The following is a 144,179-nucleotide window of genomic DNA, read 5'->3' on the forward strand; positions in this document are numbered from 1 at the left end:
TCAAAGCATTATTTTAGTTTAAGAAAGTCTATCAAATTAGTAAAACACACAAATGAAAATGTATTTTCTTCAAGATTCTGGTTATTTATCAGAAAAATCTGAAATAATCTGTTATACTAAATTTTCTAGGGCTTTTATAATTATCTTAATTAATATGAACAACACCGTTCACTCAATAGATTTTAATGTGTGCCTACTGTGTGAAAAATTCTCTGTAGGAGAATATGGGGCAATTCAAATTACAACAACGTCTCTGTCTTTGAGGATGTTACAGTTCAAAGGACAGATGAAACAATTTCATAAATGGCTGATTTGTAACACAACATGTGGTTGGTAGCAAAAGAAAAGGAGAAAACATCTTGTGGAGGCTTTGAAACGAAATTAATGGAGACTTCATAATGGAAGAGAAATTTATTTCTCTTTACACTTAAAGTCTTTTCATACATTATCTATACCACCTTGAGGAGTCACTGAAGATTCTTTGGTATGACCAAAACACTAACAGAAACAAACCAACTAATGAGAAAAGAAAGAAACCGTTGCTGTTGGCGCACTGTGCCTATGCAACACTGTCTCACCCACAAAACCTGTCCTCTAAATTTATTCAGAAGACCCAAAATCAGAGACACTATTTAGATTATATACGTACTTCCTTCCGAATTTATTCTCCCCTATTTTTTTTTTTTTTTTTTTTTTTTTTTTTTTTTTTTACATTGTAGAGAAATATTTCTACAAAGATGATATCAGGAGGAGTGCCTGGGCGGGTCCTTCAGTGAAGCGTCCAACTCTTGATTTTGGCTCAGATCAAGATCTCACAGTTTGAGAGTTTGAGCCCTGAGTCAGCCCTGTGCTGATAGCATGAAGTCTGCTTGAGATTCTCCATCTCCCTCTCTTTTGCCCCTACTCCACTCCTCTCAAAAATAAATAAATAAACTTAAAAAAAAAAAAAAAAAAGAAAAGTGATATCAGGAGATATCAATATTCAAAAATGATATTGTACTGCGTTACTTAGTCCCAAGTATTTTCTATGTTTTTAATGGTTTGCCATGTGGACCAGAAGTGTGACAGGCCCATGAAGACCTTAGAAAAGTACTTGTAATTTGCTTTCTGTCCCAATGCCTATTAAAGGTCTGTGTATAGTTGCAAAACACTAGATACGTTATAATTCCACAGATTTCTTTCCAACTCAAAAATGGCTTATTTTTTTAAAAAAAATTTTTTTTTCCAACGTTTATTTATTTTTGGGACAGAGAGAGACAGAGCATGAACGGGGGAGGGGCAGAGAGAGAGGGAGACACAGAATCGGAAACAGGCTCCAGGCTCTGAGCCATCAGCCCAGAGCCCGACGTGGGGCTCGAACTCCTAGACCGCGAGATCGTGACCTGGCTGAAGCCGGACGCTTAACCGACTGCGCCACCCAGGCGCCCCAAAAATGGCTTATTAAAACGCAGGTAAAAGTGATGTGATTATAGGAGTAACCTCCGGCCAAATTTAATCTGTAAAACTAAATCATTTAAGAAAACTTCACTTCTTTACTATTGATAACAAATTACTTATGATTTGTTTCACAGATGTTAGAACACACCATTTCAGAGTCACTGCTGAGAGACAGAGGAAGGGTGCCAAGATCAGCTGGGAGACTGTGCCCAGAGTGAACTCACAGTACTCCAGTGTCTGGTACTCTGCCTTGCATGTCTACAAGCGTATTTCTTAATTTTTGTTAATGTTTATTTATTTATTTACTTTGAGAGATGAGAGAGTACGAGCAGCGGAGGGGTAGAAAGAAAGGGAGAGAGAGCATCCCAAGCAGGTTCTGCGCTGTCAGCACAGAGCCCCATGCGGGCTCAATCCCACAAACTGTGAGATCATGACTGGAGCCAACATCAAGAGTCAGATGCTTAACAGACTGAGCCACCCAGGGGCCCCTACAAATGTATTTCTAATTAATGTCCGGAGGATATTGGGCCTAGGGAGAAAGAAGTCATGTTAGCCCCTCTTATAAGAGATTGACATGTAAAGCCAAGAGTCAAATGCCCTTATTTACAGAGAATAAGCTCGTAAAGGATGATCTTACTAACTTCTTCATGGACGCTTATTTTCCCCCATTTTATTTTACTTCTTTAAGTTTTTATTTATTTTTTTTTGTTTTGTGTTTCAAGTTTTTATTTAAGTTCCCGTTAGAGTACAATATCATATTAGTTTCAGGTGTAAAATTTAGTGATCCAACACTTGGTGTTCATCACAAGTGTACTACTTAACCCCATCACCTATGGAACCATCTCGCCACCAACCTCCCTTCTGGTAACCAGCAGTTTGTTCTCTAGACTTACAAGTTTGTTTCTTGGTTTTCTTGTCATTTTTTTCCTCCTCTGTTCATTTGTTTCTTAAATTCCACATCGGAGTGGAATCATATGGTATTTGTCTTTCTCTAACTGATTTCCTTTGCTTAGTATAATACTGTCTAGCTCTACCCATGTCATTGCAAATGGCAAGATTTCATTATTTTTTATAGTGAGTAATATTCCATTTTATATAAACCACACTTTACCCATTCATTAGTTGGTGGACATTTGGGCCCTCTCCACCATTGGTCTATTGTTGATAATGCTGCTATAAACATTGGGGTACGTGTGTCCCTTTGATTTAGTATTTTTGTACCCTTTGGGTAAATGCCTAGTAGTGCAATTGCTAGATCATGGGGTAGCTCTATTTTTAGTTTTTTTTTTTAATGTTTATTTATTTTTGAGAGAGAGAGAGAGAGAGAGACAGAATGCTAGCAGGGGAAGGGCAAAGAGACGGAGCCACATAGTCTGAAGCAGGCTCCAGGCTCTGAGCTGTTAGCACAGAGCCTGATGCGGGGCTCAAGCCCACGAACCATAAGATCATGGCCTGAGCCAAAGTGGGACGCTTAACCAACTGAGCCACCCAAGCACCCCTATTTTTAACATTTTGAGGAACTTCCATACTGTTTTCCAGAGTGCGTGCACCAGTTTGCATTCCTACCCACAGTGCATAAGGGTTCCCCTTTCTCCACACACTTACCAACACCTGTTATTTGTTGTGTTGTTAATTTTAACAATTCCAACAGGTGTGTTGTGATATTTCTTTGTAGTTTTGATTTGTATTTCCCTGAAGATGAGTGCTGTTGAACATCTTTTCATGTGCTTTCATTTTAAAGTAACTGATAAACTGATAATAATCCAAAAGCTGCTTGCTGAATGTAAATCAGAGGAAGAGTAAATTACCAGATCAAGGAAACATATGATTAGACTTTCTGGTCTTCTCAGTGCAAACGTTCTTATTATCTACCAATATTTTTATCCTTTTGATTCAATGTCTCCTGTTGGATAAAAACAAAAATATTTATTTTACTGAATTGGATCTTCTACATTTTCAAGTTGACTTAAATCAATATAATGTAATATCAAAGCCCTCTCAAATATGTGTTCCTCAAAGTTCCTTTCTGGGAATGTTTGTTGCTTCCATAAAAAATTTTACAATTGGAAAATTATCTAATTACATACGATTATGGTCATTTTTGTTAATGTGTCTTGCAGATATCTTACGATGAATTTTTTAACCACTCTCTGTCCTCTTCATTCTTCAACATATTGCCAGCCTGCTTGCACTCACCTGTGAATGCTAATGGATCTTGAGCTATTTTTATTAATGGTCCAAACAGAAAAACTAAATCTACATCCAAAGGTAAACAAGTATAGTTTTGTATTCCAAAGCCAAATGTTTTAACTTCTCTAATTTTTTAAAAATTTATATAAAAGAATACTACCATCTCTTACCATACGTAACAGAATATTAAATATATTTCCTTTTTATGGGCTTAATGATGACCAAAAGAGTCTTAGAAAAGTTCAGAAAAAGACTAACATAGCCCTACTCTAGGAGCTCTGGATCAGGTGCAGCCTTCCAGGGTGGGTTCAAATGAAGGTTAATAGATCACTGAATGGCCATGTATCTTGGGTGGATTTAGAAAGTTACCAAATCTCTCCTAGCTGAAGTTTCTTTACCTATTAAAAGGAGATAATAATAACATTACCATCATTAACATTACAAAGATTAAAATAATACTATATATTGAAGATTTAGCATTTAGCATAGCATTCAACAAATGCTAGTTACAATCATTAAAAGAAAATTACACAAAACAGTTTCACAAATTCACCTGAATTTCAAATGTTAAACCATGTCTTTAAAGCCTTAAAACAACATATTCATGGTTATCCGTTAGTAAGCCCTTTACTGTTAATGAGGAAAGAAAAAATATGCTTCCCTCACAATATAAATCCTTTGGCCATAAATAAAGCAGAATCCAGGAATAAATTTCTTTTTATGCCTAACTTACTTTGATCAAATAGTCACTAACTTAGATAAAGATTAATGGTAAGCGATGGAAAGAAAATATGAGTGAGTAATATATCCCAAAAGCCTACTAATAAGTTCAGGAAAATATAACTTCTCTTTAAATTTAATAACATGTTTGTAAAAATGACTAAGGCACGAAGCATTCAAATATCTAATCTATGTTCCATATTGACAGGATACATAATCACTATGCACAAAAGAAACAAAACATTTTGTAAAAGGCTAAATACTTAATTTCTATTGTTCTTTCTAAAGGAAAAGAATTGCCAGCATTAAATATTTGTATATATTGCTTAGTTACAGAAAAATCTTCATGTGAGCCAAAATGTAAGTGCTTAGAAAGTGATTAAATGCAAAGCAACATGAAGACAAAGTAAGAAAGAGTCCTAAAGAAAGAGAAACAAAAGAATTCCATTTAATCCTTCCTTTCAAAGACTGTCGAGTCAATATTCCTGAAATTCTCTGATCAACAGGGTAGATGATTTAAAGTGAAAAATATGATAATGTTCACAGTGACTCGTAAGAAGTGTCTACTTCTATTCTTTAACATAATTTGGCAAAACAAATCTAAAGCCCCCATGCCTGTCAAAAACAAAACCAAACCTAATTTGATGTAACATAATAGAAACACAGCTTTAAATGATTTTTCTAGATGTATGTGTCCTAAAACATGAAAAGGTTTCATTCTCTTGAAGCCTTTCTCACAGTCTTAGCTCAACCTTCCTGAACCTTTTCATTCCTATAAGCAGCTCTAATTTCCCCTCCAAAGGCAGATGACACAGTCTCTACATTCCAATTTGCTCTTTCTCTCACTGATGGACACGTTGAAATAAAGATTTGGGATCATGCTTTCCCTAGAGTTATGTTTGGGCACAGCCATAAGTTTGCCTCATAAGAGCCCACTAGGCAGGCAGTTTTTCAACATTTCCACATGAAATCCACGGTATACTTCTCCTTTCTCCTCCATATGTGATAAAGACAACCCTTGAAACTGAAAAAGCCTTGGAAGAAGACTTATCAATATCCCCGCCCACGGTGCCCATCATGAAAATACCAAATTCCATCCAACCAAGACTGCTATCTCTGGATACTCTAGAAACTAGCAGCAGTCAGATGTCAGACCAGTCTGAGTATGGAGCAAGTTTGTCTCCATACAGACTCTGCTCTGGAATTTAGAAAAGTTCATGAAACCTTAGATTTATAGTCCAAAAAAACACATAATTCATACCTTTGGTTTTATAATAGCCCTCTGAGGCTATACACAGGTGGAAGGAAAGGAGGAATTATGTGTATTTCAACTAATAAGTCAGGGTGGGGAATCCAAACCCATGTTTTCCTTTTTTTTTTTATTTTTAATGTTTATTTTTGAGAGAGAGAGAGAGAGACAGAGCACAACCGGGGAAGGGGGCGAGAGAGAGGGAGACACAGAATCCAAAGGAGGTTCCAGGCTCTGAGCTGTCAGCACAGAACCCGAAATGTAGCTCAAACTCACATGATCATGACCTGAGCCGAAGTCTAACGCTTAACTGACTGAGCCACCCAGGCACGGCCCCCCCCCACGTTTTCCATTTTTAATGTTTGTTTTCTTTTCATCTTTGAGTAAACTAAAATGTATTAGTAGCTTGAATAACTTTTTTTAAGTTTCATTTTAGCAAAATTGTGTTCAGAAAAAATTCATAGACATTTATCATTTAAAATAACAAATTTGCCACATTAATATTATTAAAATTTTTCAGAAAAAAATATCTTGATGCCAATAATTAATAAACTTTTGTCAATGTAGTATTTCTTCTGACTTTCCAATATGTCAAAATTTTTAAAAATAATTTTCTGGGGCGCCTGGGTGGCTCAGTCGGTTGAGCGGCCGACTTCGGCTCAGGTCATGATCTTGCGGTCCATGAGTTCGAGCCCCGCATCGGGCTCTGTGCTGACAGCTCAGAGCCTGGAGCCTGTTTCAGATTCTGTGTCTCCTTCTCTCTGACCCTCCCCCGCTCATGCTCTGTCTCTCTCTGTCTCAAAAATAAATAAACGTTAAAAAATAAAAAATAAAAAAAATAATTTTCTAAATCACTCTAATGTTTTTGTTATAATTTTTCTGTGAATAATTTTAAATGTGTGTAAGTCATTTAAATACTTTGTTGAATTAAATAACTTTAACAAACTTCATCATTGTAAATTATTTAGTGTTAATGAAAATTATACCTTTCCTTTATAAAATACGAGGAAAACTCAGGAAAAAAATTTAGAACTCTAACTGATTTAGATACCGAGTTCGAAAACATGGCTTAACCATTTTATTAAGTCCTTTTACACTGGAATAGAGAATATAGAAGCATTCATGCTAATAAGATTAAACGGATATGAAACCTTAGGAGACTATTGTTAAAACAAACAGAAATATTTTTTTTAATTTTTTTTTTCAATGTTTATTTATTTTTGGGACAGAGAGAGACAGAACATGAACGGGGGAGGGGCCGAGAGAGAGGGAGACACAGAATCGGAAACAGGCTCCAGGCTCCGAGCCATCAGCCCAGAGCCTGATGCGGGGCTCGAACCCACGGACCGCGAGATCGTGACCTGGCTGAAGTCGGACGCTTAACCGACTGCGCCACCCAGGCGCCCCCAAACAGAAATATTTTAAAGTACAGACAGAAAACTTGCTTAATCTCATTTTATTATATTGTAACTTAGAGAAGGAGTAGAATTTTAGATTTATCACCAAATTATAGCTATCACAGATAATGACTGTCTATTGAACTATTTATGGCACATTAATAGTGGCTGTCTAAAATCATAAGAAATTGAAAAAAAAAATTTCCCCTGAGGGTGAAATAAAGGTACTAGTGAAAACAGAGAAAAGAAAACAAAAAAAGAAAGTGAGCACATTTATTATAAATAACTGAGTAGGCAGTTGTGTCTGTAACAATGAACAGTGCACCCTTGTCTCAAATAAGTACCCTAGTGACTTGTTTTATGATCTGTAATCCTACTATTAGAAATCTGTGGTCCGAAGATCTTAAATATATTTTCCTATTGAATTAGAAAACATCCTTGAATGTAACAATTTAGTCTTTATTAATATTTTTACCAGGGGCTCAGATTATTTAGTGAGGACCCAGCCGTGCGACAATGGATGTAATGTATCAAATAGGAAGGATGTCTTCCTAAGAAGCAAATAAATGACAACAGCATGTGATGCAGTTTGCTTCTTCAAGTCTGTCCTCTGAGTTCAATTATCGTATTAATACTATAGAATGTGTACGATGTGAAAGTCCACATGCTAATCCTCAGCTAGATGAAGGAAAACACAGGAAAAAAGCATGTCTTCCTAAGGAATTTACTTCCGTGTTGGAATGATAAGATACATACATCTGAAAAAAGATCTTGGCAATAGTAGACATTAACTGGTAAGTTATGGCAGTGTTCATGGACAATAATATCTTTTAAGAATTGAAAGGCATGTCTTATTTGCATGCATCTGGAATACCTCATTGCAAAAAGGGACACAAAAGTGATCCAGTGCTAAATGAATTTAATTTAATTTAATTAATTTATTTTTTTTAATTTTAGAGACAGAGAGGAGGACAGAGGGGGAGAGGGAGAGAGAATCTCAAGCAGGGTTCGATCCCACAACCCTGGGATCATGACCTGAGCTGAAAACAAGAGTCGGATGCTCAACTGAGCCACCCAGACGGCCAAGCATTTCTTACTTAATTTAAATTGTGATAAATGAAATTATTTAGTATGATTTAGAAGATCGTGTACCTATATAGATATCAAGATACACACATGGATTTAGTATAGGTATTACGATACAGATATAGAAACCAAAACAAATGCATCTATGGTAATTCCTACATAATCACATTAGCCCAAGGTCAGAGGATCCTGTTAAAACTCTGATGGCTTAAACTTGCATTTCTGGTTTGATGTCAAAATGAAATGACCTCCTATGCCCTCTTGCCCAGGGAAATGTGATTCTTGAGGGAACAGGTGAATCTTGTGTTTCTCAGTTTTTCAACATGTCTATCTTTGTTTTCCTAGTGTGGATGCTGCTTTAATTCTTTTATTTTTTATTTATTTTTTTATTTTTTTAATGTTTATTTATTTTTGAGAGAGGGAGACAGGGCACAAGTGGGAGAGGTGCAGAGAGAGAGGGAGACACAGAATCTAAAGCACCTGCCAGGCACCAAGCTGTCAGCACAGAGCCCAACGTGGGGCTCAAACTCAGGAGATGTGAGATCATGACCTGAGTCAAAGTCAGATGCCCAACTGACTGAGCCATCCCGGCACCCCAAATTCTAACATACTTTCCAAATGAAACCTGCTTATAGGTACCAATTGATAAATGTTATTACTACCGTTATCTATAAATGCCAAGGTCTGATGGGCTTTTGAAACTGAGAAAATAACTGATTATAGATCGATGCAGTTAAAAAGTGAATTGGCACCCGAGATAGCTTCACATTGTACTGGCACCTTCCTTCCTATTTTGCAATCTCGCAATAGGTGTGAATCACTACTGTCTAGTTTAATCAAATCCCACTCAAACATACCTTGCACAGTTTTGGAGAGTTGATATATCTTACAAAATTGAAACAGTTCAGGTCTAATTTGATCACTTTAAGTGGAAAATCAGCCATCACAAAAGCAAAGCACAATTGAATTCATCAATAGGATGTTTTTTCGATATGGACAAAATAATCACTCGTCATCCTAACTGAAGCCGTATTAAGTAAAAAAGCTAACAAAGTGTTCTTGTTTTCTGTTAGTCCTTCAGCTGTCTTCCCCCTACACTCTGTAACTCGATCTTTCCAGTTGAACATATTCAGAGTTTGCTGCAAACAAAACTCCAATTTGATTTTCATGGCACTTCGTTTCCAATACTAGAATGTTGGATCTGCTATTGCTAATATTGACTCCAAGGCTAAAGGTCATAGTGGGGTCTGATTCTTGGTAGAAATGCATCATCTAGGGATGAACAAGTATCTGGCATTTTCTTCTATGAAATATGGCCAAAACATGATAGATCCTCAGTGAGTTCACATGAAACACTGACACGCAGGGAATTCATCACCACACTTCATTTAACATGGAGGAAAAAAAATGTTTTTGGGCCCTAAATTCATAATTTTGAAAATGCTAGGATTTATTAAAAAGTTATTGTATGAGACTTTCATATATTTTCAACATGACAGCATAACTCAATGAATCATTATTTTAAATCTATCTAAGTTTTATTGTTTTCATTGACAAGTTTGTATCAATAAATAACTAGAGCTTGCTAAAAAAAAACATGCTGTGATAAAGGAAAAATAGGAGAGAAGAGAGAAATGCATTTAAAACATTTTTAATCCACATATAGTATTAACCTACCATCAAGATAGTAAAACCAGACTGGGGGCTTACGTGGAAAAAAAGAACATAGATATGGGTGAAGAAAGAGAAAAGAAAGTTAAAGGCTTTATTTTGTTCTGTCATGTTTTTCTTGCTGTTATCATTGTTCCTTTTTCTTTTCTTTTTTTAATGTTTATTTATTTTTGAGAGAGAAGGAGAGACAGAACGTGAGCGGGGGAGGGGCAGAGAGAGGGAGACACAGAATCCCAAGTAGGCTCCAGGCTCTGAGCTGTCAGCACAGAGCCCAATGCAGGACTCGAACTCACAGACTGCGAGATCATGACCTGAGCTGAAGTCAGAGGCTCAATCGACTGAGCCACCCAGGCGCCCCATTGTTGTTCCTCACTTTTAAGAGCAGAGATGCTAGAACTTGATTTTAGCCCAAAATAAAGGAGAGAGAAGGTGAAAATACAATACAAGGAAGGAATCATTAATGGAGCAAGGCTCTTGGGAAAATGAGCCTAAAGAAATCCATTCGGAAGGATCGGCCAGGTGCAGGACAATGACCATCTCTCCTGTGACTGGGACAGAAGGGATGGACAGCAGCACTGTGGACAGAACACTAGGATTTGGGAAAGACCATGCATTTGAACAGGTTCAGTTTGACAGCCTCGTGTTTTAAGAAATCAAAGCCAAGTTCAAGTGCTAAAAGAAGAAAAGTAGAAGTCATGTTTTGAAGTCTTTAGACACATAGTAAAAACATAAAATAGGTCTTGAAAAGAACAGGAGTTGGGTATAAATAAAAGATTAAAAATCATACAAAATAAGCCACGCTGCTATTTCAAAGGAAAATATGATAAAGTCAAAGAATTGTATCCTTGTATAAGTAATAGAATCAATGTTAACGACTAAGTAAATATTTAGGTACTAGAACTTCCTGCATAATTGGAACGAATAGAAAAACAAGTGATAAAGCTATTTAAAGGCAAATATTTTCAAGTTTTAAACAAGGTATATTTATGTTTTCTCTTTTTTAAATTAATATATAACAAGGAGAATAAGAGAATGTCAGTGAGAAAAGCATGGGATTTTAACAGAAAGCACCAAGATTTTTCACATAGTTTATAATTTTCATAGTTTTATATTCTTGGGTCATTTATTTATACTCCCATGGTGCCCAGGTTCTTAAGCTATAAAATTAAGAAAACATCCACTCTTCAGCCACTACATAAGGTTATGGTAAATGCTACAGTATAGCCTAGAGCTTCACAAAAATTGAGAGGAAAATTTCTTGTAGGCTCATTTTAGGCTTACAACTAATTTGGTATTGCCCTCTGTACTCTGCTCTTTACTGTTTGAAAAGCCTACTTAAAAGATGTTGTGCAAATAAATTTCATTACATATGTGATTTTTGTGGTAAACCATTAGTATAAATACAGATACAGTAAAATTCTAACCTTATAGTATGAAATTGTATTCTTAGCATAAATGCTCTCCATGAATTATTTTTTGGAAACTGAATTAAAATTTAAGTGCATCAGACTGGTTATTAGAAACATTATCTCCATGACCAGAAAACAAAAAGTTTTGAAAAATGGCTCTTTCTCCTCCCCCTTTCTCTTTTGGAGCCCAGAGAGAAGGTCAAGTATTTATTTCAGCCATGTGATAGGGGTACAGATGATTGGTTTTTATTGAGGTGTAATTTGCATACATGGAAAGTCACCCTTTTTTAGTGTATAGTTCCTCACGTTTTGACACATCAAGATATGAAATAGTTCCATTACTCCCAAATATCTTTATAGCCAACCCTCATCCCTTATTTCCCAGCATCTGCAACCGCTGATTTGCTTCCATTCCTATAATTTTGCCTTTGCAAGAATATCATAAAAATAAAAATCAGTCACATATAGCCTTTGAGTCTGACTTCTGTAACTTAGCATAACACATTTGAAATTCATCCAGGGGCGCCTGAGCAGCTGGGTCAGTTACAAGTCTGACTCTTGATTTGGCCGCACGTCATGATCTCAGGGTTGTGAGATGGAGCCTCCATCGGGCTCCACACCGGGCAAAGAGTCTTCTTAAAATTCTCTCTCCCTCTCCTTCTGTCCCTTCTCCACTCGCACACTCTCTCTCTCTAAAAAAAAAAAAAAAAAAAAAAAAAAAAAAGAAGGTGAAATTCATTCGTATCATCAGGTGTATTAGTAGTTCATTCCTTTTTATTGCTGAGTAATATTCCATTGTCTGGATATACTACATACAGTTTGTTGATCACCATTTGAGGGATATTTGGATTGCTTCCAGTTTTTTGCAATTACAAATAAAATCAATGTGAATATTTGCATAAAGATTTTTATGGAAACATAGATGTCCTATTTACTGATTTATCCCTTCATTTTTGTGCGTTTTTGTTCCACTTGGATAAATACTTCGGAATAGGATTGCTGGCTCCTACAATAAATGTACGTGTAATTTTACAAGAAACCATCAAACTGCTTCCCAAAGTATCTATACCATCTTACAATCCCACCAATAACATATTAGAGCTCCGGTTGCTTTGTACCTTGTCAGCACTTGCTATTGTCGGTTTTACTTTTTGGAAACATTCTTATAGATACGGTCAATATAGGAGGTTTAATTTTTAAAGCTAGTTCCATAGGGATGCCCGGGTGGCTCAGTTGGTTGGGTGTCTGACTTCTGCTCAGGTCATGATTTTGCAGTTCGTGGGTTCCGGCCTTGCATCAGGCTCTGTGCAGACAGCTCAGAGCCGGAAGGAACCTGCTTTGGATTCTGTGTCTTCCTTTCTTTCTGCCCCCCCTTCTCTCTGTCTCTCAAAAATAACAAACATTAAAAAAATGTAAAAAAAAAAAAAAAAGCTAGTTCCATAAACTCAAGCTCCTCCAGTTAATGCAGAAAAATTATTGGGACTATTCAATGAGGGTACTATTTCCAGGTGCAGTGAAATGTTAATGATCCCTCTTGAAACATGACTGGAATGCCAGACAAACTCTGTTTTTCTGTAGTTTGTCGTGCAGTGATTGAGGCACCACATATCTCGAAGGACTATATCTGAAGTGTGGGTTTAGCTCCTTCTTAGTTCAGTTGAGAGAAGCAGTGGTTTCTTGTAAGTACTATGTAATGACACAATGTACCGAATACATAGAAATGGAGAAACTTTTATGGCCAAACTAAATACTACAAATTAATTTCTGATTATAAAATTCAATAAGCATAACCTATCACTGAACATAAACATTAACTCTGAGCCTTCTATCTCCTTTTCCTAGTGAGATAATCACATAATATTCTTTAGAATATTCTCTTACATAGTAAATATTCTTATATTTGCCTTACATCTCAACATGAGATCTGCATAACTTTTAAGCAAAAGTCTGCTACACATCTCCTTTGCACATGCTGATACAAAGAGAACATTTTCTGTGGGATATCAGTACCAGAAGGCAAGTTGCAAAGATTTGGGAGCCTCAAATAATGGAAGGATGAAGGAGAAAATAACAAAGTAATCAGTCCTGTGTTAGTTTTCAACTATGACTTAAGAATTTGTTATGGCCTCAATGACACTTTTACGGCAACTATTTATTCATCCGGGATCTACATTAATCAATTTCTAAGTGCCTAATTTAAACACTCAGGTCCATGGATTTCAGGGGGTTCATAAATTCCCTGAAATCATACATAATATTTATTTTTGTGTATATGTAAATTTTTTCAGTTGGGGGGTGGTATTTAGTTGTTCCTGGAGGGAAGATTCTTAACTATGTTGAAAGAAGTTGAAAATCATTACTTTAGAAAATATCAAGGCATATTCACATCATAATTTCCCAAAGATCTAGCATTGCATTAACATCCAAAATGTGGTGAGATCAGTATCATGGGAGGACTGGCACACCTATAGCAAACCATCCAGAGGGTAAACAGTCTTTCATGCCTGAGCAGCAGAGAAAAGAAATATAATGATGGTAGGCACTGTCCATCTCTCTCTCTCTCTCTCTCTCTCTCTCTCTCTCTCACACACACACACACATTGTGGAAGTTTTCCTTCTTTTCCTGTTTCTTTCTTTGTTTCTTTTTTTTATTTTTTATAACTCTAGGAACCATTAAATAATAAAACAAGGAAGTATAGCTAATAAGATGTTTCTTACCCCTTTCTTTTTGCTTTCTTAGGTCTGTCTACCTGGAATAAATTTTTCTACGGCTTTTTCTTTTCCCTACCACCTCTATACCTCTAACCCTACTTTGGAATTTCAGCCATTATACATCTATAAAAAATTTCATATTGTCTGTCCCCAATATTGAGTTATGTGGCCAACCATACTTTGTGTTCACACCTGTCTTAGGGACTACAGCATTATTATAGCATTTTCTTTGATGATCTAGACACTGCAGTAGGTACTGGTGTGTGGCCGTGAACGAGTTAGAAAGAATTTCTATTCTCACACAGCTATATATTCCATGAGTAAGAACAAATATTAACTGTGTGACAATTATAGCTAAAAAGAATTGCAGTGAAACTCGTACTTATTTATATTTGTTTTCCTACTGCCTAGTCAATTTTGAATCATAGGAAATGCTCAGTAAATAATTATTGGCTGATTAAGGAATGGAGGGATGATTTAAACGCTGTTCCCTGGGAAGGTCTTCTTTGACTTCTCCAGGAAATATGCACTTCCACAGCCCTTTGTTCATGTTACTTCTTAATAGCCTTTATCATCATATTGATGGTAATTTATTTGCTTAAATAACCATGAGCTACTTGAGGGCAAGTTCTGTACATTTTCTATGAATAATCTGGATATCTCCAAATTAATAAACATTGTGAGCTCACTCTTTCTTTATTATTATTCTGAATTGCTCTGACTGATTTTTCGAATAGACAACCACCCTTGTGTTACTGAAATAAAGTCTAATTGTTCATTATGTTTCATGCTTTCTATATATTGTCAGAATCCATAATAAGTAAGGAATTTTCTACTCTGTTTTGTATTCCGGAGAAGAGTTTGTGTAAGATTGGTGTTATTTCTTCTTTAAACATTTGGAACAATTCACTGAAGACAGCACATGGACTTGGAATTTCCTTTGCAGGAATATTTTAATCAGGCTTTCAATTTTTTTAGTAAATATGAGACTAAATTTCTGATTTCTTATTGTATCAGTTTTCAGTTTGGGAACATTTTAGCGTCTGAAAAATTTTTCCATTTCATTTAAATTGTAAAATGTATGGATATGTAATGGTTTATATTATTTCTTAAGTAATATTTTAATGATTGTAGAAACTTTATTGATCTTACTTTTTTATTTCTTTTTTTATTGAGGCATAATTGATATATTGTTATTATATTATATTATATTATATTATATTATATTATATCTTTATTCCTAATTGTTAGATTAAGTTCTAATGTGTGTATATTATATTATATTATATTATATTATATTATATTATATATTTATTCCTAGTTGTTAGATTAAGTTCTAATTTGTGTAGGATATAAATTGCCATACCCAGTGACCACTTCAAATACTTCTGGACATTAATAGCCTTGGAAATTACTTTATAAAGAAATCAAATTAAACTAAGATAAAAGGATCCTTCATAACTTTAATGATTGAAGATATAGTTTGGTAACATCTACCTGGGATGATACTGTGTGCTTGTGAAGCAAGGAATAATTTGTTCAATTTCCCACACATTTTACTTCGATGCTAAAGGAATACAGGGCCCAATAAAGAACACACTCTGCTTTCCCAATCTGAGTTCTAAACCATTAGCTAAATGTGAAAAAGAATTAAAGTAGATAAAGAGCAAAACAGGATTTATTATCAATGAGGACTAGGTTACAGAACATGGCAAATGTGTATGTTGCAACAATAGCTTCCTAATGACAAATGGTATAATTTGACAGACATTATATCTCACATAGTCAATGCCATAAAATTCCTCCCTAACTCCTTTTGTTTATAAAACTTACTAAAGGTACAGTGTAGTGGAGCAGTAGCTATTATGTGTATGTAGCCAAAGACCTTGAGCTGAAGCAAGGGAGAAAAAGGCTGATCTACTCGTGCACTGTTTATCTCTTAAACTCCCTAATAAGGTAGGTCACTTTCTTTTCCTGGGAGAAACCAAAAGTTGTAGATCCCTCTACACCAACAGAAACATCATGTGTGACAAATAATTACTGTCCTCTTACAGGAAAGTGTCTTTTAAGCTCTGTTAACCCCAAACCATGAAGGAATGGCGTTCCCAATATAGCTGTAGATCCTTGCTATGCTTTCTCCCAGTACAATATTTTAAAAAGTGTTTGCAGACGTAGGAAGAAGAGGAAACTACTCTAACCCTAGAGCAGCTGAGTTAGCTACAGTCACCAAGTATAACCACTTCTCCTGGGATTTGAATGATTTGAGAGAGCAGCTGCTATGTTATTCTAACATTGGTCTAAGAACATGGGTTCAAGGGAAAGTCAAGAAAATTTTCTCTTTTGAATTCTCCAAGGAAAACTCATAGCTAGCATCTTCCTAAGCTTGAAGGGAGGGGATAAGGATTGTGTTCCTTAGACTGAATTAAAAAGTGTTCAATCTAGATATTCCTATAAATGTCTTTCTAATATTTGAAAACATCTACCACTTTTTTCTCCTACTGTTTAATCTGAGTATTGTTTCTTACATTCAAACCTATTACTTTGCTGCTTTGCCTTGGTAGCTATAGTAAATGCATGTTTTCCATATTACCTCAAAAACAAAAACAACAATAACAAAAAAGACTTTTTACAGGCTTGTGGGTTGCTATTATGCATCTGTGTGGACATCTTTCCATTGCTCATATCATCACTATGCTGTACTTTCTGTTATCCTAAGAGTTCATAGAAACATTATTAAGAGAGTTTGGTGAAATACTATATTTAGGAACATAACATTTATTTGTCCATTCTCCACATGGCCGTTTGGTTGTTGTTGTAGTTCAGAGTCACATGTGAGTAGATTTATATCATACAGTAGAAATGCTGTGAAGAGTAAAAGGACTGATAGAAACAACCTAGACACAGGAATGAAGGTGGGGGTCTCAGAAATCAACAGGAACGTCTCCAAATTATTTTTGGCTTCTGTTTTTAAAAAACCTATCAGTTACTATTAAAAGGACATTTCAACACCATTGCCCTAAGAAATACAAAAATTGAAACAGAAGATAAATGTCAGCTAGAAGGTGACAGATTGACGTAATGTTCTTAGTCAAGATTAGTATAAAGACAGTTGTGCTGGTATAAGCAATCAGCTCCCTAACCAAACCAGCCAACAATTGTTTTAGTCTATTCCTTGAAGATCCCATCCGTGAACTCAGTGTCCAGCTACTATCCCTCTCATCCCCTGTCAACCATTAGCTTTGTTCTGCTTCATGGAGCCTGAAAAAATTAGGCATGGATCTCTAAGACCTGTAGTCTGACAAATGTTTCTAATCCTAGAGGGCCTACCAAAAGGATAAAATTCTGAAAATGTGCAAAGCTAAAATATTCACTATTGGTTGTATTTCAAAGGAAGAAGAGTAACGTGGGCATAATCATATTTAATCTTAAGGGGTAAAGTAAAAAATAATATACGTAAAAATTCAAACATTTTTGTCTGTTACCAAAATGTCTTTAGTCCCGTAAGTATCCCATAGTCCTATAGTGTCCTATAAATTTAAATCTTGTAATAATATTTATAACAATATAATACAGTATTGAAAACATAATTTGTTCTGGAAACATGCTTGTAATCTAAAGTACTTGTATATCAAGGCAAATTTCAAGAACCATTGGCTCAGTTGTGATCATGTGACATTTGGGATCACAAACTACTTGTATTGCAAGACCTCGCTCGTTACCTGTTGGGATGAGCACTGGATGTTGTATGGAAATCAATCTGACAATAAATTATATTTGATATAAAAAATAAAAAATAAAATAAATAAATTAAAACTTATTAGAAATATTTGCTTGTCTGGCAGAATACTCACAGATCAAGTTACTCGCAATGCAAGGTTTTACCGTAACTCCCATGCAATTGTTTCATGGACCAAAATACATATTAATATATGAAGATTCTGCTTCAACTCATGCTTTTGGGAAACAAAGAGACTCCTTATATAAGAGAAAGCTGTAATTAACCTATCTGACTGATTTTGTGAGAATGCATAAATAACAGAGAAATCAGGAAAGAGCTTGGTTAGTTTGAGTAGCATAAAATCAGACAATCAGAAAGATCCTTGCCCAGTTGGGAAATGGCTCCTTCAAAAAGAAGATACGCTGAAATAAGGGATAGTCTAACACTTCCCAATATTCACATTACATTCGAAGCATAGGTACCCCAAGGTGTGCTGAAACTGGCCTGGGAGTGACAATTGTTAAATGTTCAGAAGTGTGAAGACCAGTTGGTGTCACTTTGTTATCTCAGAGTAGGCCAGAATGGGAATATCTACATATTGGGGGGAAAAAAAACCAATACTATAAATCAAGGCCATTTTCTTTTTATGAGAGCTGGTTGTTAGTGGCACCTGGGTAGCTCAGTCAGTAAGTATCCAACTTCAGCTCAGGTCATGATTTCACTGTTCATGAGTTCAAGCCCCACATAGTGCTCTGCATTGACAGTGTGGAACATGCTTGGGATTCTCTCTCCCTCTCTCTCTGCCCCTCTCCTGCCCTTGCTTTCTCTCTCTCTCAAAATAAATAAACTTAAAAAAAAAAAAGAAAGCTGGTTGTTAAATACTTACCAGGATACCAATGGTAATACCCTAACCTAAAACAATTAATTATTGTATTCATTAGGAGAATACATAATATCACAATATCTACAACATAACAGCTACGCTAAATAGCTAACATATGTGTTTTTGGTTAGCCAAAAAAAAGGAATATTTGGTCCTTCCTCAATATCAGTGTTAAAATTGGCCCTATTCAGTCAAAGAGAGGTACTAAATCATGTAAGAATATAATTATAAAACTATCTAAATGTGTTAGAAAATAGTTGACTAAGGTAAAATAGGAAGAATGGTACCCAGTGGGAGTATAAATAACACACTGTGGAAATGTTACAAGGCTTTACTTGTGCCCCTCCCTCAGGGGTAATGAAAATATGAAAAACAAATACACCTGCACACGAAACTATTTGATCTAACTGTTATTAGGAATTAAATAATGCTGAAACCCAAAGATTGCTTTATCTGGATTTTATCCTACATGTAATAGAAACAGAAGATGCTTTGTCAAGTAAAAATAGCACAAAGCAATTAATTTATAAGAATAATGGCATAGAACAAATATGGCAGTGTTGACTCTCTCAGAACAAGTCACTTTCTTACAAGTCATAAAAATTATGCAGAAATATTTTACCTCCTGAAACCCAGAAAATGCCAGAAAAGCTTGTAACCTGAAAATACACTATTGAATAATGACTAAAAAGTAAATTATTTTATTAATCTCAACTGAACTGCTACATAAAAGTGAAATGATGACTATTCACAAGGATAATAAATATACTAAGCTGAGAAAATATTTAAAAATGTCTTTTGATTCCCTTTTAAAGTCATGATCTTAGGAGCAAGCCCATTTATTCATAGAATGAAATTTATCTTCAAAGAAGAAGAAAATATTGCAGGGGCAACATACATTTTGAACAGTTTCACTGTTAGGTGCCTATTAACACACTGTATAAACTATTAACAGATTCAGACTCTATGCCCAGTATATTTTACTGAATATCATTAAATTAGCATTTATTTTGGTAGTTTAATAAAGTTAGCCAACTTTGTGCCAATAAAAATGAAATAATAACAGGAGAAAGAACTAAACAATATGGAAGAGTATAAAAAATAGGCTGAACTCCCTTTATTTTAAGATTACCATAACTATATGTACATGAATCTTTTTTAATGTGTGCACATATACATACACACATGCTTTTATGCAAATTATTATACGTGTTTGTCCATGTAGAACTTTGATTATATGTAATTTTTATTAAGTTTATTTATCTTGAGAGAGAGAAAGTGAGAGAGAGAGAGAGAGAGACAGACAGACAGAGCATGAGTGGGGCCAAGGCAGAGAGATAAAGAGGGAGAAAGAATCTCAAGCAGGCTCCGCGTTGTCAGCCCTCATGGGGCTTGAACTCAAAACCCAGGAGATAATGACCTGAGCCAAAACCAAGAGTTGGGCACTTAACCAATTGAGCCACCCGGGCACCCCTACTTATATGTAATGTTTAAGATTAATTAAAGTCCACAGTTCACATGAGAGTATGCTTTTTGTGTCAGTGCCATTGTATTAGTTTTGATGAGCTTATGTTTTATATCCATCGTCCCAGCATCGTAGAGAATTTTCACCAGGTTAAAAAATCCCATGTTCCACGTTTCAATCTTCACTTCCTTTCCCAAGAGTCAAGCATGTACTTTTAAATGTTTCTATATTTTTTCCTTTTCCAGAATAACGTATAATTGGAATCATATGGTAGGTGACATTTCAGACTTGCTTCTTTCAGTTAGCAATGTACATTTAAGCTTCCTCCAATTTTTTTCATGTTTGGTAGTTTCTTTTTTTCTTTGTTTTTTCTTGTCACCGAACTACATTGTGTTGTGCAGAAAGATCAATTTGTTTTATCCATTCAACTACTGAGGAACAATGTTGTTGTTGCTTCCAGATTTTTGGCAATTACAAGCAAAACCACCATAAACATTTGGGTGCGGTTTCTGTGTGGACTTACGTTTTCAGCTCCTTTGGGTAAATATCTGAGTGCAATTGCTCATCATATGATCAGACTATGTGTAACTTTGCAAGAAACTGTGACACTGTCTTCAAAAGTGGCTGTGCCATTTTCCATTCCCAGCAGGAATGAATGAGAGTTTCTGTTGCTATGCAATCTTACCAGCATTTGGTATTGTCATTTTTTTTTTTTTTTTGATAATAGCTATTCTAATAGATGTGTAGTGATAGCTAAACATTGTTGTTTGAATTTGTATTTCCCTGATGACATGATGTGGAGCATCACCTCCTATGCTTTGTACATTGCCATCTGTACATCCTCTTTGGAGAAGTGTCAGTTCAGAACTCTTACTCAGTTTTTAACTAAATGTTTAAGAGTTAAGTTTTAAGAGTTACTTGTATATATTAATAACAGTCATTTATCAGTGGGGCTTTTGCAAATATGTTCTCCCAGTCTGTTTTGTCTTTCATTTTCTTAAGTGTGTTCTTCACAGTACAGTTTTTATTTTTATTGAAGACTAACTTTTAAATTGTTTCTTTCAGGGGCGACTGGGTGGCTCAGTCGGTTGAGTGTACGACTTCAGCTCTGGTCATGATCTCACAGCTCGTGAGTTCGAGCCCCGCGTCGGGCTCTGTGCCGACAGCTCAGAGCCTGGAGCCTGCTTCCGATTCTGTGTCTCCTCTCTCTCTGCCCCTAACCCACTTGCATTCTGCTCTGTCTCCCTCAAAAATAAATAAACATTAAAAAAATTAAAAAAAATAATAAAAATAAATTGTTTCTTTCATAGATAGCTATTTTGCTGTTTGTACCTAAAAAAGCACATTAAACCAGAAATAACTTAAATATTCTCCTTTATTATCCTCCAAAGTTCTATACTTTTGCATCTTATATGTAGCTGAATGTTCCATTTTGAGTTATTTTTTTTTAAAAGTGTGAGATGGGCATCTATCTATCTATCTATCATCTATCTATCTATTTTTTCATGTGGGTGTCAAGTTTTCCCAGCACCATTTCTTGGAAAGATTATCTGCTCTCTAAGAATTGCCTTTGCTCATTTGTCAAAGACCAATTGGCCCTATTTGGGTGGGTCTATTTTTAGTCTCTATACTGTTACATTTGTTTCTTTATTTTTCACCAACACCACCGTTGTCTTTATTAATATATTTACAATAGGTGTTGAAGTAGGGTAGTGTCAGCCCTCTGTCTTTGTTCTTTCTTCGTATTAGGTTGACTATTTGGATCTTTGCCTTTCCATATAAACTATAAAGTAAGTTCGTTGAAAACCACAAAATAACTTGCGAGGATTTTGATTGTGTTGAATCTAAAACGGTAGTTAAGAAGAACTGACATCTTAGCAATATTGAGTCTCCTTATTCATAAACATGAAATATCTCTCAATTTACCTACATATTCTTTGATTTATCTCATTACAGTCTCTAACAAATTATACTTACAGTTTTCTGGTGTTAATATAAATGACACTGTGTTTTTAATTTCAAATTCCTATCATTCATTGCTATCATATAAAAAGCAGCAGACTTTTCTATATTTGTCTTGAATGTTGCAACCTTGCTATAAACAATTCCTAGCTCCAAGAGTAATTTTTGTTGAGTTTTGGGGATTTTCTACAATGAGAAATATGTCAGCTGCAAATAAAAATAATTTTATTTCTTTCTTTCCAATCTGAATATTTCTTTATCTTATCTCATTAGCTAGTACTCACAGTATGATGTTCAATATGAATGGAAATAAGAGATATCCTTGCTATGTTCTGGACATTATAAGGAAATTAGCATCATTGAGTATATTAGCTGTAGGCTTTTTGTATATCTTCCTTATCAAGTTGAGGAATTCCTTTTCTTTTCCTAGTTTACTGAGTATTTTTTTTAATAAATGGTTTGAGGTAGTCTCAAATGATTTTTCAGCACCTATTAATATTATAATTTGATTTTTCTTCTTTAGCTTGTTGGTGTGTTGGATTTCATCATCTGATGTTTGGAAGTTGAATCAGACTCACATACCTGGAATAAATGCCACTTGTCTGTGGTGTATAAATTTTATACTTTGTTAGCTTTGATTTGTTAATGTTTTGCTGGGGATTTTTACATTAATGTTAATAAGGGATAGGTCTGTACTTTCATTTTTTATAATGGCTTTATTTGGTTTTATTATTAGAGTAATGTTGGCTTCATTGAATGAGTTACAAACTCTTCCCCCTTCTATTTTCTTGAAGAGATTGTAGAAAATAAGTATTATTTTTCCTTAAAAATTTTGATAGAATTTACCGGTCAAACTGCATGAGCCTGGTCATTTCTTCTGTGGAAGGTTATTAACAATTATTTGATTCCTTTGATAGATGTGGGCTTTTAGGGTTATGTATTTCTCCTTGTTTGAATTTGGTAGATTGTGTCTTTCAAGGGACTTGTCCATTTCATATAGGTTATCACATTCGTGGGAATAGACTTTCATTCTAAGGACTATCTGGTTGTATCCCACAAATTTTGACTTTTCATTGAGGCAAATGTATTTTAAATTTTTTTTTTCAACGTTTATTTATTTTTGGGACAGAGAGAGACAGAGCATGAACGGGGGAGGGGCAGAGAGAGAGGGAGACACAGAATCGGAAACAGGCTCCAGGCTCTGAGCCATCAGCCCAGAGCCTGATGCGGGGCTCGAACTCACGGACCGCGAGATCGTGACCTGGCTGAAGTCGGACGCTTAACCGACTGTGCCACCCAGGCGCCCCGAGGCAAACGTATTTTAAAATTCCTACTGAGATGTAGTCTTTTATCCATGTGTTATTATTATAAGCTTTTTTTTTTTTTTTTTTTTTTTTTTTTTTTTTTTGAGAAAGGGAGAGTTTGCAAGCAGGGGAGAGGGGCAGAGGAAGAGAGAAAAAGAGAGAGAGAATCTTAAGCAGGCTATCTGAATTGCTTAACCAACTGAGCCACCCAAGGGACTCAGTTATATACTTTATAGTTGGGGAACAAATCATAGAAAATCTAAATCATTTATCAAAGTCAAATAGTAACTGGAAATAAAGAATTCTAACTCAATTAGTAAAATTCAACAATGAAGTACTTAGTTGCTAAGCTAATCATGGAGCAAAATCCTGGCATATGTTAGACTGTAGGCTTTTTGTGTATCAATAGATGTTTGTTTATTTGTTCTATCTTTATGTAATGATTGAATTGATTCATGGAACAATGTCAACCTAGAAGAGGAAATACATCAGCAAACCACAGTACTGTCCAGTTTAACACTTGTATTAACTAGTTGGATAAGAACACAGAGGGGAAGAAGTTAATTTTACTGGAAGGTATTAGGACATGAAATGAATGGAGTTTATTCAAATGACAAAAAATAAAGTATTGCTGAGATATCCAGGGTTTGATGTCATAAATGAAAGTAGATATAGAACATTGTTAAGGAATCATAGGTTAAATTTGAATGCATGTATCTATACTCAAGATTACTAAGAACAAATAAACAAATTTCAACTTTATTTACACACCTTTGGCAAAAAGATTAAGTGAAAACCAGACAGGGAACTTAAATAATCTCATTAATCACTCTAGACATCTTTGATAATGATATGACTCATGCAAGAAACATATTTTTCAATTTTTAAAGACCTTATGTGATTCACAATATACTATATAATTAAAGTAGATTAGTTTCTGTAAACAGACCTATGTGACATATTTCAACTGAATTCACAGTATCAAAAGATTCAGAATCAAACTTTATAGGAAACTCAGCAAATTTTATGTGAGAGAGTTGAAATCATTTTGTAAGACACAATGGGAAATACTGTGACCATATGTTCTAATGCATGTTCTAATATTTTGCTGGTGGGCCAAATAACTCAATGGGGTCAGATAGCAGCATGGACTAAGGGCTAACTTAAGTTCTCTTGGTCAAGTCTCTTGTTTAGAAACTTATATTTCAAATAAACTAAAATGTTATGAGAAATTTATTTTAAATAGATTTCATTTTTCAAGAGTACCTAGCTTTTGGTTTTCCCTTTTATACGTAACAGAACTTAAAATTAATGATTTTACCATCCTTCTATGAAAGACCTTTGAAAATAGTAAAAAATTACAGGTTAATGATCTTGTACAGGGAAGGTCAGATGCCAGAAACTTTTTATAGCACTTTCTAAAAACAACTATATATTACATCAAAGCACAGTCAATGAAGCCAGCCCATAAATTTGCAAGGTGCCTAGGTTCAACAGACTGAAAATCAATAAAGCCATTGAAATCAATACACTGTTCTCATGAATACAGTCTGTTAACTAATCAGGGTTTAAGTGATCCTGCCCACTGGAATATAAATGTCTCACTACTTTAGATGTAATATTTAGATCAAACCTTTATTCATTAAACATGCCAGATTCATTAGAAATATCTATTGATTCCACAATCAATAAAATATATTCCCAAATTCCTGAAAGAATTATTTATGAAAATCCTTTCTTCTAGACAAATTCAGTGATCCCTGACCATTTGGGTAATGAGTAAACTAAAGGTTTCTATACTTAAAGTCTTGATATAGTGAAGAAATAATTTGTTACCAGTCTTCATATATCTTCATAACCACTATTCTGATCCTAAATTTAATAAATTTTGATGGCAGAATTTCTCTTAAATATATGGAAAACCATAAAAGAATACAAAGCTTATGAACGGGCTCATCACATTTCAAGAAAATGCGCATACATACATACTTATGTATAAACACATAGATGTTTATGTGTATGTAAATGTTTGTATGCAGATATATACTTTAAACCAATTTGACAATATATTTCATATATTTAAAAAATAATAAAATTAAATAAAATTAAGTCAATATAAGATTTTATTCATTTTTCTTAAAATTAATACATAATTCGCAAACTCACCTCTAACTGTCCTAAACAGAAATTAAGACTTAATTGAATATAATCAAATTCCTCATAAGTATTTTATTAATAATATGTTAAATGAATTTTTTGTAATGAAATATTTCCATATATGATTTCCAGTGGTTGCACAGTATTTACACTTAGGATTACACTATAATTTATTTAGCTTTCCCTATTGTTGAGCATTTCATTTGTTTATTTTTCACTACTTTAAATTCAGTTTTGATCTATATTCTTGTCATTAGACCTTTGCACATACTCATTATGATTTCCCTAGAATAAATTTCTAGAAGCAAAAATTCTGGTCAAAGGGCACACTAACTCTAAGGGGGTTTTTTTGATATATATTTGACATCAGGGTATATTTAAAATGAAAAGGTTAATATTAATGGATTAAATGTTGAATTATTCATTAAAGGAAAAATTCTGACAGATAACTTTTAGATTGAATATCTTAGCTTTTTAAATACGGCATGGCTTGTGGCTTGAAGGAATGTTTGCATTTCCTTTATGATGTGTGCATTTCTTGGGGAAAAAAATTAGACTATTTAAATTGTCTTTGCAAGTATTAACTAATTAGTTTTCCCAACAAACCTATTAGCTAGGCAATATTATTACTAGTCTCCCATCTTGAAACCATGTTAATGAAATAGTAGAATTGACTGTCCCGGGGCCATATCCTATTGATCTTTTAATGCAGATGATCAGAGCACAGAGACAGACCACATAGGAATAAAAACTTCATAACTGGTTTTTAGATAGGCTTCCACAAAGGAGAAAAACAAAAAGAACAGCCAGAGCAAGGAATTGGATTTGCTTATCAGATCATAACAATTCATTCCATAACTGATAAATAATCAAAGTGAGAGGAGACTTTTAAGCTACAGACCATAGGGATAGAGGAGAAACGTCCTCAACAGCTTGAAAAAATAAGAAAATACATAAAATGTAAATAAAGCATCACTAATTTTGGCAAAATTAGTTTTAGCTATTGTTCCGAACAACTTATTTACCAAAGTAATTTTTAATAAAAATGTTCTAAAAACTTTAACCTCTACTATGTACATGTAAGCATAAAATGTAATCAGTAAATTATTTTCTCCTAGAAATTGGCACGATTTTCAAGAAACCATTTTCTTTCCCTTAAAACATTAGGTTTGCTTCAGTATTTATCAGTCAGTTTTGGGTGACATGTTTCAGAATAAGAGAGTGAATAGTTTGTGCTACTTTCTGTTCTTGCTAAACTTTCCTACAGAGTTCTTCCAATACTGCAAATACATCTCCCTAAAAAGCAATTAAAAAAAATAAATAAATAAAACACCAGAGAGACTAAATGTTCCTTATAAAATTTGTGTAGGAGTCACAGGGAGCAGGTGGCTGATTCAAAGAGCCTTACACTTGTGTATTAAACTATGAAGTAGTTCAGGGATACACAAGGGGGTCAGGGATGAGGGGCTTCTAGAAAGCCAAAGGAAATAATTTACGAGAGGTGGTCAACGCCCTCTTGGGCAGGCGACTTTGTAAGTACCTATTACTGCCTTCTCCTGGTCACACAAGTAGAATAGAAAACAGCCATTTATAAACAGAGATTAGCATAACCCTTTAACCTGAGGAAGTGTGGGAAACTAAAAACCAGATACTCATTCATTCTCCACAGCCTGTATGAGAACAATATGACAAGAGGGAAAAATAGAGTCAGTCTGAGAGGAAGGGGCAGGGTTTGGCCCTAGCTGTGATTCCTTGAGAAAGACTGGAAATTAACACATTTCCTCACATAAATATGATGTAGGCTAATACCCCAGTACACATACATTTTGGAAGAGAGACCGAGTGCAAGCAGGGGAGGGGCAGAGAGAGAGGGAGACACGGAATCTGAGGCAGGCTCCATGCTCTGAGCTGCCAGCACAGAGCCTGATGCGGGGCTCAAACTCACAAACCGTGAGATAATGACCTGAGCCAATATCGGACGTTTAACTGACTGAGCCACCCAGGCACCCCTGAAAACATTTTTTGAAAGGCTGAAACTACATCATTATAATGAAGATATTCTAATTACTTGAATCAACCTGATTAGCATTCCGTGTGGGTCACCCTAAAAAGACTTGCTGAGAATTTAGATTCCATTCAACCAAGTGAATGCAGATGACTACAACCCCACTCAAAATTACCAGTTTAAGCTTTGGATATACCATTGTCAGGACCTTAATTTTATTTGATTTGTATGAGATTAATCTAAGTGAACAAAAAAAAAGGCAATAAATTTTGAAACCTTGAACAACAAAATAAAATAAGGTAACATTAATTGAGTATAGTGAGTTTTCCGCATTGTAACTGGACTCTAGGCATCCCACAAATATTTATTTTGAAACCATTAATAAGGACGCAGTTCAATATCTATCATATCCCTAGCACAAGTTGGAACTTCTATTACATTTTATGGACTATTTCAATAGCTGTTCACTTTACTTTGATTCCGTTGTTCATACAATAGTCAGAATGATCTATTAAAAAATGTAAATCACGTCAGTTAAGTCCCTTATTTAATGCCAGCTATTTTGCAGGGTTGTTGTTAAGATTAATTAGGACAATATGTAAAAATTGCCTATCAGGGTGTCTGGTACACGATCATGGTGACAGTCATAGCTGCTGGGATGGTAAGGTTCTACCGTTGCTATCTTCACATCATCATCATTATTGATGGCACTTACTAGTAGCAGATTGTTCTAGGGGCATCTTAAATTAAAGCAGTATGTAGGGTCCAAGGTTTTCTCTGACTTGCAAGCTAGCAAGTTAAGCTGTTATTATTTCAAGGGTATTGAAAAGACATGAGATTCCTGGATAAGAGACAAAAGATTTTATTAATCATAGCAAAAACAAAAGAACTTCATTTTTTTTCCCCTTTGACAGTTCCTTATGCTCTCATGCTCGAATTCCACAGGACCAACACAAAGGGCCTATATTAGTCTGCTCAGACTGCTATAATAATATACCACAGGTTGTGTGGTTTAAACACCAGAAACTTATTTTCTCATACTTTGGGTGGTTGAGAAATCCAAGATCAAGATATTAGCATGGTCAGTGTCTAGGTAGAGCTCTCTTCCTGGCTTTCCTTCTCCCTGTGTCCTCACACGGCGCAAAGAAAGAGCAATCTCTCTCACAATTCTATCAAATTAGGCCCCCATCCTTATGACTTCATTTAACTTTAATTACCTTCTAAAGACCCAATCTCCAGATATAGTCATATTGGGGGTTAGAGCTTCAGCTGTTGAATTTTGGAAGGACACAATTCTATCCATAGCAAAGTCCATAAAAGATATCTTCACCTACAGTGGGTTGCATGGTAAGAGAGAACCACTGACAATGGAGGCTCTATTCCTTTTAAATAAATGGAAGGAAGGCTGTTCTCTGCCTGGAGATAGATGTCACCTCATCCCAAAGAATGCTCACTGCAAACACAACTCTGAGAAATGACTCAGGAAAAGAGCATGGTCAGGTCTTGGCATTCCTGGCTTACTTACCAAGAATGAGAAGGAAAGCCCAGGGCTCATGAAAGACCCTTTTCCAATACCAAGCTGGAGTTGAAAGCCGATGCTTGTGTTTCTGCCTCCTTAGGATGATCAGTATAGTCCTGGCTCTACCTGAAACCATTCTGTCAGCAATGCATGTCTTTATTGTTTTATGAAGGAAAGAGGAAGATAAGCATTCCCAAAAAGTTAACTCTTCCTAGTGCCAAATAGTTAGTAGTGATTCAGTGAACAAAGGATGACTCAGAAAGAACAAGGGACGATAGGAGAAACAAGTGTACTCTCTAGTCTGTCATTTTGTTCATTAAACAGAAGACTTCTCTTCAAAGAGAAACTGCTAGAAAGGGAGAGGTGTGTAGCCTGCAATGGCAATTTCTTTGTGTGTTATATGATTTCTTTTCCTAGAGTGTTTTATGCGAGTCATAAAGTTTCTGGTCTCAGAAACGTTAAGTGATCATTCCAATTAGCATCTGACAAGATCTTGAAAGTAAAATCACACATAGAACTGAAATAAACAGATTGGTAGGAGAGCCAATTATCTTTGGTTATTATGGTTTCGTTCTTAGCAATGATTTAAAAGCAGTGAGCCCTACTTGTGATGAGCACTGAGCGTTGTATGTAAGTGGTGAATCACTAAATTCTACACCGGAAACTATTATTACACTGTATGTTAGCTAACTGGAATTCAAATACAAACTTGAAAGACTTAAATAAATAAATAAATAAATAGATAGATAAATAAATAAATAAATAAATAAATAAATAAATACTGTAAGCATTACCACACGGAGTATTGTATGGAATTGTTGAGCCACTATATGGTACACCAGAAACTAATATTACACTTTATGTCAACCAACTGGAATTTTTTTAATGTTTTATTTATTTTTGAGACAGAGAGGGACAAAGCATGAGCAGTGGAGGGGCAGAGAGAGAGGGAGACACAGAATCGGAAGCAGGCTCCAGGCTCCGAGCTCCAAGCTGTCAGCACAGAGGCAGATGCAGGGCTCGAACCCACAAGCCTTGAGATCATGACCTGAGCCGAAGTCAGACGCTTAACCGACTGAGCCACCCAGGCGCCCCAAGGGAATTTAAGTATAAACCTTTAAGTATTTGAAAACATGTTAAGCCTAAAAATCATTTTTCTAAATTTAAAAATGGTTGTTATAAAAAAAACCCTTATTAGTGTATCTTTAATGAACATAAGCCATTATTTATTATCTAGTGCTCATTTACACACGAATCCTTACACAGACAGGGTCAGATTATTGGAATAGAAGGGTGTTAAAATGAGTGGAATTTCTTGTTCAATATCATCTTTTTGAAATCTGATCTTTTTACTTGTTTTTTTATATTTTATTTAAATTAAATGCTTAAATTTTAATTATACTTTATTGTGCTTCTCTAGAAGTTAATAGGAAATATAAAATATAAAATTCCATTTTAGTGGTGTTATGCCATCATCATCATCATCTTAACATAGTAGTGATGTGTCTATAACATTAATAGAAAAATTATTCTTGGGTGTTTACACTTTCCTGCTTTAACTTACTTTTTATGTTGATCTGGCATTCGTGGACTATTTTTGCTATTGTGATATCTCTGGGCTCAACATTCACTATTTGATTTGGATGCTTATTTTTCTATCCATTGATCGCTAGCAATGTTGCTACTCTCCAAATGAGAAATTCTAGTTCTAGTGGTTACTCTATGTGCAAGCTGAGAAAAAAATCTCTCTGAGGATGGGTGAACTGTAACATGGACTTGATTTTTCGACAAAAGTACTGTGTCTAAAGTTATTTCTTTTCTCTTTATTTTTTGAAGTGTTTTTCTGTTTCTACAAGTTTTATAAGAATTAAGGCCATATTCCTCAAATAATTGAATCTAAGTCTTTAATGACACAAGCTAAATATAGTAGTGATCACATAAAGATCACCATTAAGGGTATGGTATAAGCATGCAATGAACAATTGTTTAGTTGTATAATTTAATAGAATTTTAAATTTAAGTTAAAAATTAAATGTGAGAAATTATTCCCATAAAGATTCAAGACCACTGAATTTATAATTTACTTAGAATATATACACCAAAGTACTTGTAAAAGTATTTTTTTATAAAATTCATAATAATAAAACTTTAAACAAAGTTTTTAATTATAAGTGGAAATACATATTGGCGTAGTGTTTTATTTCTACTACATGACATGTTTAGCTACTCTGAGAAAAGAAAAGATTATCAAGTAATATTTTAGATATATCAGAAATATTTTTATATATACATTTACTTTTTATATATGTTATAATATCCCTAAATTATGCTTTTTAATATCTAGAGAAACCATACATAGACACACACACACACATACAGCCTAAAAAAGTCAGTGAATTGAGTTTAAATTATTCAAATGATTCTAAAGAAGAGAGATTAACAGGACACCTGGATAGCTCAGTAGGCTGAGTATTCGACTCTTGATTTTGGCTCAAGTCATGATCTTACAAACCATGAGATTGAGCTCCATGTTGGGAGAGTCCCTGCTTGAGATTCTCTCTCTTCTTCTCTCTCTGCCCCTCATCCTATCACTCTCTCTCAAAATACATAAATAAACATTTAGAAAACAAAAAAGGCAGAAAAAGAAACAAAACTAATATAGTAGAGGGACAAAGAGAAGACTAATTAATACTAATATGGCACACATAAATCTAATCATATATAATTACATTAAATGTAAATGATTCTAACACACTGATTATAAGACATGTTTCAGATCAGATAAGAAAGAAAACTAAATCCAACAATATGCTGCCTGTAAGAAACCACTCAAAACATAATGATGAGCAAAAGTTAAAAACAGAAAGATGGAAAAAGAAATAGCTTGCAAATGCAATTTGTAAAAGAAAAATCTGAAGACAAAGCAGGCCTCAGAACAACAACATCAAAAAACTATCATTAAGAATAAAGAAAGATACTACAGAAGGATAAAGGGTAAGGGTCAATTGTCAAGTTTTCAAGAAGACATGACAATCTTGTAAGTATGCACATAATAACAGAGCTTCTAAATACATAAAAAATACATAAAACACAAAAAGTAAGAGGGAATGAATAAATAGACAAAGACAAAGCTTAAATTATAGACTCTAGCACCCCTGTCTCGGTAACTATAAAAGAATTAGAAAGAAATCAGTAAAAATATAGGATATTTGAACAATACCATATAGATCACTCACCTAAGAAGACTGAAATTCTTTCTACATGCACATGAAACATTCACCAAGTTAACATATTCTGAATAACAAAACAAGCCTTATGAAATTTAACATGCTTGGAATTATTCAAAGTATGTTTTCAACCATAACAGAATTAAACCAAAATTAATTCAAGTATTGGAACTTAAACATCATACTACTAAATAATTTATAAATAAAGAAGACTCAAGGGAAATTAGAAAATATTTTTCAGTGAACTAAAATTAAAATGTATCATCCAAATTTGAGCGACATAAAAATGTTTTAAAGGCTAAAGAAAAGCCTACAAGGAAATATATACTCATTAATACTTATACTGGAAAAGAAAGTTTCAAATGAATAAAAGAAGTTCCACCTTTAGAAACTTAATAAAGAAGAACAAACTAACACCAAACACCAGAAGGGAAGGGATTATAAAAATAAAAGGAGAAATAAATACATTTGAAAACAGGATGATAATAGAGAAAATAATGAAATGAAAAGGTAGTTCTTTGAAAATATCAGTAAAATTGATAAGTCTTCAGCCAGATGGACCAAGAAAGCAAAGAATAATTTATTGTTAAAAAATAGAAAGAGGAGATAATGCTACTAAATCAATAGACATTCAAACGATAATAAAGAAATAATATAGACAACTCTATGCACATAAATTCAACAACTTAGATGCAATAGGCCAATTTGTTAAAAACTACAAGCTATGGAAACTCATGCTAAAAGAAGGAGATAACCTAAATAGTAACATAGCTACATAAAGATATAGATAAGACAAATTGAATTCATAGTTGAAAGTCTTCATAAAAATAAAGAAAACTCCAGTCCTAGATTATATCAGTCATAAATTCTGACAAACGTTTTGTTAAGAGTTTTTTTTAATGTTTATTTCTGAGAGAGTGGGAGAGACAGAGCTCGAGACGGGAAGGGCCAAAGAGAGAGGGAAACACAGAATCCAAAGCAGGCTCCAGGCTCGGAGCTGTCAGCACAGAGCCCGATGGGCGGCTCGAACCGAGAACCTTGAGATCATGACCGGAGCCAAAGAAGTCGACTGAGCCACCCAGGTGCCCTGTAAATTCTGCCAAACATTTAAAGTGAAAACGACCACTAGTTCCACAAAATCTCTTCTAGAAAATAATACTTAAAACATCCCAATTCATTTGTAAGGCCAATTAACTCGATAGCAAAACCGGACAAAAAAAATTACAGGAAAAGAAAACTGCATAGAGGAAGAAATGTTGAACAAAAAATATTAGTAAATTAAACCCAGAGGTATGTGAAAGAAATATGTATCACAAGCTAGTAAGGTTTATCTCAGTAATGTAAAGCTGCTTCATCGTTTGAAAACCAACCAACATAATTTACCATATTAATAGCCTACACAAGAAAAACCCCATGATTAATAAATCCATACATGCATGTACACAATTGACACAATTTAATACCTATATTTTATTTACTTACTTTTTTAGAAAACTAGGAATAGAAAAAAGAAAACTTCCTCAATCTGAAAAAGAACATCTACAAAATTCTACAATCATGTCCTATTTTACAGTGAAAACTGAGTAGGCATAACATTTGGAACTCTATACAGATGTTCATTCTTATCATATCTATTCAATAATGTACTGAAAGTTACAGCCAGTGCAATAAGACAAGGAAAAGAAATGAAAAATATTCCCATAGGGAGAAAAAAAGGCAAGCAAAGAAACTGTTCTGATTCTCAAGTGAAATATTGGTCTTTGTACAAAATCCCCAAACATCTGCAAAACAGCTCCTAGAACTCAATCAGCTTAGCAATGTTACAGGATAGAAGATCAATATATTTTTCTCTATAGTGGCATTGAACAATTGGAAGCCAACATTTTTTAAATACCACATAATTTATAGTAACTTTAAAACACTGAAATTCTTGGGGCGCCTGGGTGGCGCAGTCGGTTGGGCGTCCGACTTCAGCCAGGTCACAATCTCACGGTCCGGGAGTTCGAGCCCCGCGTCGGGCTCTGGGCTGATGGCTCAGGGCCTGGAGCTTGTTTCCGATTCTGTGTCTCCCTCTCTCTCTGCCCCTCCCCCGTTCATGCTGTGTCTCTCTCTGTCCCAAAAATAAATAAACATTGAAAAAAAAATTAAAAAAAAAGCACTGAAATTCTTATGTGTAATTCTTAAAAAAAAAAAAAAAATATACACACCCAGGCTCTATATACTGTCTACCAAGCTACTTCTGGATTGGTACTGTGGGAATACAAATAAGTAGTTTAAAAATAGAAAACTCAGGATTTTTGAATGGTTAGATGAACTCAAAAAGGATAGGGAAAGAAATCAAATGACTAAATAAAGGGATAAAGGAGAGAAAGAAAAATCAAAAGAATGTGATTTTTTTTTTTTAATTTAAGAGTTTGAGAAGGTTTTTCTTTAAAAAACAGGGACATGGGGCACCTGGGAGGCTCAGTTGGTTAAGTGTCTGACTTCGGCTCAGGTCATGATCTCAAGGCTGGTGGGTTCGAGCCCCGCATTGGCCTCTGTGCTGACAGATCGGAGCCTGGAGCCTGCTTTGGATTCTGCGTCTCCCTCTCTCTCTCTCTCTCTCTCTCTCTCTCTCTACTCCTACCCTGCTCATGCTCTGTCTCTCCCTGTCTCTCAAAAATAAAATAGAAAAACATTAAAAAATATAGTAATAAAAATAAAACATGGACATGAAGAGGAGGGGGTCCTTTCTGTTGGCAGATCTAAAGAAAATAAGTGGTTTAATTTTGGATATTTGAATTTGGATTAACATAAGACATCAGGATGAAAATGTCTGATACATAGTAATACATAGTTAAAAAATGGGCATTACATGGCTTGAATTACATAAGTATCTCCATAGCAAAAAATAGAAGTTACTCATTTTCTTTACCTTTGTATCTCTAAGATCTAGCTCCGTATCCAAATAGTGGGCTCCTAGTAGATTCTCAGTGAACATTTGTTGAAAAGAATTACTAATTTTCTAAAAATTTTATAAAATATTTGATGTTTATAAATATTGAAGGATATTTGCTTTGTGAATAACTATGTAATTCAACCAGACATTTAACTGAAAATACTTCACACCTTCAAGGCTAAGATTATGAAGGGTGCTTATAGATTTTTTTGAGAGGGAGAACCTCTCTAAATTAAAGTACAAGAAAGGATTTGTACACGAGAGCTACCACATTTTTATCCTGCTGTGACTATTAAAAGCTTTGAAGATGAAAGATCTTTTCTAAACAAAACACATTTATTTCATAACATGATTATTATGCATAATACTTTCTTTGTTTATTCTTAAAACCTCTGAGTAACTCTTTACAACAGCTGCTTATGAAAGAAGTATTAATATAGGATTTTGCTTTTAACTTTTTATTGACACCACAGAATTTTTAATGCACCATATTAGCACTGAAGGGTTTCCTTAAATTATACTACGTAACAAGTGTAAAATATGTTGCATAATTTTTTCTTAGTATTTTACTTTTAAAGACATTATACCTTATAAAAGGTGCTTTATTTATTCAGCTTTCTTCTCTGTGGACGGTAATTGGTTTAAGCATTGTGCCAAATTATATAGAGAAGAAAATATCTGTTCCTTCCATGGCTAAATTTATTTCCTGGCATCACTTGGACACTAGAAGAACCTGGATCATTTTACTAAGTGCAATAATACCCAAAGGAAAAAGTTGGTAAATTCCCATCATGCCGTATTTCTAAATAGTTTTCAGGAACATCAGGAAACCGATCTTCCTTCCTTTACTTCTCCTGCCACATCCCCAAAGGAGGACCAATTAACTAACCAGTCACCTGGAAATTTTCCAGTATTTCTCTAAGTAAGTCCCGCCTTGCTTGCAGTTATGAGTGGTAAGATTATGCTAAATAAAGGTCCCATGCTCCGGGAACACGTATGATGACACTTAAAATATGTTTATGTCCCTTTAATTGGGCTTTCCTCCTTGCAGGAGGCTGGCATTATGCAGACCAAATTAAGTCCCCTCCACTCCCCCAACAAAAACATGCTAGAGTTGCCATATCCCAGAAATTACCTAATGAAAGCAATTATCAAACATTCCTGCATTGGAACATAGCTTCAGTCCTGTATTTCTTTGGAGGCTTGGATGTGGTTTTCATCTAGGCTACAAGTTTTTCTTTCTTATTTAAATTGACCTTCTCAAGATGACATCCCGTGATGATATATTACATTACACAGAAATATTTCTACTGACCTTAGCTTGATGAAAAATAAACATGTTGATTTTTTCATCTGGTTTAAATACTATGTATCTATCAAAGAAGTTACTTTATTGGCACATTGCTCTTTTGGATGGCATTGGGCCACATCAAATCAAATCCCCCCTTTTTATGCTAATAGATTAAAGGAATAAATCATATTTTAAATTAATCCAAAAGAAAAACTAGCCAAGACATTTGTTTTGGTGTTTTGTCAATGACTTTAAAACATATAAATGGTCAAGCATTTTGTTTATCAAGTCAATGTTCTTAGAATCATTTCTATTTTTGTTTTATTGTGTTTGTTTTGTTCTTTGAATATTATGACTTATTATATTTGAATATATCTAAAACCATGAATACATATCTTTGTTATATATATGATTCTTTTTGTTATATATGATGTTTAATGAGGTAACTGGAAGTAAGTTACATTAAAGCTTAATTTTAGCAAGGCACAAACATTAAGTATTAGTTATTGCTCAATATGATTATTTTAATTTTTTTAACGTTTATTCATTTTTGAGAGACAGAGACAGAGCATGAGAGGGGAAGGGACAGAGAGAGAAGGAGACACAGAATCCGAAGCAGGCTCCAGGCTCCGAGCTGTCAACACGGAGCCCAACGCAGGGCTCGAACTCACCAGCCGTGAGATCATGACCTGAGCACAAGTCAGATGCTCAATCGACTGAGCCACCCAGGCGCCCCTCGCAATATGATTATTTTTAATAACAATTTATCTACAGGCATAAGAGAATTCTCTTGTTTAAGAATGCAAAGCAGGACCCAGTTCTTAGTCCCCCAGGACAATTTAACAATGCTCCAAAGTTGTGGGGAAAAAAAAAGGATAATAATCTGGCATTCACTAGAAATGTTAGAACAACACAGAGAACAACTTCAATTATTAACCACTTCAAATTCTATTGATTGATTGATTGATTGATTGATTTAATTTATTTATTTTAGAGAGAGAGAAAGTGCACCTGTGTTGGGATATGGGGGCAGGGGGAGAAAGTGAGAGGGAAATCCCAAGCAGGCTTCGAGCTCAGTGTGGAGCCTGACACGGGGCTCAATCCCATAACCCCAGGATCCCAACCTGAGCTAAAATCAAGAGTCGGACGCTCAATTGACTGAGTCACCCAGGTGCCCCAACCACTTTACACTCTTATTGGGAAATCAAGTGGAAAATAAAATGCACACAGAAAGACTGAAAGATATGCAAAAGACTTTGGGGAAGAAGACAGAGAAGAGGGAAGAAAATACAGAAGAAAAAAAGGAAAGAAGACCTCATAATTTTCCATCTTAATATTGATGTTCATATCCAATGTACCCACCCATGAAAGATTTCTCACCATAAACCCAGTCCATATTAGAAACCTCATTGTCATTCTCAGTATACCTCCTTCCACACCACCAATCCTTTCTAAGTATGCAAATTCTCCCATTTCTATCACTGAAAAGCTTGTATAACTGCTCTTCTTCCACTTTTTCAACTTATTTCGCTTTAAATCTCGTGATCTATCTCTGCAGACTCTTAAGTGATCTCCTCTCTTACTACAAATTCAATCCTGTCCCCACTGCTATCTCCCTAAATATGCACTTGATCGTGTTATTTGCAGACCAAAGACTTTGAGAAGGTACCACCACCCTGCTCACCTTTTCCATCGTATTTCCTCTGATTTCCTTTGTCCCTGGTGTGTTAGCCAAATCACAAAATCGCAGCTCTACTGCAGTTGTTGTCCCATCTAATTGGTATGCTTGCCCATATTTCTCGTCACGGGAGTCCCCTGGTCATCCTTCAAAACTTAGCCTCGGACTCAGCCAGCAAAACCAAATTCTTCTTATTCTCTACCTCAAATCACTTTGATTTTTCCACTGATATATTTTTTTCATCTTTTAGTAAATGGAAATGGATCGTGAAACTGTGACTTTGGAGCGTGTGTAAATATAAAATACTCTTTCTCTAATTACTGACTTCCACCTGTGCTATGTCACGTCTTTCTTTCCTGTCTCTTATATATCAAAACATATTCCATATTTTCCTGGTCATTTTGGTTGTTAAAAGTGTATATCCAGTCTAGTCCAGTTCTTCAAACTTGTATGTGACTTAATAGCCATCTGCACCCTATCTCCATGCCAGATCTTGGCCCAAGGGAACTCAAGTAGGTTATAGAGCTTGATCTGCTTTTTCATTCTTTCCTCCTCTTTAGGTCCTAGCTCCTTGGTGATTTGGGCCTGTCTAAAAGGATGGGATGAAAAGGTCAAACAGTATTTACTTAATGGGAATAAAATTGGAATTGTTGCCTCTCAACTATCGTTGGCTTGCCGAGAATACTCTTCTTTAAGGGCAATCTGTGGTGCCTTCTCCATTGCTTAGCTCACTTGCAGGTAGGATTTTTTCTTCTTCTGACTTAATCTCTTGCACCCTCCCATTGGAACTGGTACTGAATTTCATGGGTGGGGTAAGGGCAGCTTAGCCAACGACTTTCCACAGAGAAACTTATGAATCTTTGTCATGCCAAATGGCAGTGCAGAGGTAGAGAGGAGCTTGCTGCTCCTTTTCTGACTTTTTCTTTCTTACTTCCCCTCTGTCTCCAGTTTTCCATTTTCTCTTTCCAGTGTTTATGTAGGCTCAGAACATTCCACCAGGTCTGCTACATGCACAACTAGGGCTTAAGTTACTAATCTTCCTTCATGCATAAACACATAAACTTTACAAATGATTAACGTGCATAGTCTTTCCTGAGTTTTGGTATAAGAGGCAAGTATCTCCCTCCTCTCTCCAAACAACTAGCACCAACTCCAATTCAGTACTTCTAAACCCTGATAGAGTCCTCTGATCTGTATAAATCCCCATACATAGTCTTCTAGTTCAGATAGACAGGGAAAGAGAGGATTTAAGGAGTGGGGGTGGTGATTTGGGGAGCAGAATTCTGGAGATCTCTTTTCTTCCTTACAAAATGAAATTACTCTGCACTTTCTATTCTCCGAAATTCCAATATCATTTTCTACTTCTGAAAAAAGAAAAGGAGATTTTCTACTCAGCAACCTCATCATAGGCAGTAATTATTTTTTCTATGAATCAATGAGTGGGTGAATCTGTCAATAATCAGCCTTCTAAATTTCAATCCTTAGAACGCATACTTGCAGAATGGAAGTTAGTACAGGGAATTGGGGAACTCATGGAGTTTCTGAAGTGCCCCGGCAAATGAGTTTGGAGGCTATACAAAACCAGGAACAACACAGACATTAAGTAACCGCTACTGCTTTCTTGAAATTGTCATAATAGAAACCCACTGCCAATCTGCAATATCTACCACAAAACAAATCTTTGGTTACTCACTCCCAAACATACCCATCTTCCCATATTCATAAGCCAATTAACAACTCTAGCAAAAACCATGTGAACCTGCCTAATAGATTGTAACTGTTCATCATAGAAATGAAATATCTGTGGAAATTCTCATCTCTCAAAAAAAGTGTAGATCCATACATAGTCTCACTACATACCACATCCATTGTTAGTTTTTGTTTGTTCAGTCACAATCTCGACTTGCTGCCCTCTAGTCACTGTACTAAATTATATTTAACTTTTGTCCACATAAGGAAATACGTTTGGAAAATTATGCATACACCTAAGTGTATACATAACAGAGTAAAGAAGAAATTATGGATACCTACTATGACTTTAATTTTTGGAATTTCTCACAAGGGTATGGTTTGTATTTATAACTTTTTCCCAGTACACTGCATTTTTCATTTGCTCTCAGGAAACATCACTTGCTAACTAAATCAAGACTTTTTGCCTGTTGGTTCAGCCAACTGATGGTGTGAAAGGCCAACAATTGGCTCGTTGATTTTCTCGACTATCCATTCAATTGCAACGATGCATCCATTGTTGGAAGTATCGATTCCTTGTCTTCAGCAACTTCATAATTAGCACTGTATTAGGTCACAGGAATAGGAAGCAAACATTTGAGCAGTGGGTCATTTTAGTGCTATGGGGAAAGTATCATGAAAGTGCCACTCTTTCTTCCATTCGTTAGTTTCAAGACTCATGCATTCTAATTGTGGGGAAAATATTAGCATATATTGTTTGCTGGCTAGGAATCTGTTCTGCACTTTATAGGACAGCATAAAACACTTTAATGCATTGTTTCCCATCTGGCTCCTTATTTCTCTTAAATAAACATTTTATTTTCTATAAAGCAATTGGTAACTTTGTGATCGAATATATTTTTTTTATTTTTTTTAAATTTTTTTCAACGTTTTTATTTATTTTTGGGACAGAGAGAGACAGAGCATGAATGGGGGAGGGGCAGAGAGAGAAGGAGACACAGAATCGGAAACAGGCTCCAGGCTCCGAGCCATCAGCCCAGAGCTGACGCAGGGCTCAAACTCACAGACCGCGAGATCGTGACCTGGCTGAAGTCGGACGCTTAACCGACTGCGCAACCCAGGCGCCCCTCGAATACATTTTTTTAAAGTTAAAATTAATCCCATGGGCACTTAAGAGTTTCCTTCTTTTGTGGTAAAATGAATTCCTTGGTCGGAAGTTATGTTTTGTTTTATTTTGTTTTGTTTTTGGTGACCAAAAAAATAAGAAAAGAAGTAAATCCATGAATAATATTGCTGGCAGAAACAAGTGAGGAGGAAAGAAAAAAGCAATACCAAGAATAAGTCAATTTCAATGAGGACAAATCATTGTACTTTCAAAATAGAAACGTCCAACGTAACTGAACTTCTCCCAAATTTTTAGTTGGCCTTTCCAAAATGTTACGCTATATTAACTGTTCTGTGTATGTCCCTGCTCTTGACAGGTTGGACACTCAAGAACAGTAACATAAATAACACCCATGAAGAGGAGAGCCTCAAGTTTATAAGCCTACCTCGACACTTTGCCCTGGCTATCATGGCGGTTTGTTCATGATTACATAGAATAAAAACTGGGAGAGTACAGAAAGAGATGATCTGACCAAAAAAAGTGAATCTTTCAACAAATGACTAAGAGATTCCTCTACAGACAGGGCCATCTGCTGATCATTCACATGGGGCACAGATATTTCAAATTTGGGACCCATTTACCTAATTTTCCTTCAAACCTTGTCATTAATCTTCCAAGTATATTCCTCCATATCCCTCATCATCTGGCCAAAAACTAGCTACAGCACATGAATTTAAATGGTGCCACACCCTGTTCATCACTCCTAATCAAAGTGGAAAAAACATCTATACTCAAAAGTGTTGCCTACTGGAAGGACTTTTTTATACACTGTCTTTCAGAGACAATCAGAGTAAGAATAAGACAATTGTATGTCTATGTTCTCCTCTTACTCTGAATTGGTTGCAGAATACCATGCAAGGCTGTCTACAACCAGGTTTTGAATCCATTAGCTTCAGTTACTAGACATGAGGAACTCCCTGACGCTCTCGGTGGAGGTGGAGAAGGAGATGACAATGGAGTGGGCATTGGCGCATGGAGGAGATGAGCACCTGCTCATAACCCTTCCTAGCACCTTCATCCCATACATACCACTTCTAGGTTTGCCCAAAAGGATACTTCTGTACACTAAATCACACAGACCACAATGAGAAGCTCAGGTCACAAGATTACTTGGTGTTTTATGAACAACTTCAGAACATCTAACAGGAGCAAGAGCTATTTCTCACAATACTATGGTACACGCCCCAGCTTTGCTTCAAAACCTAGGAGCTGAGCTATGATTCTCTTACTGGAGCCTATTACTACTTCCTTTCAGCATCCCAATCTGTCACAGACATCTCAAGCATCACTGAATCTGTTGAGTCATAAGGGCTAAGTGTCAAAACTGCTTATATGACTGCCTGAATAAACTAGAAAGTCTTTTTCTGTGTTTAGGCCCAATTAAAAGCTGATAGCCTAATTATCCAATAAATAGGTTGAAATTACACAAATGCCAAATATCACATATGTTGCCTCTGAAATCCACACTAGCTTACTTTTCAAATACTAGACAGAGCAAAATATAGTGGTTTTACTTTGAAAACAAATTTTCAATATGCTCCAGAGTACGATATCTTGGAAAATTTGCTGGGCTTTTGAGACTTTGAATTTCTTTAGTGTATATCTCCTTTTTCCTGCATGCATACGTCTAAGCAAAGCATCTATGTACCTGCTATTCCTTGCTCCCTAGATTCTATTCACATGTGTCATCAATGAAAAGGACTGATTTGATGGTGTGGGAGAAGTTGGAATGATGAGGCTCTCCACAGATGAAATTATGGCTCAGAGTTAGAAAAATGACATCTATCTAAAGTTAGACACTGAAGGCTTAGCATTTTGCCAGCCAAGTGAAATAAATTATTTCCAGTGTTCTTGACTTATTGGAATAGAAAGGTGGCCAGATAAATAACTGTATATCAAGTGCCAAGGTGCATGATGATACTTATTTGTTTCATTAAAGGGTCATGTAGTACATAATTTTTAAATGTGTTATTTTACTATATTCTCCTCCCATTCTCTAAGACCAAGCTGTCTCCAAAAAACCAAGCAGGTGACTTGAATTGGGAAAGATAGCTCAAGAGTCATGCATCATGTGAGCCAAGGCTAAAATTTACTTGTATCATTAGCTCTTCCTGAACAAGAGAAAAGTTACTTTCTTGGTATGCAGAAATTAGCAATAACTGTGTCGAGTTTCCAACAGTTAAAAACATTCTAGTTATATCTCTTTCCCACTGCACAATTATTTTGATAAATGGTTGTAAGTTCTTTTGAAAGAGGTTAGGAAAAGATCTAACATTATTTATTTTTATTTGCTAATGTTTGTTTATTTCTGATACAGAGAGAGACAGAGCATGAGTGAGGGAGGGGCAGAGAGAGGGGGAGACAGAGAATCAGAAGCAGGCTCCAGGCTCTGAGCTGTCAGCACAGAGCCCAACACAGGGTTTGAACTCACAAACCATGAGATCATGACCTAGCTGAAGTCAGTCTCTCAACCAACTGAGCCACCCAGGCACCCCAAAAAGATCTCATTTTAAACACCTGTAATGTTTTGAACATCTTCATCAAACTATTGTGGATTTGAAATTTGCTAAGCAGCCCTGTATCTCTAAACTTACTCAGTCCTGGCAATTGAGTACATGGCAAAATAGACTATTCTGTGGTTCAATTCAGGGTCTGTTTCTTGCTAGACCTAAAGTAGCTTCCTTTCCTTTCCCTTTTTTTCTTTTTCTTTTTCTTTTCTTTTCTTTTCTTTTCTTTTCTTTTCTTTTCTTTTCTTCTTTCCTTTTCTCTTCTCTTCTCTTTTCCTTTCTTTTCTTTTCTCTTTTCTTTTCCTTCTCTATTTTAAGTGAGGGAGACACTTATAGAAACCAGGTAGGATGTTAGGGGCCTGCCCATTTATTTTGGTACCAAAGACTCCATGATAAATTAAAGGTCAACAAAGACCTAAATGGGCCAAAGTATTTTGATTACCATTCTTTCCCTGCTGCCCATCATTATAACCATGCCATCTTGTCTGGCACTGCAATACTGATATTTAGCCTCTTCCACTATGAAATAAAAAAATCCACTTCAGTGGCAGCATTTCCTCCCCTCATCCCAGGTTACAAAGGACAACTGCTATAGTACTTTTGAAAGATACTGGTGCTCTACCAAATGCCTTGGAGAGCAGCATATGCTTTGGGATATCATGAGGACAGTATTTGAAGGTAGATGGATAGGATGTACATAATAAATTCCCATTTCTCTAAGTTGTTGCATTCTTTCCTCTGCATTCTTCCATAAGGAGTTTTTGTTATTTATATTTAATTTAGTACAAGCCTCTTCTGAGACCTAATACAGGTCAAGTAATTAAGCAAATAGAATCCCTCTCAGCTTCTCTTTCTAGAACAAGGGGAGCAGAATCTTTGGGAAGTACCTTATAAAAATAAATTCATTAGTAGTATACTTCTCTGTCTTTTACCTCAGAATCCATTTGAACTTCTACTCAACATATTTTTGCAGATCTTTCCCAACTGATGCATTAAGTTTTCCAAGGATTTGAATTCAATCAACCAATCATTGCAATTTAGCAATCTCAAAATTAAATTCTACATTTTATTTTTGGTGATATCAGTGTTGCAATTTTGGAAAATAGATTTATTTCTATTTCTTCCTCTTCCTTCTTTCCTCACTTCCTCCCTTCCTTCCTTCCTTCCTTCCTTCCATTTTTCCTTTTTTTTTTTTGTTCAATCATGAGAAACTATTTGATAATTATGTTTTTTTCCATAAGGTCCTTACGGCACTTAGAAACAGCCAACTTGCGGCACCTGTATGGCTCAGTCGGTTAAACATACTGCTCTTGATCTTGGCTCAAGTCATGATGTCACAGTTTGTGGGTTGGAGCCCCATGTTGGGCTCAGTGCTGACAGGGCAGAACCTGCTTGGGATTCTCTCCCCTTCTCTCTTTCTGCCCCTACCCACTTATGTGCTCTCTCTTTTTCTCAAAATAAATAAAAACACTTTTAAAAAAGCCAAATCATGTCACAATATTTGTCTCTTCCTCCCTCTAAAAATGATCTGTCAGGGGTGCCTGGGTGGCGCAGTCGGTTAAGCGTCCGACTTCAGCCAGGTCACGATCTCACGGTCCGTGAGTTCGAGCCCCGCGTCGGCTCTGGGCTGATGGCTCGGAGCCTGGAGCCTGTTTCCGATTCTGTGTCTCCCTCTCTCTCTGCCTCTCCCCCGTTCATGCTCTGTCTCTCTGTGTCCCAAAAATAAATAAACGTTGAAAAAAAAACAACTTAAAAAAAAATAAAAATGATCTGTCAGAGTTTCCATTCAGTCTGCTAAAGGCCTTAGCTTTATAAGGAAATTCATTCAAAATGTTGAGGGGGATAATTTAAATAACTATGTGACCTTGCCTCTCATGGAATACCAGTAAATCATCCAATAACACTAACTGAATTCTCAAACACAATCTAGGTTAGAAAACCAATTCTAATGTTCATATCTTGAATTATATCATTTGTAAAAACTTCTATTTTGGTTAGGGTTCTTAACTGCAGATTATTAAACAAAAAAAAAAATCTCAACTGAGTAAAATTTAGGATCTAATTGATTTTATTAAAGAATTCATGAGGAGCGCCTGGGTGGCTCAGTCGGCTGAGCGTCCGACTTCGGCTCAGGTCATAATCTCGCAGTCCGTGGGTTTGAGCCCCGCATCAGGCACTGTGCTGGCAGAGCCTGGAACGTGCTTCAGATTCTGAGTCTCCCTCTCTCTCTGCCCCTCCCCTGCTCCCGTTCTGTTTGTCACTCTCTCTCAAAAATAAATAAACATTAAAAAATTAAAAAAAAAAAGATTTATTGAATCAGGCAGTATCTAGGAAATAGAAAGAAGCTTCACTGATCTGTAGAAAAGGAAAGGTTTCTAAAGGTAGAGAGAGAGTTGGGTGGGGAAAGTAATTATTTGCAAAGAATGCATTTTTAGGAAAGTTACCCTTCTCAGAGAAACAGAAAGGTTCTAGCAATAAATTTCTTGGTACTGGCCAGGAAATTCCATGTTGACTGATTAAAGTTTACATTCCTCGGGTGATTAAAACTGCAGTTTGTTTAGGTATTAAGTTTTGGTTTGTTGACATGGGGCCTTAACATAAGTGACTCCATTTGAGGCCTGTGTTTATTTGTTTGTTTTGTTCTGTTTTGTTGTTAACAAGACAATAGTATGCACCTTTTTATCTTAATTTAAAAAAAAGAAAAGTTTTTTAAAGCAATCTCTATGTCCAGTGTGGGGCTTGAACTCATGATCCTGAGATCAAGAGTCATATACTCCACTGACTAAGCCAGCCAGGTGCCCTACAATGGTATGCACTCTTGACTTAGCTTAAACTTTCTAGGGGTTATTAAGAAGTTAAAAATATCTTAGATGCCCAGGAAAATCAACTGGGTTTCTACACATTCAGAAAGGTGAATGCCCCCACTAGTTCCGTAAACAACTGTTTAGCATCTATACTACTGGGCCCTAAGTTTGGACAGTAGAAATGCTAACAAAGCTACTCCAAATATTTCCTTCTGAGGTGTGTTTATTTATGTATCAGGTTGGCTAGGGTAAGGTGCCTATTTGTTTGATTACACATTATTCTAGATGGTATTTTTTAGATGTGATTAACATTTACAATCAGTTGACTCTGAATAAAGCAGACTACCCTCCATAATGTAGATGAACCTCATTTCATCAGTTTAAGGTTGTATAAGCAAACACAGGCTTCCCAAAGAAAAGGAAATTCTGTTTCAAGACTACAATGTAGAGGGACACCTGGGTGAGCATGTAACTCCTGAATTCAGTTTAGGTCACTATATCACAGTTTGTGGGGTCGAGCCCTATGTTGGGCTTTGCATTGACAGTGCGGAGCCTTCTTGGGATTCTGTCTCTCTCTTTGCCCATTTCCTGCTCTCTCTCTTTCACCATAAATAAATAAACGTTTAAAAAAAAAAAAGACTAAGGGCGCCTGGGTGGCGCAGTCGGTTAAGCGTCCGACTTCAGCCAGGTCACGATCTCACGGTCCGTGAGTTCGAGCCCCGCGTCAGGCTCTGGGCTGATGGCTCGGAGCCTGGAGCCTGTTCCGATTCTGTGTCTCCCTCTCTCTCTGCCCCTCCCCCGTTCATGCTCTGTCTCTGTCTGTCCCATAAATAAATAAAAACATTGAAAAAAAATTAAAAAAAAAAAAAAGACTACAATATAGACATTCTGCTTGAGCTTCCTGCCTGCTGCCCCCTTCTGCAGATTTTGGACTTTATATTGCAACATCAACTCTTACATGATTTCCAGTCTACTGACTTACCCTACAGATTTCAGACTTGCCAGCCTCTACAATTATGTAAGCCAAATATATATATATATATATATATATATATATATATATATGCAATAACCTAGCTGCAAAGCAATTCAGAAAATGCACCTGTTAAGGGAAACCTTCTTGTACTGTTGGTGGGAATGTAAACTGGTGCAGCCACTCTGGAAATAGTATGGAAGTTCCTCAAAAAGTTAAAAATAGAACTACCCTATGATCCAGCAACCACACTACTCAGTATTTACCCAAAGAATACAAAAACACTAATTCAAAGGGAATACATGCACTCCAATGTTTATAGCAACATTATCAACAATGACCAAATTATGGAAACAGCCCAAGTGTCCACTGATTGATAAATGGATAAAGAAGATGATCTATATGACATGGAATATTACTCAGCCATACAAAAGAATGAAATCTTGCCGTATGCAACAACATGGTTGGAGCTAGAGAGTATTATGCTAAGTGAAATAAGTCAGTCAGAGAAAGACAAATATCGTATGATTTACACATATGTGGAATTTAAGAAACAAAACAAATGAGCAAAGGGGGAGCAAAAACCAGGGAGAAAGACAAAGCAAGAAACAGACTCTTAACTGTAGGGAACAAACTGATGGCTCCCAGAGAGGAGGAGGGTGAAGGGATAGGTTAAATAGGTTATAGAGATTAAGGCATGCACTTGTCATGATGAGAGCTGGGTGATGTATGGAAGTGTTGAATCACTATATTGTACACCTCAAACTAATATAAACTGTATGCTAAGTAATTGTGATTTAAATAAAAACTTCTTAAAAGTGTACCCCTATTAGCTTCCCAGCCTCTTAGAAGAAAAGACCACATGGAAGGGGAGTGGGAATGGTAGCTAGTGCTTCAATCTTTAGTACTGCTACATAGATATATGATTATTTATTTATATATCAGCTTCCCCTGGTAATCAGTTGGCCTTGAATCAGTATTGTAACCTCGCACCACCCATCAAATCTGGCCATATACTTCATAACATACAAATAAATAAGATATCCTAGCCCCCGATTTGTCATTTACAAATGATTTAAACATTTAATTAGTTTCTGTGTGTTTACTTACTTGATGATATTATGCCTATATATCTTTAAGAAAAAGAAAATAAATAAAATAATTTATTATCTCTATTTTGAGAAAACTGAAGGAAAAAGGATGACTCATTTAACCTAAGTCATTTGACAATTCAACTTAAGGAAGTAACAGAGCCTGGCCTAGAATACAGGTTTTGTGAGTTCTTGATTAGTGTCCTTTCCACTCTACCGTGCACAAATAAACATTATAACCCACAAGGAAATATTCACCTAACTACAGCCTGACTTGCCCATGTGTAAATAAACCAAGGCAACAGGAAGAAATGTGGAGTTGAGGCAGGGGAGATTGCAAACAGACAAAAGCTCTCTGGACAAACCTCAAACTTCAGTGCTTTATGTAAGGATGAAACCCATAGAACATATTCTTTTCCTCAAATGTTTAATTTGTTATTCTTTTATATGTAGAAATTAGACAACATTCCGAAAATCTAACAGCAGTCTGTGCTCTTTCTCTGAATTCAAATAGTCCACTTTTATTGAACATTTTACTAAGCTTAGATAAATCAGAGAGATTATCCAAACGCATTCAGCTCATTGTAAAAAACACCAGAGAGACCTTTAAAAGGATTGTAAACACTCTCAATCAAACTAGTTCTCACAGAAAATGTGTTAAAGGACATAGGACACAGTTAAGAAGCTGGAAGCGGGATCCATTTCCACAGCTACCATTTAAATTCACTCTTTTGTTACCTCCATCTAGAATTCTTTAACAGCACTCCCAATGGCCTCCCCTTTCTAATCTTCCTCCTCCAGTTTGACCTTGAAACACTGTTTTTAGATTAGTCTTGAAAAAATATCATGCCATTCTACTGTTAGGCAAAGTGATGAAGGACTGATAGCCAAAAAATCTTGGCTTGGGCTCCTAAACTCTGGTCTTGGGCAAAATATACTTTTCCTGAAAATACTATTCTGAGCCAGTGTCTCTCTGTTTTTCCGTCTCTCTTTCTCATCAATTAAACTGTTTCATAATCCCTTCCAAAAACATGGTTCATATTATAATTAAATCAAGTGATTAATTTGAAAAAATGTTAAGCACTTTTAAATATTCCAAAATAGAAAATAATAAAATATTTTGAGGTTATCAAGCCAATAATCTAAACTCAAAAGTCAACAGATAGGCTATATAAATTTTAATTGTGACCATATTTGTATTCTGATACATCATTTTCTTTTATTGGTGAACATCTGTGAAAATAAAATTAATTTTGTCCACTTTTAAATAAAACATGATTTATTAGTTCAAGGTCAAATTCCTCAAATTATCCATTATACTCATTAACCATTAGAAGTCTTATTTTTAAAACATTCAGTCTTTATTTTAGTGTTCTTTTTTTTTTTTTGCTTTTCTATTCTCTCCACAAGTACACACGTGCATGTATACAGACACACACACACACACACACACACACACACACACACAAAATCCTCATGTTAGTCATAATGCATTTATTAAATAAATGATGATATAATCTAAGTATTTGAAACATAATAGTAAGAAATGTTTTTAAATATTATTTTAAAAAGACAACTTGTTGACTGTTATGTACCTATGTTATGTACCTAGGATTTAAACAGTCCTAAGAAGTTCAAAGGGTGAAAATGATTGCACTGTGTTAGAATTCTACAAATCAGAGCAATATTCTCCAATAAAATAAAGGTGCTTCTTTTTTTTTTAAGTGTATTTATTTTGAAATAGAGAGAGAGGGAGAGACAGCATGTGGAAGGGGCAGGGAGAGAGGGAATCTCAAGCAGGCTATGCATTGTGAATGTGGAGCATGTGGAGTTTGAACTTACAGTAAGATCATGACCTGAACTGAAATCTAGAGTCAGACACTTAACCAGCTGAGCTACCCAGTTTACCCAAAAATAAGTAAATATTATTGTAATGCCATGTTATCAGTAGCTTTATTATTATCCATCTCTTATTCTTCCATAAAGAACTCAGACCACATTGACAAATTCTACAGCTAGGAATACATCTTTAAAAACACATTTAAGGGGCACCTGGGTGGCTCAGTCAGTTAAGCCTCCGACTTCAGCTCAGGTCACAATCTCACGGTCCGTGAGTTCAAGCCCCACGTCAGGCTCTGGGCTGATGGCTCAGAGCCTGGAGCCTGCTTCCAATTCTGTGTCTCCCTCTCTCTCGGCCCCTCCCCCGTTCATGCTCTGTCTCTCTCTGTCTCAAAAATAAATAAAAAACGTTAAAAAAATTAAAAAAAAAACAACAACAACACATTTAAGGTGGTCAGCTATTATTATGTAAATAAAGACATCCATATTCTTACTTATTCTACACTTCACCTCCATATAGTATAAACTCAACTTAAAGAAAATATATAGCTAAGATTAGCATCCCTAGATTCTTTTATGAAATTGATTCAAGCTACTGACCAAAATAAATGGTCTGCTTCAATAACATGCCATTACTTTTCAATTGTACTGGTCCCAACTTGTTCTTTTTATTAAACAAAATAAAAACTTGTTTATCAGATAAATTAATGTAGTTGTATATAGCTCTAATACATTTTTCATGGCTGACTAGTATTTCCTTGCATGAATATACCACAATTTACTGGCCTATTCATTTATTGATAGACATTTAAGGCATCTCACTCTTGACCTTTATGAATTTGCTGACATGAATACTTTTGTAAGGGTCTCCTGGTGCAAATGTGCCAAGATTCTCTAGGGTAAATATGTAGGCATAGAATTGCTGAGTCATTGAGTGTATGCATGTTCAGATTTACCAGGCACTGCCGAATATGTATGTCCTACTTTGTGTGACTCTCTCAGAACTGTCTATTCATCTCAGGTCAAATCACAGGGGGCATGGCAGAGGCCCTCGGGGCCAACCCACAACCTTGCTTGCTTTGTCTTATTTGGGTTGATGATTTCCTTACATTCTGGCCATGGAATTTTTTCAAAAATATGTTTATTTGTCCTGCATGTTATATACTACTGTGGGAGAGTTTTAAGTTTGGTTGTTTGTTTGTTTGCTTAGTGTACCCTAACCACTCTGCTGAAAATGTAAATTTAGGTACAGTCTAGTCAAGTCCTTTTGATTTATCTTTATCTTGCATCACTTTTTGCCCTCACAGATTATCCGTCTGTCATTTCTACTTTTAGTTTTAAGATTTTTTGAAAAAAAAAATTACTTCTTTTCTTTCAGATTCCATCTCTAATTCTCACTTTCTTTTTTTATTTGTTCGGTGGCTTGCATTACTCTTCGATGCGTATCATGCAAATTCTAGAGTTGCTCTAACTCTTTCTTCATTACAAGGAACAAGTATCATAGATTATGTGGTGATAATTGGCAGTGGGCAGAAGAACAGTCATTAAAAACAAATACAAAATGTAACAGCCACAGTCCAAACAGGAGATAGAATCCACATCATAATTTGAACAGTGAATGTTTAAAATTAAGAATTATTAACTCTAACAGGGCCCTGGCACCTGAGGAGTATGGATAACTTTAGACAATAAAGCAATAGCAGATAGAAGAATCAGCCCGCACTCCTGGGACTATGATAATGTGTGCAAAGAAGAGGCTTCACATCCACAAGTGAGCTCCAGAACTTGGTGAAGAGGGTCTGGCCAAGGTACCTGAATGACAGAGAAATCACTTTGAAACTATACTAGAGGGACTTGCTTGAAATCTGCCCTCTGGACCTTGCCCAAAGTCTCCTGTGTTGCAAGAAACGTTGTTTGGGGTAGGGTGTCTTGCTGGAGACATTCTGTTACAAAACTGTCCAGAGAAGGTGCAGGGGGAAGCTGTTTGCCATTGGCTGTTGCTGATCCTGGGGCACTGAGTTCTCCCAACAATCAGTAAAAGGACCTTGAGTTCAAGAACAGAACACAGCCCTGCCACCAGCAAGACGATAACCTTGTCGAACCCTGAACAGTGGACCAAGTTAAGCTGATGGACCCAAACTCCTCACTCATAGAAACTATGAGACAAGAAATGTATGTTGGTTTTAGCTGATCCGTTTGGGGTAATTTATTATGCAGCAATAGTTATTCTTTGGAAACAGTATTTTGACCCTCTGTAACATTATTCCTGGAGCCTTGGCTAATCTTGAATGTAGCTAGTGGAGAAGAATCCAGGTTTTGCCACAGGAGAAGGATGCATCTAGAGTGAAAGATTGTAAATATAAAGGCATCAAACACAGGGTGAATTTTCCCCATGAGACATTTACTGAATTATGAAGTTGAGTAAGACGGGAAACTCAACACTTAAACCACAATTCTCTAAAATACTGAGCTTCATTGATGGCAGTCTTTCATATTAAGAAGCAAAAAACCACTGAGGAGATGCTTCACAGTCATAACATGCTGTAACTTGAAGTTCCGGAAGAGATATAACCTAGAAAAGGGGACAAAGAAATATAGATTGACTATTACAGCTTACTCTCTGATTAGATTGAGATGGTTAGTCACCTACTCTGTCTGCTAGGAAAATAAAAATGTGAAATTCCTTATGGTAATGCAGTATCACGTGAGGTCTCTACAAATGTTTTATGCAGTCTCTGGAGTTCAATTATAGTAATTTAATTTTTAAAATTCATTTCAAAAGAAAGTACAGAATTATTAAACAAACAAACCCAAAATAAAACAGATTTACAGATGATCCAGATCTAACCAACAAGGATATAATTATGGTTAATTTGTTTAAGAACATACAGATAAAAAAGGATAAAACAGGGTACAATATTGAGAATTTCATAAGAGAATTAGAATCTAAAAAATATAATAAAATAGAACTTACAGAAACTGTAATAGAATATGTGAAATGGAAAGTAGATTATTTTAATAGCATAATAATCTAAGAGAAAGAGAATTAGTCAACTGGTCAAAATAAAATATTTACGCTGACACAGAGAAGAGTAAAAGGAAAATACAGAGAAGAGTGTAAGAGACCAATGGAATATACAAGAGTTGCACTAGCTGTAATTGGAGTTCTAGTCAAAGAGAAAGAATTGGGCAGCAGGAAAAATTAAAAAGAGAATGAGTCTTAAAATTACTAACTAATGATACTAAATCACAGGACAGAAATCTGTGCATATACCCAGAAAAATGTATAACAATCAAAGCAAATCAAGTAATACACTTCAGTACATCATAGTCAAAATAATGAAAAGGAAAAGGAAAGAAAGAAACAGAGAGAGAGAAGGATAGAGAGAACATGTTAAAAGCAACCAAAGATAATATAGACATAACATTCAGGCACCTAGGTGGCTCAGTTGGTTGAGCATCTGACTTTAGCTCAGGTCATGATCTCAAGGCTCATGAGTCTGAGCCCCACAACGGGCTTTCTGCTGCCAGCCTGTCAGCATAGATCCCACTTAGGGTCTTCTGTCCCCCACTCTGCTGTCCTCCCCCCACTGTGCTATCCAGAAAATAAATAAATATTTTTTTAAAAAGAAATAGATGAAACATTCAAGAGTAACAGTCTGATAGGTAGCTGAAATATTATAAAAATGTAGCAACCAGTAGACAACATGTGGCATCTTTAAAGTGCTGAACACAAGTAAATGTCCCTTCAAAATCTTCTGCACTGTAATTATTTCTATAAGTATGAAGACAAATTAGAGATATTTTTGAATAAATGAAAACTGAAATAAACTGTCACCAAGAGACCTGTATTTAAAAAACGCCAAGGGACAGAGAACAAACTGAGGATTGCTGGCAGGGAAGTGGGTGGGGGTATGGCCTAAATAGGTGATGGACATTAAGGAGGGTGCTTGTTGGGATGAGCACTGGGTGTTATATGTAAGTGATGAGTCACTAAATTCTATCCTGAAAACATTATTACACTGTATGTCAACTAACTTGAATTAAAATAAAATTTAAAACAAAAGAAAGAAAAAAACATTTTAATAAAATATTGATAAATAAATAAACAATACTTTCATACATACATACATACATACCTCAATAAAGCTAACGGGCATTATTTACTCAGAAGGAAATGATACCAGAAGAAAAGACAGAGAAGCAGAAAAGAATGAATAAAAACAGCATAAAATAGAAGTTAAGATTGTATAAAAATGAGTATGCTGTATAGAGTTTTAAATATATACATAATACAATTCTTGAAAAGAAAAACACTAAATAGGGGATGAGGATAAATGGAATTTGTAAAACTTATCATTTATATTAGGTTATGAGAAGTCAAGTGTGCATGTTGTAATACCTTGAAGTAAAAATATTTAGTGTAAAAAATTTCAGTAAACTGAAAAAATAGTGAAGAAATGTATACTAACACCTTAGTAGAGAAAAAGTTAAACAATAACAATAAACATTACATTAATACAAAAGAAAGCAACAAAGGAAAGAAAAAAGGAATATAAAGCCCCTAGTAAAAATAGGAAACATGTAGTAAAATTTTAGATACAAACCCAAGTATATCAATAAATTAAATGTAAATGATCTAAATATACATACAACAAGGGTTTATATTAAGAATCTATAAAGTACTACCACAAATCATAAGGACTAGATAGAAAACCAAAAAGATATGTACAAAATATTTATATAAGACAATCTGTGCTATACGACTTTGTTAAGTTTACTTAAATATGCCATTGATAGAGTTCTAGAAAGATAGTCATCAAAATCTTAGAGGTGGTTTCTACTGTGTCAACATTTAAATGATGTTAATGTATTTATTATACAGTTCTTTACTATATTATTTATATATTAGCAATATATAATTTTTTATAATTTGGAAAACACTTATTTTTATTATATATTCACCTTGTAGGTCTTGTCTTCATTTCCCAACAGCTAAACTTGTGTCAGAGCTACATAGGAAAATTATTTAAGCCTCTTCCCTCATTAATAACCCGTTTAAGTTTCTAAAAAATTCAATTCTCCTTCCCAAGGAATTAAATCAGATTCAATAAAACTTATTAGCACCTTACTGAACATATTGTACTTCCATTTTAAAGATGCAAAATACCTGAGGCACAGAATACCTTCATTAGAGCTGCGTTAGTGACAGAATTTGGTTAAAAGCATTGCATGTATTTCTCTTGCTTAGTGTGAACCCAAGTGCTGTGAAACATGGGATAAAAATGGTTCTCTTATAAATGGAAATAAGCTAAGGTAGAGTAAAACCTATGGTCAAAAACTTACAAGTACTCCAGAGTGAAGTTGAATTTCCTCTCTATAATCCTTTACTGATAGGTTTATATATAAGTTTATTAGGTTTATCAATCTTCCTTAACACAGTTACATGCTATAAAACATCTGGTAAGGAAAAACAGAACACAGTATTTGACTTAATGCTAGTACAGTCAGGATATATATTTCTTATTATATTAGTAACAGACACAATTCCACAATACAATAAGTAAAAATGTTTCCCCTTAAAAGCAAAGTACTCCCTTCTTGGAAATAAATTACCCTGGTGAGGACCATCATGGGGCTCCCGAGAATAGGTAATTCACTTCAAATGAATGAACCCTCAACCAAAGGGAGAGTGCTTCTCCTGGTGAATTTTAAACTGTCGTTTCACTTTCTGCCTCAGTTTCCTTATTTAAAACATATGGTAATACACAGCCCTTTTACAAGTGGGGATAATACGAGTGTATTAACAGGCAAGTTATGAATATATTGACACAGATTTAAATCTCCCCACATGACAAATCCCATACACATGCTGAATAACAGACTCCAGCATTAAACTCATCTGTTTTTTTATTCACACTAACTTCTCAGCATTGTCTGAAACACACATGTGTACTAAACAAAAATCTCCCTGTATTTTACCACCTTAGGAACATCACTAGATAAGTATCTCTTGAGCTGAATACAAAGTATTCTGGGGTTGTTGGGCTTTTTCCCCTACTATAAAAAGACAATAACTGCTGGGGTCCTTTCGGTTAGAATGAGCAATTGACGTCTTTTTCAATTGTGCCGTACTTATAAAATTGAGCAGTTTATATTCATCTGGGTGCTTTGTTTATTCACTTCTGTGTGAGCTATTGTGAACTGGAACTTTAACATGTAGTTGCTTTTGCCATTCTTTAGTGAAAAGATTTGTAATGTGCACCTCCCCCACAGTACTTGAAAAATATACACTTTATTGACCCATTATTGGATGTTTTGTGGTTCCTGAGACAATTTTATATAATTACATTGTGAATTCTGGCTTGAGTTCAAGCATCTTTGAAAGTGAAGTTCTGGGGGCGCCTGGGTGGCGCAGTCGGTTGAGCGTCCGACTTCAGCCAGGTCACGATCTCGCGGTCCGTGAGTTCGAGCCCCGCGTCGGGCTCTGGGCTGATGGCTCAGAGCCTGGAGCCTGTTTCCGATTCTGGGTCTCCCTCTCTCTCTGCCCCTCTCCCGTTCATGCTCTGTCTCTCTCTGTCCCAAAAATAAATAAACGTTGAAAAAAAAAAAAAAGAAAGTGAAGTTCTGATTACTGACTTGTATGCATAACATAAGTAGGAGTAAATGAACACCTCCCTCAACCTTCCCCAGACACTCAGTTCTAACCTCATCTCCCCTTTCCTTTGCTTCCCTTTGAAACATGTAGAGTAAGGTCAGATTGTATTTGAGCATTTGGTAGTTAAGGATGTGTTTTATTTCCTCCCTCATTTGGCACCATTTGTTGTATCTAAACAGGTAATCTTTCCTCTTTGAGTCACCAGAAATAAAACACAGCCTCTCAGAAAGCGTTGGAGACTTTTAAAGGACCATTACTCTTCTAGACAGTGAATACACTGCTTCCGCAGAAAAAGAAAAGTATCTTGTCTCTCCCTGTCTCTCTCTCCCTCTCTCTCTTCTTCCTCTCTGTCTCTCCTCCTTGTATCTCTCTTTTGCATTGCATAATAAGAAATACTGTTGTATCATATACACTGATGGACCTTTCAGTGCAGAAAGGGAATGCAGGAAGAATCCACCAAATGCTGAGTGCTAACTAAACAGACCTCATTTCATCAAAAGGTTGCAGTTAATAGTAAGAGACTCACTAAGGTGTGGCATATGGACTCAAAGCCTTTGAGCAGGATGAAATTGAGTTGAATGTCAGCTGCTTTGCTTATGGACTATATGACATGCAACTTACAAAGAAACGTAGATGTGAATCTCAGTTTTTATATCAATAAAATGGGAATAATAAATTCTGCCTTGAATAACTGTTTTTCTTTGACACTTCTTCCTCGTAACTTTTGAACATAGACGTTCCTCAGACAAGGTGTCTCATGTCTCTGCGTGTATTCTGACTTGCTGAAGGATATCGTCCACTCGTGATGTTTTGACCCCATCTTTACACCATTAACTCCAAAATGTGTATCTACAGCCAAGACATCTCCAGACTCTGTCTATGTATCCCCACCAGCCTAGTTCACGTCTCCTAAAATTCTTAATTGTATCTCAAACTTAAACCAAACTATGGATCTCCCTCCTGACCTACAGCTGATTCCCTTCTGGGGCACCTGGGTGGCTCATTTGGTTAAGCATCTGACACTTGATTGCAGCTCAGCCCATGATCTCACAGTCATGAGTTTGAGCCCTGTGTCAGGCTCTGCAATGAACATGGAGGCTGCTTAAGATTCTCTCTCCCTGTCTCTTTGCCCCTCCCCCACTCGCTCGCTCTCTGTCTCAAAAGTAAATAAATTAATTAATTTAAAAAATGGATTACCTTCCAACATTCTTTTCCTCAGTGAAGAGGAAATCCTCCAATACTTAATTCAAAAACTGGAGATAACTGGAGTTATCTCGGACATTTGTCTTTTAAATGTCTCTCAAAATCTGTCCAGTTGTGTCTGTCTTTCTTCCAACAAACTGATTCCAAGAACCATCACTCTGTGCCTCCCTAGAGAGACACAACATGTGTTTAACTGACATTTTCACGCAGTGGGTTTTTTTGGTTTAGGGGGTTTCTTTTATTTTAGAGAGAAAGGGAGAGGGAGTGCATGCTGGCGAGAGGGGAAAAGGAAGAGAGAGAAAGAGAGAGAGAGAGACAGACAGACAGAGACAGACAATCTCAAGCAGGCTCCATGTTCAGCACAGAGTGCAACTCGGGGCTCAATTCTATCACCCTGGGATCATGACCTGAGATGAAATCAAGAGTCAGACACTCAACCGACTGCACCACCCAAGCACCCCCACATAGTTTAATACTCCTTACAATAGAGTGATCTTTTAAAATGCAAACCTGATCATATTATATTCTGTCTTAAAATCCAATTGTAAAATAGTTAATGTGCATTGAACATTCAGTGTGTTCTAGATCTTGCCTTAAGGATTTTACGTAAGTCACCTCATTCTATACATAAGATGGGAATTGTTGTTATTATTACTAAATTGTTATTATTATATTCATTTTATAGCTGAGAAGACTGAAACACTAAGAGACTAAGAAACATGCTCATGGAAACCCAGCTGCTAAGTGGAAGAAGCAGGTCATAGTCTAGGTTTAGAGTTCACATCCCTAACAAGACACTACACTGTTGCCCAGTATCTCCTGTTCATTCTTGAGAATAGACAAAGATTTAAGAATATCTAGCTACAATGCTCTTATTAAACCCATCTTGCAATGTGTGTGATTGACTTGTAGATTGCAAGAACCCATTCATAAATTTTCAGGAATATTGCAAGCTTATTGGTAAGCATAGCCATTATTAAAAACGAAATTTTAGGGGCCCCTGGGTGGCTTGGTCGGTTAAGTGTCCGACTTCGGCTCAGGTCATGATCTCACGGTCCGTGAGTTCGAGCCCCGCGTCGGGCTCTGGGCTGACAGCTCAGAGCCTGGAGCCTGCTTCAGATTCTGTGTCTCCCTCTCTCTCTGACCCTCCCCCGTTCATGCTCTGTCTCTCTCTGTCTCAAAAATAAAATAAAAACGTTAAAAATTAAAAAAAAAATAAATTTTATTAACTTACAATTAAATAAATTTTCTTAAAACTGAAGGCAAAGATAATAATTACTCAAAGCTCATCATTTCCTGCTTATCTTTTGCTCTTGAGGTTATGTCTCAGCATAGTAAAAATACAATATAATGGTGAGCTACCGGAAATCTCTTCCCAATTCCGTGTTCATATGATACTGCTCATGGTTGGGGCATTAACTGCATAAAAACTGTAAATGTTTCAAATCAGGACTTTGTTCATCATTTTTGCTCTAGGCTTAAGAAAATAATGGAGAAAAATATTAATGATAACTGAGTAAACTTAAGATGTTTGCTGACTATTGACATTGTATTGTGACCAGCACAAAAAAATTGAGGAGATACACTTTCAGTATTCAAAGATTAGTATCCAAATCAGTAAAGGTGTTTCTCATACCATCAACGAATGAGTGAAGTTCTGACACGCATATTTGTTTCATTTCCATCTTGCTCTTTCCTGTAAATGAAAACATCAGCTAACAGTCATGTTGGAATCATATTCTCTCATCAGTTGCAACTATTGTCTATGGACACACTAGATGGGCAAAAATCAATAAAAGTATTCTGTGAAAATCAATTACATGGAATTGATTTTAATATTATCTAAAACATGTAAGCTATTCTATATACATTTAAATATAAAGCATTTTATGAATTCTGAAATATTGTTCAGATAACCTAAGATGTATCTTCCTTTTAATAAATTTGACAAAATTGGTAAATCCTTACTGCAAGGTGTTTTGAAAGCTATAAATCATGCACTTTGTAAACAAAAGAGACTCTTCTTTTTATTTTTTCATATATCCCACAGGTTTTTATAGAACTTATAGACTTGATAACTATGTGATATGTTCCAAAGTATTCTATAAACTTGACATGTTCTTGTTTGACATTGATCTCCAGCAAGAAACCAGGCAGGGAACTTAAAGAGATGATTTATGAGTATAGAAAAAAATGAATAACCATCACCAGAAGACAGCCTGTGTTTATTTGACTCAAGTAATGGCAGACTAACTATATTCAAACACTTTGAAAAGAGATGAGACTCTTGTATTGTTGAAATGCAATATTTATGTAATATATTTTTTGTCTCAATAAAGCATTTGACAGATTCAAGACACTGGGTAAACAAAATGTTGAAATATGGATTGAATAATAGCACCAATGAACATAATTAGGAGACATATATCAAATCAACACACTTTGCATGAGTTGAATTTATGCAAGAAAATAGAATGAGTAGACCTGATGAGGAGGGGATTTTCTATTACCAGATGTTTGTTTAACCAATACATGCATGCAAGCTGGACATACCTATATAATAGAAGGGTTAAGAAGGTTGTATGAGGTTGGCCTAGAATCCATTTCAACGGGCCCTTTATGTTCTTAAGATGGTTTCAAATGTCTGTGTAAATTGTAAAATATTTATTTCTAAAATAAGGTGTTTTAAGTTTTTTTCTATGAAAACATTATGATAGCTAAAGATGTATATAACCCCATTCTAGAATTTGACCAAGTAAATTAGTCACTGGGTTAGTTTTAAATGCTAAGCACTGCACCTGGTATCTCAGAAGTATCCTAGATGATGAATATATTATTCTCAAAAGACAAGATGGGAATCAGATCAAATGTTATTATCCTTATATAAAAATAGACTCATTTTTATCCTCTAGGATTCAACAGGGACTTGGAAGTCAGTACACTATGCTTCTGTTTTGTTTGAAGCACTTTCAACACCTTGATTTGATAATCCAGGAGTTGAATATTCTTGAAACATTTTACTCTTGGAAAGAAATGTTCACATCAAATTACTAATTTTGGATTACTATTTATCATAATCTGTACCCCCCCCAAAAAAAAAGAAAAGAAAAGAAAACACTGGAAGGAACTGAAAGTACCAAATATCATAGAAGGCCTGTCAATGGAAAAGGATTACCTTTAAATTCTAAATGCAGAAATTTGTCATAATTACTATCACTATAAGAAAATAAAAGTAATAAAAATAAGTGCATGAAAGTGAAGCATGTTGTAAAACATCTCAATCACCAGAAAATATTAAAAGGTAGAAATAATAACACCATATCTTGGTGCTGATTAGCAATTAGATTTCAAAGTTTTTAAACTCCATCTGGTCCTAAAGTGTGGGTAACTCTAAGTTTCGATTACTTAGAACCGCATTCAGCTTCAAATAATAGAAAACCTAAGCAACGATTTGTCCACAAATAGAGATCTGTTTTTCCAACAGAACAGAATGTCCAGAGGAAGGAAGTTACTTGTCTTGCTTTCTTTGTTCACTGTTGCCATCAAACACTCTACTTTTCTGCTTTGTTGCCTCAATGTGTTGGCTTCTCATTCTCTTGAATTGTATCTCGTAATCACAACCAATCAGCCACAAATCTCTGCCTAAAACTTTGTGCTCAAAATTTCGAAGTACAAAAAAACAAAAAACAAAAAACAAAAAAACAGGCTAAGAATTCAGGGCAAGTGGGAATTTAGTATTTCCTATTAATAGAGAGGGTAATGATGTTTCTAATATTGTGAAAGTATTTTTACAGAAAATAGAAAATAAACAAATACTTTCAATTTGATAGCAGTTGGTTTCAACTGCTTAGTAGTTCCAGTAAACCATCATCCTTGGCTACAGAATCAATATGTTTTAGTTCTGGCATGAATCTCATGGGTCATCTGGCCCAGCGTCTTACTTTAAAGATAAAGAAAACTGGGATAGAGACAACTTAAATTATTTGTTCAAGATCATACATGCTACAAAGTTGTGGGTAAACAGCAGTCACAGATTGCTAGCAAGAACATATTTTTTAGGTACCCATAGAGATCTGTACACAGACACATAAAAAGACTCACAGTCTAATGGCTGGATTGGAAAGCATCCAGCGTATTGTAATGGTACTGAGATCTATGTGGGAAACATATTCAGAATTTCTTTTTATCCTCATCCAGATTTTAATACTAGATTTAAACGTTCTGCATTAAATAATTGATTCCCAGTCTTTGCAGGTGGGATTTAGTACAGTAACACAAAATAATAGGGAAACGGCATTTAGCAGCATCATTGTTATTTGCCTTTCAATTTTTTTTTTCTTTTCATTTGAGTTGATCTGTGTTTTTAAATGTTACCTTTGGAAAATCTGTCCACAAAGCATTGGAAAAATAGGGAACTATATTTAAATGGTATAATTGTCAAGGAACCCATGTGTAATTGTGCCATACTGAAGCAGAAAGTATTGAGTCACATCCACAGATGATATTTTATAATAGGCATTAAGAAATTTAAAAGTATGTAGACTTATTGGCAGCAAATTACCCATAAGTTGGAGGGGATGATTGGCGCAGAACAAAAAGGTCAATTGTGCTTGGAAAACACATCCTTCCCGTAAGACAGCCCCCAAGTAAAGCCACAAAGCAGACATGTGTGAACCTTGAAATAAGCAGTATTTTCAAATAAGTGAAGTAATTGTATATGAATTCATTGTGTACATAAGTGTAGCACCCTACCTGTATTAGAACTGAGAGCTATAAAACCAGAGAGGCATGTTATGGAATCAGAATAACCTGAAAATGGGTTGACGATCTCAGCTGCCTCGTGTGTAAACTGGGAATAATAACAGTATTTACTTCACTGTGCTGTTATGAGAACAAAATGAGATAAGGCAAAGCAAAGCACCCAACACAGGGGCTGGCATATAGTGAGCACTCAGTGACTATCAGTGGTTACTATTATTACAAAGCCACATCCTTCCCTTCCCAGGGAACCAATGACACAACCTGGAAAGATGAGCTGCTGGTAACTCACAGACATGAAAACGTGACACACCGGATCTCGGCACCCTTGGCGTCTACCTAAAGACTTTTTACATGTCTTAAACATCACTTCCTTGTTCACAGGTGCTAAGGGACAGTAGCATTGAAATGGTATTCAACGGTGTCATAGTCCTGTCATTCTATTAACTGTCTTTAAGCCAATGGGATTTATGGAGGATAGAGAGGTTTATTATCTTATTATCCAAAATATATTCCATGGTGTGTAAGTCAAACTTACAATTTGAGCATCAAATAGTGTTGGCTATTCTTTATTCTCATTTTATTCCAGTGCAGAGTACGCCAGATATGCTAAAAGTACTGGCCAGAAAAGCATTCTATTTAACCAGCATTCTCATTGGAAATAGTGATCCTCCAAATATAGCTCTCCATTGATTTTTACCACCACAGTGATAAGTCATCAAGTATCAGTGCCACTTAGGCAGTGTGGCTGTGTGTGTGTGTGTGTGTGTGTGTGTGTGTGTGTGTGGTGATGAGTATGTGTATGATTGAGAGAGAGAGAGAGAGAGAGAGAGAGAGAGAGAGAAGAGATTGAGAAACAGAAAGAGACATTGAGTGGGGGGAAATCTGTGTTTATTATATTATTGCTTTTTTCATCCTAAGATGACTCCGTTTGGTGCTGTGAAATTTTTAAGTGCCAACCAAGATGCAAAACCATCACTGTCACACAGAATAAACCCTTAAATGAGCAGATGCAGTTGTGTTTGTCTAATATGCTATTATTGATATGTCATTATTTCTGTCTACCTTTCTCTCTGGGCATTGATCACTTTTGCTCAAATTGAACACTCTTAATTTGTCCTATTTATGCCATAAGAAACAGCAACTTACATCACTTGCCCTTCAGTATTCCTCAGCTAAGCTTCATGTCTTCTAATAAATCATTCTTCCTTGATGGGGGGGCATATTTTATTCATCTTTGGGTCTGCAGAGCTTGGTATAGTGCTGCTGGTTCACAGTAGACACTGAATGACTAGCCACCATATTGAATTGAACTATACCATTTAAAATTGTCTTTAGGCAAGGGTTTTTATATCTACCCCCTCTGGCTTTTCTAATTGAATTCAAATAATTTGAAGTGAAGTTTCAATTGTTGTAGAGGGGTGGCATTTCCATCCTTAATTACCAGTGACCTACTCTTATCTATCGATGTTAACTCTGGTCTTTTAATGTCAAACATGACATTGATCCAGAAGCCAAATGTGATTCCTTCAGTTTGGATAAGAGCCTGAACCTATATTGTTTTGGATGACATTATCATACATGAACCTTAAACATGCTCTTTATGGTAATGCAAACTTCCTAGTCTAGAAACTCTAGCATAGTTTCTACCTTAGAGGCAAGATGGAAACATCATCCTTACTGTTGTATCTCTCATTGTTTCAACATCTGTAGCATGGTAAATTTCTGCATGTTCTTCCTATTTTTTTCTCTCAGGAAAGGGGCTGTGGAAAAGGTATTTTAACATTCATATTTTCTAGTGAATGTTATTAAAATTCTATTAATTCTAATATTTACTATTGTTGTAGTAATCTTTTATTAATAAATAAGATCAAATTGCAAAATTTAATGATTAATTTTCTCCCCTAATTTATTAGACTGTTAACAAATTGTCATCCATTTAACTCCTTTCCTTTTTTCTTAAAAATCCATCCTCAGTAAACATTATAAAACCAATCATAGAATAATGAAAACCTAGGAATATTATGGTATAACTTGTAAACTTAAAGTGTAAATTCTTGAGAACTGATTATGGTGAGTTTTTAGATTTCATAACTTAATGGCACTTTTGAAATAAATTGCCCTAAGTCCTTCATTGTTGAAATAAGGAAGCTAAAATTATGTGCCAATGATCGCCCCCAGTCATAGTTGGTGAGATGCTCAAACTTGACAGAAGATTTTCTCACTTTAGGTCTAAATATTTTACTCTTAAATCATGTGACCTCTGACTAATCCCTTTAAAAAGGAACTGAGTAGAGAATGTGTATGGGTGCCATTTACAGACACATAGAGCCACATACTCATTGTTGGCAGGTACTATCAATTACTATGCAGATAACTGTATATATACCATGGTGGTATATCATCAATTCAAATATTTAGTGACAATACCAACTTAATGTCTTATTTGAAAAAGCTACTAAATGTTAAGAAATCAAAAACCTGTATCATCAATTGCAGTGATGCCAGAAAGAGGCATGGAGCATAGAAATGTCACTGTTTGGGGGAATGTGTTTGACTTTTCATACCAGAGCCAATCCTTCATACGAGATATATTCATACGAGATATATTCATACATCATGAATATATTCATATGAGATATATTCATACGAGATATATTCATACTTCATACCTCATATGAGATATATTATTAGTTACACCTATTTCATAATATCTGCTATATCATACGATTAGTTTTCCTTATTAACAACATTATGACCAATTGCTACCATTTTTGAGCACCTACTTAGAGCCAAGTTTTACTACATCATTCAAGAGATTACAACAGGTCCCATAAGTGGAATCTAAAAAAAATAATAATAATAAATAAAAATAATAAACAAACAAAAAAGCAGAATCAGACCTATAAATACAGTGAATAAACTGATGGTTGCCAAAGGGCAGGGTGGTAGGTTGGGCAAATTGGGTGAAGGAGAGTGGGAGATACAGGTTTCCAGTTAGGGAATGCACAAGTCATGGGAATAAAAGGCATAGCATAAGGAATACAGTCAATTATATTGTAATAGCAATGTAATAGGACAGATGATAGCTACACTCGTGGTGAACATAGCATAATGTGTAAACTTGTCAAGTTACTAAGTTGTACACCTGAAACTAATGTAGCATTGTGTGTCAACTCTACTCAAATAAAACCATAAAGAAGATGTACAACAATTCTGCAAGATAGATATGATTGCCCTCATTTTACCAAAACAATATTGTTACCAAAAAAATACCAAATTGCTAAGTAAGAGAAATAGAATGAAAAATCCAGGTACACCATAACAACCTCTACCAAATCAATCACCCCAAGTAAATAAATAACTCTTGCTCTCTTCCCATAAATCATTCTCCCTCCTTGTGCCTGTTTGGATTCTTTGGAAAGAAAATGCCAAAGCAGAATTTGCAGTACAAAAGATTTATTTCAGGTAATGTGTGTGACAGCTAACAGAAGAGAAAGCAGAAGTGGGCAAAGCTCTCCGACTGTGGTGTAGGTCTGACACTTGTGGAAGAAAGGGGGGACAATTAGGAAGAGAGAGACTCAGGCTATGGTATAGGTGTGAGAAAGTCTGAAGCTCAAAGGGGTCTAAAGACTGTCAGTAGGGGAATCCTGCCTTCAACAGAAATAACAACATCCCGCTCTATTATGCTTGGGCATTGGTTAAAGCTGCCTAAGGAGAACATATCCTCACCTTGCTGCAATCAGAGATGGTCCTTGAGGCAGGATGTCTCTTAAACGGTGATTAGAGTAGTGCATTCCTATGGCCAACTTCCTTTGTAAAAGTCCCTTAGAAGTTCTTAATTTCCTTGACTAAAATGGGGACACTTGATCTAACTTAAAGTTTTAGCATTTGTTCTGCTAGTAACCAATTACTAGAAAGCATCTAGGAATTTACCAGTACATAAAAAGCACTCGAAATATTTTCATGAAAATAAATGTAGGGCATTCAATAACACCACTTTTAGTATTTTAAATACACTATCTTTACAGTTATTGGCTAATTGGGTAGAAAAATAGAGAAATGGTCTTTCAGAATGTATCATTTTAAGTTTATCATTCTCAACCCTGGATTTGCTTTTGCCAGTGCTAGGGATAACCCTAACCCAAATGCATCAACCATTAAACATCTATGGCCAGCCACTAGTACTATGGAAGAAACATCATTCCCGAGGGTAATATTCCTGTTACTATTTTATATTATCACACTCAATTAAAAAATTCTAAAGTAAAGTTCATTGCAATGTGATTGCTCAACTCCCAAGTGAATTGAAGACTGTTAACTTGGCCAAATGAGATAGGTCTTTATTTTCCAGCCCTTATCTGGATAATTTAGGCAGAAAATAAAACCACTGAGGAAGGGCTGAAAGATTGTTTATTTTAGAGTTGATAAGATTATGGGAAAATTAAATTAAAGAACTACTCAGTGTACACCAAGGAAGATATTTTTCATACTATGAAAAATATAATGATGGAGCATATTTTCTCTATCTTCACTAACAGTTGAGCAAAGGAAAATTAGTGCAACCATAACAAATCTATTTTCGAGTGTAAGAAAAATTATCCTATATTTGGGATTCTTATACTACAGAATAAGTCACTAAGGTAGGTAATATAAATCTTTCTATGGGTGTACTGATTAATTAATTAATTAATTCATTCATTCATTCATTCAATATTATTTTTCAATATTTACTATATGTAAAATTTTAGGCTTTACAGTGGAATATCATGAAACATAGTATGAAATAGAAGTCTAGACCACGATAAGCGTCCATTCTGTCTATAACTTAAAATCAATGTCAAAAAGTAAGCCAGAGTGACAACAGAACGTTAGAGTAGCAATTTCAAAACTCTGTCTCATTGCAAAAGCAAGCTATGAGCTGGCAAAAACTGTCAGAATTAACTTTTTTTTTTTTTTTTGAATTCTGGAATCAGAACACAACAATCAGGGGAATATTTAATGAAGAGAAAAACTGTTGGATTTTGGTAAGAGAGCTCTGGGGCACTTTAAACTCATGTGGTTGCCATCTGCACGACTCAGTTTAGCAGCAGCAGCCTTGAGATGGCAACCTGTGTTGCTGGTGCAGGTTATTGGTACCAGAGGGATCAATATGGACCTTGTTCTTAAAGAATTGTGGCTGTGTGTTTTGGCCTGTCTAGTGGATGTCTGAAGGGTCATCTCAAGGGCTTGATGTGTTTCATCTACCTCAGAGCTGTCACAGGATTGTGACAGCATCCCCAGCAGTGTTTGCTGAAAACATGTAAAGGTAAATGTATTAGCCATGGCCACTTGGACCAAATTAGAATATTTGAGACAAACAAGAGACCAAGAAGCTTGGGAATAAAGAGGATGGGGAAGGAGAAACATAGGGAGGAAAGGCTTTGAAAACCTCCCACATAGTCTCAAGTATATAGATGGTCATGAAAATGGTTAAGTCTGAATGCACGCTCAGAAAACACCTGAGAAGAACCTAAGTTTTCACCTCTGGCTGAACTTCAGGCTCTGTGTGGCAGGAAGTCAGGAAGTGAAGACCACAGCAATCTTATAAATTACCTGGCAAGTGGGGTGCCTGGGTGGCTCAGTCAGTTAAGCATCTGACTCTTGATTTTGGCTCAGGTCACGAACTCACGGTTTGTGAGTTGGAGCCCAGTTTGTGAGCTTGAACCCCACATGGGGCTCTGTGCTAACAGCACAAAGCCTGCTTGATATTCTCTCTCTCTCCCTCTCTGTCTCGACCCCTCCACTGCTCACACTTTCCCTCTCTTGTCTCAAAAACAAAACAAAACAAAACAAAAAACAAAACAAATAAACAAACAAAAACTACCTGGCAAATCTTGGAGTGCCTGAATACAGAGTCCATCTGAAAAGTCAAAGAGAGGTGGTTGTTGTTTTTTTCTCCTGTCTTTTTTGGTTTTAAGTACTTAAGAACATCTCTGTCAAATCTTTAGCTGACTACAAAGCTGAAGAAACAGAAATGTCCGTGGCCAATAAGACAAAGAATGTATATTAACAAAATTAGTTTAGAAAAAGAACTAGACAAACAACCCACCAAAACAAATTGTAACAACAAACTATGGGGAAGGAGAAGAATCTGATTTCTAGAGTTACCACACTGCAATGTTCAAAATATCCATCTTTCAACAAAAAAATTATGAGACAGGCAAAAAAAAAATAATAAACATGAATGTTCATACCACTAAGAGGAAAAAAAATTAGTAGTAACTGTCACCAAAGAACCCCTGAAATTGATCTGACCTAACAAGTAATTTAAAATAATTGTTTTAAATATGTTAAAGGAGCTAAATGAAACCAAGAGAATGATGCCTCACCAAATGGGTAATATCACTTAAGAGATGGAATTTGTTTTAAAGCCATATAGAAATTCTGGAGGTAAAAGGTATAATAACTAAAAGAAAAATTTCAGTAAAGCAGTTCAATAGCAGTTTTGAATAGACAAAAATAATATCTGTAAATTTGAATATTGATTATTTGAGAGCATCCAGGGTGAAAAACAGAAAGAAAAAAAATAAAGAAAAACAATAAAGAAAGATGAGACTTCTGGAACACCATCAAGCATATCAATATAAACATAATGGAGTCCCAGAAGATGAGGAGAAAGAGACCGTGGTCAAAATAATATTTGAAAAATTCACGGCTAAACACTTGCTAAATTTGCATACTGAATCTACACATCTAAGAATTTCGACAAACCCAGGTTGAGTAAACTCAAACAGTTCTACACTAAGACTTCTTGAAAATTGTTGAAAGACAAAGAAAGAATTATGAAAGTAGCAAGACAGAAGTGAATTGTCTCAAACAAAGGAAACTTAATAGTATTAACAGCCATTTCTCACCAGAAACTCTAAAGGCCAGAGGGCAGTATGATGAGATATTTAAAGTGTTGAAAGAAAAAAAAAATCTGTTAGCCAAGAATTCTATATCTGGTAAATTTCCTTCAAAAATGAAGCCATTCTTATATAAACAAAACTACAGAGTTCAGTACTAGCAGAGATGTCTTGTATGAAATGTTAAAGGAGGTCCTCAAAATGAATTAAAAGGACTAGAAGTAACTCAGAGCCATAGGAGAAAAATAAAAACCCTGGTAAAGGTAACAACATAGGTAAACACATAAGCCAGTATTATTGTATTTTTTATTTCTTTTTCTTTTCCTCATTTTTTCTTCATTTTTAGCAAATTTCTTTATAATTGTAGTTGACACAAAATGTTATATTAGTTTCAGGTGTGCAGCACAGTGATTTGACAAGTTTATATATTAGGCTATGTTCACCATCAGTGCAGCTTCCGTCTATCACCATACAATGCCATTATAGTATCATTGACTACATTCCTTATGCTGTGCCTTTTATTCCCATGACTTATTCATTTGTAACACCTCTTTTTAGTCTATACAATTTAAAAGAGAATTGCATAAAAATAATTATTAATCAATGTTAATGGGCACACAATGTGTAAAGATATAATTTGTGACAATAATAATATAAGAGGGTTGGAGTTATATAGAAGCAACTTTGTATACTATTGAAACTAAGCTGGCATTAATTGGAAATAGAATAAGATGTCAATTGTATTCCCCAAGGTTACCGTTAAAAAAATAACTAAAAAATATAGGGTTAAAGAAATACCATGGGCTCCACTAATAGCATATACAATAGATTATAATGCAAAAATTGTCCCAAGAGAAAAAGAAATACTGTATATTACATATTACATATTGATAAAAGAGTCTGTTTTTAAGAATTTTTAACAATTACAAACATATACACAGCTAACAACAGGGCCCCCAAATCTGTAAAGCAAAAACTAACAGAGAGAAATACTTCTAAAACAATAGTTTTAAACTTCAATATCTCCCTTTCAATAATAGATAGAGCAACTAGACAGAAAATGAAAAGTAAATAGAGTATTTGAAGAGCACTATGATGCAATTAGACCTAATAGACACATGTACTGCAGAATATACATTTATTTGATATGGACCTGGAAGATTCCCCAGGCTACACTATATTCTACTCCATAAAACAAGTCTCCATAGATTTTTAAATAGCTAAAGAATAAAATATGTTTTCTCCAACTGCAATGGAATGAAACTGCAAACCAATAATAGAAGCAAATCTGAAAAACAAATTATGGAAATTGGACAACATAGTTTAAATAACTAATAGTTTTAAGAAGAAATCACAAGAAAATGTTGATAGTACTTTGAGACAAATGGAAACAAAATCCCAAAATAATGAAACCTGTAAGATGCAGCTACAGTAGTTCTCAGAGGGAAATTTGTACCTATAAATCATACATTTAAAAATAGAACTATCTAAAATCAATAGCCTAATTTTAAACATAAAGGAACTAGAAAAGAAGGGCAAACTAAGTCCAAAGCTAGCAGCAGAAAGGAAATGAGAAAGATAAGAATGAAGATTTAAATAAATAAATAAATAGATAGATAGATAGATAGATAGATTATGGGATAAGTGAAAATAAAAGTTGGTCCCTTGAAAAGATCAACAATACTGACAAACCTTCAGTAGACAGAGAAAAAAGACAGATTATTCAAATTACTTAAATTAGAAGTGAAAATGGGAACCACAAAAAAATGAAAACGAGGATATTGTTTCTGGCCTTAGATAAAAATATTATAAAAAACTTCATAAACAATTGTATGCCAAGAAATTAGTGCACTATATTATTAGTTGATTTTATATGTTGAATCACCCTTGAAATTCTTGGGTAAATCTCATTTGGCCGCAGTGTATAATCCTTTCAAATGCTGCTTGGTTCAGTTTGATAGTATTTTGTTGAGAATTTTGCATCTATTCTTACAAAGATGTTATGTTTTTCTTTTCTTGTGATGCCTTTGTCTGGCTCTGGCATCACGCTGATGTTAACTTCACAAAACAAGTTAGAAAGTGATCCTTCCTCTCCTATTATTTTGTAAGAGTTTGAGAAAAAATTGTGTTAATTTTTCTTTAAATGTTTGGTAGAGTTAATCAGAAAAAGTGAGATTTATCCAAGAATTTCAAGGGTGATTCAACACATTAAATCAATCAATAATATATCACATTACCACAATGAAAAAAAATGCATGATTATGATGATTGATATAGCAAAATCACCTGACAAAATCCAGCATCCAGAATGTATAAGTTACACTTAAAACTCAACAACAAAAAGGCAACTAGTCCAATTTAAAAATTGGCAGAAGACATGAACAGGCATTTCTTCAAAAAAGATATACTTAAGTATCCAATATGCACTTGAAAATGTGCTAAATAGCATCAGTCATTAGAGAAATGCAAATTCAAACCACAAGATATCACTTCATAGTAACTAAATGGCTACAACAAAAATACAAAAATTAAAAAAAAAGAAAAACACCAGAATGTAACAAGCGTTGGCTAGTAACGAAACATGGAGAAACGAACTCTCACACACTGCTGGTCAGAAAGAAGAGTGCCACCACTGTGGAAAACATTTGACTCTTCTTTGAAAGTTAAACACAGTGTTCCCATAAAACTCAGCAATTCCTCTCCCAGATATATATCCAAAAGAATGAAAAATAGATGTTCCAGCAAAAACTTGTGCACAAATGTTCAAAGTAGCACTATTCAAAATTGGTCCAACAATGGTAATAATTCAAATGTCTATCTGTTGATGCATGGATAAGTAGTGGTATATCCATAGGATAGAATCTTACTCAACCATAAAAAGGAATGAAACAAGGATATATGCCACAACATAGGTGGATATCAAAGGCATTATGCTAAGTGAAGGAAGACAGTCACAAAGGCCACATTTTGCATGATTCCCTTTATATGGTATATTCACAGTAGACAAATCCAGAGAGACAGCCATCTTGTGATTGCCAGAGGCTAAGGGATCAAGGAGTAGGGATTAAGGAGTGACTGTTCAATGGTTGTGAGGGGCTGGAGAGAGGGGGAAATGAATAGTGACTGCATAATGGGTAAAGATTTTCCTTTGGGGTAATATCAATATTCTGGAACTAGATGGTGGTGATGTTGTACAACACTGTAAATGTACTAAAAGCCACCATGAATTTTATCTCAAGTTAAAGAAGTATAAATTAATGGGCAGCATAATATGATCTTACGAAAGATGTCACGCAGTGGTATATAATTCCTACCAAACAGATGAGACAAAAAAATGTTCTGAAGGAAGGTGGAAGGAGAGTTCAATAAGCTTCCGAAAGGGAAATGTTTACTAGGAGAATCAAAACTTCCTCTGAACTTTCAAAGAAGTTAGGATGGAGATGGCTAAGGAGGGTTTGAGTGAGTCGTGAGGAAGTGGGGAGAAGTTCAGAAGCAAAAGATAATGCTCTGCATGGGGTGGCATAGTTCTGCTATCACCGGAAAAAAAAAAGAAAAAAGAGCCATTTTCTGAAACATAAATGGCAAATGGGTAACTCAAAAGTCACATGTAGCTCATCGATGACAACTGTTTGGTGCACATAGCTATTTAAAACTGGGAAAAATCCACTTAAAATCTGGATTTTGAACTTTTCTTAAAAATTAAATATATAGGAACGCCCAGGTGGCTCAGTCTGATGAGTGGCTGACCCTTGATTTCAGCTCAGATCATGAACTCGTGGTTTGTGTGTTCAAGCCCCACATCAGGCTCTATGCTAACAAAGGCAGAGCCTGCTTGGGATTCTTTCTCTCCCCCTGTCTCTACCCCTCCTCTGATCAAGCTTTTGCTCTCTCTCTCAAAATAAATAAATAAACTTAAAAAAAATAAAAAAATTAAATATATATATTTAATATATATGGCAATGGACGCCCTATTCTTAAACATTACAGATTTACTGGAGCAAAGCAATGGTGGACCCTTTCCGAAGGAGTCTGAAAACACTCAGTTGCATTACTTATTTCCTAGACATTTAAATTTGAAGGACAGAATCAAAATTTTTAACATCTTTTTTAGCTTCTACAGTACCGTAATTCTAAAGTAAATTTGCAAGAATAACCTTTCCATGAACCTTAAGAATCTAAGTAATAATTTTAAATTTTTGAGTCATTATGCATCCCATAGAACGTAAGGTGCTCTGTGTTACAGACATCCAGTTTTAATTTTACATCAAGCCATCCAACTCTCCTTATGAGATGAGCAGATTTATTATTTCATAATCTCATTTTAGGATTTTATAGACCAAATGGGACACATGTCCTAGGAAATGTTAATGTGGAAAGGATTTGTTCAGAAATATAAATTTTCTCTATTTAAAAAACAGAATTTAAAGAAAGGATATATTTTTTCAATCAGTTTTATAATGGCACCCCCACGCATATTTTGCACCTTCAAAATATCCCAATTCTATATATTTGTAGCTGAATATATTTTTGTTCTGACACAGCTGGAAAAAGCTTCAATTTAGCAATTTAGATTTAGCAAACAATTTGTGCATAATATGGCCCATTTGCTTTTGGTGTTATTTCATCATGATTTTAGAGCCAAAAATACTGCAATATAAAAATCAGCAATTGAGTATGTGCAGTGACTCTGATGAACTGGATTTTCAATAGTGTTTTGTTTAAAATATTATCCAGCCTGCTTAGAATGTATAATTTCAAAAATGTCATGGCTTAAAAGGTAAGATGCCCCTTACTGGGTCTAATTTCCATTACAAATCAAGAGGACACAAGCTGTGATATCACTCACGGCCTATGTGAGAAGAACTTAACCCGCTGACCCACCTCATTCTTCTCTGTTCTTGTGAACACTGAACCAAGGCTATGTCTGATAAATTTATAACTTAATTTGTTTTGAGATTGTACATCTAGATTTTATGCAGTTTCTCAAATGGGAAGCAAATTATGCCCTACCTTCCAAGACTCTTGTCCTCTAAATAAAAGAAAGAACAAGACTCAGTTGCTCTGAAACTAATCAGTGTGGGCTTTTCAGGATCTTCCAGGTATGGCCAGTGAGACACTGAAGCCCCATTTTGTTCAAGTTTGGTTCAGGAGAAGAAGTTATAAAATCCATAGACACAAACGCAAATGCACACGCACATACACACACAAGCAATGGATGAGGAAAGGTGATCTCAGGATCAGGACCTCCTGCTTTGAGTTTCTAGTGGTTATTTGGAGGCTAGCAACCACTTGACCTCAGAGCACTTGTTTTCTGGCCTTTAGGATGAATGTTCTCTGGTGCCTCCCTGATTGTACACAGCTTGACTTACTAAAAAAAGCTGTGTGTGTACTGCTCTAGAACTCACTCAAGTCTAGACTCTATTTTTTTTATTTTTTTAATGTTTATTTTTGACTAAGAGAGAGACAGACAGACAGACAGAACACAAGCAGGGGAGGGACAGAGAGAGAGGCAGACACAGAATCCAAAGCAGGCTCCAGGCTTTGAGCTGTCAGCACAGAGCCTGACGTGGGGCTCGAAGCTACAAACCATGAGATCATGACCTGAGCCAGAATGGGACACTTAACTGACTGAGCCACCCAGGCGCCCCAGGGGTTTTAATGGATAGGATTAATGAAGGGAAAGAAGATGGTGAGGATGAGGGGACAAAAGGAGGTAAAGAAGAAAAGTACTGCATCCGGAGGTAGCAGAATAAGGACAAGAGAATGAGAATCAACATACCGTCGCAGGGAACTACAGGCTTCCTCATGGTGCCCAGTTAAAAAGTGGGAGCTAGGGGCGCCTGGGTGGCGCAGTCGGTTAAGCGTCCGACTTCAGGCAGGTCACGATCTCGCGGTCCGTGAGTTCGAGCCCCGCGTCAGGCTCTGGGCTGATGGCTGGGAGCCTGGAGCCTGTTTCCGATTCTGTGTCTCCCTCTCTCTCTGCCCCTCCCCCGTTCATGCTCTGTCTCTCTCTGTCCCAAAAATAAAATTTAAAAAAAAAAAAACAAAAAAAACGTTGAAAAAGTGGGAGCCAGAGATCATTAGAAGTGAGGATGGAAAAGTAGGATGAGTTCAGATGTCTGCAGGCCTTAAATCCCAAGATAACCCTGAGTCCTAGCATTCTACCAGATGGCAGTAAATATCCTTCAAAATTAAGCTTCTAAACAACTATACACTTATTATATTTCTTTCTTAAGGTGAATATTACCTTAATCATTATTTCCCACACTTCCTTTATGAAAAGAATCAATTGGAGTTGTAAAAAGCCTCACATTATGAGGCCCCTCTGGAAGACTGAAACAATACTGTCTGAGAGGGTGCAAGAATCTGGATTCTTCACAGGAATCTTATGGTCAGACATGTTTGAAAACGCTAAAGGTGGAATTTCCTTAGCAGTAATTTCTATCAAAAGATAATGTGTCAGGGGTGCCTGGGTGCTTCAGATGTTTAAGTGTCCAACTCTTGATTTCGGGTCAGGTCATGACCTCTGTTGTGAGATTGAGCCCCATGTAGAGCTTCCCACTGAGTATGAAGCCTCCTTAAGATTCTCTCTTTCCCACAGCCCCTCCCCCACTCATGCTCTCTCTTTCTCTCTCTCAAAAAAACAAAACCAAAAACAATGACAAGATAGAAAAAAACCACACCAGGATGTGTCAAATTTGATGTTTTCTTTTTACATTTTAAATAACATTAAAATAAAAGGAGGCTATTGTATACATTGGAGAGAAATCCGTATTATAATAAAAAAATTATTTAGTATGTCACAGTTAGGGTAAGATTTAAATTTGTTACTTCAGAATTGTATGAAGCAATTTTATACCATTGAATGACTCTGAATTAATTAACCATAAAATGCTGATAACCAGTTTTCTTCCTATATTTTCTTTTTAAAAGGAAATGAATGAAAATACAGAGAAATGATAATTATAGTTTTATAAATTCCAAAGATTAATTTCCATGTCCAGTCTAATTTGTGTGATAACGACATTCTGTCAACCTTAATTTTTACTCTGAATTTTCACTTGGTCATGGTATATGTATTTGCGTTTTTCTTTATGCTTTGCTGGGAATTCTTAAAATAGGTGACATTTTAATCCAGGGGTAATACAGAAAATATATATGTGATATAAGCTGTGTGATATGTTCATATAGCTTCCAAAGTACCTCGCAATTCATCTACATGACAGTTGTTATTGAAGCTTAAGATCATTAGCACAGGAAACTTGGCAAGGACATAAGACTGGGTTATAAATATTGGGTTCAGATGTCATTTTAGGACAGAATTAACTTCTCTCAGGATGTAGTAGCACGGATTATACAAGAGATCTCAGTTGAATCCAAAGTTATTTGTGAGATTAATGAATTAGACTGAAGGAAAAGCATAGAATACAATTTGAATTCATGTTGCTTTTGATTAAAAAAAAAAGTTTTGGGGGCACCTGTGTGGCTCGGTTGGTTAAGTGTCTTTTTCAGCTCAGGTCACGATCTCACACTCCATGAGTTCAAGCCCCACATCTGGCTCTGTGCTGACAGTGCAAAGCCTGCTTGGGATTCTCTCTTTCTCTGTCTTTCTGCCCCTCCCCTGCTCAGGCTCTCTCTCTCTCAAAATAAGTAAACAAACTTTTAACAACAACAACAACAAAAAGTTTTGGTAGCAAAGTTGAAGAGTTCAATTTTTGTAGCTTATACATTATCTAACATGAGGAAAGTTACTTAACTTCTCTAAATGTAGTTTTTGTCCTGAGTCAAATTCAAGTAGATGGAAACTGTTTTTTTTTTTTTTCTATGGTTCTTGGCACATGCTAAGTTCTTCTCCTTCCTCTTTCTTTTCTATACTTCATTTTCCTTCATCTTCCTCCTCTTTTTAGTCTATTATCATTAGTTTCATCATCACTTTTACACATTTACTGACACATCCCTCTACCTCTGTTTTCTCAAGATTCTTTAGTTCCTTGAAAACCTTGCAAAATTACATTTTATCTATGAGAGTAGCTGTATGTAGAGCAAAAATGTACATCAGTGACATACAGTTTGAAAAATAAATACTATTTATTCAAATATCTATTGTAAAATGTATTAGGCTGTTTATAAAATTGCATGGATTCTGACAAGATAAAAAAATAAGTGATGAAAATAAGAAGGGAAAGAATGAGGTGAAGTCAGAGGAAAGTTTAACACACCAAGGAATTCCATAAAATAATTTGTAAGAATTTGGGCTGTAAATTTGCTTTTCCCAAAGCTAATGCATACAATAATGATGATGGTAATAACCAAAAAAGAGAATAAGGAAAAATTATGTTTCATAAGTTACAGAGTTGGCAAGATGGGATCACATCACCAAGACCAGCAGTGGAGGGCAGTGATAACCACTGCTGTTACTAAGAATAGAGACAATTTTTTCCTTTAGTCCTCATGAGGTAAGTACCGATTGGTAGAAAGGGCAATGGCCTTGGCATTCCTCCAGGAAATGAGTCTGTCCCAGAGGGCACTGGTATCACCAGCATTTGGAATTCAGGCATTGACATGAGACCAAAGTAAGGTTCAATGAAAACTACCCTACACCTAGCCAAAATAGTGGTGTTCCATTGTGGACCTCTACGATGGTCTGACATGACAGAGGAGTAAGTTGTAGAATGCCTTAGAGAGATAGTCTTGGCGTATTTTTCAATCCTCAATAAATCTTGCAGACCTAGGTAAAAATTGTGGGGTAGTAAGTTTAAAGTTGTATTCTGATTAGTACCTGGATAGTAAAGATAATACATTGTCAATTTAAGGTGGATCACATGACAATCACAGGCCTGACATCTCCTTGTGAACTGTTAGGAACTAGCAACAACATATGAACAGTTGGAAACCCATTCCATTTCTACACAGGTGTGCACAAAGGAGATAACATATTGTCAGAGTCAACATTTTCCTCAGAAAAGGAATCCATTTTTGCTTTAACACACAGGAAAATGGCCTGTGATGGCTTCCAGTCGAATCTTATTGAATGTTGTTATAACCTAAGGCACAGATTTAAAAATTGATTTTATTTTACATCAGTTTAATAATTATTTACCTGAAGAAATATATATCCTAATATATGTGTGTTTAATTATTTAATGAAATCTTACAAAATGCATCTGGAAATTCTCATGGTTTTGACATATCTGTTAAAATATACGAATATACCTGGACTCAACATAATCACCCTTTTATTGAGAGAGGTGGCGTAATATTATGGAAGGTGTTGGAGACTTAAAGTAGAGAGATCTATGTTCTGTTCCAGAATGCACATGAACTTTCTGTGTAACCACTATGGTGTTCAGCTAAGTTTTCTTTTTGGTGAAATGAGAGATTGGTAACAGATGAGTTCAAAGGTCCCTTCCATGTACAGATTTGAAGGGATTCTCATTGACTTTAACGGTTAAGCAGTTGTATGTACGTTATCCATCTTAAAATTTTATTCAGTTGCTAAAACAGCTCTTTCATCTTTCACCAAATACAGCTGAGAATTGTCTCCTCAAGAAGGAGTGAAACAATTAGTCAACGAATCACAAACTAACTACTTAACAAACATCCATAGGTTACGTCAACAAGCAAAATAAGTAATAAAAATCATTCCTATCACCTAAGACATACAGAATAGTCCTCATTTTAGAAACATCAAAACTAGTGACCAGAAGATGTAAGTATATTTCAAAGGCCGTACACCTAGCAAGATAGAATTTGAGTTTTGATTTTTCAACTTCAAGAATTATGATCTTTTTGGGGCGCCTGGGTGGCGCAGTCGGTTGAGCGTCCGACTTCAGCTCAGGTCACGATCTTGCGGTCCGTGAGTTCGAGCCCCGCGTCAGGCTCTGGACTGATGGCTCAGAGCCTGGAGCCTGCTTCCGATTCTGTGTCTCCTTCTCTCTCTGCCCCTCCCCCCTTCATGCTCTGTCTCTCTCTGTCTCAAAAATAAATAAACGTTAAAAAAAAAATTAAAAAAAAAAAAAGAATTATGATCTTTTTCTAGTAAGCCATGCTCTTGATGACATGACAGAGATTCGGGTTATAGAGATAGATAAGCCAAGACATTCTAAAGAACAAAACAACAGTACTCAGTGATAAATTGTGTCAAAATTATTCTTTGAAGATTATGTTAGTTTTTCCATAGAAAGCATGCATCACTAACAAACACAAATCAAGTCACTAGGCTGATAAAATATTTAAAAAAAAAAAACCCTGAAATGTGGGGCACCTGGCAGGCACAGTAATTAAAGCATAAGACTCTTGATCTTGGGGTCGTGAGTTCTAGCCCCACATGGGAGAGTGGCAAAGAATACTTGAAAAAAAATTTTTAAACGTGAAAATGCTCAATTTAATTTATAAATACCCATTGTTGGAGACTCAATACATTGTATTTACCTTTACATAATTGGAAAAGAAGCATGTATGCCATTTAAAAATTTTTCTGTCATTAAATTTCTGGAAATTGTCAGCTGGGCTTTAAAGAAAAAGGAAGACCAAGAAGATTTTTTAAATAAATAGTTATAAAAAGTATCCCTGTTTCAGCACATGATCTTTGCTTTGTCACCACTTTCCTTCGGAAAGACAAAGGGGTCACTAATGGGGTCCAGGATATACTACCCCCAAATATGGTGTCTGGGCATATTGATTACTTTAAGCTGAAGACATTTGAGAAACAGCCAGTACAGGAAGGATTTTCCCTGAATCAGTTCATAAGATCTTTATGTGAGAAGGACCCTCTCTCCTCCCAGAGGAAAGGATCATCCTTATCTCAAAAAAGAAGAGTGAGATACATCTGAATGAATAGGTTTTGCTAACTTTCCCTCAGTTTACTACCCTTAGCTCATATCCTTTTTGTTCTGCCACATTTTTCTACCACTTTCTCCTCTTCATCAAACCTGGTATAAAGACACTCAGATTAACTCTATCTTTCTGTCTTCATTTCCATATGAAGTGCCCATGTCAGGTAAAATTTACACTAAATAAATGTGCACACTTTTCTTAATTTTTCTTTTGTCACGCAGACCCCACTGAGAACCAAAAGGATAGGAGGATGAAGGTATTTTTCTTTCCCTCCAGAATAATACTTTCAGACTTTAGCTTTCTCATACGTAAGACATAGAGACTTGTCAAAATAGAATCTAAGGTCCGTTCTGGTCAATAACATTCTTAGAGTTTATTAAAATAATTAGTTGTAGGGGTGCCTGGCTGGCTCAGTCAGTAGAGCATGAGACTCTTGATCTCAGGGTCATGAGTTCAAGCCCCATGTTGGGCATAGTGCTTTGTTTAAAAAAAAAAAAATTGTAAAACAGTTAACAAGTAGCAGCAATAGAGAAAGGAAGAGAAGAAAAGGGTAGTGTGATTTTACAACGTATAGTAAGTCAAGAAAAACCAAATTTTTGACTAACAATGACTTTGGGATTTTTTTCTTTGTAGGAAACATATCTCAAAATAGCAGAAGATGGCCCAAAATGTGAAGAAGATTTAACATTTATCTCATTCTTAGGCCTTGAATCACTGCATAGAAACCATGATAGCCTAATAATTTCCATTAGATATTATAAAGTCATAAGGATTTGCAGTTAAACATATGGACTACAAACTTTTATAAGCTACATTTTAAAATGGGGTCAATATCATTAAATTTCAAATACAGAATGTGAAGGAAATGAACTACTTTACGTTTCAAGTGATATCCTTATTATGAAAACATGAATCTAAATCTGCAGTTGTACTAACCTATTGCCTAAGGCATTAGAAAGAAAATACCAGTATCTCTGTGTATTTCCACAGTTAACTGTTGTACTTTCAAAATAGTGCACTATCAGGGCGCCTGGGTGGCTTCGTCGGTTAAGCCGCCGACTTCGGCTCAGGTCATGATCTCGCGGTCCGTGAGTTCGAGCCCCGCGTCGGGCTCTGTGCTGACAGCTCAGAGCCTGGAGCCTGTTTCAGATTCTGTGTCTCCCTCTCTCTGACCCTCCCCCGTTCATGCTCTGTCTCTCTCTGTCTCAAAAATAAATAAAGGTTAAAAAATATTAAAAAAAAAAAACAAAATAGTGCACGATCAATATATAAATTATAAGGTATTCACTGTAATTTTTATTTCTTAATCTTCATAAATTCATTAACAGTCAAGATAACCAGTACCTGGGACAATCTCAACTCAAAAACCATGCAAGGAGGAACCTGAAAATATTTCACGTTTGTTAGATTCTGAATATTTGCATTTAAAAATAAGTATCCCAGGGGCCCCTAGGTGGCTCAGTCAGTTAAGCATCCGACTTAGGCTCAGGTCATGATGTCACAGTTTGTGAGTTCGAGCCCCGCATCGGGCTCTATGTTGACACCTCAGAGCCTGGCGCCTGCTTCAAATTCTATGTCTCCCTCTCTCTCTGCTCCTCCCCCGCTCATGCTCTGTCTCTCTCTCTCCTTCAAAAATAAATAAAAACATTTTAAAAAATTAAAAAAAAAAAAAGCATCCTAAAGATTTAAGGCCAAAAACAAAACTAAAATAAATCAAACAACAATCACAAAAATCGGTAAACATCAGACTTTCAAACGGTAACTAAGACCGCCAACCAACATAATTTAGGGTTGGAAAATCTATAACCCACAGTAAAAGGTGTGTTTAGGTTAAAAGAGTATATGTTATTATCTCCAACATGAATTTAAAATGGAAAATTAAAATGAGTTGCTTTTGATAGACCCTCATTTTCAAGATTCAAATCTCAAAACATTTCAGAACGACGTATTTATGAAATGCTCATCTAACGAAAGACTGTTGGATATTTATATTGTTGTAATCTTATTAAGTTTGTAAGTAAAGGTTGGGAATAAAGCGCAAAACTTTAAACTGGACATCCAGACGTCACTGCTAACCACAGACTTACATTCTTTCTCTATTTATACCGTTTGTTTACTTTTTGCATTTCCTCAGCTTGGACAGGGACTTTCTGCTTCTAGTCAATTTCACTCTTATTTTTGGCACGTAAGTAAATTTTCCAGTACTTCTGGAAAATGTTACATCTAAACAATCCTTAGCAAAGAGATGATGGAAACATTCCTATTGGGATTTAATAAATTGGGTGGTGATAGTTGTCACTATTGTCCCAGAAGATATCCACGGTAACCCAAAACAGGTCTCCCAGTCATCTCTAGGAGGCTGACAGCAGTAATAGTTGGTGACTTCTCTCCTTCATCCCTCCCCAACACTACAACCTAAAACTACTATCCCAGTGTAAAACAAAAAAGGCCTCCCAGGTTAGCCTGGCAACAACAGTACATATTCCAGCCCCTCCTGAGTTTTCTGAATGATTCATTGAGAATTTCTGTCAATATGGTAGTCTGGAGAACTTAAGGCTGGTCTCTCGTGAGTACAGTTAACTCCACTCTCCTGTCAGTTACCAAATTATTTTCCATCTAATCACATCATGTGATTTAAAACTAAACTTTGGAACACCATAAACGTATACTCCCCCCCCCCAAAAAAAAACTGCCAAAAGGCAAGGGGATATTTTGTGTATAATAACTTACAGCTTTTATGGATTACACATACTCTGTTAAAAGGGAATCGTGAAATTAATTTCCAGATCAATACTCATCCAACACCTTCATTTGTATGCTTGCAAAAGAAGTTGCCTTATTCAAATCCCAGGGTTTTCTGTTATTATTTTAACTGGGGCTCTCCACTTTATCTACCTAGAAGTAGATTTTACTTGTTTTATTGCCCAGTCAGGAGAAAATTTCCACACCAGGGTAGCCAAACTAAAAATGAAGAGGAAATTATAAATACAGCTTGAGGAGGAAGGAAAGACCATTTCCTTTCAGCCACTCTCGATTTGGCCTGACTGTATTATGACGAATATCGTGCAGCCTGAATATAGAAAGTGCTCCTATTGTAAAACCCTCAGTGCCGCCTCCAAACAGAACACAGAAGCAGCTTCCCACCAGGAACTCCAAGGAACACCCTGCATCCCGAAAGTAGTTTCCTATCTCCGTAACTTTCAATCTCAGTCAGAGTCTTTAGTTCAAAGGTAACAATTGCTGCTTATGGCACAAACGTAATGATTAACAAGATTTTTATATCGTGGTAATGGATATGCCTGTGACCACTTCGGGGTCTATGTTAATGCCCTTTGGAATCAGGGAATGACTCCCCAGCTCTTGCTGAAATGTCCTAATACATGTCAGGAAGGGAATAGAATAAACAAAGATTATGACTTACTTGGATAGGAATCTAAGATATTTTACCATTTATCATTTCTCCTGTTTAGTTTACACAGAGAAATTCTAAATATGTCCTGTCATACCTGCATTTTCAAAGTGACCCGAAATGAAAGAGGAAACATAGCAATTTTATACAATGTAACAAATCTTACATGTTATCTTCTAAAATTAAAATTTTACACTTCAGGGGCACCTGGGTGGCTCAGTCAGTTAATTCAGCTCAGGTCATGATCTCGCAGTTTGTGGGTTCGAGCCCCACGTCAGGCTCTGTGCTGACACCTCAGAGCCTGGAGCCTGCTTCAGATTCTGTGTCTCCCTCTCTCTCTGCCCCTCCCCTACTCGTACTCAGTCTCTCTCCCTCTCAAGATAAAATAAAGACATAACAAATATTTTTAAAAACTTTACACTTTACATTGAAATCTATGACCATTTTGAGTTGATTTTTTATGTCGGGTATGGGGTTTAGTTTGAGGTTTAGAGCCTGGTGAACAGATCTGGGACATGACGGCAAAAGCGCGGTCTATAAAAGGAAATAATCAATAAATGGGACTGCAGCAAAATTAAAAATGTCTGCCCTCCCAAAGACCTTATTAAGAAGATTAGAAGACAAGCCATATAGACTGAGAAAATATTTGCAAACCACGTATCTGACGAATGACTTCTATATGTAACACGTAAAGAACTCTCAAAATTCCACATTAAAATAATAATCCAGTTAGAGATGGGCAAACACAAAATAGAGAGTTCACCCCAAACGATATACAGACAGCAAATAAACTTTTGCTAAACGATCAATATCACTAGCCATTAAGAAAATGCAAACTGAAAGAACAAATAAAATATCACAACACACCTTTCAGAAAGGCTAACATTTTTGAAGTTGTAGCACGAAGTGCAAGCCAGGAGGTAGAGAAAGGGATCTCTTCTTCACTGCTGATGGGACTGTAAAACGCCTTCCAACAAGAGCAAGCTATAGTGGGGGGGGGGGGGGGCGGGGGAGGAATCCCTCCTCCATTAATAAGGTCCAGACAGGGCCTTGTTCCCTATCTGCAGTGATCAGTACCTGTCCTAGGACGGCCAATAAAAAGGCTTTTTTCCCCTGACCAGAGCAATTGATTTAGGCGTGAGCAACGTGACCCATACCACGCAATGTAAGTCCTTCTGAGATTAATTCATGAAATTAGAAAAAACACAACAAAACAAAACATGTTTTGACTTCATTTACAGTCACTCCGATGATATGGTACTTAATTCAAGAATATGCTAAAAATCTGTCAACCTATGAAGAAACTAGATACAGAATCTTTTTAAATGTTGATTTCTTTTTGAGAGAAAAAGAGAGAGAGTGTGTGCATGAGCATGTATGCAGGAGAGGCAGAGAGAGAGGGAGGCAGAAGATCCAAGGCGGGCTCTGCACTGACAGCAGAGAGCCCGACGTGGGGCTGGAACCCACCAACCACGAGATCATAACCTGAGCCAAAGCTGGAGGCTTGACCAACTGAACCACCCAGGCACCCCGATACAGAATAATTTTAAAGGAATGTTCTGTAGTTTGTACATAAAATGTTAGCTTTAAAGGAAGATAAAATTATAAAATATTGCTGATATATTCATTGGGTTTCTTTTCTTTCATATTGACAAGCTATGCCGAATACAGCCATTTACTTTTAAAATGCTGCTGTAGCTCCTTTTTAAAAAAATAACTTCTTTCTTTCCTTCAATATCCTGGCCTCTGCCCCCTTACATCTCTGAATATGAAGTATGTCATCGTTAAGTTGCAATTCTTATAACTTCCTCAAATTCCTGAAAGCCATCTCCCCCTGGGAAAAACAGGAAGAAAGAATTGAAAAGTAACAGCAAATGAGCTCTGATTAGCAGATCATCTCTGGGGTTCAAAGCTATACCCCTATGACAGCTTAAACACCCCAGAAACTCAGTAAGAGTTTTTATCACCATACCATAACATGTATAAAATTGTCCTTTAATTTTTATCGAAGTTTGTACATGTGTGTTTCACGCAATTTATTATTCAAACCAAACTTGAAAACTAGAATTAGTATACACAGAAAACGAACTGACTAGGAAATGATGCATTTTTGTATTTTTCATTTTACCAGGTCGAAAATTAAAAAGTAAACTGACTCTTTTTTTAATTGAAGTCCACACAACATAAAATTAACCCTTTTAAAGCTTTCAACAGAGTGGCAGTTAGTGCAGTGAGGATGTTGTACAGCTACTATATTAACTTTCAAAACATTTCCATCATTCTCCTCACAAAAAAACAAAAACAAAAAAAAACAAAAAACAAAAAAAAACAAACATCCATTAATCAGTAATTTTACATAATCCCTTACCTTACCCCCCACCCCCAGCAAGCACTAATCTCCTTTGTGTCTCTATTATTTTAGCTCCTTTGGATATTTCATATAAATGAATTAATACACTATGTGACCTCTCATGTCTGGCTTCTTCTATGTCTGGCATAAAGTTTTCAAGGTTCATCCATGTTGTAGCATGTATCAATACTTTACTCATTTGTATGGCTAAATAATATTCCATTGTATAATGCTACATTTTATATCTCTGTTGATGGACATTACAGATGTTTCTACTTTTTAGTTATTATGGACATCGATACTATGAACATTCATATGGAATTGTTGTTTGAACACCTGTTTTCAATTATTTGGAGTATCTATCTGAGAGTGGAATTGCTGGGTCATACGGTAATTCTACCTTTTACTTTTTAAGGAACTACCCGATTGTTTTCCACAATGGCTGCTCTCTTTTACATCTCTACCAGAAATGTAATATATGAGGGTTTCAGAGTCTCCACTTCCTTGCCAATGCTTGTCATTCATTCGTTATTATTATCTATTATAACTATCCTATATTGTATATTATTAATAATATATATTGATAATATAAAATATTATTTTATTATTATAAAAATTATTGAGGTATCATTGAAATACAACAGTATATTAATTTCAAGATTTGTTGTTTTAAATTTCATTTCTATAATGCCTAATCATTTTAAGAATTGTTTGTCATTGATATATATCTTTTGTTTTGGATACTTCTTTTTTTATTTTTATTTAACTTATTTTTTAATTAATATCCAAGTTAGTTAGCATATAGTGCAACAATGATTTCAGGAGGAGATTCCTTACCCATTTAACCCATCCCCCCTCCCAAAACCCTGCCAGTAACCCTCTGTTCTCCATATTTAAGAGTCTCTTATGGTTTTGTCCCCCTCCCTGTTTTTATATTATTTTTACTTCCCTTCCCTATGTTCATCTGTTTTGTATCTTAAAATCCTCATGTGAGTGAAGTAATATTATATTTGTCTTTCTCTGACTGACTAATTTCGCTTAGCATAATACCCTCCAGTTCCATCCACGTAGTTACAAATGGCAAGATTTCATGCTTTTTGATTGAAATGAATAAAACTCCATTGTATATCTATACCATGTCTTCTTTATCCATTCATCTGTAGATGGACATTTGGGCTCTTTCCATACTTTGGCTATTGTCAATAGTGCTGCTATAAACATTGGGGTGCCCGTGTCCCTTTGAAACAGCATACCTGGATCCCTTGGATAAATCATTAGAGAAATGTGTATTCAAGTTCTTTGTCCACATCCTAGTTGAATTTTTGTCTTTTTGTTGTTGAGTTGTAAGAGTTTTTATATATTCTGAATATCAGATACTTAATATCTGTCCTTTTTCTGTTTTGGGGGTTTTCTTTTCACTTTCTCAGTACTGTTCTTTGATGCCAAAAATATGTGAATTTTAATGAAGTACAATTTACCTATTTGTTTTTTCTCCCATTGCTTCTGATTTTGTCCTCACATATAGAATCCATTGCTTAACCCAAGGTCATGATGATTTACCCTTAAGTTTTTTGCTAAGAGTTTTATGGTTTTAGCTCTTACATTTAGGCTATCGATTCATTTTGAGTGAAGTTTTGTAAATGGTGTGAGGTAGAGGTTTTGTAGCCTCTTGACCCTCATGAATATTTGAGCCCCTGAAAAAAAAAACAATTCTGACAACATAAAAGAATTATTTTACTGTGATTTGTTATCCTTGATTAAAAAAAAATATTAATGTAGATTTTGATGCATGTATGGTCCTTACAAAACTTGGAATTAGTTAATACTACTCCAGACATATCCCATATTTGATTTACTACCTACATTAGAGTTACTGTGCCTTTCTTATTTATTACTGCTGGCAACTTCATCACTTGAGCACTAGTCAAACAAATCTGGCAGCGACAGAGAAGTATCCAAAACAATAATGTCCAGAACATGTCTGTCAATGTTCCTAAGGTCCTCAAATGTGGTGGTAGGGGGTGGGGCTGTAAATCTCCTCTGTGATTACCACACCTCATACTTATACAGGGCTTTCCATTTTATAAAGCACTTTCAGCATAATATTCTATTTGATCCTACTAGTCTCTTTGAAATAGACAGGACATATGCTTTTTCAATATTTTATACATATGAAAACTGAATCTTTGCAGAGCTAAATGATCTTCCAACGTCAAATAACAGAACATACCAGATTAGTACTCAAAACCCAGTCCTTAGACTCTGGGAAATAAATATATATATGTATATATATATATATATATATATATATCTTTTCCTTTGCCCTACTGTGATGAGTCAGTGTGATTCTGAAGCAAATTTATGAGGGGTTTATCAAAAATTATTTTAATTTTTATTGAAAACCAGGTTTAAAATGTTAAAAAGCTATAAAGTGTTATTTCCTCTCTAAATGATTGTGCAGTGCATATTTATAAGCGTTTATACAATAATTTGATAACCAAACAGCTGCTGAAACAATGAATTTTAATGACCAGCATCTCAGTTAGTGTTTTTCTCCTAAGCATGATAAAATAAAGTTTGTGTGAGACAATTCATCTATCAGATGCGTTTAATGTAAGCACCAGCAAAAGGATAATCAAGAGGAGAATCCATGAAATAAAATCACATGGGCAGTAGAGTAAAACAAAAACACATGTCAGGTACCTATTTTTTTTAACTCATGTGTGTGCCTGATCATAGAGAACACTACTTTTTGAGATTCTCTAAAAGAAATCAAAACTAGGACTTTTTGGAGCTGCATGGTGTAGACATCCGTCCTTAGCTCATCGTCACATTGCACATACTAAGTGAGCACCTTTCATCCGGACAGCCCCAGGCTAGATATTATAATAGGATGACAATGTGAGTAAGATTTAGTCTCTGGCTTTAGTTTACAATCAAAGAGAAGTGACATATATGTATCCAGCTAACTAGATTGTAAAAGAATACGCCACAGCTAAGGTAATGAGCTGCCCTGCAAGGTAATGAATTTCCTCTCCCTGGAGGTGTTCAAGCACAAGCTGGCCTTCCACTCAACAGCATTGTTATAACAGAAGCTGATGCCTGGGTAGAAGCTGGCAGTGAATCACTTGTTAGAGCACTTCCAATTTTAATATAAGCTCTAAAATAATACAGTTTACAGTTAAAGCTGTAAAATAAACCCCTTCTCAAAGCATTAGCTTGCTATTGTATTAATGTTTTTGGCCTGCTGATGATTTTCTTTATTCATTATTCATATGTACTTGTGAAACATTTTTATTACTTCTTGAATGAAACATTTTCTACAAGAGAAATAGCCTGGTGTGTCTTTGGTAATAGCAATTCCATCCAAGATAAGTCTTACAGTTATTCCAAGTGACTTTTTGTTTTTTTTCCTTAAACAGCCCTCTAACATTTGATAATGTTGATTCCACCACCAGAACTCTCTGCAGTTAATGCTATCACATTACTATTATACAGTGGATCAAAGGATTGTGTAAAAACTGAAATATAGTGTAATTAGTAGCTGAAAGCCCAACTAACAAATGTAAAATAAATTTTAGAGAAATACAAAGTGTTATTTGGCACTGATCACGACCATATAAAGCATGTCAAATTAAATAGCATCCCAATATGCTAACAATGTGTTTTCTAAAAGGTGAAGAGGTTAATTGTGTTGTAAAAGGAATTTCCAAAAGAATGCATCATCTATTTTACATTGAAACCTCAATTTACTATGGCAGGAAACCGTATTACTGAACTTTGCAGATTAGCAAGTAATTGACCAAACATTCAGAAATAGTTTTCCCTAATTGTTGGTTGTTGGAGCAGTATATATTATTATATTTAGCAATCCCAATGAAGTTGAATAAATTAAAGTGATCTTTGTTGTGAACTAAAATTTGTATTATACATTTTTAAGTTAATAAACTTATATGAATTTGCTCAAAGATTTCTGTGATTACATTTGTCATGGTTGATATAAAACTGCTCAGCCATTTGGAGGAAATGAATTTTTTTTTCAGTGTTTTATGTTTAGCAAATGAGAATTGCTGATTATTATTCATCCTAACAACATTCACTTCTCAAATTATGAATCGAATACATCTTGATTGTGGCTTACGGTAATATGTAAAAAGTTTAATTAGTGTATACGAATGAGTTGGGCTTTTTTTCAGTAAATCTTATAGGTTTTGTTTTTACTTAGAGTTTTTAGTTTTCGACTTGTCCAGCTTTCGAAGGAGTAGAGAACCCAGTGAAAAGTGATGGCTTCCAGATAGCAACCAGCATTAGTAAACGCTCTCTCTCATGTATGTCCTTCTTTTTAAAGAATGTATCATCCTTTAGCTGAAGAAATACCAGAGTGATTCTTAAAACGTAAAGGTATTAGTAATGGACAACATTACCCAGTGTTTGTATATATATACACACACATATATACATATATATATACATAGCAAAACCGGTGCTAACTTCATGTACTCTGCACAGGCACAGTCAGTCCTGGATAATGTGTAATAGAGATAATTGGTATTTACAAATGTTTGTGGATAGGTGAAAAATTTATATAAGATTTAGGTAAAATTCAAAAGGATTCTTATATTTAAAACCCGCTACATATTATCGTTATTTTAAAAGGCAGAGCATGATTAATTAGTTCACAAGCACTTTAAAAAGTCACATTAAATAAACAGCAGACCAAATTGAGGGAGGAAGCCACTACAAATTAAGTCGTTATTATTGTTCTACTCTTTTATATGAGCATATAATCTTTCAGTCGCTGTAAAAACAAAAATAACACAAAAACAAAACAAAACAAAACAAACGAACAAACAACTCAAGGCAAAATAGCTCACACTATAAAGGAAATGTATTGGCTCATGTGACCCAAATGTTCTGTGCTTACTTTTATCCTTTCAAAGAAGCTTGCTTTGGCAGTTCAAATGCTGTGACCAGAGTCCGAGTCTCTCTCCTTCTCAGTTCTGCCTCTTAGGGTGGTCTCCGTTCATAGCAACCTCCTGTCGTCATGGCCTGACATTGGTTCCCAGTGGCTCCCAGGTCGTTCCTATTCCTCCTTAATGTCATATAGAGAAGATAACAAAGTTCTATAAGAAGAATTTTAAAAAGCAGCTTTTCCAGAAATCCTAGGGAAGGTTACCCTTCAATTCCTTGGGTGCATTTGGAACAAAGGCCTTGCATCAATCACTCTGGTCAGAGGAAGGCATGTGATGATTGCCTTAAGCCAATAATGAAGCTGTAGTTCTGTGGCCGAAGAGGGGTTCCACTTCCCCTGAAATATATGGCCTGTGTCAGGGAGGACAAATCCCCACAAAAATAGAGATAAACTTTTATCAAAAGAAGAGGGAAATGGACACGAGCTAACCACCAGAAAATGTACATGACACTTGTGTTGTACGTCTCTGCCTTTCTACTGATCTTCTCCTTGCCTTCAAGTAATTAATAGAAAAATGATTTTTTGTAACGATCAAAGATCATGAAACTGGTGAGCCAATTATTCTCTTTCCTCCCATTTAGAGCTCATTACCAAATGTGTTTATTATAAGAGGCTGCCTCCCACCCTGCTTAACATCTATGGAAAAAAAACTAAAGACACTGCTGAATCATAGTCCCTTTTGTAATATACTTCACTGGCTAATTCTTCAATAGTAATCATAAATGTAAGTGATCTTCTCTCCAAATGTAGAAAAAGGTGAAGATACATAGAGTCCGTCCACTATTAAATCATATTCCATAATTCCCTTACCTTTCCAAAGAAACCTGTAGGCCTCAGTTCCTCAATTACAAATTCTATGGTTGTCAAATTGGGCCCCTGAGTCAATCATATAAATCCAAATAAAAGTTAGTGGAAAAATAAAATATGTGGATATATTAAAAGACACAAATTATTACCCTGGCATTTGGATATTTGTAGATGCAGGCTCCCTATGCCAAAATCGTATGTGATGGGGCTCTGCTAAATAGGAGAAAGGCCGTTGTCCAAACTGGAATGGTGACAGATTATCTTCTATATTCTCCTTCAGATTCATGCTCCACCTTGGACTGTGTTCCAGTAGCTAACCTGTCTAAACTGCTTAGATTCCCTGGTTATCTCTGATTTATGGCTGGGCTTGGCCATTTAAAATTACCAGTAGGAGATAAGTAGAAGGATGGAGAAGGATTTTTTGAAATTCTCTCCCCAGCTCTCTCTCCTATAGTAATTCATGGTAGGTTGGTTCTGTCCATCTTTAAGACCCCACAGTTCTTTTTAAGCAGTCTCCTCCAAAAAGCTTTTCTCCCTGGTTCCAGTAACTGTTCCTTTCCCCTACACTTTCAGATATTGGGATGTTCAGAACTATGACAATCTGAGGGTTGGATTGTTGGATTCCTTGCACTCACTTTTGTATTTAATCCAATAACTAGGCTCACTCCAATATACCCAGTAGAATATCCTATTTCTTTCCAGGACCATGACTGATACCAGGGCCAACAGGGACACGGGAATAATATAGGAAAGAACAAGTTGTGCTCAGCAAAAAGTGGGAATGGTTCAAATACACTAGAGAGAAACCTTAAGGAAAGTGCGAAATAAAATAAAGAGGGGGCCAGATGATATAGAGCCTCTAAATCCAGAGGCCTTTATAGAGTTTGCCTAACAAGTATAAAAGAACTACAAAGTGTTTGTGAGAATGATCAGGTATGCTGAAAATATCAGTTTGGCAGACTGGAAATTGAAAAGACTTAAAATAGAAAGAAAGTTTAAAGGACCATAAAGATATCTGAGCAAAGACAGATATAAGCATGAGCAGAGAAGTTGGTAAAGAGGACAGGTGAAGAAAAATGGATGCATAGAATCTTTTAATTATGGAGAGTTGAATAAGGAACATGAGACGAGAGATATGGAGTGTGATCATATGATTTACCATCCAAAGAAGGACACCTTTAGAAGTGATAAAAGTTGTATTAATACCTAAGGTAATTAATGCCTACCAGGATTAGTCCCATAAAATGGAGGCATATAGTCAACCTAGAGATAAACAAAACATTTCATGATAGCAAACCTGAGTTCTTTAGAAACTGATCGCTTTTGGTGAGGACAAGGAAGGTAAACAAAAATGCTAAATATCTAGCTAAAGCTAAATATGTGGGAATGGGGAAAAAGATAAAGGGTCATTTTTGTACATAAAGTTGAAAATGCCCAGATAGCATTTGGCTTGGCAGTATAGAACCAAACTCATGGTCAATTGAGAACACAGGATAAGAAATATAGATTTGAATCTCTTCCACATAAAGAATGAATCTGTTCTACAAAGAGATAATTTCCCTGACAGAAATCCCTTCCCTCTTAACTATTTATGCCTGTGAATTACTACCTCCACAGCAGTCTAGGAGCCTGAAGGGCAGGGCCAGCCTCTGATTCACTTTTGCAAATCACCAGGCTTAGCACACTGTTGTATATTCGAAAGAAACTAATACATATTTGTTGAGTTAAAGACTTGTTTTACTTAGGCCACTTGAATAGCATATCCATTACCATGTTTCTGTCCTGCTACTACTCTGCCATACCTCATCTTTACCTAAACAATCCTGCTGCTGCTCAATCTGGTTTGCCATGTAAAAATAAAGAAGAGTTTAAGAATCGGTGTCTCGCCAGGGACTGAGCTATGGCAAGATTCCTGTGCTGCTTGAAAGTAAGCCAGAGCATAAATTAACTGCATTGTACATAAAAGTCTTATGTCTTGTCTGGGCAACTGAATGGACAATACTGTCGCTGGAGTACTGGTTAAACAGTGTTATATATTTAAATGCTAGATTTTTCTTACTCTCTTCTTCATATTTCCTTTTGAGGAGATGTTTTTGAGGTTTTAGCAGATGTTATTCTTTTTTTTTTTTTTAATAAGATGAATGGGGGAAATTTTCTTTGTATTTGTAACATTTTGATGTCCCAGATCAGTATTTGACCTCCAGTAGGTCACGTATACTCTTAACTGCCTACTTATTCTCATGTTTTTGGCAACTGGTTTTATAGATATATCCATTTTACTTTTTTAAAGTAGCTGCCATTTCTTCTTTTGTCATAAAATCAATTTCCCTGCTCTGCATCCAATAAATATGAAATCCATGCTGATAGAGTTTTTCATTCATCATTTGGCAAAAAATTTACCAAATGTTTGAAACAGTGCTGGGTAAAACACATGAGATATGGATTTTGTGGGTCGGGAAACACAAAACTAAATTAATAAAACATTGCCCCTGACCTCACACAATTATAAATTTTTATGGTGACTGAATTATGTGATTCTTTTGTCACAATATTATTTGACAGAAATAAAAATGTCTGAAGTCTATAGAATCTCTTTCTCTCCCTCTCTCTGTTTCCCTCCTGCCTTCCTTTTTTCCTCATATTTAAGACAGCTATTTTCAGAGCATGTCAATATTGAATATTCATTAATTTTCAAAGTCCTGGGTTTTTGCCAGTTTAGATTTAGTTGATGTTCCATTACACTGTTGAGCACATTTCATGGTTCTCTAATCAAATTAGCTCACTTCTAAACACAAACATTTTTATAAGACTTGCCCAAAGCAGTTGTGACTTAGCTCCCATCTTATTTTTTTAAATAAAAAAAAAAAACAAGCAGCAGGTTATTAAGTTCGGCACATCACCTGCTGTGCAAAGAGACCAACACACAAGAAAAGCAGCCAACCTTCCTACAGCACATACTGTAGATCACACAGTGTAACACAGACTGTAGATCAGAGAGTTGTTACATCACTAATATTCAAAGCCCCTTGAATTTCAATTATACTTTATTTATTATCTTAGCTGCTTCACCATTTGTAATGCATAGTAATCTTCTACACATTCACTGCTTCCACCTTGATGGTTGCGAAGTATCTTCTATGATGCATTTTGTCATTTAATATTACGTTTACTATGCAAAACACAGCTAAATCTTGACAGGCCCCATAAAAACCCATCCTAAATGAACCATTATATTGTATGCTGTCAACGTGGACTAAAAAAATACAGTGCCACTCCACCAAGCTTGCAGAAGCAGTGGAAAATAGGGAGGGATGTAACTCCCAAAAAGAAGATAGCAACTACATATTTTGCACCGGACGGGACATATCCCGGCGGGAGATGGGGTGAGGATAACTAGGGAAATGGCAATAATTAAAATTTGATTCCGTTCAGGAAGACATTTTTTGAATTCTTACGGGAGACTCAATGTCTAACAAGACCTCGATTGTCTAGAAGTTCAGCCAATGCAAGAGAATAAGAGGTACACACGTGACTGTAAAACAAGGCCACTGTCATGCAGGACGTAACAACAGCAGATGCAGCAGACCATGGCAATAGAGAAGAGGGAGTGAATTGCTGTCCCTTGGGCATTTGGGGAGCGATGCGCTCATGACTCCCAGGGCCTGTTAATCTTCTCAAGGGTTCCAAAATACAGCGCAGTCAGCCTACTATGTTGGAATCATGGGGACCAGTGAGTTCTGGGATCTTTGGCACCTGACAAGTTCTAATAGGCAGAGAGGTGATTCCTTAACTAGTCTGCATGTCCAGCTCACCATGAGAGTCATGAATAAAGGGATTCTTCTGCCCTATCCAAGAGCTGCTCTACTGAAGTCCCAGAGTAGAGTCTGTATTTTTCAAAAGTGTGCTGGGCAAATCAGATACGTAGCAAGGCACTGAAGACACAACTGTGCATCTGTGACTTGCTAGATGTTAGAGCTCCTGCCACCTGTGATCAACACTGAAATATGTTTTCTGCTCCTTACAATCCCTGGCCTGATAAAAACCACCCGTTTATCTCTCACCCTTCAGCAACCAATTTTTGTGGCCAAGCAAACAACCAGGACGCTACAGTGTAAGAGCTACATACTTCTGTAGCTTTATCTCAAGCAGGATTGTTTTCCCTCCAGGTAATTCAGCGTCTTCAACCAAAGGGAGCCAATACACTGCTGCATTGAAAATAATATTTTTATTAATAGGAGTTAAGGCACAGAATTAGAAATTAGTTTAATCTTATTATCTACAAACATGTGCTGTTTCAAAGTTATCAATACACAAATATTATATGTATAATATACATATATACATATATATATATATATACACATATATATTACATGTGTATGGTATAAAACATATCTCATGTGGACTTGAAGATAGTGGAGTTGTATACATTTGTTTTTTTTTTTTTTAAGAAAACAGAAGTTGGAAAACAAAAGTTACCTCCAAGAGGTAACTTATGGAAATCTAACAGTAACATTATGTAGAAAATTACAGCTTTTTTTTTTTTTTTAGAGGGAGACAACAGGCAGGGAAGGGGCAGAGAGAGAGGGAGAGAGAATCTGAAGCAGACTCCACACCCAATCTCACAACGCTGAGACCATTACCTGAGCTGAAATCAAGAGTTGGATGCTTAACCAACTGAGCCACCCAGGTGCCCTGAAAATTACAGAATCCTTAATATCACAATTTAAAAAGTGAATGTTATGGTAAAACTTTTATACACTAAGTGCAAAGCTCCACTCCACGACTCCACGACATGGCATGATGAGGTAGGTGCTCTTTAAAATCTATCTGCACCTTGTTGATACTAAGATTGCACCTTTACCATATATTTAACCTATATTGAGACTTCAGAGTATATCCTGTGGTAATCCTGAAGTTGTGTCCTAACACATGGCTCATGGTTTTCAACGGGCAGATTTAGACCTGAAAAGGGACCTTTAATATCATTTTTCCTTCTATTTATGTTTTTATTTCATTTATTTTATTTCAGTGTCTTCCTTTTACAAAATACCTGGAAATTCTGGTTAAAATAAAAACAAGCATAGTTTTCAAATTAAAAAAAAAAGAAATTAAAAAGTCTAAATTTTTATTGGAAAATTAAAAGGTTTTAGGGTGCCCAGTTAGGCAGCTACATTAAAGCTGCCATAATCTATCCTGTTCCAAATAATCTAGAATCTTAAAACGAAGCCAGAGAATAAAGTCAAGACATGAGGACTCAAGCGTGGAGAAATGAAACTGACCACCTGAATAAGTTAGGACATTAGAAGCCTTCAACTTCAAATACAGAGACGCACTAGGAAAAGTTCACCTTCCGGAAAGGAAACGTGACAAGAAACTTCTGTCTTAAAGAGGACTGTGGGTGGGAAAATAAAATAAAATAAACTCTTCCCTAAAAGTTTATAATTTGGGCCTGTCTTCACACCAATGGAATTTGATTTTATATTTCTTGCAAGTATAAGTTAAAAATTAAGAAAGAAATTAAGTTATCAAACTAACTCAAGTTTGTCCTGTGCCAGTAAGCCCTAAGGCACTCCTGTAAGGATTCACAGCCACTCCGATTTCCTTTGATGCAAAGAGATAAACCTCAGCTGGATGTGAACTCCCAATACAGAAAGACATATGTCAACACGAGGAAGAGTAAGCAAAAAGAACACGTGGTTGAATTAGATAACCAAGGAGTTTAGATATTCCATCTACTGCATACAGAGTTTGGAGGAAGCACAATTAAACTTTTTTTTTTTTTTTCAAATGAGTGAATCTAGACCATAAGTGAGAAAGAGGACCTGATCAAACAAAGCCAGATGGATTTAAAAAAAAGAATGAGGGGCGCCTGGGTGGCGCAGTCGGTTAAGCGTCCGACTTCAGCCAGGTCACGATCTTGCGGTCCGTGAGTTCCAGCCCCGCGTCAGGCTCTGGGCTGATGGCTCAGAGCCTGGAGCCTGTTTCAGATTCTGTGTCTCCCTCTCTCTCTGCCCCTCCCCCGTTCATGCTCTGTCTCTCTCTGTCCCAAAAATAAATAAATGTTGAAAAAAAAAATTAAAAAAAAAAAAGAATGAAATAGTATCTGTGTATAAGATTATAAAAAAATATGTATGTCCATATCTATGTAACCACCACACAATTTTTAAGAAAGAGAATATTTCTAGACCTTAGAGGATCCTTGTGATACTTGCCAATCAAGATCCTTCCCTCTGAACCATAGTTACGACTGCCTTGATTTATAGAAAAAGTATTCCTTAATTTTACTTACTTGTCTTAAACACTATAATATTTCATTTTGTTTATATCTGAATTATACATACGTAAAGTTGCACTTTATTCATTTGGTTGCCGTCTTACTTTCTTCAAAATTACTTTTGAAATCCTTTTGTGTTCAGTTATAATGCACTCACTTTTATTAGCCTGTATTAATTTGTTGCGTGCATATGCCACAATCAGCCTGTTAATTCTAGTACTCATGAACCCAAACAGAATTCCACGAGTAAAAATATAAACATCAAAAGGAATTAATTAAGATTAATGTCATGTAATTAAAAGTAATGTTACATAATTAAAAGTGTTATTAGGGGTGCCTGATGGCTCAGTCGGTTAAGCATCCGACTTTGGTTCAGGTCATGGTCTTGTGGTTAGTGAGTTTGAGCCCCCATCAGGCTCTGTGCTGACAGCTCGGGGCCTGCAGCCTGTTTCAGATTCTGTGTCTCCCCACCTCTCTTCCCCACTCACACTTTGTCTCTATCCCTCTCTCTTTCTCAAAAACAAATACATATCTAAAAAAATTAAGTAATATAAAACAAAAAAAATTGATGAATAAAAATAGATAATTTGTGAAGTGGAAGAAAGGTCAACAGGAATTATACAAAGTTCATTAAACAGAAACACAGTAAAGATTAAAAGCCACAGAGAAGAGAATGAAAAGGTGACAATATATCTAATCAGATATCAAGGAAGAGGATGAAGATAATGGGGGAGAGGAAGAATACTTTAAGAAGAGAGTTCCCCAGAAACTAAAAAAATAAATGAATATTTACATATAAGATACACAGCAAATGACCTATCTGGTAAAGGGTTAGTATTCAAAATATATAAAGAGCTTATAAAACTCAAACCAAAACCCCAAGTAATCCAATTAAAACATGGGCAGAAGGCATGAACAGACATTTCTCCAAAGAAGACACAGAAGGCAAACAGATAATGTGGAGGTTCCTCAAAAAATTAAAGTAGAATTACCATACGATCCAGTAATCACACACTGGATATTTACCCAAAGAATACGAAAATGCTAATTCAAAAGGATATGTGCAACCCTATTTTTATTGCAGCATTATTTATAATAGCCAAATTATAGAAATATCCCAAATAGATGAATAGAGAAAGTGTGTTATGCATATATATATATATATATATATATATATATCACTCTTTTCCAGTATATATAATGCATATATATAATGCATTATATATATAATGGTATATTATTCAGCCATAAATATAATGAAATCTTGCCATTTGTAGCAACATAGTTGGACCTAGAGGGTATAATGCTAAGCCTAATAAGTCAGTCAAAGACAAATACAACAAATACCATATGATTTCTTCATATGTGGAATTTAAGAAACAAAACAAGCAAACAAAGGGGGAAAAAGGAGACAAACCAAGAAAGAAACTCTTAATTATAGAGAACAAACTGATGGTTATCAGAGAAGTGGGTGGGGGATGGGTGAAATTGATGAGGGGGATTAAGAGTACATTTACGTGATAAACACTGAGTAATGTATAGAATCATTGCAATACTACCTTGTACACCTGAAACTAATATCACCCTGTATGTAAAGTACACTGGAATTGAAATTTAAAAAAAGTGTGTGCAAGAAACAAGAATCTTACCAATTATGGATCTTAGTAAACAGAAATTCTAAAAGACATAATTTAGAAACAAAGAAAATAATCCTAAATTAATTCAGAAACAAAGATCTGAGCATCTAGAAGGAATAGTGAGAAAAGATAATGCATATATTTGGGTAACCTAAACAAAAATTTAGTATATACAAAATAACAATGCTTAATATATGAGACAAAGAAAAAGACAAATTAAAATCCTGCACAAGATTAACATTTAAAATGTGAGGAAATGAGATTATAATTCAAGTGTTCTTTAATCCTTGTATTATTCAAGAAGTATGTGAATTTAAACCTTAAGTTAATGTTGTTTAAATTGTAATATTATAACTTCCAAACCAAAGTTGGTTGAAGAAAATGTAATAATAACAATAACAATAATAACCACAGCCGTAATAGTTAAAAATAATCCCAGGATGGCAGGAAGTGAAGTAAAATGACCAAAAGTGTATGTAAACACATAACATAAAAATAGTTCAAAATATATCGGTAATCAATAAAAGTAAGTTGACAAATCAATTACCAATACTTGAAGGTAGGTTGGAATTAAAAGTGGGAAACCCTGCTCCATGGTATTTATAATAGTTCCTCCTAATAACTTTATAAGTTTTGAAGGACCTGCCTGGCACAGCCAGAAGAGTGAGAAACTCTTGATCTCAGGGTTGTAAACTCGAGTGTAGAGATTATTGGGTGTAGAGATGACTTAAATAAACACACAAACAAACATTACAATAAGTTTTAAAGTAAAAGAATGAAACATATTATACAGTTAGGAAACACTAAACAAAAGACAGATGATATGGTTGTTAATGGGGCATCAGCAGGGGGATTGAATCTCAACACATAATGTAAAGAATGGATTCATCAGGAGCTAAAAAGTTCTCAACTCATTTGAGGGAATAACCTAGGTTCAAAACACATGAGGCAAAATTGATAAAATATAAAGAAAATTTAACTCATTTAAAACTTTAGTGAGATTATTTAATACTCTTCTTACAGTAATCTATGTTTGCAGCAATAGGTAACAATATAGTTTTGATAACAGAATTAAGTAACTGTGAATAGACATATATAGAACTTATAAAATTAGCATTCTTCTCCAGCTCACGTAGAGCATTTATGAAACCTGCCAAGCTACTGGGACATGTGGCAAGTCCTGTATTGTACAGACCAGAATCTTCGACAAGAGAAGAAATGAAAATCATCATCATTGATACACTGAATAGCAACAACAATGGCAACAAAAGCCTTAGAAAGAGCCACAAGCATGGGTGGCTCAGTCAGTAAAGCGTCTGGCTTCGGCTCAGGTCATGATCTAGCGGTCTATGAGCTCGAGCCCCACGTCCGGCTCTGTGCTGACAGCTTGGACCCTGGAGCCTGCTTCGGATTCTGTGTCTCCTTCTCTTTCTGCCCCTCCCCTGCTCATGCTCTGTCTCTATCTCAAAAATAAATAAAAACATTAAAAACAATTTAAGATAAAGAAAGAGGACAATTTTTTGAAGATTTTAGAATGTTTACCAAATAGCAATAGCCAACTAATTAACCCTAATGAAAACTTGAAAAGAATTAGAAGTCAATGAAAATGAAAATATTATATATGGGGCTTGTCGGATAGGGCTAACATAGTTTTCAAAAATAAATAAAGCTTAAATGTTTCTATTAGAAAAAAAGAAAAGGCCAAAATATAATTAATTAAATACCTGCATTAAGTACTCTTACTCAGCACCCCAAATTCATCCTGGCCTAGAAATGTTAGTTTCCCTTTTTGAGTTTATTTTTGTGAATGGTGTAAGAAAGTGGTCTAGTTTCATTCTTCTGCATGTTGTATGGAAACCAATTTGACAATAAATTTCATGTTAAAAAAAATGTTGGTTTCCCTTTTGTGATCTCAAGTTCCTGGTCCTGATTAGACTTAGCTTATACTCAAACTATTTCGTTCTAGCCTGATAAGGTCTTAAATGGACTTAGTCACACCCCTTCACTGGACTTCACAGCACAACCTTTACCCAGTTGTACAATCTCAGCCTTTTACTGGATAAAATCAAATATATGAACCACTTGTACAATCAACCCATCCTTTTCTTTCAAGAAATTTACATGTGCCTGTTCTTTCTAGGGCCTTAATAATCTGGCAACAACACTGATAGCAGTGTGCAAAGAAAACATCTAGAGATGAAGAAATGAGCCAGCTGAATTTACATGTGTTCATTTTACTGAAGAGCACAGACTCCTGAGGCTTTGTGTTCAGATGTTTTCTTTGTGATGATAAGAATATCTTTCTCTGTATTTAAGAAAAGCTAGATGACCCTGCCTGAAGATCTCACTGCACATAGACCTTAGAGTAAATTCAGAACCTACCACTAAGTACCAAACTGTCACCTCCTCATATTTTTTCTCACCATGTCATCCTAAATGGACTTTTTCTCTCTCCAGTAACCATGGAGGACAAACTGGTGAGAATTTTTTTCTTTCTTTCTTTCTTTCTTTCTTTCTTTCTTTCTTCTTCTTCTTCTTCTTCTTCTTCTTCTTCTTCTTCTTCTTCTTTTTAATTCCCACCGCAAATGAAGATACTGATCAGTCATTGAATATGGGAACTCATCTTGCCTTCTTAAACTGAACTGGAATAAAACTGATACACTAACCAGAAAACCCTAAGTAACTCTCTCCAAGATCTCCAAGATGAGTTTGTCTGAGAAAATTTAATCACATGCCTTGTTCAATTAAGTGTTATATTCTATCACTTGCAGAAATCTAGATAAGTTCCTGGTGAGGGGATTTTGTTGTATTGTGTAGGCACGTATACTAGCCATTTCCTTGAGAGGATATGTGACCTATAACAGAAGAGTCCCCACATATCAGCTACTAAAATATATATTCCTCTACACTGAATAGTAGCTTCTATTTATAGACAAATTCATCTCAGGAATCACCCCCAGTAATCTGCATATATTAATTTTATTTATTCCTGAAAGAAATCCTATGGGATAGGTACTTTTATCCTCATTTAACTATTTGAGACACAAATAGTTAAGTAGAAGTAATTTGACAAAGGTGAATGGAAAGTGAAAGAGTCAGGATTTGCATCCAGATACGCTGGGTTTCAGAACTCATGTTTGGAACCTTATTATTTCTACCCTCATTTTGAGTTTCTGAGGGCATCCTAAGACAACAGTAAAATATAGAAATCAATGAGCTATATAACTTATACAAAAGTTTCTTTTTTAAAATGTTTATTTATTTTTGAGAGAGAGAGAGAGAGAGAGAATGAGTGGGGGGGGGGGGAGCAGTGGTGCAGAGAGAGAAGGAGACAGAATCCGAAGCAAGCTCCGGGCTCTGAGCTGTCAGCACAGTCTGAACTGGGGATCTGATCCACAAACAGTGAGATCATGATCTGAACCAAAGTTGGGTGCTTAACCTACCGAGCCACACAGGTGCCCCATAACTTATACAAAAGTTTCTAAGATTCATCCTGTGCTATAATCACCCACCTTGCCCAACTATACTTTCCATTACTATACTTTCCATTATTATACTTTCATTGTAAGCCACATAGTGTCTGCCTTTACTGGGGATTTCCTGTATGTAAAATGTTATTGTTTATAGTTAAGAGTCACCATTATGTAAACCATAATATGATATATTTTATTGATTCCTCCAACTCTATTCTGAGTAGCATATGAATAAAGGCATGAGCTTTGGAATGAGATTGTAAATTCCAAACCAGATCTATATATTCTAGCATATGGGGAGGGGGTACAAAATAGCCTCAATAATCATCAACTTCCTTTTTTGTAAAATACTGATATTAATAGTACTAACTTCAGAGAGTCATGATGAATAAATTAGATAACATATAGAAAGAATTTGAATAAATTTTATGTGACTCATTAAGTGCCCAGCACTTTACAAAATTAATGATTCAAGGATGCAATTGCTGAATGATTTGCAAAAAAATACATGATGATGATTTTAGAAAATAATTAATATTAAAGTGATTTATCATTTAAATTTTTGCTAGGATATCCAACCTAAACACTTATATGCATCTAGAGTGTATTTATTATAGGAAGCCAGTATGAATTTCTCATTTGTTAGGTTTCAGACACCATAGTTTAATGTTTTACATATCTTAATATATTCAGGAAAGCCAAGAGAAATTGGCAAAGGTTCAGAGAAATCAAATGCAATTAAAAAAGAAAAAAAGGACCTCTTAAAGTACTAAGGAAAGTGAGGTTATTGAATCTGCATTACCCCGATTCGATAACCTCACTATGATTCTGGTGAAACTTGAGTGACAACATAGAACAACACGCTCTACAAAAATTATAACACTCTGGAAGAGGGTTAGAACTAGAAAGTGCCATAAATCTTTGGAGGATACCTGCATTTACACAATTTGGAAACCGATTATTTAGTGAACTTCAGCCAAACTGATCTAATTTAATTTTTCCTGTGCTAATAAACACATATTGGATCAAGAGCAAATCTGGGATGTGAGAAATTATAGATATCTGTATGTGTTTTGAAAGAGATTTCTTTTCAAGCAAAAGTATAGCCTAGAGGTGCTCCTACTGATACACATTTTGGCTAAATGAAGAGTGAAGCCAAGATTACTATTATCATCTGAATTTTTATTTAAAAAGTGAAATTTTAAGCAGAAATCAATTTTGAACGTTATGGCTTGGGAAAAATATTTCTCACTTAGATTGCCCTTGCAGTATATAATAAGGATTTTTGGTACAAGATGATGTGTTTACCTAAGGGCCTTGGAAGAGTCGCATATATGGGTGACGCCTTGTTTTCTCTAACATTTTCATTTCTAAAACCTTTAAACTATATGTATATGCTTTATTATGTCTCAATCAACATTGATCTGTTCTGAGTGCTACCATACTTTACAGTTTCTCTTTCTTATATTTTGGAAGGGTCAAAGTTTACATTTTTCTTTTAAGATTTGAAGAAGATCTACTTAACATTGCGGGGGCGGCGCGGAGGCCTAGTGACCTTATTTAGGCCTCCTTAGTGGAATTAAATAAAGAAACTTTAAATATAATTTTTAAATTGTAGTTAAACTTATTCTGTTGGATGCTATAAACATCAGCAAAACGTTTAGATTATGGCATAATATAATCTCTCCTATTATAGCTTAGATTGTTACTCAAATTTATTGACATTTATGGATATAAAGTATATATATGTGTGTGTGTGTGTGTGTGTGTGTGTATAATCTCAAAAAGGATAGAAAGTCTCCCAGTATAAATACGCTTTATGATATTGTCAAAACATGTTGTATTTGTTTGAGAATTCTCAGTAATATTTATACATAAATTATTAGCTTTCACAATCGTCAGTAATTGTGGAAATATTAAATAGACATTTAAATACAACTCACTAATAGAATATTAACATATAAAGCATATGATTTTTATTTCAAATTACAGATACAATCCTTACCTATACATGAAGGTATTATAAGTTATTAACCTATAAGATATAAGTGAAAGTCCAGATGGAATATTCCTAGTAGTACTATTGTTTTAGGTTTATTTATTTGTTTTGAGATAGAGAGAGAGAGACGGAAAGAAAGAATATGAGGGGGGGGGAGAGAGAATCCCAAGCAGGTTCCTTGTGGTCAGCCCTAGAGCCTGATGCAGGGCTCGAACTCAGGAACCAGTGAGATCACGACCTGAGCCAAAATCAAGAGTTTGAGTCTTAACCAACTGAACCACCCAGGCACCCCAGTATGACTACTACATTTATGCTGATTAAACATAACACTACCTAACAAGATTAAATGAATGTGATACCCAGTTTCCAAGATACCACAAAATAAAATGAAATTTGCATTTGGTCTTCAGCTTTCCAAATGTTCAATCTGAGGCTGAAACACCTGAACAAATGTTTGAAAGAATCTGAGTCCAAAGTCAAACTTCTGTGCATTTGTAGCTGACGGATAAAATACTAGTATTATCAATTATCAGAACTAGTATTTTAAAATTTTTATTGCAGCATCTTTTTTTTTTCATTTTCTTTTTCCCTTCTTCTTCATAGTTCTATTTCTCTTTCCTTCCTTTCCTTTTAGGAAGAGAAGGGGTGCTGGAGGAGGGTAGCTGCAATGGCTAGAGCAGGTTGTCAGAGTCCAAGAAGGTGGGAAGGATATTTATGTGGAGAGCGACCTGGCATGGGAGGTCAGAGTCCAAGTACATAAAAAGGATGTCCCCATAGAAGGACAGCTTGGTATGGGGCCTCAGTTAAGGTGAGGAGGGCATTCTTGCAGGAGAAAAGTTTGGCTTGAGGTGTTAGTACTAAGAGGGTGAGGAGTGGCCTAAATGGAGTGTCAGATGTAAGGTCAAAGGGTTTCTCTTCCTTGGGACCATTCCTGATTCCTTTAATTCATGTTTACGTACTAGATACCCTCCTTTAACAAAATGTGTCCTTTTTTTTTTAATGTGTATACTATAAACTTCCACAAGGATTTACTTACAAAAGACAAATTAAGAATGGGTAAGTTTACATAATGTTTTTATAAACATCAAGGCCCAGGTATTCCTTTGAATTAGCATTTTTGTATTCTTTAGATTAATACCTAGTAGTGTAGTTGCTGGATCACAGGGTAGTTCTGTTTCTAACTTTTTGAGGAACCTCCATACTGTTTTCCACAGTGGCTGCGCCAGTTTGCATTCCCACCAACCGTATAATAGAGCTCCCATTTCTCCACATCCTTGCTAACACTTGTTTCTTGTGTTGTTGATTTTAGACATCCTGACAAGTGTGAGGTGATATCTCATTCTAGTTTTGATTTGTATTTCCCTAACGATAAGTGATGTTGGGCATCTTTTCATGTGCCTGTTGGCTATTTGTATGTCTTCTTTGGAAAAATATCTATTCATGTCTTCTGCCCATTTTTTAATTGGATAATTTGTCTTGAGGATGTTGAGTTTTATAAGTTCTTCATAGATTTTGGAGACTAACCCTTTACCAGATATGTCATTTGCAAATATCTTCTCCCCTCCGTAGGTTGCCTTTTAGTTTTGCTGATTGTTTTCTTTGCTGTGCAGAAGCTTTTTATTTTGATGAAATCCCAATAGTTTGGTTTTTTGCTTTTGTTTCCCCTGCCTCAGGGGACATATCTAGTAAAAAGTTGCTAAAGTCAATGTCAAAGAGGTTACTGCCTGTGTTCTCCTCCAGGATTTTAATGGTTTCCTGTCTCATGTTTAGGTTTTTAATCCATTTGTGGAATTTAAGAAATGAAACAAATGATCACAGGGGGAAAAAAGAGAAAAATCAAACCAAGAAACAGACTCTTAACTGTAGAAGAACAAACTGATGCTTACCAGAGGGGAGGTAGATGGGGGGAATGGGTTAAATAGGTGATGGTAATTAAGGAGTGCACTTGTGATGAGCACTGGGTGTTATATACAGTGTTGTACACCAGAAATTAATATCACACTGTATGTAAACTAACTGGGGTTTAAATTAAAACTTTAAAAAAAGTAATAGGTAAGTGATTCAAAGGACTGTGAGACAAAAGTCTGCACTTCTAATTTGTGTTTATTGCGTGATTCTGGAGAGCTATCTTAGCCTCCCTTTATTTATGTTTTCTCGTTTGTACAATTGAATGATGTATTTTTTTCTTTCCTGATCTGCAAAAATACTAAAGACTCTCTATTTCCTTGGAGAGATCTTGACGCTTGATATAGACTTCATAGTAATATACAGTCTTGGGAAGCATTTCAGCCATTGTGGAAATTAGTACCATTATTGATTCTGGATCTATGAGACATTTAAGCTAAAATCCAGGAAACAGCCAATTTTCAGAGTCACCGATGCACATTCATAGCTTGGTAGAATAAGCAAAAAAAGGGAACTTTAGTTCATAGAAATGGTGAGAAATTATGATTTACACTTGTGTTTTCTGACTTATTTTTCTTAAATCACTCTTCTGTGCCCATTCAATTCATGTGGATTACACCAACCACGTGAGATTTTTATCTGAAGCAATTCTTTAACAACTGATTTGTTTTAACCACATTAATGACTTTTCTACATGTATGATGCAGTTTTTTCCAATTTAAACTTAAAGCTAGGCACTTAGTAACAACGGTTTAAACTTTTCAGGTCACTGGAATAGCAATGTCCTGGAGCTGTGCCACTTACAGCATACCAAGCACTCACTGTGGGAGTTGCCAGATGAAAATCCATAGGCAAGTTCCTGCCCTCATAAACATGTACTTGGTTTGGCTGACAAAGTATTTAACCAAAAATTGAATTGGACTTCTGATAAGGGATGCATGATCTCTTCAGCTCAGCGCAGGCCCACCCTTGCCTGGTTCTTCTCCCAGATCTAACTCAGACATTTATGTACTGGTCTGACCTGGCAGGTATTCGAGTTTGCTCATGATTTAACATAACTGCCAAAGTGACAAAACTTAATGAAGTATGGGAAATTAAGCAGGCTGCTAAAATGACTTGAGTAATTTGAAACTATATATTTTCAAGCATATCCTTAAGTAGGTGACAATTATGTTCACTGACTACTGAATCACAATAGAACACGTGCATGTGAAAATAACATGATTGTGTGCTATTCTTGCTAAATGTCTATACTCACTCTGCATGAGAGTATCAATAATTTTTATCCAATAATATTATTACATGAGCAAAAGGTGAACATAGTTGCTCCCAAGTCAAAGTCAGTAGCAGATGCAAGGTGCCTCATTTCCAATGATATCTGCTAAAAGAAATAGAGCTAACACTATATAATTTGATTCATAGAGTCTTAATTACAGGATATAAAATGTTCTGTAAATGAGCCATTATATGTTTTCCATTTTGTTAGTTACTTCAGTAAATAAAAACTTCAGAACTAAACACATTTTTAGTTAAGATGCAAGTTGCATGTGCTGAGAAACACATTATTTAAAGAGTAGTATGCCCTTGTTTAGAAGCCCCAGATCTTAAATCCTTTTAGTTCAATGGACTTCCTATATGATCTCAGGCAAGCCTCCTCTCAGCACAGAAGTCTTTACAGCTTATAAAATGAAGACTAATACCTACTGTAGATGAATCCCAACAATTATGTAGATTTAGAACACTGATTTGTAAAGGACATTGGGCTTTTTCAAAGCAAATGAAAGACAAAAACTTACACATGTTTTTATTGTTATTGCTATAAATTCTATCATTCTTTTGATCAAAAATTTTCTTAATGATAGATTTATGCAAGAAATTGTTATTTGGAAGAATTGTGTCCATGCTAAAAGTCTATTCATTTGTTAAGTCAACCACCCACACAACAGTTCATTTTATCTATAATTTGTACATTCTTTGAGTTCTTTTGAATTACTGAAAAGGAAATATTTTCTTTTTTTCATGTTTGGGAATACATTATTATAAATCCTATTCCACATTCCTCCCTTCAAAGTTAAAAAGAAAAGAAAAGGAAAGAGAAAAGAAACAAGAGAAAAGATCCTAAACTAAAGTATATTCTAAATGAGATAACTTAGTCTATAAACACCCATCAAAATATTTTTTTATTTTTGTTTCATACATGAAGTTGCACAGGATATGACTCAATTTACTCTGATTTTAAATAATTAGAAGTGGAAGATAGTGTTTTTTCATAGAAAAAAAGTAAACAAAAGGCTTAAAATCTAATTTATCCAGATAAATAATCTGTGTATATAGGAAGGTGGCTGCGTTTACATTTTGGGATGTTGTGTCCATGAAGGTCCCTTTCATCCCAAACACTTTCCATTAGTTCACCATCAAGACAGGTCATAAGTGGTTGCAACTGGGTTTGTAAGCTTATTATATTTTGGAAGTAAATGACCTTGATTTTTGCCTATTTTTCCTTTTTTATTGGTTTATCACAATAAGAGATAATCAACATTTCATGTTATAAAAATCCTGTATGAGCACAGGTACAGAATTAGCAGTAAAAAGTTCAAGGCATATATTACATTATAAAATAACTAAAATAGTGATATACTATAGTTCACACCCACCTGTGTCTATCATTAACAGTTACGAAACGAGCAAATTGATTTCATTGTTGGAACGTCCTGGGTTTTTCACACCATCATTTGATGTGTACATGTGGGTAAACTCATAAGAGGAAATGAGGAAGGGCAAATAATGTAGTAGCGATAGAAAATAATCAGTTCAACAAGTGGATCCAGCTGGGTACAAATTGAAGTCACTCGATTCTTCCCTTTGTCTCTTCACTTTTTTTCTTTCATTTATATTCATTGACTGAGAAGAGCCCTCAAAAAATCATCTCATAAAGCCACAATGAGATAATATAATCAAGATAATTCCGAGAGTCAGTATCTAGTAATGAAATCTGCCAGGAAGTATATTCAGTGTTTCATCGTTTTGACTCATGAAATGGTTTTCCACATGTCGTTCTGAGAACTCTCCTTGTAAACATCAGAACCTAAGGACATCAGTTCATGTTCTTCCTTTCATGGTCATACTTTCTCTTATCTCTGTTATGTGGTGGTTCCTGTCCTCCTCCCAAAATTCATGTGATAATTGATGACAAGTTCTTTAGAGAGATTATTAAGTTAAGAATAAAGTCTTTATGGTAGGCTTTAGTTCCATATGACTGGTGTCTTTATAAGAAGAGGAGATTTGGATGCAGGGACAGAAACACCGGAGATTTGCAAGCACAGAGACAACCATGTGAACACAAAGCAAGAAAGCAGTCATCTACAAGTCCAGCAGAGAGGCCTGGGAAGTAACAAAATCTGCTGATACTTTGATGTCAGACTTCTAGCCTCCAGAACCGTGAGAAAATAAATTTCTCCTGTTCAAGCCACCCAGCCTGCGGAATTTTGTTATGGCAGCCCTAGCGAACCCACAGAATATCCTATAGCCAACTCTGGGTTGTATCCACTTACTGGTGTAATGGGATGTCTAACAAAGCAGAGAGTCAATGAGATTGAGCATTTACTTTGAAAGGAGATCTTAGAAATTAGGCTATTTGATGTCTAAAGATAAAGGAGACAGGCCAACCAAATTAGAAAAGCCATCCTATGAAATTCCCTTCTCGGGAAAATTGTAAGCAATTTTTTTTTTTTAACATTTATTCAGTTTTGAGAGACAGGGCTTGAGTGGGGGAGGGGCAGAGAGCTAGAGAAACACAGAATCTGAAGCAGGCTCCAGGCTCTGAGCTGTCAGCACTGAGCCGACCTGGGCTCGAACCCACGGACTGCGAGATCATGACCTGAGCTGAAGTCGGATACTTAACCGACTGAGCCACCCAGGTGCCCCAAGAAATGTTTTTATTCCAGGAAAAAAACACTATTCTTTTTCTTAGCACTTTAGCAAAAAATGTATCTCCCCTTGGTATATTTAATCACAAGTGAGTAAGTGAACAGGTGTATTAGATCCTCTGGGTAGGAAGAGACCAACATCCTATTGTCAACTATATATTTAATATATTGATGTCAACGATGTTAGCTCAATAAAGACTTGATGGTAGTAAAGGGCAAGGCAGTCTTGAAATTAAACAATCTCAGAAAAAGAAGTAAATTGCTTGTTTAACACAAAGGCCTGAATGTTTGAGAGGTACTTTTGCCTGCCTCATTTCAATATACAGAATGAGTGCGATTTTACACTGGATTTATCAAATGAAGAAATTAGCATGAGTCACCTTGCCCAGAGCCTTTTGATCTTTGGACACCACTTCTTACCTAAGCCTTGATTATTTATTAACCATGTCACTCTGCCAATGGTCTCCTAATGAGAATATGAGCCCCAGCCATAACAAAGTACACATATTATTCAGTTAGGCCTAGCACCTCAAAATTAAAAATTTAAATTTTCCCAGGACAACAATTAATATGCTTTCAGTCACTAAATACTAGTTTGTATTTTCTAGAGTTTGATACGAATGATATCAAGTGGTATCAGCCATTTGACTTTATTCTTCCTTAAAAAATTTTTTTTTTCCGTTAGTCTAGGTCTTTTGCATGTTTCTATCATTTTTGGAATCCATTCATCAATTTCTGCACAATAGCCTCCTGCGATTTTAATGGGGATTTCCTAAAATTTTATCAATTTCAGGAGAAGTTCTATCTTAACAATATCAAGTTCTGATTAATGTCCTTCACATAAGTCAGTTCCTAGTCTGTTCCTAGTTTAGTATCAGCTGTGGACCTGGGATTACATTAAATGAGAGTCCTTTTGTCTATTGTGATGATCTCATGTTTTTGTTTTTTAGTTTTCTCATTTGATTGATGATATTGATTGACTTTTATTTATTTTTTTAATTTTGTTTTTACATTTATTTATTTTTTTTTTAATTTTTTTTTCCAACGTTTATTTATTTTTGGGACACAGAGAGACAGAGCATGAACGGGCGAGGGGCAGAGAGAGAGGGAGACACAGAATCGGAAACAGGCTCCAGGCTCTGAGCCATCAGCCCAGAGCCCGACGCGGGGCTCGAACTCACGGACCGTGAGATCGTGACCTGGCTGAAGTCGGACGCTTAACCGACTGCGCCACCCAGGCGCCCCAACATTTATTTATTTTTGAGAGACAGAGCTCAAGTGGGGGAGGGGCGGAGAGAGAAGGAGACACAGAATCCGAAGCAGGCTCCAGGCTCTGAGCCGTCAGCAAAGAACCCCACGCGGGGCTCGAACCCACAAACCGCGAGATCATGACCTTAGCTGAAGTCGGTCGCTCAACTGCTCAACCGACTGAGCCACCAAGGCGCCCCTATATTGATTGACTTTTAAATGTAAAACTAACCTTCAACCTTATGTAATCAAGCTTTTATATTTTTACATCCTACTGGATTCAGTTGCTAAATTTTTGTTAAGAATTTGTTCTATCTATATTCGTGAAGGATATTAGTCTGAAGCTTTCTTTTCTCTTGACATCTATGTTTGTAGTTTAAGAACTGGGATAATGATGATTCACAGAATGTATTGTTAAGATTTGACTATTTAATTTTCTAGAAGCATTTGTTTAGGAATGGTATTATTTTTACCCTAAATACTTAGAATAATTCAGCAACTAGGTGATCTGGGTCTGGAGCCTACTTTGTGGGAAATTTTGTAACTACGAATTAAATTTAAAAAAATAATGCCATTCACATTATCTATTCACTTAGAGAAGACTTTACTAAGTGAGCTTTGAAAGTTTGTGTCTTTAAGGAATTTAACACATTTCACCTAGAGTGTGGAATCTATTTCCATAAAGTTGTTCAGAGTATTCCTTTATTATTCTAACCATACATAACTTACAGAATTTGTACTAATGTCACTTCTCTTGTTTCTGATATTGGCAATTTGTGCATTTTTCTCCCTGTTTGGTGGGTTAGGCGTTGATCAATTTTATTGATTGTTTCATAAAATTGTTTTTGGTTACATTGACTTTATTGTTTTTATTTTTTTCTATTTCATAGATTTCTGCCCTTATTTTCCTACTGTCATTAATTTGAGTTCAATTTGCTCTTCTAGTTTCTTAAAGAAAAAGCTATGCACACTGATTCGAGACTTTTTTTTCCCTCACGTCCGTTTGGTGGAGTAAATTGCAAAAAAAAAAACAAAAAAACAAAAAAACAAAAAAACAAAAAAACAAAAAAAACAACTTGTATATTATTGATAAATCTCAACTAATTATCCAAGGAATTATTTTTAATTCCTACCTATCTTTTGTTTTAGTTACATTTGATTTGTTTAAATGGTACTTTTTTAGTGAAAGTGAAACTCAAATAATAGTAAAAATAATAATATAATAATAATTTGCAAAAGAAAGTAGAACAGCAGGTGCTGTTATTTTAGGAAGCTTTATTATTTGCAATCATTTTCAGCTATGGAAAGATTCAAATCTCAAAGTCTCAACTAATGAGGGAATTTTTGTTTATTAATTTCTTCTTGCTATAAACAGTGATCAAAATCTTACTCAAAAAAGAAGCTGATAGCTCCCTGGAGATTGCACATTGTGGAATAAAAGTTACTATTATTAAGTAACATTTTCTTGAATGTTTAAGGATTTTTGAGAATAGAATAAGAGTTACCATGGGTATAATATTCACAAAGAATTTGATAGCTCTCTGGAGATTGCATACAGAGAAGTAAACATTTTTATTAAGTAACATTTTCTTGAATGTTTAAGGATTTTTGAGGAGAATGAGAATTACCAGGAGTACAATATCTGATATATATTCCACTGGTTTTTAAAATAGAACCTAACAATCATTGCAATGTCTTTAAAGATTATTTAGGAATTTTGCTTTCAATTCTGACATGTAAAAGACTTGTAAGTGATCACTCCTGTTTTTAGAAGCATTGAGCTAAACAAAGTGAAAGCAGTGGCCTTACTTGAACCCATCAGAAGAGTAAGGTGCTGGGGCAAACTGACCTCCCCAAATCTGGAGAATCGAGTGAATACAGAGAATCACAGCAGCAATCAGCCTACCTGACACAAAAGTACATGGAGCCATAATCAGATAAGAAGACTTAACTGGTAATTTTGGCAAATTACTGAAGGCTGCCTATGAACTAGTATGAGAATGAGAAGCTCCTGGGGACTGCAGGGTTACGGGAACACCAACACTTTCATAGGTTTAAATTCCAAGAACACCAACAGGTTCTCATGGTGAAGAATAAAGAAAAATCCCCTTGTTTTTCTGACAAGAGGAGAGTAAAGCAACCATTTTGAAATAGACCCAAAGAATTATACATAACATTCATCAGTGTACTCTCCAGAGTAGACTTTACCAGAGACGTATTATGCCTAAAAGATGGGCACTCCCCTGACTTCAGCATCTGATAGCCTTCCTGCCTTACCTAAAGGGAAGTGGCTAGGTAGGAACTAAAAAACACTTGTGAAGGTCATATACCAGGATCATAAGCCAACTAAAAGAATGAGACTTAATCAGAAAATTATAGAATTAATTTTAGATATCTTGAAACCATCTTTGTGGATCATTCTGGTTGTTGTTCTCCTCTAAGCAGAATTTGTAATGATGTCAGTGAAACATCTCAGAAAATTGCATGTCAATCTTGGCATGGCCTGGATTTGCTAAGATAAATGTAGTCTTTTCCTCCAAGTGAATTCCTTGAATTGGTTTGAAGCTGTACAACACAATCATATAATCTCTTGAAATACCAAGGATCAAGGCAAACTTTCTGGAATTGTTTTCGTAATACTTCCGTGTCTAACTGGGTGATATAACTGACTGTTCTTCCTCACATTTGTTTTATACTGATAACTCTATATAATATTTAATGAACAAAAAATCTTGAAACATTAAGTCTGATGACATTAGTGTTCCATTGATAAAGAACTAAAATGAAAAGACATTAAAGTTTAACTTTTCCCCCTAAATGCTAACACAGAACATGAAAACAAAAAGGTTTCTTTAAAAAATCAAATATCATCTTCAAGGGTATGAGGGAAGGATGCCCACCTATCCTGTGGGCATCAAACCCTGGAATGCATAGAGCCATTATTATGCTAAAAAATACTTCCAATAAAATTTCATGGTGATTATTGTCTTTGACCACCCAGCACCACATTCTTCTTTCCTCTCATGACACAGTTTACCTTATCTCAAGCTTCGGCATGGTTACACCACTTATAATTACCTATACCCCTGTCCACGGTTTGGTCCAAAGATAGGTACATAACACAGGTGAGACGATGGTTTTTGCAGGATCTTTCTCCTGGAGGGTTAAGTAGTCACAAAAGAACCTTTCCTTTCTCCATTATCATGAGTATATAAAATGTGACCACAGAGATGACAAAAGTAATTCTCATTATGTAAGTATGCCTGAAAGAATTAGACACACAGGGGGATAAAAGAGATGACAGATAAGAGATTGCCTCTGTTATACCCTGAGTTTCTAAGATTCCTGGAGCCTAGTAACTTTGCAACTTTTTTTTTCTTGGCCTTTAAACTATGGTGTAGATATATAGAGAGATGATAGATAGATAGATACATAGATACATAGATAGATGATAGAAGATCATAGATAGATAGATAGATAGATAGATAGATAGAAGACAATAGGTAGATAGATAGATAGATAGATAGAAGATAGAAAAAATGATAGAAGATAGATAGATAGATAGATAGATAGATAGATAGATAGATAGAAGGAAACATACATACATAGTTATACTATATATACTGATTTGACCAAATATTGAGGAACATTGTTAGAGTTGGAGTTCAGCCATGTACAAGGGAAAGGGTACTTAGATTCAGGGGATAGCATCAATTTACCATAATAACTGCAGTTTTCCTTCCTTGCACCAACACTGTGTAAGGTGTGTTGAGGGAAATGGTAAATAAGTGCTGACCTTTTCCCCAAAGAATTCTCCTCCTTGTTAGGAACATAAGAAGATCATGGATGTAACAAAGAATAATAGAACTTAGAACATACTAGAGAGCTTTTGTGTGAGGAAATATAGGCTGTTCAGTGTGAGAAAGCACTAATAATTAGATTGTCATCTCTGTAAATATTTTGACAGTACACTTTCTAAGACCTGCACAGTAGTCCATTATATTGATAGATGTGCCATAGTTTGTTAAGGCAATTCCTCATTTAGGATATTTTGGTTGCTTTCCTTCTATTCCAGTGTTTCTCAGCTTCAGCACTATTGACATTTCGTACCAAATAAATCTTTGTTGTGGAGGCTGTCCTGCATATTGCTGCTGGCCTCCACTCACCAGATGTCAGTGGCATACCCTCTCCCCACAGCTGTGACAAAAATATCTCCAGAAATTGCCAAATGCCTCCTGGGGGACAAAATCATCCTTGATTGAGAATTACTCTTCTACTACAAATACATTTTCAGGGGCACCTGGGTGGCTCAGTCGGTTAAGCATCTGACTTCAACTCAGGTCATGATCTCACAGCTCATTGGTTCAAGCCCCACTCTGGGCTCTGTGCTGACAGCTCAGAGGCTAGAGTCTGCTTCAGATTCTGTGTCTCCCTCTTTCTCTTCCCCTCCCCCGCTCGTGCTCTGTCTGTCTGTCTCTCTCTCTCTCAAAAATAAACATTAGAAAAGAAATTTATAAATAAATAAAAATACACTTTAATTGTTTTCCTGACATAAAAGTAATAAGCATTACTTAGAAAATTAATAAAATTATAGAAGGGGTGCCTAAGTGGCTCAGTTGGTTGAGTGTTCAACTCTTGGTTTCAGCTCACGCCATGATCCCGGTGTTGTGGGATCGAGCCCTGTGTCGGGCTCCGTACTGAGCATGGAGTGTGCTTAAGATTCTCTCTCTCTTTCTCTCTCTACCCTGCTCGCATGCTCTCTCTCTATCTGTCTCTCTAAAACACATACAGATAGAAAAATAAAATGGAGAAAGTAAAAATTATCAATTATTAGCATTTTATAAGTCACTTAACACTTTTTTTGCCACATTTCAACATAATTTATTTTTATCTGATATTAAACTTAAATCATATCTTATTTGGCATACTATAATTTTTATTCAATGTTCCACATAAGTCATTAAATACTACTTAAGAATGTGGTTTTGATTGGCTATGTAGTGTCCAATTGCATGACAGGGTCTTTTTTTTCAAATTAGGAGAATTCTCCTGAGTTCAAGTCAAACTTTAGTGATGGTATAATGAGCTCTTTGTCTAATGAGAAAATGATTCTGAACAAAGACCTTTTCATTATTATATTTAGTAAGGAACATATTTAGTCAACCAATTGGTCCTGTAGTGAATCAATACACTCTTATTTTTTTCAATTTTTTTGATGTTGGTAGTGTCCAGGTGGGTAAATTTCATTTAAGCATGTTTCAAATCCAAGAACACCTAAAGTTTTATTTAACTAGCGGAAGAACCTATACTAGTTTCAATATAACTATGGCATAGTTTTTACATATTTATGACACTGTGCTAAGGACTGAATTTGTAGACTTATCAAACAATTTAACCCCACCCGTAAGGTGTTTTAAAGGAATGAGACATGCATAACGTCAATACACAATGTGATGTGAACTATAGCCAAGAACGATGTGCAAAATGCAATGAAAATTCAGAAGGAAGGAGTGCACTGGAAGAGATCAAGCTAGGCCTAGATGAGAAAGCAATATTTATGGGACATCTTAAAGAAATGATAGAATTCTGACATGCCAAGCAAGGGAAGGAAAGGGAGGCCATTCCTGACAGAAGAAATGACTTGAACATGGAAGAAGGACAAGAGTGGTAAGGCTGGAGGGCAGTGAAAAGGCCTGGAATTCTAGAAGCAGGTGTCTGGGGTGAAGAAGGAAAGAGCAGAAAGCAGATGGAGAAGGAGGAAAGGAATGGAGAGCAGGATAAGCTAATGACAGCCTGCTCTTGTCAGGCACAGTGGTTTAAGTTTTATTGGCATCGTTTAATCACTCACATCTCCTTGTTTCAAATGAGAAGACCAAGGCACACGGTTACCCAGCTATTACATGGCAAAAATGGTTATAGAGCTAACAAATGGAGGTGATGGTATTGAACCCAAGGATTGACTCCAGCTGTCTTTGATTTATGCTATGCCATCTTTCAGATGCCATATAGTCTATTACCAACATTTAATCGAAATAAAGCTGAAAATCCTTTCTTAAACCTTCCTTTGAAGCTAAATACATCAGTGGTCTCAGAGAACTCTGGCCACCTATTCAGCTGCTCCCACTATAATGCAGTACATTTACATATATACAGGTCTACCTACTTTCCTCAACCCACTGCTACAGTATTTTAAGTTTCATGAGTCAAGAAATCTTCTTCATCACTTCTCTGATTTCAATGTCTGGAACAGAGCGTCTCAAAATGTTCACTGATTCATAAAAATCCTATGAAAGTGGGGATGGGGAACACCCGCTTTGCTCAGTCTGTAGAACATGCAACTCTTGATCTCAGGGTTGTATGCTTGAGCCCCATGTTGGGTGCAGAGTTGACTTAACAATAAACATTTTTTAAAAAATGTTCATTGATTAGATAAAACCAAATCCAAGCAGGGATACGTAGAAGAGCATTTCCCTCTCCCCACAAAATGTGGTCCATCTGCCTCTCTTTGGAGTAATCATAAAAATTGAGCAAATGCCTTTATCTAGTTCTTTATCCACATATGTTCCTAGTGGATCCTGGCTTGTCGGAGGGCCCCCAGTACAAAGAAAACCCGCTGAAACATGTTTCCCAGAGAAGTGAGAGTGTTAAGTGTGCTTTAAATGTTAGGCTTAAAATTGGATTGATTTTTGTACTAACAGTGTAATTTCCAGGTATTTGTTTTAATAACAAACAGTATTTGAAATGACTGCTGAATAGCAGTAAGTTTATCGCTAATTAGAGGAGCGTCTCACTGATGCAAGCTAATGAGAAGCAGAGCAATAACTGAGCAGAGTGCCAAAGTTTCAAGGGTAGCATCATAAATGCAGTTTGTTTAGTTCTGTAAATATATGTTGTTTGCTTTATTTACAACAGCCCACAGATTACTCAAGTGCATAATATGCTGGTATATTAGGTGAAATAAAAATCTCACGAACATGAGCTCTCACCAAAGTGCTCTGTCTGCTATTAAACTTTTATTAAGAACGGAGATAAAACAATTCTCTTTGGAGCAGGAATTAGAGTGCCTGCTGATGATCACTGAAGTGAATGAGGATGAGACAATAAGAGAGAGAGCCATGTTCTCAAGGAAATACCGGCTGATCACGCCCATTGTGCTCTGACCTTGCTCTTACTATCCCCAGAGGTACTTCAGGTCACTTCACATAAATGGATAACAGAACAGCTAAATGTCCTGGAGTGAGTGCCGCAGTGTGTGAAGGCACAAAGGCCACTCTTGGGATGGGTGTCTGAATGTAGGTTTTGTTGTTAGGACAGAAAGCAGCTTCAGAGCCAGAGAGCTGAGTACAGCATTCCATGGGGAGATGTGAGCTTTAGAAAGAGACACGTAACCCGCAGTTTCTGAGGGGCTGGTCGTGGGCTAGACAGACAGTGAACAAGTAATGGCAAGGGCCAGATGTTTGGGAAGATCCTTAGGGAGGAGCTGGAACCTGGAAAGTTGAAAGGAAGGGATATTTTCATAACCAAAATACATGGCCATGGCGTTAACCCAAACAAAGAGAGGACATTTCAATGGAGTAATTGTTTTCACTCCAGTGGTTCATTTCTGTTTTACTGGGAATGATCTGACTGAATCAGTCAGTTGTTCCAGCTTTGAAAAGACTTGAAGACGCGTTCAAGTTTCTTACCAAAACAGTCAAATGAAAACTTGCTGTGGACATACAATTGGAATGTTCACTTTTATAAGTAATAGTCTTACTTATGTAATTCTCACATATCATATGTCAAAAACAGCACAACAGCTGAAAATCGAGCCCATCTAAGAGTGTGCCATCAGCTCAGCCGAGAAACAACAGCCTTGGAAGCCAGGCCACACAGAGAAAAGAGCACAAACCTTGAAGTTAAACAAGTCCTGAGCTTAAGAATTGACATTGTCACCAACTGGCTGTGTGAATTTTGGCAAATTACCAAGGCTCTCTGACTTGCAGATTCCTCATCTACATACTCAGGATAATAATATGGACGGCTAGGTATTGCTTGTCTTGGTCTATTTGGGCCAGTAAGACAAAATACCATAGACTGAGTGTCTTATAAACAGCAGAAACTTACTTCTCGCAGTTCTAAAGGATGCAAGTCCAAAAACAAGGTGGCATCAGATTCACTGTCTGATGAGGGCTCATTTGCTCACTGATGGTCATCTTCTCACTGTAACCTCACATGGCAGAATGGGCGAGGGAGCATTCTGAGGCCTCTTTTATAAGGATGCTAATCCCACTATGAAGTCTCTAATCATGACCTCATCACTTCTGACATAGGAAATAAGTAGGAATGGGGAATGCTCTGTACAAGATACCTACTCCTGGATCTTATAACATTGCTGTCATTCATTTTATGTATCCATATGCTGGAATCATCCCCAATACATTGTTGCAATGATTACTTTAAAGTTATTAGATCAATAAGGATAAGAAAATTATTTTTTTTATCAGTATCCTTCTCCAACATTCTTCTTTTCTTTCGTAATAAGGATTTGTGATTATATCACTTATTTTCCTTCTCCTTGAAGAAATTCTGTGAACATTTCTTGCAGGGCAGATCTGACATGATGAGATCCCTGTTTTTGTTTGTCTGAGAAAGTCTTTATTACTTTTTCATTTTGAAGGATAATTTCTCTGGATATAGAATTCTAGACTGGTCTTTTCCTTTCCATTACTTAAAAACTTCACTTCGGGGTGCCTGGGTGGCTCAGTCAGTTAAGTATCTGACTCTTGATTTTGGCCCAGATCACGATCTCACAATTCATGAGTTTGAGCCCTGCGTTGGGCTTTGTGCTAATGGTTCAGAGCCTGCTCTCTCTCGCCTTCTCTCACTGCCCCTTTCCCACGTGTGTACACTCTCTCTCTCTCACAAAATAAATTAATTAAATATAAAATAAATTAAGTTACAGAAAATAAATACATTTTTAAAAATACAATACAATACAATACAATAAAATAAAATAAAATAAAATAAAATAAAATAAAATAAATAAAATAATAAAATAAAATAAATAAAAACTTCACTCTGCTCTTGCTTGCATGATTTCTGATGAAGAGACCATTGTCATTCTTGTCCTTGTTCCACTATTTTCAAAGTGTTCCTCTCCTCTCTGGATTCTTTCAAACTTTTCTCTTTGTGTTTGGTTTTTGCAGTTTGATTTGAAAATCGAATTTTCGATGTTTACCTCATGTGGTGTCTTCTGAGCTTCCTGGGTCTGCCATTTATTCTAGAAAACCCTCAGCCATTACTTATTAAATATTTCTTCCCTTCTTTCCTTTCTTTTCATGCTGGTATTTCAAGTATGCGTATATTACAACTTTTGAAATGGTCCCAGTTTGGTCCTAGGGATATTGTCTTCTGATTTTTATTCTTTTTTTTTTTTTTTTTTTTTGGAATTTCATCTTGGGAAATTTCTAAAGACATATCTTCAATCTCACTGATATTTTCCCTGGTCATGTGCAATCTGCTGATGAACCATCAAAGTCATTCTTCATTTTCATTACAGTGTTTTTTATTTTTAACACTCTTTTTGATTCCCCTTTAGGGTTTCCATTTCTTTGTTTATATTACCCATATATTCTTGCATATTGTGACTTTTTTGTGCCCTGTCTTTAGACTTCAAGCAATATGATATCCTGGATTGGCTCCTGAAACAGAAAAGGGGACAACTGGTAAAATTCAAACAAGGTCTGCTGTTTAGTTAATAGCAATGTACAAATATGTATTTTGTAGTTTAGACAAAGGTACCACAGAAATATAACACAGTAATATTAGGAGGCTCTCACACCTAAAACTGGGTGAGGGATATGTGAGTACTCTGTACTATTTTTGCATAGCTAAACGTACTCAAAAATAAAATAGCTATTTAAAAATTTCCCAGAAAACGAAGTCTTGCCTTCTCTTTCCTTCATAGCAGTTACTATGATACTTGAGTGACCTGAGACCCAGACTGATCTCACTTCTTTAGCCTCAGTTTACTTTTCTATAAAATTAGGTTAATAATAGCACTCATCTCTGATACTTTTTGTTAGGACTAAATGATAGAAGCCATGTGAAGGACTTAGCACAAAATCTTGAACCCAGTAAGCACCTGCTTAGCATTAGCTATTGCTATTTTTATTGATGAAATCATTGGTTTTTCATATATTCCAGTCCCCCTGGACTCTGGACTCCTTAAGTGCTTAGCATGGTATCCGTCAAACAGACAATACTCAGTAAATATTTGTGGAACAAATATTGAATGAAAGTATAGATTCTAATATTTTTCCTCTTCTCTCCCTAGATAGGCTTCTCCTAACATGACAGAAATAAATCCCTTGCCGGTTGGTTTACTTCAGTGATCAGAATTCACTACAATATCGCCCTCGTTGGCTCTCCTACTGAACTTTTCCCCACCTCAGACCTTGAAAGAAACTGCATTTCATCTATCATCCCAGAATTCATGCCCTCTATTTATTCTACTGCACAAAAGAAATCTAAACCGCAGAAGTGTATTTTTTCAGCCAACACATCTTTTGGAAGTCAAAACTCTCCTTTTATTGAATTTCTAACTTTATGCTCAATAAGAATTCCTGACTTGCCCCTAGATAGAGATTTTTTTTCTTAGTGTTGAACAGTCTTCAGAATTAAAATGGATAAATTGTAGCTGTGAAGTGTCTTGATTAATCTGGAGTCATAAAACTTGCAAAGCAGAAAAAAATTTTAACCACTCAGAATTAATTCAATTAAGTCACTGAATCTCAAGCTAAAAAGATACTTCAATGACACATAATCTGAATGCTGCATTGCTTATCTGAACACAAGCAAGCAACGATTGCTTTCAAAACCATTGTTCCTTTTAGTGTTCCATACTTCCCCCCCCATACCATTAGTGATCAAACATATATACTACTTATTCTATTTCCTATTTATTTTTAAAATACCAGTGTAAACTTCATTCCTCCTGGAAAAGCCTTAATGCACACGCACATACACAAATGGAGATACCACAAACATGCACACACCAAAAAGCAGATTTGGTGTGCCTGCTATGTGGTCCCGTGGCATCTGGTCGTCCTTCATCAAGGCACTTATTATACCTGTTTCAATTTCATTTTTAATTGGTTGTCTTGCTTGCTAGACTTTAAACTCCATGGTCAGATAACCATGTCTATCTGGCTCTTTGTTGTATTTCTAGTTCTAAGTACAGTGCAAATTGCTTAATTCAAACTTATTAAATGAATACATGAATGATTTAATGAATTAATTAAAAGAAGTTTTTAAATGTTGGCAATGTTGAATACCAGGCCCTAAATATGCTATTACTTTGACAGTAAAATTGATGTTATAAAATGGATGTTAGTGTTTCCTGTGTTACATGAAAGATAAGCATGTACAAATACCACCAAGGATTTGCTATCTTAACCCTTATTTCCAACCCCTCTCATACCGAACACTTGGTCCAGATTGAAAAAAAAAAAAAAATTGGAATACACCTTTTCTTTCACTGAGGTAATTCCTTAAACTGGTGTGGTAGAAACACGTTATCACTTGGAAAACTGTTTTAGCAAAACTTGGCTAGTTTCTTTAGTTATTCCTGCCCAGTGAACCCAAATTTAGAAATAACTTATTCCATGGAGTTTCTGGTGGTTCAGTCAGTTAAGTGTGCAGCTCTTGATTTCAGCTCGGGTCATGATCTCACAGTTTGTAGGTTCAAGCCCCATGTCAGGCCCCGTGCTGACAGTGTGGAGCCTGTTTGGGATTCTCTCCCTCCTTCTCTCTCTCTCTGCTCCCCCCCAAAATTTGTGCTCTCTTTCTCAAAATAGATAAATAAACTTAAAAAAAAATAAATAACATGTTTCTAGAATATATTGTATCATAAGAATCACAGGAAGGAGGAAAAGTTATTTCTTTAAGTATCTTTAAATAAGTAAAACAAAACACAATATATCCAACAAGCAGCACTATGTTAGCATATAGTATTTTGCATTAAAAATACTGTGACTGAGACTTTTCACATGTGCATAGGTAGAAAAAAATTCTGCTCTAAAGGCTTTCCTGCTGATTGTGCTTTTTTTTTTGAATACAAAATTTTCCAAAACTTGATGTGATTTATGGTTTCTCATTGTCTTGACTGCTTCATTATCCTCTTATACTGTCCAAACTCTCCCCCTAGTTTTATTGAGAAATAATTGACAAGTAGAATATTGATTTGTATCAGGTTAAGGCATACAGCATGATGGTTTGATTTAAATATATTGAAAAATAATTACCACAATAGTTTCAGCTAACATCCACCTTCTCATACAGATATGAGAAAAAGAAAAGAAAGAATAGAGGAAAAAATATTTTTTTATTTGTGATGAGAATTCTTAGAATGCACTCTCTTAGGTTAGAGTGGGAGAGAGCCAAAGCATAAGAGACTGTTGAGAACTGAGAACAAACTAAGGGTTGATGGGGGGTGGGAGGGAGGAGAGGGTGGGTGATGGGTATTGAGGAGGGCACCTTTTGGGATGAGCACTGGGTGTTGTATGGAAACCAATTTGACAATAAATTTCATATATAAATAAAAAAAATAAATAAAAAATAAAGGACTCAGGGAAGGAGATTAAAAAAAAAAAGAATGCACTCTTTTAACAAGTTCACTGTATGCCATATAACAGGGTCAACTATAGTTATCATGTTGTACATTACATCCTTCGGACTTATTTATCTTGTAACTGGAACTTTGTGCCTTGTGACCACTTTCCTCCAATCCCCCTCCCCCTCCACCCCGCACCTCCCATCCCCACCTCTGGTAACCACAAGTCTGATCTCTTTTTCTATGAGTTTGTTTGCTTTAGATTACACATGTAAATGAGATCATATAGTATTGATCTTACTCTGTCTGACTTATTTCCTTAGTATAATGCCTTTCAAGGTCATGGACATGTTGCACGTGGTTGGATTTCCTCATTTTTTATGGCTCCATAATTTTCCTTGTATACGCATACCACAATTTTACCCATATGTCCATTGATGGACACTTAGGTTGTTTCCGTGTGTTGGTTATTGTAAATAATGCTGTTATGAATATGAGGGTGCAGATGTCTTTTCAAGTTAGTGGTTTCATTGCCTGTGGATATAGTCCCAGAAGTGGAATTGCTGAATCATCTGGTAGTACTATTTTTAACTTTTTGAGAATCTTTTGTACTGTTTTCCATAGTGGCTGTACCAATTTATAATCCCATCAACAATGCACAAGGCTTTCATTTATTTTCCTCATCCATGCCAACATTTGTTATTTCTTGTGTGTTTGTTGATGGCCATTCTGACAGGTATGAGGTGATATCTCATTGTGGTTTTTGCATTTCCTTAATGACTAGTGATGTTGAGCATCTTTTGGTGTACCTGACAGCCTTTTGTATATCTTCTTTAGAAAAATGTCTATTCAGATCTTTTGCTTATTTTTTAATGATTTTTTTTGCCTTTTGAGTTTTTGTTTCTTTGTTTTTCTTTTTTTTAATTTTTACTAGTGAGTTATGTGAATTCTTTATATATTTTGGGTATTAATTCCTTATTAGATAGATGGTTTGCAAATATTTTTAATATGAAATTTATTGTCAGATTGGTTTCCATACAACAGCCAGTGCTCATACCAACAGGTGCCCTCCTCAATGCCCATCACCCACTTTCCCCTCGCTCCCATCCTCCATCAACCCTCAGTTTATTCTCAGTTGTTAAGAGTCTCTTATGGTTTGCCTTCTTCCCTGTCTGTAATTTTTCCCCCTCCTCCACCCCCATAGTCTTCTGTTTAGTTTCTAAGGATCTACATACGAGTGAAAACATATGGTATCTGTCTTTCTCTGTATGACTTATTTCAGTTAGCATAACACTTTCCAGTTCCATCCACATTGTTACAAAAGACCATATTTCATTCTTTCTCATTGCCAAGTAGTATTCCATTGTATATATAAACCACAACTTCTTTATCCATTCATCAGTTGATGGACATTTAGGCTCTTTCCATAATTTGGCTATTGTTGAAAGTGCTGCTATAAACATTGGGGTACAAGTGCCCCTATGCATCAGCACTCCTGTCTCCCTTGGGTAAATTCCTAGCAGTGCTATTGCTGGGTCATAGGGTAGGTCTATTTTTAATTTGTTGAGGAACCTCCACACTGTTTTCCAGAGCAGCTACTCCAGTTTGCATTCCCACCAACAGTGTAAGAGAGTTCCCGTTTCTCCACATCCTCTCCAGCATCTATAGTCTCCTGATTTGTTCATTTTAGCCACTCTGACTGGCATGAGATGGTATCTGAGTGTGGTTTTGATTTGTATTTCCCTGATGAGGAGCAACATAGAGCATCTTTTCATGTGCCTATTGGCCATCTGATGTCTTCTTTAGAGAAGTGTCTATTCATGTGTTCTGCCCATTTCTTCACTGAATTATTTGTTTTTTGGGTGTGGAGTTTGGTGAGTTCTTTATAGATTTTGGATGCTAACCCCTTGTCTGATATGTCATTTGCAAGCATCTTTTCCCATTCCATCAGTTGCCTTTTAGTTTTGTTGATTGTTTCCTTTGCACTGCAGAGGCTTTTTATTTTCATGAGGTCCCAATAGTTCATTTTTGCTTTTCATTCCCTTGCCTTTGGAGATGTGTCAGGTAAGAAATTGCTGTGGCTGAGGTCAGAGAGGTTTTTCCTGCTTTCTCCTCTAAAGTTTTGATGGTTTCCTGTCTCACATTCAGGTCCTTTATCCATTTTGAGTTTTTTTTTGTGAATGGTCTAAAAGTGGTCTAGTTTCAACCTTCTGCATGTTGCTGTCCAGTTCTCCCAGCACCATTTGTTAAAGAGACTGTCTTTTTTCCATGGATATTCTTTCCTCCTTTGTCAAAAATTAATTGGCCATACTTTTGTGGGTTCAGTTCTGGAGTCTGTATTCTATTCCATTGGTCTATGTGTCTGTTTTTGTGTCAATACCATGCTGTCTTGATAATTACAGCTTTGTAGTAGAGGCTAAAGTCTGGGATTGTGATGCCTCCCACTTTGGTCTTCTTCAAAATTACTTTGGCTATTCGGGGCCTTTTGTGGTTCTATACAAATTCTAGGATTGCTTGTTCTAGCTTCGAGAGGAATGCTGGTGCAATTTTGATTGGGATTGCATTTAATGTGTAGATTGCTTTGAGTAGTATCGACATTTTAACAATATTTATTCTTCCAATCCATGAGCATGGAATGCTTTTCCATTTCTTTGTATCTTCTTCAATTTCCTTCATAAGCTTTCTATAGTTTTCAGCATACAGATGTTTTACATCTTTGGTTAGGTTTATTCTTAGGTATTTTATGATTCTTGGTGCAATTGTGAATGGGATCAGTTTCTTTATTTGTCTTTCTGTTGCTTCATTCTTAGTGTATAAGAAGAATGCAACTGATTTCTTTACATTAATTTTGTATCCTGTGACTTTGCTGAATTCATATATCAGTTCTAGCAGGCTTTTGGTGGAGTCTATCAGGTTTTCCATGTATAGTATTATGTCATATGCAAAAAGCGAAAGCTTGACTTCATCTTTGCCAATGTTGATGCCTTTGATTTCTTTTTGTTGTCTGATTACTGGTGCTAGAACGTCCAACACTATGTTAAACAACAGCGGTGAGAGTAGACATCCCTGTCATGTTCCTGATCTCAGGGGAAAAGCTCTCAGTTTTTCCCCATTGAGGATGATATTAGCTGTGGGCTTTCATAAATGGCTTTTATGATGTTTAAGTATGTTCCTTCTATCCTGATTTCCTTGAGGGTTTTTATTAAGAAAGTATGCTGAATTTTGTCAAATGCTTTTTCTACATCTGTTGACAGGATCATATGGTTCTTATCTTTGTGTATCACATTGATGTATACAAATATCACATTGATGTATCACATTGATTGACTTGAGAATGTCGAACCAGCCCCGCATCCCAGGAATGAATTCCACTTGATCATGGTAAATAATTATTTTTATATGCTGTTGAATTTGATTTGCTAGTACCTTGTTGAGAATTTTTACATCCATATTGATCAGGGATATTGGCCTACACTTCTCTTTTTTCTCTGGGTCTCTGTCTGGTTTGGGAATCAAAGTAATGCTGGCTTCATGGAACGAATCTGGAAGTTTTCCTTCCCTTTCTATTTTTTGGAACAGCTTGAGAAGGATAGGTATTATTTCTGCTTTAAATGTCTGGTAGAATTCCCCAGGGAAGCCATCTGGTCCTGGACTTTTATTTCTTGGGAGATTTTTGATAACTGATTCAATTTCTTCGCTGGTTATGGGTCTGTTCAAATTTTCTTCCTGTTTGAGTTTTGGAAGCGTGCGGGTGCTTAGGAATTTGTCCGTGTCTTCCAGGTTGTCCAGTTTGTTGGCATGTAATTTTTCATAGTATTCCCTGATAATTGCTTGTATTTCTGAGGGATTGCTTGTAATAATTCCATTTTCATTCATGATTTTATGTATTTGGGTCCTCTTCCTTTTCTTTTTGAGAAGCCTGGCTAGAGGTTTATCAATTTTGTTTATTTTTTTCAAAAAACCAACTCTTGGTTTCATTTATCTGCTCTACAAATATGTGTATGTATATATATATATTTGTGTATATATATATATATATTTGTGTATATATATATATTTGTGTATATATATATATTTGTGTATATATATATTTGGCCTCAACATAGGTAATCTTTTTATTTTTTAAGGTTTCTTTTTTTGTGTAAAAGGTTTTTACTTTGATGTAGTCCACCTTGTTGATTTTTTTAATGTTTTATTTTGAGAGAGAGAGTGTGTGAGTGGGGGAAGGACAATGACAGAGGGGAGAGAGAGAATCCCAAGCAGGCTTTGTGCTGTCAGGGCAGAGCCTGACACGGCCTTGATCTCATGACCCACGAGATCATGACCTTAGCTGAAATCAAGAGTTGGACATTTAGCTGACTGAGCCACCCAGGTACCCCTCCACTTGTTTATTTTTTTTTATTTTGTTGTCTGTGTTTTACATGTCATATCCAAAAAAAAATAAAAAAATAAAAAATGTTACAAGATCCATGTCAAGGAAATTTATTCCTATTTCTTCTTCTAAGAATCTCATGGTTTCTTGTCTTACATTTAAGTTTTTAATCCATTTGAAGCTAATTGTGTGTGTAAGGTAATATATGGGTCCAATTTCATTCTTTGTACATGTGATTATGCATTATGCCAGCACCATTTATTAAAGAAACTGTCTTCTCTCCATTGAGTATTCTTGGCTCCCTTGTCAAATATTAGTTGACTGTATATGCTTAGGTTTATCTAGGCTCTCATTTTGTTCCACTGGCCTATTTGTTTTTATGGCAGCTACATACTGTTTTGATGACTACAGCTTTGTAGTAAAGCTTGAAATAAGGAGGTGTGGTACCTCTTGCTTTGCTCTTCTTTCTCAGGATTTCTTTGGCTATTTGGGGGTCTTTTGTGGTTACATAAAAATGTTAGGGGTGATTTTTTCTACTTTTGCAAATAACGTGACTGGAATCTTGATAGGGATTGCATTTGAATCTATAGATGTCTTTTGATAGTATTGACGTTGAGACAATAGTAATTCTTCCAATCCATGGACACAAGATACTTTTCGACTTATTTTTTTCTTCTTGGATTTCTTTCATCAATGTATTTTATGTTCAGCATAGGTATCTTTCACCTTCTTGGTTAAATTTACTCCTAACTATTTTATTGTTTTTGATCATATTATACATGGGATTGATTTATTTCTTTCAGCAATTTATTTCTCTTTCATCATTAGTGTATAGAAACACTGCAAATTTTTATGCTAATTTTGTATCCTGCAACTTTACTGAATTCATTGAATCGAACTAACAGCTTTTTGGTTGAGTCTTTAGGATTTTCTCTATGTAAGATAATGTTGTCTACAAATATAGATAATTTTACCTTTTCCTTTCCAATTGTGATATGTTTTATTTTTCTTGCATGATTGCTCTAGCCAGGACTTCCAGTATTATGTTGAATAGGAATGGAGAGAATGGGCATCCTTGTCTTATCCCTTATCTTAGAAAAATAAGTTTTCATCCTTTCACCATTGAGTATGATGTTAGCTATGGGTTTTTCATATTTGGTCTTTGTTATTAAGATATGTTCGTTCTTTGTGTAATTTATTAAAAGTGTTTATCATGAATAAGTGTTAAATTTTGTCAAATGCTTTTCTATATCTATTGAGATGATCATATGATTTTTTTCATTCATTCTATTAACGTGATGTATCACATTGATTAATTTACATATGTTGAAACATCTTTGCATCCTTAGAGATAAATCTCACTTGATCATGATTAATGATGTTTTTTTCTTAATTTTTTTTTTAATTTTTTTTTTCAACGTTTTTTTATTTTTGCGACAGAGAGAGACAGAGCATGAACGGGGGAGGGGCAGAGAGAGAGGGAGACACAGAATCGGAAACAGGCTCCAGGCTCCGAGCCATCAGCCCAGAGCCTGACGCGGGGCTCGAGCTCACGGACCGCGAGATCGTGACCTGGCTGAAGTCGGACGCTTAACCGACTGCGCCACCCAGGCGCCCCAATTAATGATGTTTTTAATGTGCTACTGAATTCAGTTTGCTATTACTTTAATTGAGAATTTTTGAATCTACATTCATCAGAGATATTCACCTATAGTTTTCTTTTCTAGTGATGTTTGTTTCCGGTTTTGATATCAGGATAATGTTGACCTTGTAAAAATGAGACTGGGAGTATTCCCTCCTCTTTGATTTTTTGGAAGAGTTGGAGAAGGGCTGATATTAATTCTTCTGTAAATGTTTGGTAAAATTCACCAATGAAGCCATTAGTCCTGAGTTTTGCTTCATTGGGAGATTTTTGATTATTGATTCAATCTCCTTACTAGTAATTGACCTATTCAGATTTGATTCATTCTTCATAACTTGTATTTTCCTAAGAATTTTTCTACTTTGTCTAGATTATCCAGTTTGTTAGCATATAGTTGTTCATAATAGCCTTTTATGATCCTGTAAATTTCTGTGGTATCAGTTGTAATTTCTCCTTACATTTATAATTTTGTTATTTGGGCCCTTTTTCTTTTTTCCTTGGCTAGTTTAGCTAAGGTGTTGTCAAATTTGTTGGGGTCACACAGCTTTCTATGTGTTCTGCCTAGGTGCCCCGGTTGGACAGGCTAAAGACTGTATTCAGCAAGGAGCAGGGCTATAAATCAGAGTCTCTCCCTGGGCACAGCAGGAGAAGCAGCTCTAAAACCGATAAAACTCTCTGTTTGTTGTCTTAACTCAACTCAACCCGCACGTCAAGTTCCTTGGCCAAACAGGGCCACCGTCTTTGCTCTGCAAACCGTTGGCTCTTTCTGTTCCTCTCAGCTTGAGTGTTGCTCAATGGGCCACATAACTTTCAGGTTTTTTTGCCAGGCCTTCTGTTTAGATGGAGTTGGAAGACACTCTCCACACTGGGTGGGGCTATGCCTCAGCCCCCTTTGGCTAAAATTTTAACCACGCTCCTAAATGTCACCTTCTGGTACAGGCTAATATTTTTACATAAAGAATACACATTAAACTGCTGGTGGTATCACAGAAGAAACCTTCCCTACTACTCACTAGCAGTGATGACAAAATAAAACCATGGGGCACCTGTGTATCTTTTTCCAAACTCAATTACCTCAATATGTTGAGGGGATAAATGTGTCCTCAGCTCCTCCAGCATTCTGACACATTTTTATAAGCACGTATTATACTGCAAATTAATTATTCATATATGAATTGATTTCCATGTTCAATTAGAACTCCTTGCAGGTAAACTCTGTATCTTATCTGCCTACATATGGAACAGGTTCTAGAACAATGATCAGAATAAAACAAATGGCCGACAAATGCTTCTGAATGAATGTATATTATAATCCTAATAATGATTCCTAACTACGATACTGATTTTGAAACAATAGTGTATCATAATTAATTTATCTTGTGGTTAACCATAGCCTACAAGGTAATATTTCTATAGATAAATTACCTTTTATCTTCCATTTTTAGAAAGACTTTCTTCTTGAACATCATACTATTTTTATGTTGCCATTTGCCTGGTATAATTAGGTAAAATCAATAACACATCATTGGAGGGGTGCCTGGGCGGCTCAGCTGGTTAAACATCCAACTCTTAATTTTGGGTCAGGTCATGATCTTCTGGTTTGTGAGATGCAGCCCCGCACTGGGCTCTGTGTTGAAGCTTGCTTGGGATTCTCTCTCTCTCCCTCTGTCTCTGCTCCTTCCCTGCTTGTGCTCTCTCATGCTGTCTCTCTCCCAAAATAAATAAACAGTATAAATAAACTATCTGTGAGAAAAGAAAAAAATGAGATGGTTCCAAGATAGACTTGTTACCATAGACAGATAGAATGCTATTCATTCACTAATCTAATTAATTTTATTACTGGGTTGAGAGGAAAACTATATTCCCAGCTCATGTGGCATTAGATTGAAAACATATGAGTAAGGTCGGCCAATGGAATGTAAGTCAATATCATACATGTGACTTCCACATTGGCTTAAAAATCTCTTGCACAACCCTCCATTCTTTTTATTTTACACACTGTGGTTGTCACAAGGATCACCAGTCTCTAAATGACTGTATAGCACAATGCACCCCACAGCCCCAGTGGACCACAATGAACTTTTGTATGACTAAGAAATATGCTTATTGGCTACACTTCTAAGATCTGGCATTTGGGACTGTTTTCCAGCATTTGCCTACCTTACTGCTCCACTCTCATCTGCTACTTTTTATTATATATATATATATATATATATATAGCATATTATATATGCTTTTTTTACTTAAATATATTAAATATATGCTACTTTTTATTTAAATGTCTGTTGAAGCTGAGGGTTGTTGGCTATAAGTGAGAATTTGGGTGCTATAGGAGCATCAGCAGGGAGAACTTATTCAAGGTTTTCTTCAGTGTAGTCTGGAACACACCCAAGATATCAGTAAGAGAAAACACCAAGGTATGATCAGAATCCAGGAAATTATTTAAAGGAGCCTGATGCTGAGAGATGCATGGGTATCTAGAGCAGAAAGTCAACATCACCAACATCCCTGGACACAGTGAGGTGGGCTGAAATCACACAGCACTTGAAGCTGAAAGAGTGCAAAAACCCCTGGAGCACTGGGAGTACTTCCTGATGGTTCTCAGGAAAACTGGCATTCTGTCTTCAGATGAACCTCCACCCCACAAGCATAGAGACTACTGTGCCTTTCGATATTCACAGGTTTAAGCCACTTGAAGAACACAGTCAACTAGACCTGCTTCTCAATGAGTAAACAAAGAAAAATAACAACCCATTCTTAGAGGCACGGCACTTATAAATAGGAAAATAGATTGGAAGAAACCAAGTCTATGCTTGGCACATTAGAGCTATTGGATTAGAGGCATGGGACCACTATGTAATGTTATTCAGATTATTTAATACACAAGACACTTATCCAGTAGAGCATATGGGATCTGAAATTTAGCCCCAGTGTGGTTAAGCCATGCACCTTCTTAGGGCCACACATACCCAGAGGAAGGAGTCAAATTTTTAATTAACAGTAAAAGCACTATTAGCCAAAGCATATACCTATGGAACTGAGCCCACCTGGAAAAAGTCTCTTTTTCACTAAATTTTAAAAGGTACTTTATGAGGATTCTTGTGCCATTTTGTGAAAGAGTAGTGGCCCTTAAATTAGATGGCAATTTAAAAAATAACACTAAAAATGATAACACGATTCTGGAGTGGTATTATCACTTTCCAACTAAATATATTTTACATTTGGGTGCCTGGATGGCTCAGTCACAAGAGCATGAGGCTCTTGATCTCAGGGTCATGAGTTTGAGCCCCACGTTGGATGTAGTGATCAAACTAATAAATAAATAAGTAAATAACTTACTTTAAAACATATATACATACTTTTACATTACTTAAATATGCCAGTAATTCTAATAGGAGCCACTACCTAGAATATCAAGCATGAGAAATATCTCAAAACACGTACCTTAAATACAAAGAGAGAGAACTCATGATGAGAGCATGTGCGCATGAGAGAGATAGACTGACTGAGGGACAGATCCTGAAGAAATAAAATCAAATGTGTCCACTTATTCATTTATTCAACAAATAATTTTTGAATGCCTGTTATGTATCAGGAAATTCCGTGGGAATTGGGAATAAATCAGTGGGCAAAAAAGATAACAATCCTTATCCTCTCGGAAGTTACATGCTAGTGAGGAAAAAAAAAAGACAAGAAACAGTAAACATAATAATTTATATGGTATGTTAGTAGGGATGGATTTGGGGGGAAGGGTCCTAAAGATTACACAATCTAGGAGAAACTTCTTAGGAAAAAAATTCAAACTGATGGCTCCTCCTGTTCTGCTTCTTATCCTCTTACCTGCTTTCCCTGAATAATTTAATCTAAAATTATTAGCGGCAGCTGAGCAAGGTAAGTGGCCATGCACAAAAGAGTGTGGGTACAGACCAAAATAATGAGCATACCTTGGGCAGAGATCTTGGTCTTTCAGTACTTTCTTCCACTATAGGAATCAAGCCTCCCCGGGGCACCTGGGTGGCTCAGTCGGTGGGGGTCTGGCATCTGACCTTGGTTCAGGTCATGATCTCACAGCTCATTGGTTCCAGCCCCACATCGGGCTCTGTGCTGACAGCTCAGAGCCTGGAGCCTGCTTCGGATTCTGTGTCTCATTTTCTCTCTGCCCCTCCCCCACTTGTTCTCTCTCTCTCTCTCTCTCTCATTCTCTCTCTCTCTCTTTCAAAAATAAATAAATGTAAAAAAAAAAAAAAAAGAACCAAGCCTCTTTAAAGAAGTAGCTGGTATAAGGCTGAAGCAGTGGAGAATACAAAATTTGTCTGGAATATCTTGTACGAGAAAGGAAACAAATCCTGAAAGAATAATGAGGACTGAAAAAAAGGTACAAAGAAATTAGTGAAAAGAGGATTTCACTGACCTAAAATTGGGCATTTATTCATCAAAATAACTAATAATAAGGATTACAACAAGTTGTATAAAATATAAAATCATGAGTCAGTGTAGGTAGAAATGAAATAATTAAGAAATTGAAATATCGATTAGGAATGAGTCTGAAATTACCTCCTTGAAAAATACTTATTAATTATAGAGAGAAAAGATTAACCCTCCAGGAATGAGTCTGACAAGTGCCACCTTAAGTGATTAATATTATTATCAATAATGAGACAAAAATAAATAAATAAAAATAAATAATGAGACAAAGCACATTGGGTCCACAAGACAGGATTCAATGAGAACAATAATACAACTGTAACAGTGATGCCAACAACTTCCATGCATAATCTCATTACAAAAAAGAATCAGATGGAGAATGGCCTATAATCTTCAAAAGTGTCAAGCTCTTGAGAGTAAAAAGAGGAAAATAATTTAAATACCTTTAAAAAAAATGATGAGCAACTGATTCAGATTGAAGGAGATTGAAGGACACATGACATATAAATAAAACATGTGATCCCGAACTGAATTATTTTTTGCTTGTAAAAGTCACTATTGGGACACAAAGGAAAACTGAATGAAGTTTGAAGATTTAACACTACTGATACATTAATGTTATCTTCCTGATTTTGATCACTGCATAGTGACTGTATAGGAAAATGTCTTCTTATGTAGTAAATACACATTAAAGTATTTGGGAATACTGTAGCTTTGACATCAGCAAAAATGATCCAAGAAAAACACATTTCTTGTACTCGTAACTTTCTATATATTTGAATTGTTTTTCAAAGGAGAAAATCTTTAAGAAACAGATATACATTTAGGTATAAAAGTGAAAATGCAGAATGTGAAATTAGTACAAGGTATAAAATGTATCATACATATAATATCATAGTGGTTTTACAATTAGCTGTCTAATACATATCTGTAATACTTTTTTCTCCACATTTTAGCTTCATATTCTTTGCCTCCTTGTCTAATAATTCTTGATACAATTTTCTATAAAGAGTATAAAAGACAAATTAATCTTTCTTCTAATAATGTTGATATTTTTTTTAATAATTGACAGTTGAGAAAAGCCTCTTTCAGTTTCAAAACTTGTTATGGATAAGTAGCACCCATTGTCAAAAATAAGAGACACTTTTGACATTTCAAAGTCATAAGTTTTATTTTGAGGAGTGAGTTTTGGGCCCTCTGTTACATTTGAATTTTGAGATGATCAATAATTTTCAAAACATACAAATTTAAGCAAAAATAAGGTATACACAGGGCATTTTAAATACATTTTGAAATTACCATTATGTTGAACAGAAATATATGATGATATTACTCTTTTGCTACATTGACTCATTCATAGGTACATGTGAAATTTTGGTCACTGGAAATAATTTTCTTTAGGCCAGTTGACTGTGATGGCCATTTTATTTTATCCAGATCTGCCAGACTTCACAAGATACGTCATATATGCTAAAATTCAATATAATACATTGGGAGACATTAAACACCCTTCATTCCTCACACAAATATACTATTCTATAGGCTCACTATGATTTATGCACCAAAACACAGAAATTAATAAATTCTACTTTCTGTGATTCCCAATAGAAAAAAAAATATATGGCGTATTTATAGTTGCTTCATTCAAGTATACCTTTAAGTTACTAACAGAAGACTACTTCCTTTTTCTCTTAGGTGTTCTGGAGAAACAATTCCACTTATAATTTTACTCATCTGGTGATGGGAAAAAGAATTTCCAACAGATCAGTTTCTCCCTCTGTGATGTATAAACATTGTTTCTCTCTCCTGCTGACACGTAGCTAGAGCAGCTGCTAAAGGACACATCCTTATTACAGCATGAGCTATGAACCTGGACTTTGGATTACAGTAAGTGGGTTGACACCATTGCCAGTAGCCGAACACCTGGAAGCTACTGATATAAACACATGAAACTGACTGTAAGCCATATTATATCTCCCATTAATCTCAAACGTAATGTGCCCACACTAAATCCCCCTCGAGTTGATTCTCCACATCCCATAGCCATTCTAGTGCCACCTATAATGAGGATCAGTTTGATGGAAGGGAAATGCTTGAGGCATGTCTTTAATTCCCCCAGGTCTGTAAACACACAAACCATTGAGGTCTTAAGATACAATAAGATGAGACCACGCCTCCAGCCTGCACCAGTGTCTCTCTGTGTCACCTGCTTTGCACATCTCTTCGCCCCTGGGCTCACCGCTCCCGCTCTACCGGGGGCTCCTGCTCCTGCCCAGGCTCCTGCAAACACAAAGTGCAAATGCGCCTGCAAGAAGAGTGGCCGTGCCTGCTGCCCCGTGGGCTGTGCCAACCAAGTGTGCCCAGGGCTGCATGGGCAGGGAGGCGTCACACAGGCGCAGCTGCTGTGCCTGGCATGGAGGAAAGCCCGGTCCAGATGTATATAGATCAACATGTACACACCTGCAGTTTTTTACTTGTTCATACTATCCCGACCCAGTTGTTACATTCCTGTTTCTATTAAATATTTGAATGACAATGAACTCATCTAGACTCCTCTCCCACCACCCACCACCTGCCCTCCTGCCACTCCCCCCCCCACACACACACCCAAAAAGATACAATAAGATGAAAAGGAGAGGACAGAGTGGAGATAACAATATACTATCAGGGCAATAATATATGAAATAATAAAGATTCATGTACTAGAAGGCACTAAGGATTAATAGAACAATGAGAATATTTTTCCAGGAAAATGTTAGTAATTTCTAGAACCATACTATGTATTCTATCTCAGTAAGACACAGGAGTTAAACAGTAGGTTAAGAGTAATAGAGGCGGGAGAGACACTGGAGGTGTTTTACTGACATTTCTGAACATGTAATTCCAGCCCTATACAAACTCTTTCAGTGAAAAGAAAAACAGGAAATACTTCTAATATTATTATGTGGAGCTATAATAACCATGGTATAAAAAATTAATGGAGAGTAATATAAGAGATAATTATATTTTCCCTTAGTTATGAACACAGAATCAAAAATTTTAGAGCAATTTTAGCAAAAATGGTATCAATTTATTTATTTACTCATTTACTTACTTACTTACTTATTTGAAAGAGAGAGCAAGAGTGTGGGGAGATGGGCAGAGGGAGAGAGAAAAAGAATCTTAAGCAGGCTCCACACTCATCACAGAGCCTGACGCAGGACTCAATCCCATGACCCTGGAATCATGATCTGAGTTGAAATCAAGGGTCTGGTGCTCAATAGACTGAGCCACCCAGGCACCACTCAGTTTGTTTTTTTAATGCATCATGGCTAAGACGGGTTTATCCATTGACTGCAAGATGCTTTATATATAACAATGTCAACATAATTCACGATACTTGCAGATTAAAGGGGAAAATTATTATCTCACCAGATATATTAAAGCTACTTGTTTTAAAATTCGGCATCTTAGGAAACTAGGAATAGAAACAAAACCAAATACAATAAAGGCTATCTATCAAAAATCAATTGCTAAAAACATACATGAAAAATGAGTTGTCAGAAACACTGTTTTCAAAATCAGGATCAAAACAAACAATGTTACTATCCAGACCTGTCTATGAGAATCTTGCTGATAGTGTCAGATTAAATAAACATACACATGACTAATAAAAAATTAGGAAAGAAATAACAGCATTTCCATTACCTGAGAATGTCTACATACAACTAACAAGAATTAATAAGAGTTGAAGAACACTGGTAAATAGAAGATAAATTAATGACTTCCACTCCAAATCAATATATGTTAGAAATTGTAATATTTACAGAATACCATTTATGATAGCACAAAAAACATACATCACATCAAATAAATCTAACTGAAATATAATAGGAAAGTATAAAACTTTACTGGAATGCATAAAAAATCTGTAAGGAGGAATGCAAACTACACTCATAGATAAGAAAACCCAATTTAAAAAAGAATGTCAGTTTTCCCCAAATTAATCTATACATCCAATGCAATTCCAATCAAACTCCAAATACAAATTTGACTAGAGATTGACAAGTCAATTCTAAAATGTCTGTGAAGGGGGCCAAGAATAATTATACCCTTTTTGGAAAATCAATGAGGTGATTTCAAGACTTATTTTAAAGTCGTAGTAGTTAAGACTATGAAATTGATACAAGAATAAACAAAGAGACCTATATTACCAAGTAGTGTCTACTGAAACAGAATTGTGCATAAAAGTAAAGTGGGTTTATAACAGACATGGTGCTGCAGATTAAGATGATCATGAGGCACCTGGGTGGCTCAGTTGGTTAAACGTCTGACTTTGGCTCAAGTCATGATTTTTTTTTTGTGAGCTCAACCCCCCACCCCTTCTCCCCCAGGGCTCTGTGTTGAGAGCTCAGAGCCTGGAGCCTGCTTCGGATTCTGTGTCTCCCTATCTTTCTGCCCTTCGCTTGGCTAGCATTCTGTCTCGCTTTCTCTAAAAATTAAACAATAAATTTTTTTTAAATGATCATGTAATAAATGGAACTGAAACAAATGGTTTCATAGCGATAAAGAAAAGGATACCTTCTACCATGCAGAAAAAAATAAATGCTAAACAAAATAAATTCTAAAAAGTAAAACTTGAAACATTTAGAAGATAATGAAGAAAACATATCACAGTGTGGTATAGAAGGAATTTTTAATCAACTCCCCTTAAATAAAAATCATAGAGGAAAAAACGAACAAATTTGTCAACAATAAAAATGAAAATAGTTACACACCAAGAGACACTTAAAATATAAAAATACAATTATTCAGACCAAAGTGGATAAGTATCCAATATAGAAATTAGTACAAATAAATATGAAAGTAACTCATTCGAAGTAGGACATATGATACATAGAACAATTTACAGAAAAGAAATCCTACAAAACCAATAATGTTGAAGAGATGCTCAACCACCTCAGTAATCAGGAAAATAAGAATTAAAATGACAAGATATTATCTTTTTTAAAAAATTTTTCAATGTTTATTTATTTTTGAGAGAGACAGAGTGAGAGCGGGGGAGGGGCAGAGAGGGAGGGAAACAGAAGCCCAAGCAGGCTTCAGGCTCCAAGCTGTCAGCACAGAGCCCGATGTAGGGCTAGAACACATGAAACGTGAGATCGTGACCTGAGCCGAAGTTGGACGCTTAACTGACTGAGCCATCCAGGCGCCCCTAAAATGACAAGATATTATTTCATAGGTAATCGTATTAGCAACATTTTAAACATCAGTCAATACCAAGAGATGGTGAGAATTCTCACGGTGGTAGTGTACATATGTTTAACCATTGGGGAGTAATTGACAATATCTGGCAAAGTTGAAAACACATATCCATCAACCTAGAAGTTTCATCCTAGAGTAAAATCTCACAAATATATACAAGAAGACAGAGAAGCATTATTTGAATAAGGAAATAATAATGGAAATAAATTAAATGAAGATTAGGAGTAAAAAGAAAAACCATAAGAGATTCGTGTAATGGAATACACTATATACCCGTGACACATGAGGATGAATACAGGAAAGTGGCAGTAAGCCAGAGACCTTTAAATTGTTCCATTTTTTTCTAAAGAGATGCAATATTGAGATAAACTGTACAATTTATTTCTTTTTATTAGATTTTGATTAATGAATCTAACATAGACAACTTTGTTGTGTGTAAAACATATCATCAGCAGAGCTATTTTTGTTGTTGTTGAAGTACTGAGCTATTGCAAATCCTTTTCACAGAGATGTCCTTATTCAAGTGCTGAATGGATAACATTGTGTGAACATGCCCTTTGAATAAGATCCTGTAAGCTCATAAGGAACTTTGATGAGTCTGTGAAAAACGCTGAACGTGATTCTTAGTGATCCAATCATATACAACATTACTAAGAGCTTATGTGGCTTTCTTTGGCTAGATAGAAGCTTACTTACATTTAACGGTCTCATCAACGGCCCGAATGCTCCTCCCCTAACCACCACTGCAACGCACACAAACACACACACACACACACACACACACACACACACACACACTTCATTGCTAATGAAACAAGAAGAAATATGACTAGCAAATCTACTAATAAGTATGTAACACCAAGAAGATCAAAAGGCATAGTACAAATATGTATCTGAATGAATGAAAAGGGACTGTATTTATTACCTGCAGCCAGTTTTCTTGCATCTCTACCTGGTATGCCAACCTTAGCATATCAAGTAGACAGCATGCATTTTGAAGAGGGTAGAAGTCTTATTTTACACGCCAGAGTAAAGTAATTTTATATGTGCTCTAAGAGTGGATTAAGTAGTTACAGACAATTGTTAAGCTACTAAAATAATCATGAAGAAGAATGGATAGAAGAACAGATCCTTGCAACAAACCCATGTTAATTACCCTTGCAGCTGGGAGATCAATTTGCATAGAGAGTCTTTGAAGCCTGTCAGGTATGAATTGAACCACTGAGCTGCTACATTTGATAATCCAGCCCTTGAGCTTATTTTTTTTCCCCTGAAGATGTTGTTTCAGCCTACCAGGCAGGGCTTTTCATATAAAAGTACTCATTTCTAATTAATTTGGTCTTATATTTAGCACACAACACACACACACAAACACACACACACACACACACACACACACACACACACACACTTGTGACTTTAAAGGAAATTATTAACAAAATATTATCAAAAGCATGGATACTGTTCATTAAAACTAGGAAAGAAGAGATATTTGTGTTTCTAAGTCTTAGGTTTAGTTTTCAAAATCTGGGAACTCAAAACTATCCTGAGACATTCATAGATTTGCGAACAGCTAATGATAATGAGGCTGTATTATGAAAGGCTTTACCTGTATTAATTCATGTAGCATTCACAACAGCCCTATGAAGTAGGTAATGCAGCTTTCTTCTTTTTACCCGAAGGAAAACGGAGGCACAGAGAACTACGATAAATTGAGGACTACAAAGTCTCTTAGTTAAGCACATGGCAGGACCAGAATCTGAATCTTAAGAGCCTGTTTCCCAGCACATTCCTAGCCCATTCACTACTGTGCCTCCCTTAAGAAGTCTACACCATAATGCTTCTCTAAAGGAGAAGCATCTTTTTCTATTTTTTTTTCTTATAATATTTAATCATATTAACTTAAACAGAAACAGAAATACAGACTCATGGCACTTAGTAATATTTATCCAGTGGAACAATTTATATACTTCTGGATTTTGAAAATTGAAGAGCTAAGAGACATACAATGCAGAGTAGGGAATAAGGAAAAATGTGTGAGGAAAAAAAAGAAAAGCTTTTTTTTAATTAGACTCTACTCTAATAAGACTCTACTAAGGTTAATGGAGTTTGTAGAAAATGTAGCAAAAATCAGTTTGCATAACAATTACTCAACTTTTAAAAATTAGTTAGAATTGAGAACTATAAAAAATAACGATAATGACTTTAATATATAATCTGTAGATTTTCGCCAACATTTTGAGAGTAGTATATTTTCTCTTCTTTGAGTATGGATCTGTTTATTAGCATTCTAGTTGTCTTTCTTGCTAACCAAGTCTAGTTTAACAAAAACCCCAGTTTCATGTGAATGAAGAATCTTCTAGAATTGAGCAAAATTTTTCCCATAATTTACAGTGCTTTAAATCCCACTAAATTTACCTTGCCTTTAACAAACCTTTACAAAGTAGTCAGTTTTGTTTTCATCAAAAATCCCAAATATCTTCTTATTTGTACTCCTGTAATTTGCATAATATTCAATTACATTTAATAATTATCAATATACAGGGGTGATTGGATGACTCAGGCAGTTAAGCATCTGACTCTTAATTTCAGCTCAGGTCATGATCTCAAGGCTCGTGGGATCTAGCTCCATTATGGGCTTTGTACTGACAGCACAGACCCTGCTTGGGATTATCTGTCTCCCTCTTTCTCTGTCCCTACCCTGCTCGAGTGCCCCCCCCCACTCTCTCTCTCTCTCTCAAAATAAATAAATAAACTTAAAACATAATTAGTAATACACAGATATTGACATGTTGGTGAGAAAAAATAAAACAGATTATTGATAATAGATATAATAAAAGACATTAAAAAGTCACTTTATAGATGTATACACATGAAAACTGGGTGTTTGAGAGCACCTCATCAGCCATCCTGCAGGCATCAGTCAACTGCAGTGGTTACAGAGGGAATAGAGATCCTCAGATCATCAGAAAGCTTACTAAATGCAGGTCAGTTAAGGGTTTCTTCTGTATATACAACATCCTTGGAAGCAAAATAGCCATTTACTCATTCACTATTTTATGTTTAGAATGATGTAACTGTATATTAATGTTCACTCATAATATCACCCTCTAAGTGTCATGAGGCCACTACCTATATGTATTTGTCATGTATTTCTATGTTCAAGTTACAGAACCTAACGTAAATGAGCTTAGATGCTAAGAAAAATGTATTAAAGCAAAGAACCAAAGTGCAGGACTGGAATTTGCCATATTGTTAGTTACTATGATGCATGCAGTGATAGATAGATAACTGCAGCCCAAGAGGCAGGGTATAGCTTTAAATGTGGCTAATTCGGGCTAATTGAGAAGAGTCGTTACCATCTTGGAAAAAAATAAAATAATTACTAAGTACGCTCTCTTGTGTGATCACATTAATTTCTGTAATTTTCATAATATTCCATTAAATTTTATAATGACACGTGCACAAAT

General features: G+C 35.7%; 1 long non-coding RNA gene and 1 other non-coding gene across 2 annotated transcripts; one reads left to right on the forward strand and one right to left on the reverse strand.

Moving 5' to 3' along the window:
- Nucleotides 1–52,259: 52,259 nt before the first annotated feature.
- On the reverse strand, nt 52,260–116,238 carry LOC121013132 (uncharacterized). The gene is made up of 6 exons (XR_005782519.1): nt 116,151–116,238; nt 96,093–96,171; nt 91,112–91,279; nt 59,584–59,643; nt 55,433–55,546; nt 52,260–52,658 (listed from the first exon to the last, which is right to left on the reverse strand). It is a non-coding gene; the product is annotated as an uncharacterized LOC121013132 (long non-coding RNA).
- TRNAK-CUU (transfer RNA lysine (anticodon CUU)) lies at nt 80,828–80,900 on the forward strand. The gene has a single exon. It is a non-coding gene; the product is annotated as a tRNA-Lys (tRNA).
- Nucleotides 116,239–144,179: the final 27,941 nt, after the last annotated feature.

The sequence above is a fragment of the Herpailurus yagouaroundi genome, unplaced genomic scaffold (assembly GCF_014898765.1).
Source record: "Herpailurus yagouaroundi ecotype Mexico unplaced genomic scaffold, PumYag 198, whole genome shotgun sequence".
Classification (NCBI taxonomy): Eukaryota; Metazoa; Chordata; class Mammalia; order Carnivora; family Felidae; genus Herpailurus; species Herpailurus yagouaroundi.